General features: G+C 44.4%; 1 protein-coding gene across 1 annotated transcript; it reads right to left on the bottom strand.

The window, feature by feature from the left end:
• Window positions 1-41,766: 41,766 nt before the first annotated feature.
• On the bottom strand, window positions 41,767-125,810 carry LOC148012661 (D-xylose-proton symporter-like 2). Its single transcript, XM_087668697.1, has 13 exons — window positions 125,378-125,810; window positions 124,182-124,260; window positions 123,829-123,888; window positions 123,662-123,728; window positions 123,433-123,557; window positions 123,252-123,353; window positions 122,802-123,176; window positions 122,543-122,590; window positions 122,353-122,415; window positions 95,537-95,617; window positions 95,303-95,401; window positions 42,348-42,485; window positions 41,767-42,188 (listed from the first exon to the last, which is right to left on the bottom strand). The coding sequence occupies exons 1-13, from the start codon at window positions 125,731-125,733 to the stop codon at window positions 42,051-42,053; spliced, it is 1,731 nt and encodes a 576-aa protein (XP_087524823.1). The 5' UTR covers window positions 125,734-125,810; the 3' UTR covers window positions 41,767-42,050.
• Window positions 125,811-144,179: the final 18,369 nt, after the last annotated feature.

Genomic DNA, 144,179 nt, shown 5'->3' with positions numbered 1-144,179 from the left:
TAAACCCTAACCCAGGGAAAAAGGGTAAACAAGCAACATAGCTTACGAAACCCTTGGGATATTGCCAAGTCGCGATTGATCCCGGATCGAATGCTGGATGTATTTGGAGAGAAGGATTCACACCTTAGCAGTTGGCCGTACAAACAACCACTGGAATGCTCGTGTTTGTACACTTAGGAGCACTGTTTGCACTTCTTTGCTCAAGGAACTAATACCGAAAATATAACTAATGCTTCAGGTTGAAAGCCTAGAGGGAGAGGCAATATCAGTTACCCCCGACTGTCTGCCTGACCCTATCCAAGGGGGTTGTTAGCCGCGCCGGGTACGTGGACTGAACCCGCCGCGAGAGGTCTCTCAGTGGGTGCTACTTGGAGCAACAGGATGCTTGGGTGCCAGTGGGGGCTCTGGCCGTAAATCCCTTGCCTTCGAATCCTGCACAAGATGCCGACGTGACTCGAGATGGGATCTCGAGGCCCGCATACTAGTCAACGGGTGGAACTTGGAATAGTGATCCCTGAGGATTGCTGGAATAGCCTTCGAACGGAATAGCCTTCGGGCTCGATTATATGATGTATTCCAAAGACTGATAAATAAAGATCGAATGTTGAAAAGGAACTTGCTTGACATCGTTTTTCTATGTCAGTGCCTAAGTTACGTGAAGGAACCAGTGATTAATTGGTGAATTAAAAAAGCTATTTTTACTTGTCAAACTAAATGTGGTAGGTAATTAGATGACTAAAGCAACCCGAGGAAAGTGCGGTGGATGTGACCCTGGGTCCGTCCTACGGAAGGGTGGTCCCGGTTGGCTGGGAACTTTTCTCAAAGGAATTGACAGCAAGGTAACGATGACCTAGAATCTAGAAAGCTAGAGTTCCGACTTATACTGTTTTAGGGGAATGGAATGGGACTATGCCTTACGGGCAGAGAGGTCAAGCTTTGCATCCCTCTCGTTTCCCATTCTCCTTGAACCAAGTGCAATATAAATCCACTTCGACCCTGACGTTTCTGCGCAAAATAGTTCGTCTGGGGCTCAACGCTAGTTACCTCATAGGATTTTGACCATTAGGAAAACCTTGATTCAGGTCGGTCCTAAGTGGGAACGGCTGGAATGCTTCCGCTTCGTGGTAGACTCGGGAAGACCTAGATTGCAAAACCCTGTGACATTCCTTGGGAGTGTTGGGCGGCGCTTTCTGGACTCTCTTCCCGATGGGCTGCTAAAACGTGTCCTATAAGTGGACAGGGGGACACGTTACTGTTGGTATCAGAGCGAACCAACGGATCTAATATTTACAAGGAAACTTAATTAGGAGAAGTAGAGCAAATGTTGCTGTTAAGAACATTTCCTTACTTACTTATCGATGCTAGCCTGCAGAGTCGCGAAGCATGGAACAAATTCTTGGTGTTCCAGGTTATGTTTATGACTGCAATGCGTACTTCGGATTATCGACGAAGGCTAGGTATGATGAATATCCTAGACCGCATCTATAATCCTTCACCCTTGTACGTGGAATGAAGATGGACAGGTGAATTAGGAATTTATTACATAGCTGCCCACCGACTTGCGTACCTTCGGACCAACTTGAAGAGAATCAAGTGGATGGAAGACTTAAAGATCGTGAAGCTGTTCATCTTTGTTGAGGCTTACGCAAATGCAACCCTACATGTCGACGGTCGGAGGGTTAAGCAGAATAAGTATGTGTACGAGGAAGTGACTCGAATAATCCCTGCCGACAGAATCAAGGTGTTGGGACATTATGAAAAGAACGGGTATCAAAGGAAAGGATACCCTAAGCTTCCTATGACCTATCGATTCTTGAAAATCCATAACCCCAATCCATATTATTACTCAGTTCCCGTAGCTGAATGTAACACAATCTTATTCTCCCCGAATTAATGTGCCAATCAGCTTGTTCCATCTTCCCAAAAATAATTGTACTCAGAAAGGGCTATGCCCACCTAAATGAATAAGATTTTTATTACTGTCTGTCATGGTTGTAAGTGTTGGTAACAGAGTTAAGTGATTAGGTCACTTGGCTAAAAGCTGAACTGGGCATGTAATGAAATGTGAGAAACATTTAGCAGGTTTTTAACGTAAAGAATCTTATTACCCAGGAACAACCTCAAGTGCAGATTCCTAGTCCGACCCCTACACCAAGTACGATTGTAATTCAAGAGAAGAATTTTCTTCTCAAACAAATCAAGCCACCAGAATTCGATGGTAAGGGAAGGACCGTCCAAACTGATGCCAAGATCTGGATCAAATTCATGGAAGATTATTTCGAAGCAGCAGGTACTGCACCCGCTAACCAAGCTATGCTCGCCAAACTGAAGCTTATCGGTGAAGCAAGATTGTGATGAAAGCAATGGTGCAGAGACCAAGGGATCTCAGAAGGGTCAGTTACTTGGGAGAAGCTTAAAAAAGCTATGCGAGGGAGATATTTACCACCTGCCTACCACACACAGAAGATGAACGAATTCTACGAACTGAAGTAGCTTGGTCTATCCCTGGGCGCATACTATTCAAAATTTGTCTCTCTTTTAAAGTACGCGCCACAAATGGATATGACACAACAAGTGTCAAAGTTTTGTGCCGAATTAAATCCACCTATAAACACCTGCCTGGAATCAATGTGCCCAACAGACCTTCAAGACGTGCTCATTCGAGCTACACCCATAATACAGGAGGTGCAGACCAAGCCAAGAAATAATAGGACTTGGTCATACAAGGACCAGAACAAGGGAGTATATAGGTCTCAGGCTAAGAGAGTGCAGGGTCGAAATTAGGCACAAAGGAAGAAAGCTAGGGCCAACACTGTCAACAATTTCGTTCCTACCCAAGGTAATGGCCGCAATCTCCGTTGCTTCCATTGCAAGGAGCCTGGTCACTTTAAAAGGCAGTGTCCCAAGCTTAGTAGAGGACAACGTCAAGGACCATCCCAAGGAGCCGTCCATGGCCAAGGAACTGAAAGGTGAGAAGGATCGAAGCTTGCACGCGAGCTATGGCGGGAGAGCAAGAGCAAGAAAGAGAGAGACAAGAAATGGAAACTCCAACAGTCACAATGCGTGACCGGGCCTTCCTTTATTCAAACTGTCACTAAAAGAATAAAGAATAAAGTGACGTGACGGGCGTCCGCCACCTGCAGTGTGCAGTGGCGGGTACTGTCAGTGTAGTAATACATGGGGCGGCACGGTGGAGGCTCCTTTACCCCCAACAACCTCCCACTTAAAGGCGAATCTGCCCTAGTGAGAGAGAAAAGAAAAAGAAAAGACAGTACAAATGTACATAGGTACAAGGGATGAGGAAAAGCGACATCTCATCCAATGCCCATCAACCTCCTAAGGAAGGCAAAGCGCTGAGTAGTGAGGCTCTTCGTGAGCAGATCTGTAGGATTCTCATCAGTGGAGATCTTGACAAGGTCAACAGACCTGTCCTCCACGACACCACGTATGAAGTGATACCTCACCTCAATGTGTTTCGTCTTCGCATGGAAGACCAGATTCTTAGCCAACTGAATGGCACTCATAGAATCCGAATGCAGTGTAGGTGTAGCATCAATCCCAAGGTCAGCAAACTAGACGGCCTAACCATATGGCCTCCTTGCAAGCCTCAGTGGCTGCAACATACTCAGCCTCAGTGGTAGACAAAGCCATACACTTCTGAACCCTGGACATCCAAGAGACAGCCCCTCCAGCATAGGTGAATACATAGCCAGAAGTGGAATTCCTACTATCTGCATGTCCTGCATAATCGGAGTCAGTGTACCCCACGACCCCTGTATCCTGGCTGCCATAGCAAATACACATATCTGCTGTGCCCTTCAGGTACCTCATGATACCCTTCACGGCATCCCAATGTCTGCTGCCAGGTGTAGCCATATAGCGTGCCACAACACCAACTGCATGCGCAATATCTGGACAAGTGGCTATCATGGCATACATCAAACTGCCCACAGCTGAAGCATAAGGGATCCTGGCCATCTCGGCCCTCTGCTCATCTGTCTGCGGACAATCGGCCTGTGATACCTTCACATAAGAAGGTAATGGACAGCCAATAGGCTTTACGTCCTGCATGCGGAAGCACTCAAGGACTTTATGAATTTACTCCCGCTGTGAGAGACACAAAAGCCCCTGATGCCTATCGCGCTTAATGCGCATCCCAAGTATATGTGAGGCCTGTCCCAAATCCTTCATCTCAAAGCTCTTCTTCAGCTGAGATTTAAGAGCATCTAGCTCATCATGAGCTTTCCATGCTATCAGCATATCATCAACATAGAGTACCAAGATAAGCAAACTGCCATCACAGGCTTTCTTCGTGTAAAGACACAGATCCATAGCACTCCTGCTATAGCCCTGTGACTGCATAAAGGCATCAAACTTATGATATCATTCCCTAGGTGCCTGCTTCAAGCCGTACAAGCTCTTCTTCAACTTGCACACTAGGTACTCCCTGCTAGGTTCTGCAAAGCCCTTAGGTTGATCCATATAGATCTCATCATGCAAGTCCCCATGTAGAAAAGCCGTCTTGACATCCATCTGATATAGATCTAAGTCAAGCTGTGCAACCAAAGCCAAGACTAAGCGCGGGGTGGTCATCTTAACCACAGGAGAGAAGACCTCATCAAAGTCCACACCATGTTCCTGCTTAAAACCCTTTGCTACCAATCTAGCCTTGTATGCTGGCTTGGGGTGTCCAGGGGTACTTTTCAGCTTGTACACCCACTTGCATGGCAAAGCCTTCTTGCCCTTAGGCAAGGCAACCAAATCCCAAGTCTCATTCTTATGCAGGGAGTCTATCTCAGACTGCATAGCCCTCTCCTAGGAGTGACTGTCACCCCTATGCATAGCCTCATCATAAGTGAAAGGCTCTCCTGCATCTATAACCAAAACATAATGCATAGAGGGCTGAAATCTGTCAGGTGGACGTCTGTCTCTAGCAGACTGTCTCACCACAGGCTCTACTGCCTATCTAACTGCCTGTCCAACACCCTGGCCCTGTGGAGGAACTGCTGCAGGCTGTACTACTGGCTGTGCTGGAGCTCTAGGCTCCTCCTGAAAGATCACTCTGTGGATCTCAACCACCTTCTCAGGCTGCCTGTGCATCTTGTCTTCATGGAAGACGACATCATGGCTGCGTACTATTTTCCGCACCTACGGATCCCATAGGCGATAGCCCATCTCTCCTGACTCACCATAGCCAAGGAATATGCATTTAATTCTCTTTGGATCCAATTTACTCCTCTTGTCCTTGGGCACATGGCAGAATGCCTCACATCCAAAGACACGGAGATGCGCATAAGAGGGTGGCTTACTAGCCCAAACTTCCTCTGCAACCTGGAAATCCAATCCACTGGAAGGCGATCGGTTTATGACATGCACTGCCGTACTAACTGCGTCAGCCCAAAAACTTTGGGGTAGGCCTGCATGGCTAAGCATAGAGCGCACACGCTCCTGAATAGTCCTGTTCATGCACTCAGCCAAACCATTCTGGGGTGGGGTGTAAGGGGCGGTCAACTGACGCTTAATACCCCTGTCATCACAAAACTGCTCAAAAGCATGCGAGACATATTCTCCCCCATTATCTATCCTAAGGCATTTCAGCCTATACCCAGTCTGGTTCTCAACAAGAGCAAGCCATCTCTGAAAAACTGCCAAGACATCGGAAATCTGCTTTATGGGATAAGCCCACACTTTCCTAGAAAAATCATCAATGAAGGTAACGAAGTACTTCGCGCTACCCATAGACATGCAAGGCATAGGCCCACAAACATCGGAATGCACCAATGCCAAGGGCTCACTCATGCGTGGCCTACCCGATTTCTTATGCGTAGACTTATTCTGCTTACCATAAAGACAATGATCACATGAGTCAAAACATGCATAATCCAAAGGCGGAAGATACTGCAAACCAGATAACATTTTCATTCCCTTTAAAGACATATGCCCCAAACAGGCATGCCAAAGTGACACATGTGGGATAGAGCCCACTGCCAAAACATGGTCTACAGAAGACCCATATACAACAAGAGGATAGAGGCTACCAGCCTTGGCGCCTCTAGCAAGCACAAGTCTGCCTTTGGTGATCTTCCAGGCAGAATCCCCAAAACAGACATGAAACCCTGCATCATCCAACTGTCCTGCAGACATAAGACTGCGCGTAAGCGCAGGTACATGACGTACATCCCTGAGCAAAAAGGAACTGCCAGTGGAAAACTGCAACTGAATATCTCCACAGTCCACAATATCAAGAGACCTGTCATCTCCAAGCCTGACTGATCCAGATACAGTACGGTAAGAGTGAAACCACTCACGGTAAGGCGTCACATGGAAGGACGCACCTGAATCCAATAACCAGCACTGTGCATACATACTAGATGTCTCAGTCAAGTGTGAAGCATCAGAAGAACTAGCTGCAAGTATGAACTCATCACTACCATTGGAATCCTTGGTCTGCATGACATTAATTTCTTCAATCTTGATGCTGGACTTCGCAGGTACTATGCTGCGATCAGAGGACTTCTCCTGCACTTTCTCTTTGCCCTTATCCTTGCGCTTCTCATTGCGCAACTCATGATACTGTGGTCTGATATGGCCCTTTTTCCCACAATGATGACAAGTGACATTAGCGTTGCGCCCACGCGACTTACTACGCGACTTTCCACGAGATTTAGACCGACCCTTCTGCTAGTCACGGCCTCGGCCATTACCACGGTCATACCTGTCATTCCTGCCTCTAACTGTCAAAGCATGACTACCACGAGAGGCATCCAAGTTTTTGCGATTCACCTCTTTCTGAAGAAGAGCACTCTCAACATCTGCCAATTTTAGAGAAGCACTAGAGGCACAAAGAGCAGTGCGGAATACATCCCATGACTCATTCAGAGTCCCAAGCAAGAAAAGAGGAGTTACTTCCTCTCCAAAGGTGATATCCTGCGAACTCAGGTTCTTCAGTATAGCATGGATCTGGCTCAAGTGAGCAGACATAGTCGCATTATCCTTCATGCGCAGATCCATAAGCTGCTTCAACCAGTACATCTGACTCGCCGGACTTTTCTTATCATAAAGATTCTTGATCTTATTCCATAGATCCCATGCACTCTGTGCTTCCTCAAATACATTATAATGTACCTGTTCAGTGAGAGACAATACAATCATGGACTTGCATAGCTCATCAAGTTCAAGCCAGTCGTCATTGTCCATAGTTTCAGGTTGCTCCCCACTCAACCGAAGTGGCTTAATCTGAGATTTCTGCACCAAAACCTGCCATATTTGACTCTTCCAGTAAGAGTAGTTGGTACCATCCAACTTTGTAATGTTAAAGATGGCACTATCATGCGAAGATGATGCCATTATGCAGGCTGGAAATGCCCAAACAGTCCAAAACTGCTTGCTGTTTTACTGTAGAAACTGCCCAAAAATGACCAAAACGGGGTCCAAAGGGCGAGCAAAGTGTGCCAAAAGTTGCTGCCCACTTAGTACTAGGTGTGGTACACCAAATCAGGATATTTCAGCATGAAAAGTACACCTCAGTCCACCAATAACTGCTTGCTGTAATAAATTGCTGGTATGCAGTCTAGAGAGCAAACTGTCTCAAAATAGGATCCAATGTCAAGCAAACAATGCTAGGTCCAAAGCCGACATGAAACGGACATAAGCAAGGCCAATGACAGTGAAAAGAACATGCGCTCAACACCAAAGCATGTCAAAATAACATCTGCCAGTGAAAGGCACACCCCCAGACACTCTAGGCAAAGTGTTCCTGTAACTGCCAAAACCTGACACAAATAGGTGTCTGCTCAAAGAGAAAGATCCAAATATGAGACTCAGCTCATAAGCATCCTGTGAACCAAGAGTATATCAATGCATATCCATAAAGATCGGAGTATGATCCCAAAGTCTCAATGCGTATGTAGCTGCTCAAGACATAAACTGCTCCAAATACATGTAAGTGCTCCAATAGCATGCAACTGTCAAAGGTCAAGCAAGCATGTAAAATGCTCCCACTGGCACAAAAGGCGTACAAAGCGAGCTCACAAGCTCAAACAACCCAAGAGAAAGCACCAATGATAAGTGACCCTATCAATGCATCAAGCGCATCCAAGAGAGCATGACATACATGAAGAACCGGTCGTATTAACCATGAAGCAATGCATAAGCCCAAATAAGCTCTCGGTCAACTCAATGACATCCAAATAGCAACCAAGATCAGTGATCAAGTAAGCCGAGAATGCTCAAATACATCCAAATCCAAGCTCCAAATGTCGGTATGGCATACACGAACCAAATAGCATATGTCACGAACCAAAGCATGTAATGCAAAAGCCTAACTGTCAAGCAGAGACATGAGGCATAGGCGGTCCACGAGCATGCCAAGTTGGTCCAAATGCCAGTGAAGACGGAGCTAATGCAAAGCTCAAAAGCATCCCATAATCTCATACATATGCTCCAAGTCGTCCCCAAATGTCAGAGACATCATGCCAAAGCTCAAAGCATACATCCGGTATCGGTAGGTAAATGCCAAAGCATGTAAAGTACCTTCAGCCCACTGTTATTCCAGCATGTATTTACTGTTCTAAACAGTAGATTTCAGCCCCGAATTCAAGCCAAAATCATGGTCAAACCAAATGCATACATCCCCAATACATCCGGGTAGGAAGTAGACCGCATACGGGCATCAAATAAGGTAACCGGAGTAGAGTATAAGCATCAAATGACAATGCCAAGTGTGGTTGCCCTGTTTCTAGCACTGTGTAACAGTAAATAACAGTCCCAAATCAACCAATATTTCAAGGCCAAAATCATGGCATAATCATGTGCATACATTCCCAAGGCACTAGGCATCATGTAGACCGCATACGGGCATCAAATAGCACAACCGGAATGGAGTATAAGCAACAAATGCTAATGCCAATGGTGCTGCCCTATTTTCAGCCTGTTATGACAGTTTATGACAGTCCCAAATCTGGAGAAATCAGCCCTGAATGATCAAGACCAATGCCCAAAGCTTGCATGACATCAAACATGAAGTCTATAGCCCTCTTGATCAAGGTAGAGAGCAAGAAGCAATGGCCAAGTGTGGAGCTGAAGTAGATGAGTGCTCACAGCCTGGAAAAAAATGATGCAATCTGCCCTATTGGTGCTGAACTTGCTGCTGCTCCACATGGGCTGAAAAGGGGGTAATGGGGGGCTCAAGAAGGTCCTATCAAAGGCCTATGACAAGCCTCTTTGAGCCTTGATAGGTGTAAGGCACAATATGAGGGGAATGAGCTTCAAGGGTTTGAAGCCATGGCTGCCCTTGCTGTTTGCAACCTGTAGACTGAAATAAAACCCTGAAAGAATGATCAAATACCTCAGTATCAATGCCTTGAAGGTGCCTCAATAGGCTGGGAAGGTGTTCGGGAAGCCGGGGAGTGACGGGAGCTCGGGGAGATCAGATATGGCTGCCGGGATGGAGATCCAATGCATGAAGCGAGTCGATGCGAAGGTCGGGAAGCACCGAGTCGAGCTCGAGCAAGAGAATGCCAAGCTCTGATACTAGTTGAAAGGTGAGAAGGATCGAAGCTTGCACGGGAGCTATGGCAGGAGAGCAAGAGCAAGAAAGAGAGAGACAAGAAATGGGAACTCCAACAGTCACAATGTGTGACCGGGCCTTCCTTTATTCAAACTGTCACTAAAAGAATAAAGAATAAAGTGACGTGACGGGCGCCCGCCACCTGCAGTGTGCAGTGGCGGGCACTGTCAGTGTAGTAATACATGGGGCGGCACGGCGGAGGCACCTTTACCCCCAATAGGAACCACCGTCATGGCAAGAGGGAGAACCTCCAGTGTTGCCAACAAGGAGTTGTGTGATGAAGAAGACCCAACCATGGAAGCTGACATTGAGAGGGCAAGAGTTCATGCCGCTCTTCACAAAAAAGGCCTGAATCGCCAGTTCTCGGTGATTCAAACCCCTTCGGATTACCAAGGTAAAAGATTCAAAACCCTGATCAATTGTGGCAGTACACATTCCTTCATTTCACCAGTCTGCAAATGGTCATGAGGTCTCTTGTACCAGGCAAACTGCTAAGGTGAAATTCCTATTGGGCGGAAAGTCAACTTTGGTCAGATTCAAGGTTATGAACCTAGGTGTCCACAAATGTTTGCTCGGAATGGATTGGCTAATACCCAATGACGCACACATTCACTGTGGAAAGGGTCAAGTCTCCTTCTGAAATTCTGAAGGGAAACTAGTCACAACTCAAGGAGAGGCCGGGAAGCCAAAAATTCAACTAGCCAAAACAACACGGATAATGAAAGGAGTTAGGAAGGGGCTACCTGTCTATTTGATTAAACTAAATAAGCTAGATCAGAATCAGGGATCTAGGGAAGAACCTTCATGGTTAAAGGAATATGCAGACGTATTTCCTGAAGAGCTAATAGAACTTCCTCATCAAAGGGAAGTGAAGCTAGCGCCAAGAGCTGCACCAATCGCAAAGAGACCATATAGGATGTCCATCCTAGAAGTGATTGAGCTGAAGGAGCAACTCAAGCAACTGTTAGACCAAGGCTACATCCATCCTAGTAGTTCGCTGTGGGGAGCTCCAATGTTGTTCTAGAAGAAGAAAGATGGAACGCTTCGACTACGCATTGACTACAGAGGGTTGAATCAATCGACCATTAAAAACAAGTACCCCATTCCAAGAATAAATGAACTTCTTGACCATCTTCAAGGTGCGAAGATCTTCTCTAAGATAGATCTTAGGTCTGGTTATTATCAAATAAGGATCAAGGAAGAAGAATCCCAAAGACGGCATTCAGCGCAATCTATGGACATGACAAATGCTCCTGCTACCTTCAACATGCTAATGCAGGATATCTTTAGGCCCTATCTTGATGACTTCGTACTTGTCTTCTTTGACGATACCCTAGTCTACTCCAAACAGGAAGAAGATCATGAATCCCAGCTTTGCAAACAATGAGAGCACACAAGCCTTATGCCAAGAAGAAGAAGTGTGCATTTTTCAAGCGACAGATCGAATATCTGGGATTCATTGTATCAGCGGAAGGAATTTCAGTAGATCCAGAGACGTTTTGGAATGGCCAATACCAACTTCTGTCAAAGAAATACGTAGTTTTCTTGGATTGACAGGAGGGTACAGGGTCTTTATAAAAAATTATGCTTTGATTGCAGCACCTCTGACCAATCTACTAAAGAAACAAGTATCAATTGTATGGTCACCTACTGAATAGACCAGCTTTGACAAACTAAAGCAAAGCTTGGTATCAGCACCCATCCTCAAACTTCCCGATTTGTGGATTGAAGTGCTGGAAGAGTATGATTTTGAAATCAAATACCGGCCTGGAAAGGAGAATGTAGTTGCCGATGCACTCAGTCGTCGCAAGGCATTTCTAAATTCTCTGATTTTGTAAGATCCATCAACAGCAAGATCTCTAGCCACAAAGGTATCCATGCCAAACGACCCAATTCTTGAGCTAGCTAAAGAAGAGGCATGTCATAACCCAACCTATCAAAAATTGATAAGGGAGATCCCCATCAAGGATCGAGACCCGAAGCTACAAACAAAGTATCAAGAATTCTCTATTAATAATGGAGTTGTCTACTATAGGACGAGATTATGTATACCAGAAAGCCAATCACTCAAGTAGAAGATACATTAGGAAGCCCATGACTCCCCTTTCTCAGGACATTCTGGCTATGCCAGGACCCTTAATGCGGTAAGGAAGAGCTATTATTGGGATAGGCTCAAAGGTGACGTTCTCAAATATGTCACTGAATGTTTGTCTTGTCAATGCATTAAGGCTGAACATGTCAAAATGCCAGGGAAATTGCAACCACTTAACATTCCCCAAATGAAATGAGAATTCATTAGTATGGACTTTGTTGTTGGCCTGCCCCAAGTTCAGGGGGGATACAACTCCATTATGGTTGTGGTTTATATGCTCACTAAAGTTGCACATCTTATCCCTGTTAAGACAAACTATAAAGCCTCAGACATTGCAAGGTTATTCATCAAGGAAATATTCAAACTGCATGGATTACCCAGAAGAATCATTAGTGATCATGACTCTCTCTTCACATCACACTTCTGGAGGGCTATCTTCAACGCCATTGGGACTCAGCTCTGTTTCAGTACAGCTTATCATCCCCAAACTCATGGTCAAGCGGAACGAGTCAACCAAGTCATTGAAGATATGCTTAGGGTACACTGCTGTCGCAAACCCAAAAAGTGGATTCAATATTTGCCACTGGTTGAGTTTTCCTACAATGCTTCCTACCAACAAAGCATTCAGATGACCCCTTTTCAAGCATTGTATGGACACGACTGCCGTAGTCCTTTAAACTTTTTGGATCCAACCTTGAGGGTTGAAGCTTCAAAGCAGATGCTGGAAGACATGGATGACCAAATCAAGTCAATAAGACAGGACATCCAAGCCGCCAAGGACAGACAGAAGGCTTACACGGACCTGAAACGGCAAGACACATCCTTCGCTGAAGGTGATATGGCCTTCATTCGCGTACGTCCAAAGAAGAGTTCCCTATCCTTGGGTGAATGCAAAAAGCTAAGTCCAAGGTATTGTGGACCCTACAAGATACTCAAGTTCCTAGGGCCCAATGCTTACAGACTTCAACTCCTTGAAAACCTAAAAGTTCATAATGTATTCCATATCAGTCTATTGAAAAAGTATGTGCCTAAACCTAGTCACGTGCTTGATGATCAACAAGATGTAATGCCTAGCCAAGGAGTCCTTGAGCTATGGCCTGACAGGATCTTAGATGTTAGGGAGAGGCATTTGAGATCCAGGACCTTGAGAGAATACCATGACAAAAAGACCCTGGGCTAAGTGCTCCACCCTCGCGCAATAGCAAACTCCAGCTCCGTGTCGCGTATAGGAAGCCGTGGCTAAGAAGCTGTAGTTCCACACGAGAACACCCCTTCAAGGGGGAAAAAGAGATAATGGATAAATTTTTGGCAATTTTTTTAATTAGAACTCCCCTTCCCTTTAGCCGTTGCATGGCGGGGAGGGGAAGTATGAGTATGAGCAGGAGTTAAGTGGAGGAGGAGCATGGAGAGGGGAACATGCTGCCTGCCACGTGTAATTAGAAGCTTCTATTGGAAGTTTCTAATAAAGCTTCCCTAGACCTTGTTCTCCCTGTGCCTTGGTTTTTTGTAAAACCATGACTGTAAGACCCAATTCCTGCACGGAAAAGGGGAACTCGGACGGAGTGTCTTCGAACATGAAAGTGGACCAAAGGAGAGTTGCTGAGCTGAGATTTAATTCATCAATGGCGCCTAAGCAAAAGGCAAGAGGAGCACACGCGGGAGCTTCCACCCCGAGTACGCGAGTGGACAACGCCCCAAAGTCCTAAAATTAATTCCGCATGAAAGGATGCACTAGGCATGTTTCATTCTCGTAGGCAAGTTTAAACCCATTGGGAAATTTATTCACTCGTTCAATCTACAAAATTTAGCTGCATGTCAAGTATTTGCAATTGTTTGCACTTCTATGGCTAAGGGTAGATGAAATTCTAAACTCATGATGCATAAGTAAAAAGGTGGAATTGTGCAAAGGCATCTTTATTGCATCGCGCATACGACAAGGCATATAACACATAATGCATAGTTGTGATTCACATATAAAATAATCGTAGACACCCATTAAATGATGTCCGAATAGTTGCAATGCATGGAAAGGATTTATGTACTTTGCGAATCGCATGTGATGACAATTACCTCCTAGGTTGGGTTAAGTGCTAAAAGAAGGATTTAGTCAATGATGGACTCATGGCATTTGCTCAAGCGTGGAGTTCTTTATCAAAGTTTGAATGCATCTTCATTAAAAGTATTAAAGCTTTGACTTCATTGCATCAACGTAGGGTTTATACGAGTTAGCTCTAAATGTCAATCATTATAGTATAGGGCAAGGAAAAGAATGATCTCTAAGTTGCATAAAACAGAAGGTCTATGGTTTGAAGTTGCATACTCGCATGGAATGATGCATCTCACCTATCTTCCAGTTACTTACATCTTTTAGGGGAAAGTACTTGCAAATTTAGAAGAAAGTATTTGCATCTTTAAAAGAAAAGATCATCTTAAATCGTGGGTTAGTTAGATCAACTAAGTAATTCGCGTATAGTTGAATAGCTTACATGAGAATCATAAAGGTATGATTAGTTAGTGTATGACGATCACCTCAATGTGCTAGGTAGGGTTAAGCTATAATAAAATTCAGCCTAGTATCGCACTTGGGTTGCTGACCTCATATTTCCGATCCCAAAGATCCTACCCACATTCTCAAAAATGTTAGGGTTGTCAGATCGACCGTGCAAGAATGATCTAGGGTTCTCACCCTAAGGATCAATTGACCAAATGCTAGACTTCCGCAAGGAAGTTAGGAACCCTAGGACCTAAATGTTATTAGCCTAGTAGGGTTAGGGGTTGGATTGGGTCAAGAGGACTCCCAAACCCTACATCTTGACCAAAGGTATTCTTGACCAAGGAATACCATGTGATGGAAGAAATAATCCCACAAGTTAGGTGTTGACACCTATCTCGTACATCAAGTTGCAACGTCGCATGGTTTTGTGTCTAAATCACAAAATAGTATTGCCACTCCTTAGAACAATGTCTAATGGTTTTGTGTCTAAATCACAAAATAGTATTGCCACTCCTTAGAACAAGGTTGGCGAGTTCTAAGTATAAGTCTAATTTTCTAGAGGATGAGTAGTCACCCTGCTACATCACCCTTCCTTGGGGCTGATTTGCCAAGTTAGAGGAGTTATGAATTTCCAAGAAAGCAATTGACCAACCAAGTTAGGAAAACGGGATTGTCCAGGATTTATTGACTAAGACACAAGGATACCTAAGGTGGAGAAAATTTGGGTCAACACGGTATAAACCCTAACCCAGGGAAAAAGGGTAAACAAGCAACATAGCTTACGAAACCCTTGGGATATTGCCAAGTCGCGATTGATCCCGGATTGAATGTTGGATGTATTCGGAGAGAAGGATTCACACCTTAGCAGTTGGCCGTACAAACAACCACTGGAATGCTCGTGTTTGTACACTTAGGAGCACTGTTTGTACTTCTTTGCTCAAGGAACTAATACCGGAAATAGAATTAATGCTTCAAGTTGAAAGCCTGGAGGGAGAGGTAGTATCAGTTACACCCGACTGTCTACCTGACCCTATCCAAGGGGGTTGTTAGTTGCGCCAGGTACGTGGATCGAACCCGCCGCGAGAGGTCTCTCCGTGGGTGCCACTTGGAGCAGGAGGATGCTTGGGTGCCAGTGGGGGCTCTAGCTGTAAATCCCTTGCCTTCGGATCCTGCACAAGAGGCCGACGTGACTCGAGATGGGATCTCAAGGCCCGCATACTAGTCAACGGGTGAAACTTGGAATAGCGATCCCCGAGGATTGCTAGAATAGCCTTCAGGCGGAATAGCCTTCGGGCTGGATTATATGATGTATTTCAAAGACTGATAAATAAAGATCGAATATTGAAAAGGAACTTGCTTGACATTGTTTTTCTATGTCAGTGCCTAAGTTACGTGAAGGAACCAGTGATTAATTGTTTAATTAAAGAAGCTTTTTTTGCTTGTCAAACTAAATGTGGTAGGTAATTAGATGACTAAAGCAACCTGAGGAAAGTGCAGTGCATGTGACCTTGGGTCCGTCCTACGGAAGGGTGGTCCCGGTTGGCCGGAAACTTTTCTCAAAGAAATTGATAGCAAGGTAACGATGACCTAGAATCTAGAAAGCTAAAGTCTCAATTTATACTATTTTAGGGGAACGGAATGGGACTATGTGTTGCAGGCAAAGAGGTCGAGCTTTTCATCCCTCTCGTTTTCCATTCTCGTTGAACCAAGTGCAGTATAAATCCGCTTCGACCCTGACATTTCTGCGCAAAGTAGTTCGTCTGGGGCTCGACGCTAGCCACCTCACAGGATTTTGACCATTAGGAAAACCCTGATTCAGGTCGGTCCTAAGTGGGAGCGGCCGAAATGCTTCTGCTTCATGGCAGACTTGGGAAGACCTAGATCGTAAACCCCGTGACATTCCTTGAGAGTGCCAAGTGGCGCTTTCTGGACTCTCTTCCCAATGGGCTACTAAGATGTGTCCTACAAGTGGACAGGGGGACACGTTACAATTTAGTTGGTCAACTTGATGGATCAATGACTTATCTAAGTGTAACATGATGATTGCTTGGGCATGTTGACATCCTCTACATCAACCAAATTTGCAGAGTTTACAGCTCTAGTGCCTTGAATGAGAGGCCAATCCCCTCTCTCCATCATCTTGTACTTGATAAGTACCTGCCATGGGTGGAAATCTTTGCCATCAAATTTTCGAATCAGCATATGTTGTGGCCATTGGGAAGGTCTTACCACTTGCTAGAACAGTTGCAGTGTCTAGTCCCTTACAAACTTGCCACTAAATGCGGAAGCAAATCTAACAATTTATATCAAAGTTGTAACGAGGAGAAAGACTGAAAATCATACATATGTAATATTTCAAAATATGACTTCGGTGGTCCTTTCTTATGTGCAATCTTCTTCCGAGGTTTAATAGTATTTTTAGGTTTAATGATGTGAACCCAGACTGGTTGGACTTTGGGCTCCTCCTTATGGTATGGCTTAGTGGATGAACCTTGTGTTGGACAAGGACGGTCTATGATTTCAATGCTTGTTGCTGATGACTCTAAGGAGAGTACAATGACACTCATCCCTCTGATTTCATTAACCAGTGTTTAAAAAAAATCATTCAAGATATGCAATACAGCTCTAGTGTATGATGGTCAATGTGTTTATAATTGTACACATAGCCTTATAACTTGAAGCAAAGCACTCAATTGTTTTAATTTCTAGATAAAAACGTTCAGATTGTGTAAGTATTAGTAGCAATGATGATTAAACAATGTGCCTTAGTGCCTACAAGCACTCATCTGTAGCTCATGTTGCTAGAGATGATAAATGTCGATCTTGATAAGCTTGATGATGACTTTCCAAGTGCATTAACCTTTGAGAATAGGTTCCCGGATTAGTAGCTGACTCAAAAGGAGTTAACTCAGTGATTAAAATCACTGTTAATGACCAAACATTGAGAAATTTGAATTTTGAAGAAGCTTGAAGCTTCCCGGTTATGGCTGCCAAAGACCCACAGTTAGGGTTTGACTCCGTGGGAGCAGCAAAGGAGGAAATTATGAGAACCCTCTTGGCTGGAGATAGCCCACTTGGCAAGCTATCAAAGCCCCATGGTGACCACCATTAATACGTCTGTTGGCTGCAGGCTGTGCTACAGTACGAAATGCCACGCTGTCAAAATTGCACCATTTTTTGCATTCATGACAATGCTGGCCACCACGATGTCCAATGTCAGGGATTGACGTACCACGCTGAATTGCCCAAAGCTAAGGAGAAGATATCCAGAAGAAACCAAAGGTTGAAATTGCTTTTTTTGCCCACACCAGTTCCTCCAAGGTCAGGGGGTCTGGTTGGCTATGGAGTTTGAAGATCCAAAATGAGAGAGATGGAGATTGTCTTGTGCACTTAGTGGAGCTGAGGTTTAAGGAAGATGAAGAGATCAGAGGAGGCTCTGATAACATGTGGAGAATCAGAGTTGTAGCTGGAAAAAGTGTACACAAGAGGGAGATAGGAGCTCAAAGTACAATAACAAAATCTTGTTTACTAAGTTGCTTAAGGTAAAACTTGTTAGATATGATCAATGCCCCACCCTCATTAGGTGCTACCAATGATCCATGGTGCTCAAAGTTGTAAGGCCCCCATTATGAGGAGAAGCCAAATGTGAGCCCGGACATTGGTTGATTCCTGACTTGTATATCAGATGAGGTCTATGTGACCGGATGGCAAAAAGGTGACTGTTGTGGGTCTAATCTTTGGGTTAGACGGAGTGGTTAAGCTGGTAGCAACTCGAGGCACATTGCATTGATGGTAAAGGGAATATTCCCTGGCCGACTAGTGGAGGCTCATATGGTAGGTCGGTCAGCAGGCCGACCTAACGACCTTCGCGGGCTATAAAAGGTAAACCCCTTCGTAGCCATCATATACTCATCTTTCACCCAGTCAGAGTTGTTGTTCCAGCTAGCCTTAAGCTCTTCACCTATCTTCTGTCTAGATCGCCATCTAAGCTTCACACAGTGGAAGCGCACGGGTGGACAGAGCCATCTTTGTATCAGTTGTTTGGAGTTAAAGAATTTACTGATTCTCCTCTTATCTGTTGTGTACTCTCTATCTCTTTCTCAGATTCTGTTCGCTACGCCATGTAATATTTTACATGGTATCAGAGCCCAGGGGGCTCTAGAGATCAGAGAGCGTGCAAGAGGCAAAGGCTTCAACAGCAAAGAGAAACGATGTCGACTCCGGGAAGTGGTTCTGGCACATCAGGAAGCGGTGCAAGAGGTGGTGCTGCTGTACCGGCTATTCAAACACTGAGGATTCGTCCACCAACCTTCAACGAAGGCAAGTTAGATGGTACAAACTACACCTTGTGGAAGTTCAAAATTACAACTATCCTTGATTCTTATGAGCTTCTGGAGACTGTGCTGGGGACTGACGCAGAACCACAGCCTACCCCCAACCCATCAAATCCTAGTGTGATGATTCCTCCGAATGCAGATCTTCTACGAGCTTGGAAACGAAGGAATGCAGATGCATTGTGTGCCTTAGTTACAAGCTGTTCTGACAGTGTTTTGACTCTGATTCAGCATACAACCAAAGCATCAGAGGCTTGGAATGTACTAAGGAGTCAGTATAAAACACGAAACCAAACAAGGATTCAAAACTTGGAGAATCAACTAGCAGCGGAGAAGTTTGCTGAAGGAGAGACGGTTGAAGCATTCATCACTCGGATTAAGAATCTGCGCGACCAGATGACTGGCGCTGGGATACAAAAGACTAGCGAAGAGCTAGCTCGGAGGTGTCTTCAGATTTGTCCACAAAAGTTTGATGGACTAGTAACTGCCCTTAATACTCAGGTGAGACCTCAAGCTTTGACTTTTGAGGAGTTTTGTGCATTATTAATGGAGGAGGAGTTGAGGCTGAAAGCCCGAGAAGGAAGCAACAATGGAGATGCTGCATTATCTGCCAATGCAAAAGGCAAAGGTGTTTCCTCCACCAAAAATGATGGTGACAAAAAGAAGAAGGGCGGCAAGAAGAAGTTTCAAGGAGAGTGCTTCTACTGTAAGAAGAAAGGGCATGCAATTGCAGATTGTCGTGTCAAGAAGGCAGATGAAAAGAATGGTACCCTTAAAAGTAAAGGGAAAGAGACAGCCAATACGGCTGAAGCAGAGTTGGAATTATTCATGGCGACCATTGAGGAAGTATGCTCCTCGGCGCAAGAAGAATCTACCACTGACTCTTGGGTGTTGGATAGTGGGGCCTCCCGTCACATGACCAACAAGAAAGGTCTATACAGTTCTATGCAGCCTCTACAAGAATCCATCACTGTGACGGTTGGAAATGATGCTAAATGCCCTGCTGCGAGCACAGGTACTATTTCTTTTGTTGCTGCAAATGGTGAAGTCAAAAAGCTTTCAAATGTGTTGTATGTTTCCGAAATCAGGAGAAATCTCTTATCAGTTGCTGCCATAACTGATCTTGGTCATTAATTGAGGTTCAAGAAGACAGGTGCAGAAATTATTGATAGTGCTGGCACAATTGTTGGCAAAGGAGAAAGAAGGAACAACCTGTATGAGCTAAGTGCTCTTACAGCCACCGCTGGAGTGGGCACAAGTAAGCTTTGGCATGAAAGGTTTGGACACATCGGATTTGCAGTATTGAAGGAGATGCAAAAGCAAGGTATGGTTGCTCACCTACCTACAATAACTAAATTGAAGGAATCATGTGAAGCTTGTATTATGGGCAAGCAACAGAGAAAGGCATTTCCACAAGAAAGCAAGAATAGAGCACAGGCTCCTCTAGAGTTGGTGCATGCTAACTTGTGTGGTAAGATGCCTACACAGGCCTTGGGGGGATCTTCTTATTTTATGTTGATTGTTGACGACTATAGTAGGAAGATGTGGGTGTACTTCCTTCGTGATAAGGCTCAAGCTTTTGGTAAGTTTAAAGAATGGCTAATACTTGTTGAGAATGAAACAGGGAAAAGTGTGAAGAAATTTAGAACAGATGGTGGTGGTGAGTTCAACTCAAAGGAGTTTGAAGGCTTTTGCAAGAGCAAAGGGATCAAGCGTCAATTGACGACGCCTCACACACCTCAGCAGAACGGTGTTGTGGAACGCAGGAATCGCACCATTGTGGAGATGGCAAGATGCATGCTAAAGGGCAAGGGATTGCCTAACCATTTTTGGGCTGAAACTGTTAATACTGCAGTCTACATTCTAAATCGGAGCTATACAAAGGCTCTCAAGGGAAAAACACCTCATGAGGCTTACACTGGTAAGAAACCATCTGTCTCACATTTCAGAATTTTTGGATGTGAATGTTATGCACATGTTCCAGATGAGAAGAGAAACAAGTTACAACCAAAAAGCAGAAAATGTATCTTCTTGGGTTATAGTGATGAGCAGAAGGCTTACAAATTATATGACCAAGAGGCAAATAAGATCATCGTGAGCCGTGATGTGGTGTTCAAGGAGGAGCCGCATACAGTGGAGGAGGAGAAGGCAAGTTCTTCCACTTTATCATCAAGCGAAGAAGTAGTCCACTATGAACCTGTCCCGAGAGCTATGCCTATCCTTAAGGAGAAGGAAGCATCATCTTCAGATGATGAGGAAAAAGTTCACCAACCTGACATCACCCCACCGGAAAAGCCATTGCCGCGCTGGGTGAAGCAGCTCTATGACCACAATAATCCTATGCCTGCATCTGTTGAGGAGAAGGCAGACGGACCAAGGAGGTCTCAAAGAATAGAGGAGCAAAGGAGGGCTTCTGCTCACATAGTCAATATGGCCTTGATGGTTGAGATTATGAGAGAAGTAAAGGAGCCAACTGACTTAGAAGAAGCACTTGCAGATCCATCATGGAAGGCTGCTATGCAGGCGGAGTATGACATCATAATGAAGAATGACACTTGGGAGCTAGTGGATTGACCAGCAAAGCGGAAGGTTATTGGCACCAAGTGGATCTGGAAGGTAAAGTACAAGGCTGATGGTACCTTAGAAAAGTACAAAGCTAGACTGGTTGCCCAAGGATTTTCACAAGTTGAAGGGTTTGATTTTCAAGAGTTATTTGCTCCAACTGCCAGAATGACCACTATTCACACGGTACTTGCAGTGGCTGCCCATAAGAAGTGGCCAGTGTACCAAATGGATGTTAAGTCAGCGTTCTTAAATGGTGACCTCAAGGAGGAGGTGTACGTGGCTCAGCCACCAGGGTTTGAGGCCCCCCATTCTGAGAACAAAGTGTGTAAACTAAAGAAAGCATTGTATGGCCTGAAACAAGCCCCCAGAGCATGGTACCAGCGGATAGATAGGTTCTTTTTAAACCTAAACTTCAAAAGATGTGCCTCAGATGCTAACTTGTATGTTTACATGGATGGTAAAAAGTCTGTAGTGATTGTCCTATATGTGGACGACCTTCTTATTACAGGTGACTATGAAGATATGATCAACCAAACTCGAAAGGCTTTGAGTTCTGAGTTTGAAATGACAGACTTGGGCTTGCTACACTATTGTTTGGGGATTGAAGTCTGGCAAGAGCCAGGAAAGATCTTCATCTCTCAGAAGAAGTATGCATGGGAGATCTTGAAGGCATTTGGCATGACCGAGTGCAAGGAGATAGCTACACCTATGGAGGTGAATGCAAAGTTATCCGTCGAGGATACATCAGCACTAGCAGACATTGGGAGGTATAGGAGGTTGGTTGGCAGTCCGATCTACTTGTGTAACACCAGACCAGATATCAGTTTTGATGTTGGTGTTTTGAGCAGGTTCTCAAACAAACCTCATGAGAGTCATTGGAAGGCTGGGATGCGGGTGCTCAGATACTTGAAGAAAACTCTTGACTATGGTATCACATACAGTTTCAGAACTTCTCTTGTGGGGAACTGTGACTCAGATTGGGCAGGAGACATTGATTCCAAGAAGTCAGTTTCTGGTTGTTGTTTCTCTTTGGGTTCAGGAATTTTTTCTTGGATTAGTAAGAAGCAACCAACAGTGGCATTGTCTTCTACCGAAGCAGAGTACAAGGCAGCTTGTTTTGCTGCATGTGAGGCCGTATGGTTGAGAAGGATTCTATGGCATATGGGAGTGCAGGATGAAGAACCAACTGTGCTGAGATGTGACAATCAGAGTTGCATCGCCATTGCCAAAAATCCAGTGTTTCATGCACTCACCAAACATATAGAGATCCAGTATCACTATGTGCGTGATTTGATGGAGGATGGGATAGTGGAATTGGTCTACTATCCAACAGAGGAGAATGGAGCAGATATCTTCACCAAAGCACTTACGAAGGATCTGCTTCAAGTTCATCTTCAGAGACTCGGCATTGGGCCGAGGAGATAGTTCACCTATGGGTGGACATTAAGGGGGGGTGTTAGATATGATCAATGCCCCACCCTCATTAGGTGCTACCAATGATCCATGATGCTCAAAGTTGTAAGGCCCCCATTATGAGGAGAAGCCAAATGTGAGCCCGGACATTGGTTGATTCCTGACTTGTATATCAGATGAGGTCTATGTGACCGGATGGCAAAAAGGTGACTGTTGTGGGTCTAATCTTTGGGTTAGACAGAGTGGTTAAGCTGGTAGCAACTCGAGGCACATTGCATTGAGTTGCGTGGTAAGGGAGTTAAAAGGGGCCCCTATTGTGGGGTCCGGGGGCCGCGGAAGCGGCCCCTGGCTGGGGGGTCCCAGGGGGGCCAGCGGCCCCCTTGGCAGCCCGATGGTAAAGGGAATATTCCCTGGAATATTCCCTGGCCGACTAGTGGAGGCTCATATGGTAGGTCGGTCAGCAGGCCGACCTAACGACCTTCGCGGGCTATAAAAGGTAAACCCCTTCGCAGCCATCATATACTCATCTTTCACCCAGTCAGAGTTGTTGTTCCAGCTAGCCTTAAGCTCTTCACCTATCTTCTGTCTAGATCGCCATCTAAGCTTCACATAGTGGAAGCACACGGGTGGACAGAGCCATCTTTGTATCAGTTGTTTGGAGTTAAAGAATTTACTGATTCTCCTCTTATCTGTTGTGTACTCTCTATCTCTTTCTCAGATTCTGTTCACTGCGCCGTGTAATATTTTACAACTTGGGTACACTCTATCTCAAGTTTGATAGTGACCCGTAGGCTGTTTATATAGCCCCTGCCTAGCTAGGGTTAGGGTTTCCCCTGTCCTTTAGGCTATTCACACCTATCTGCCCTCATACACCCTTGGTTACAGTGGGTTCCTATGCCTATCTTCTAACAATATTTAAAATGAATTAGAGAAGAGGGGTTGTGGCTAAGAAAAAGAGCTCTTGGTGGAGGGGATCTTGGAAAATTTGGTGATCTAATGCTCAAATCATAAATCTGATGGTTCCATTGGCTCTGAAAGGGGGGTAAAACTCCAAGACACTTGCTTAAAAATCTTTCAGATCACTCCTCCTTTCTCTCCTTGTTTGAAGTGTTGTTTATTGCCTCCAAACTGTGATCGTGGCGTGTGCGATTTCGCAAATCCCTCTTGTTTTTATATTAAATCTCCAAAAATAGCTTAAAAATTACTTGTTTTTTTTTCATGACATCCTATTCTAGAAATTTCCATATCTTTTTAAGATAATTACAATAAGTAATATCTAAAATATAATAGTTTTTGCCCAAAAATCTAATATTTTTGGACCATTCATACTATACACATTAATACTAGTGATTAATATGTCTCAACAGGAGCTCTAAATCAGAATCAGAATAGAGGACCCTCTAGACTAACCCAACCAATCTATGCAGTGATTATAGAGATTTTCCAAAATCCTACTATGGGTATTCCAAGAGGAGAAAATTTGAAGGATTATTTGTCCAATTTCGTTGTAAGCATCAAGAAAGAGTTTATGGATGTGATTACGAAATAGCTACAAACATTGAATGTGAATACCGCCAACATATCTAGTACTAGAGGAGGTGGAAGAGATGTGATGCGATCAAATACATGGTGCGGAAAGTGCCATCAGGTGGGACATTTAGCTACTGAATGAACCCGAAAACCAACTATCCATGGATCCTTCTATTCATACTTTTTAAGGAAGAACCATACAGAGGATATCTGCTCTCTAAAGAAATACATGAAAGAAGAAAGAAATATGAGGAAGCAAGGTTCAAGTTGTTGGAATCCAAGATAACCACCCAAGATATCATACCAAAGCCTAGAGAGTTCGGCCCTAGTTTCGGCCCAAGGAGATTCCATGTCCAAAGCTACAAAGGAAGACAATCTGGCAAAGATCAAAAGTAGAGTGTTACAGATGTGGAGAAAAGGGACATATCTCACCAAATTGTCCAAACCCTAGAAGGTCCATGGACTAAGGAAGAAGGCCAAATTGCAAAAGATTGCCCTTCCAATCCAGCTCTATGAAAGCCAACACCACTGATAATCAACAGAAGACCCAAGAACCTGCCTCTCCAACTTGGTGAAATTGGAAGTTAACACAATAATACATGCTAAGAAAAGAGAACCCATGGTTCCAAAAGAGAAAATTCCCTTGCCAAAATTGTGAAGTTCAATCTTCCAAAAGAAAAACATAACAAACCAATGTAGTACATAGTAGTCCAATGCCATAGAAGGATATAGAGACAATTATAGAGATAGAACGAGATGTCCAAGAAGTACCCCCAATAATAGAATAAGTTCCAATGTTTCCTCCCACGATCCTAGATGCGAGCTCAAGAATCCTCAAGCCTCCTCCATCTCCAAGCTCCATCCTCCATAGCCGCGCGAGCGAGAAAAGAGAAGAGAAGAGAAGAAGAGGAGAGGAGATGGTGAAGAGCTTCACCCTCTTGATCCCTCACTCTCACACACTCACTCCCTCACTCCCTCACACTCTCACACTCCCTCTCTCAAGAGCATACACAAGCAAGAAGATGAGGAGAAGAGAAGAAGAAGAGAGCTCTTGTTAGCCACACACCAAAGAATGAGCTTCCATTCATTTTTTAAACTTTATATACAAGCCCTAAAATCCCATGGGCACCCATCCCTTTTTTACATGACCGGCCATTTTGGCAAGGTCCTTTTTTCATTTTCCTCTTCTAGCCTTATGCCTCTAGCCTACACCCGTCTAATATTTTACAATTGGCACAGGGAGCCTGGCGCTCTTTTACAAGAGTTTTCCAAGTTTTTTGAGGCACCTTTCATTTAAAATTGTACTTTTTGTCCCGGCTTAGCTTTGGAGGTCGCCTGCGTGTCTTTGCTCTTTTTCCATGTTTTTTTTTGCTTTTTCCTTCCTTTTTTCACCATCTCGACTTGGGGTTAACATTACCCCCTCCTAGACGGGTGCCAGTCCCATGGCACTTCTGTGTTGTTGTAGGTTGGCAGGCAATTGGCCAAGTGGTGTAAAGGTAAGGGCTACTTGGAGACTCAGGTGCTTGTGGAAGCTGTGAAATGATTTTTGTCGAAGAAGCCAAATGGATATTGCGTGGTTGACGGGGGCCTCCGAAGTTGGTGGTTTGTTCCTTTTTCTGATGCCTGAAAGGAGAAGGTGCAGTGCTGTTCCTAAGGGGAGTGCCTACCTCATTGTGTTAGTGCATTGTGCTCGTGCTAGTGAAAGTGGCTTAGGGTGACAAGTCTAACCATAGGCGAGTGTTACCTCCCTAGGTATGTCCTGCCCTTGATGTGCCCTAAGCGTGAAGTGGGGGAGCAAAAGGGCTAGGGGGTTAGGAGTGGAGCCGGCTGACCGAAGCCACCAGGCATGCCTAACTTGAGAACCCCTAGGTGCAGTGATCGTGCTCTATGTGGTGGTAAGTGCTTCTACAAGTGGGCTATGTTGTCCAGTCACAGCGGAGAGTGTTTTTCGTGCTTTTCCTTTCATGCTGTTCTTTTCTTCGCTTTTACTTTTTTTTTTTTGAAGTTATAGTAGTGGAATGACAGCCAAGGCCTATTTGTCTTCATCTGAATGAGGAGGGGAAGGGGATTGGATGGATTTGCTCAAAAATTGGTAGCTTTGCATGTATTCTTTCAGATTCATGCGGATGTGGAGAGAGATGGTGGAGAGGAAAGGGTGATTGCATCTAGTAAATTGGCTGTCATTCATGTCTTCTAGGAGGGCTAGGCAAAAAGAGGGGAGGAGACTAGCCCTCATCCTTAGACGAGCCATGGCACAACTGTCAATGGCGTTAGGGTCAAAGAAGAGGGGAGGCAAGCCGCACTCTTGTGGAGTCGGGTCCTGCTTAAGTAATAGCTTAAGTAATCTAAGGTAGTTACATGTAGTTACAAAAGCCAGATCGGGGCATGAAGAGAAATCTGTGAGGAAGCGCGTCATAGAGTCATCTAGGCTTTTTGAGTTAAAGAGGAGGGCATGTTTGAAGGATACTACATTGGAGTTATAGATAATGGGAAAGTCGTAACGCTCGTGGAGGGTGGCATCAAAATCCACACCTACCCTTCGAGGGTATGCCATGTATGTGAGGTTGCTCCTCTCGAAGGGCAGCGTGTTATAAAATGCAATCTAGGTGAGTATACTAATGTCGCATACTCGCCTCCTCCACAGGGGTTGGCTTTTATAGCCTTGTACTGTATGTGGAACTTCAAAAACTTTGTTTTGCCAGTACTCGGCCTCTTCAGTTCCCTAAGAGGTGGGGGTCTTCTCTCTCTCTTCTAGTCACTTTTGCCCTAGTCGGCCACCAATCGAGATCACCTCCTCCATTATCTTAAGCGGCAAGATCCTCTACAGGCTGTTGGGCAGGAGAAAGCTAAAGGTGAATGGATCCTTTTCTTTTTCTTGTCTCTCCCAAACCACTAGCTCTGCGTGGAATCCAGCTGGGATGTCATCAGGGCAAGGTGGGAAGGGTGCGGACGACTGCACGGCTGGCTTGGCCCTTAACTGCTTCCTGGCTTCTTTGACTAACTTCATGCGTCTCTCTTTAAGTGCGGCTTGTCTCTCCGCAGATAGGTCCTCCTATTGTTGCTCTTGAGATTGCGGCGAGGGGGGTTGTGGGATCACATCCTCTCTGAATGTGCCCATGTTGAATTCGAGTTCTGCTTCCTCCCCTTGCCGGTCTCCTTGTTGTGCTCCCTCTTCAAATCCTATGGCATCTATTTCCTGGGGGGTTAGGTAGGCCAGCAATAGGTATTTCCTTTGCTCTTCTAGGCTCAGTCTAACCTCCGCAGGTTGGGGTGGCATCTGCAGTCCTGCATGCAGGACTCTGCATGTAGTGTTAAGCTTCTTTTGCGCCACCTCCAACGATTCTCCCTCCTCTGGGTGGGTGCTGTCCATGGTTGTGTTGAGGGAGGCCTTTTGTTGGGCACCGAAGGCCACCTGGGCGGCTTCTGCCTTGTTCTCTACGATGATCTTCTCTTTTTCCACCAGAGTAAGGCATCGTGCTAGTGTCTTCACCCTTCTTTCATTCTGCGTGGCCCACTCCTCTGCTCTCTTGTTCATCTCTTATAGGCTCTCTCCTTGCCTTAGAGCCAGGGTCATGAGCCTTTGTTCTTGGTCTTCCCGTTCTCTGACCAGTTTCTCCTGTTCTTCTTTTTTGGAGTTCAGCTGATCGGTTAGGGACTTGATCTCGTTCTGCTGTTGCTCCATGTTCTGTTTTCTTTCCTCATCCCTGGCATTGAGCTCAGCCATGAGCGCTTCAACTTTGGCGGTTTTTGCAATGAGCTCCTCATACTGCATGATCAGGAGCTTGTGTTCTCCCTATATTTTCACAAGTTCCTATGTTTCATTGTCTAGTAGCTGCCTCTAGTGCTTTTCCCTATCGTCCTTAGCCTTCACTTCTTGCTTGAGATCCGAGATCTCCCTTTGCTGCATGGCTATCATCCTAGTTTTGTCAAGTTGGAAGGCAGCTATTGACTCCTTTTCAGCCGCCAACTTAGCCACAGCTATCTTTCATTCCTCCTTAGATTTCTCCCATTGGGAGAGTAGCTCGGCAACGTACTCATCGTAGTTAGTTGATGGCATCATTGTTGTGTGGATTGGTGATGTCGAGGCTTCCACCTTCTGCCATTTAGGGTCTTGCCTTGATTTTGCATCATGGCTGGCCTCTTTTGCCCTATGGCCGTAGTTTCGGTGCTTTGTCCTTGGGCAATTTCTTTGTTGACGAAGTATTGCATCCATGCCGCAAAATTCGAAACATCGGCACTGGTCGGGATGCTGGGGGTGATGGTGGTTAGTTCGGTGGGAGGCACCATGAGGGGAGGAATCGGGTGAATTGGGGCTTTGCCCTTGCCCTCAATGGCAGCAGGCGGCACGATTTTCGGCGCATGTGTGCTAGAACTAGGGCCTTCTTCTCTTTGCGGGCTCAGATTCCCCAATTCATCTGCCCTACTTTGTTGTTCGATAGACTGGCGTGTAGCCTCAGCCAGGTCTTCTTCCTCCTTTCTTCTTAGTTCCTCTTCTTCCTCATCGGCTTTTCTTTGCCTTTCCACTTCTGTTTTTGAGTGTTCTTCCTCGTTTTTGTCTTTTTTTTCCTTTTCCTTCTTTTTTCTCTCCTCAGCCTCCTATTTTGATGCCTTCTTTGCCTTCTGTAATTCCTCCTTTTCCTTTTCTTCTTCTTGTTTCTTCTTCTTCTCCCTCTCCTTGGCCTCCTTAAGGGATTCTTTTTTGGCCCTTTCCAAGTCCCCTTTCTCCTTCTTGCGGCCTTCATCATCCTTTTTCTTCCTTTGGGATGTTTTCTTCTTGGGTTTCTTGGTCGTCTTCTTGCGTTTCTATTCTTCCCCTTCTTCCTCGGTCTCGGTTCTGTTTTGGTGGACCCTTCTTTGTCCTAGTGAGGGGGTGACCTATCCGGCGTTTCTCCTTCTCCTTCTTGTGCATTCTGTGTCTCCTTTACTGCCTCCTGGATGAGCGCAGTCAAAATGCTTCCGTAGCCGATAAATGAGGCCTTGGACGAGGCCTTCTTCCTTTCTGTGGCCTTGGAAGCTGGAGACTCTCCACATGCTGGCGTACTTCCCAAAGCCAGTGCTTTAGCCGCCTGGAAGGTGTGGGCTGCTACATTCTCCAGCACAGGCACATTGATTCGATGCATTAAGGCATTGTAGCACTGGCTGGAGAAGAGCGCGTGTACTAGCTTTGCTTATAGACTGGCTTCAGCATCAGGGATGTCGTGGATGCTGATACCGTCATTGGTTAGCACCTCCTCTCTTTTCATTTTCAGCATGGTGTAGACATCCCTTTTCTGTTTTTTCTCTATCTTCGGTTCCAATCCCAATGCCTTCTCCACCAAGGCTGGGTTCAAGTGCACCTGTACATGTTTAGCATTTTCTCCCCTTCCCACCGTCACGGTGCCGCACTCTCGGTCGGGGTCATATGCCTTGATAAACTCCACACACTTTGTGTGGTCAGGCTCTTGCGCAAATTTCTCCAGGTGAGGTTGCAGTGCTCGATGACTCTCTTGGCTGCTTCCTCCTTCGACACTACTTCTTCGATGTTCTGGATGATTCGAAACTTCAGTTGATTGTAGGCGCGGTTTTCTAGGGATATGCCATACTGCACTCTTTCCTCCTCTGTGAATGGGAGTCGGTGGGCATGGTCTTGTTGCGACATTTTATGTTCCTGTCATAAACCGTAATTTTCATTACTGCTTTCCACATAGTAATTTGCTGATTGTTGAAAAAGAAAAACTCTATGCTTTTTGAATAAATTCATTAAGAACCAATGTAGATTTTCCTTTTCAGACTTTGACTTTTTGCCCTTTACTTCAAAGTTTCCATGCCCTTTTTCCTACCCCATCCGTTTTTCATAATATATGTTTATGTGTTTCACTAATTTTGATTTGATTGGCCTAATTTGATTCACCTTACCCCCTCCCCTTCCAGCTTGAGAAGAATCCTTCCTAGGATTTAGGGTCAAAAGGGCAAGGGCATTCGGCATGGTGGTGTAGGAGTTACTTGTGAAGGAGCCAATCATAGAACTGGGGGTTGTACTCCAAGTGAGCTTCAGGGTCCAGATCAAAGGGTCGAATCCCCACTTGCGTGATGTATGTGAGAACATCTGTTAGGAAGTCACCAAAGTTGACACGGCTAGCAATGTGTAACTCTTCCTCAGTCAATAAGCAATCGAAGTAGGGGTGTCCTTTGATGTGTTCTTCCATGGGTTGGCCCCGAAGAGTGGTTAACACTCTATACGAGGTTGGCACGACATATGTGGAGTCGTATTCCGTTGTTTTGATAGCGTGACACTGCTCAACGTTGGTCATTATGCGGCACCCTTCAACTTCCCATTACAGCCTAAGAGTGTACCAATGCCTCAAGAACGGGGAGTCAGTATCAGCGAGATTTGATAACGCTGTGATTTCTTGATCAGTGATAGCAAAAGTCGTTCACTGATCGTATGACGTGATGAGGTGCTGTTTGATGGCTTGCTTCTTGGAGATCTCGCTGTTGAGCAATTCAGCAGGCGGAGCGAGAAGCTTTTGCGAATGCGAATTCAAAGGTCTCCCAGGAGCATGGCATCGTTTTAACTTCAGTTGCAAAGGGTTCCTCCAATAGTCCTAAGTCCAAGCGGTCATAGCTTAGTGCTAGTGACATTAAGGTTTTGTCTAGTCATTTAATGCATTCCACCACGTCATCCCCGGTGTCCTCAGCGAGTTCAGCGGCCATCGCTAAAAAGGATTTGCATTCATAGGAGGACGTAAGGCCGATGGGTGGTCGAGATTTGCTAGAACTAGAGCCTATGACAACAAAGAGTTGCGGTTGGGAGTCTTCTTGAGTCTGCGGTTGGGCTGCTTGGATTATGGGTGGATTAGGAGCGGCCATGACGGATGGACTGCTGCATTCAGGTTGGATTTGGGGAGTCAGATTGACTTAGTCGGGTGATGACTCTTGTGAAGGTGTTACGCGAGCGGTGAACAAGAACTAGCCTCTCTCACAACCCGATAACAAGATGTAAAGGAGTGCCGGTTAAGGTATTTGACCTTGTCATACGCACAACTCAACTAGGAAAATTAAAATATTCGACGAAACTCACAACCACACAAGACAACTCACAAAGAAAATATCCAAAATTTTGACAACAACCAAATAAATTTTATTCTCATACCTTGATAGCCTCAATCTGAAGCTTGGCACAACAAAGTCCAACTTCTTCCTTCTCCACAATAGTACATCCAAAGATCTCTCGCATGTGACCCTCCTCTCACATCTCTCACAAGATCACAAGTAGATACAAGGGAAGGGGGGCTAACTCTACACTTTCTTCTCCTTTTATAGTTTTCTCATCCTCTCTTACGTTGAAGAATGCTTTTTGCTTTCTCAAAAAGCCTTAGGCTTTTTACAAGGTTAACACGCTAAGGCACACTATTTTTTTAAACTTTGAAAGTTTAAGTTTTATAAAATAGCCTTAAAAGCTATTAAAAACCTAAGCTTTTCTTGACGCTTTTGTTTTTGGCTCGTGAAATGGTTCATGTTTTTTTAAACTGTCCTGCTCGTCCACAGGTCACATCTCTCTCAATCTCTCTTTCTCTTATCGCCTCTTTTCTGATCTTTAATCCTTCAATGCTTCTCAACAGTAACCCCTTTCCAAAAGGCAATATGAACCTTGATGTTGGCGGCAGCGGGCTTTGGAGAAGGGTAGAATCAGGCGGCATCCTTCTTCTGCTTGCCGTCTACCTCTCTGGTGTAGTAAAAGGCTTGGCCCTTGTTTTTTCGGAAAAAACAGTGCTAGATGAATCACATGTGTCCGTTCCATTCACTGACAAAGCTAAAGACAAAGCTACAATCATTCAGCAGTCTCACGCGTGTATCTTGCAATTGGTGCTTTTGGCTTTCTATTTCAGGCCCGCATATATCATGGGGATGCGTTGGCTGTTCTGTCATATTCAAACATGTTATGTATTTCTTCACTGTCTGCCATTCTACTGGTCCGAGTTCTTCATCTTCTCCGAGTTCTCCAAAGGCTTCTAGAGCTTTCATATAAATTTCATACTTTGTGTATTCCAGGATACGCAATGAATTGTGTTGTTGAACCATTGACAATTAATGTCAAAAATACCACACCACCTATCAAAAATGTAAACCTAGCCCTTTCGCAGTTTGGGTGGGTTGAGCTGGCCTTCCATCAAAGTAATTAGTGACATATTATCCACCTCCATCAAATCTAAGACATGAAATTTTACAGCTCAACTCATTTGCAGTATGCTTCTTGAATTCCTTGAATGCATCAAACACATCCTCCTCATGTTTCAGTATATATAGCCAAGTATACATGCTGAAATCATCAATGAAGGATACATAGTAACGAGCATCACCAAACGAAGCATTATGAGATGTACCCCATACATCTGAATGTACCAACTGCAAGGGTCGTGAGCTATTCTGCACATGTCTCATAAATGGAAACCGTGCTTGCTTTCCAAACTAGCATGCATTACATACATGTCCAAAGTCATGATACTTGAACTTAGGCAGTCCAAGCTCCTTCTGCTGCATAGATTTCAGCTTTTGTACATTCACATGGCCAATCCGCTTATGCCATATCTCAACATCTCGTATAGCTTCATCATCATGTGCAAGCATGACTGCTTTCAATTTTGGAATTGACACATCAAGAGTAAACATTCTGTTATCTCTTCGACTCTAGCAATCAATTTGCAGCCATTACCACATTCTTCAACAAAGCATCCATCTTTATTAAATCTCACCTGCACGTTCTATTCTGCCATCTATTCAACTGACAAAAGATTCTTGGTTATTATTGTAGGTACATGTAGTACATCATGTAGGCTCTTTTTCTTGCCATCTGGCATCAACAACGAAACAATTCCTATGTGATGAATGTCATGTTGGGTGTCATCCCCAATACACACATAACCATGTGAACCTGCAACCATCTCATGAAACCATTCTCCATGGGGTGTCATATGATTTTTCTCCTAAATCAATGTACCATCTCTCATCTATGTTCTGCCTAGATGCATTCTTAGAAACATGCTGCATGGCAAACAATTTGTCAACGTGCTCATCATGAGCAACGTTAGAAGATGCACAGTGCCCATGTTGTTGGCCCTTTGCCTTCATATCTCCGTGCTTCTTATAACAATCCTTTGCAATGTGTCCATATCTGCCGCAATAATGAAAGCCATTATCTCTGTTTGACGAATCATTTAACTACCATGAACCAGAGCCACCACCTCTACCATGGGGTGATCTCCCCTTGTCCCTAAGCCGCCAGGCCCTGTATATTCGTGCCATGCCAGGCATTTCGTTGATGTTTTCCATAAGCATTTTGAGTGTCTCCTCGACCTCGAAAAGAGCCACGGCCTCTGCCACCTCTACCACACTGGTTAGAGTAAAGAACCGTGTCTCTGCTTTGAGACGTACTAGAACATGTATTTAGCCCAAGCTTAACTTCCTCATGCAGCAGCAAAGCAATCAACTCATCCCAATCAGGGGATTCAACTCTCACAGAAATAGATGTATCAAATGCTTTATACTCTTTGCCAAGTCCATCAATGTCACTACAATCATATTATCCTTAGACATTGAAGATCCAATGGTGGCAAGCTGATCCGTTATGTTCCTGATCTCTGTAGTGTAGGCCTGAATGCTTCTGCCATTCCTAGATATGTTATTGAAGTGTTGATTTAGCTGAATCTTTCTTGCATGTGTTACATTTCCATAATTCTTCATGAGTATGTCCCATGCATCCTTTGGGGAACTACATCCAGTAATCTGTATAACCATAGCATTTGATATATATAAGGAAAATCAATGTAACACCTTGCATGCTCTCTCAGTCCATAGCTTATGAGCCCTTTTCTGATCATTTATTGGATTCCTTTCATGTTTTTCAGTTTCAGCCTCATCATCTGTACATAAGTCCCAATAACCTCTGCCAAAAATTCTTCATACGAAACTTCCATAAAGCAAATTTTTGTTGGTCCAGATTTTCTCCCACAATTTGAGTGATATTGTCAGTGTCTTAAGAATTTGCCATAGTTGCAGCTTAGGTATTTAGTGATGTATACAACCTATAAGTATCTAACTCCTTTTCCTATAGTTCAGGACCAGTTTCCTGCTGTTCAATACAATTTCTTGCAATTCAGGACAGTTTTCCTGACAACCTGCTTGTTGTAAATTGTATTCCAACAATGAAAAAACATAGTCAACTGAGCATAAACCAAGCTCAAATTAGTTCAAAAAATTCTATGGTAGTGGCAAAACATCCCAGCAACAAACTATATCCATACAAGTATCAATGTTTGTATTGTATGCAAGTAGCAGTACCGAATACAGCCTGCCCAGTGCTATAACCAGCACTATTTTCTCTGTTAAAAAAAGAGTATTCAGACCTCAAAATAGCCCCAAAACATCTCATTCAGTTGCCACTCTATGCATGAGTTGATACATGTCCAATCGGTCAGAATATATTGCATGTATGTGAAGTGAAGATGATATATATCCTTCCTACAGACAATAACCAGTCAATACCCTGGTATAACCAGTAACAAATCAGTCCAAACTTTGGACTTTCAACACTCACAATATCTCAAAAAGCATCTACCACTCAAGTGGTATGATCCAAGCATTTGTCACTATCTAATAAGCATCACAGATACTTCAACCATGTAGGTATATTGTTTCTAAATTCAAGATATCAACCAATTCACTGTTTCCAACCTGCAAATAAGCTCCAAAACTAAGCATTTAACACTCCAATATCATGCTCAAATGCATGATAATAAGGGCATATACATTGTTAGGATGAAAGCCACTAGTGCGCTAGAATCACCTGCTGCTTACTGCAATAAACAGCCAGTCTGCACAGGTTTGTGCTAAATATCTCAAAATCTGTGAGATATTTGAAAAACATTTCTTCTACAAAGTTATAGACCACGTCGAAACGGTCAAGAAATGCGGGCCATTTCTCCAAAAATCATTTTTCTAGCATGATATAGCTTCTACAAAAAAAAACGGGTTATAGGCACAATCTCCTTTGATGACGTTTTCTTCAGATCTGATGTCTTGATGTCAAATGGCCACTGCCAAGCCTTTAGGCTTCAGGCGTTCAAGCTCTGATACCTTGTTGGAAGAGAGGGAGAGAGACAAATTGGAGCAGAAGATGAGCCTCAACTCATTGTTGTTCTTCTTCCATTATTCTTCCATCATACTAACTGAAAGAAACTTACACACATAGGTATGACTAACCAAGACTAACTGTGGTTAAGTCACTGACTACACTGACTTATTGAATGTCACACACGTGTACAGCTGTATCCAACCACACATAAAGATAGACTGATTGAAGAGTAACGAGAGCTTGATATTCTAACATTTTTGTTTTACAAAGCATCTCTTGCATAGTTCAAGAGGTACATGCATTTGTGAAGAAAATGAGAAGAGCACTATCTTATGCACCTATCTCTTGATGTAAAATCTCTTCTCTATCAAGAAGAGATCTTGGGAAACATAAAGCTCTGATTAAACTATTATATGCAGCCCATTACTCTCTTTGTGGGCTGATTCTTGTCATACTAATGCTCCATTTCTATTCTCTTGGCTTATGAAAAGGACATACTCTACTTTTACTTGTAATCGCTGTATCAAAACACTCTTGCCTTGAAAGGGCATTGTAGATACTCTTTGGGAGATTATTTGTGTCATCTTGGATTATTCTTAGCAGCCTAAAACAGGGTATTTATGGGATGAAGCTTATTTGTGATCCACTTCTTTAATCTCGATAGAACTTGGGCTATTCTTGGTTCATATGAGTGACTACAAGCTATACTCTTTGTAAGGAAGTTTCAAGGACATCTTTTGGCACTGTTATGTGATATTTTTGGTCTCTTCTTCTCAGCCTAAAACAGGGTATTTCAGGGCTGAAACCTATAAACACAGATTCTTCTTCATCTACAATCATTGCAAGTACAAACTAGACTTGTAATTTCCTCTACATAGTATTCTGCTTCCTCTTCATTCAAGGGAGGATTCAAAAAAGACTTTTGGTGGTTTCTTGCCATGATTTGGAATTAATCTTGACTGTCCATAACAGTCAATCCATAAACTGAAGCTTTTATGCAATTGCTTATTTCAAGTTACATTGATCTAAGTCATGAAACTCATGATCTTTTCATGAAAACCCAACAACAATGATGCTAGTTATATAACTTGATTCATTCAAAGGTTGATATAGGCAGTCTTCTTCTTGATCTGCTATCTTCATTGTACTAATCAATTGAAAAGAGCAAGTGTCTTGAAGATCTTCTTTGTACTCCTGTCTACAATTCATCTATCTTTGTGATCATAAGTTTCAAGCTCTTAACCCATTTATTCAACTGTCTTATGTATAAATCTGTTTTTCCAAGATAAGTCAAAGTAAATGGTGAACTAAAGGTTGTAAAGTTCCTCTCAAACTCACAAACATTCACTTGTTTCTACCTATCTCTTGAAGACACGTCTCCATCTATCTTGTCCAGTTTTCTTGGCAAACCCCTGTGGTGACCTTCAACCCTACGTGCTGCGACACCGCTAAGACTTGCAAGGAGGCTCTATTGTTGGCCGTCTAGTGATAGACCTTGTGGCGTGAGTGATATGATCCACATTGTTTGGTTTCTATGAGCACGGTCCAATTTGCCAAGAATCTGGTCTTCCACATGAAGACAAAGCACATTGAGGTGTGCTATCACTTCATTAGGGAGGTGGTAGAGGATAACTCTATTGAGCTTGTGAGGATTGATGAGAATCCTATAGAACTTCTCACTAAAATTCTCTCAATGGAACGCTTTGCCTTCCTTAGGAAGTTGATGAGCGTAGGATGAGATGGCATCTTTTCTGTATGCTGTTATACTTTATGTACATTTATACTTTGTCACTTTTCTCTTGTTCTCTCCTCACTAGGGGCACATTTGCCTTTAAGTTGGAGGTTGTTGGGGATAAAGGCACCTATGCCTAATCGCCTACATATTAGTTACCTTGACAGTACCCACACACTTGTACACTGCATGTGATGGGTGCTCATCACTATCATTTCACTCTTTATTCTTTCAGTGACATTTGAATAAGGGAAGGCTGATCACACATTGTGACTATTAGAGTTCTGACATCTTGTGTATCTTGCTCCTTCCACCATAGCTCTTGCTTTTACTCATAGATTTCCACTACTCAAGACTCACTTCCTTCATCAATGCCTTGCTTAGACGATTTAGAGAATTCAATGTTCATTGACCCTTGGATGTTGTACAATTCATGCATCCACTAAGAAGCTTACTTTTTGAATATCATTGTTTGATCTTATGCTTGGGGTTGGGTTTCTTGGGTCTTTCCTTTTTCTGTTATGACCTCAATGCATTAGTTTTAGAAGTAGCTTGCTATATGCTCCAGTTTTGGACTTGTGTTATTGTGGATCCTTGGGAATCCATAGGTTTGACTTCAACCCATATATCGTAGATTGGCTCAAAAAATTTTGTTGCATGAGATCCTTGTGGACCTGGAGATGCTTGTTGCATTGTAAGGGACAATGTTGAGGGCTATGAGCAATTGGTCACATGATTGCATTTTGATATGTAGCTATGGAAGCCTCAATGCCTAATTGTCTAGGCCTTTCAAATGGTGGAAATCTCCAAGTATGGGACATCACCTAGGAACATTGGACCTTGCATGCCTCAAAACACATGCTTGATGATTTAAGACTACACTATAGGTTTATTAATTGTCCCTCAACTCAAAGTTGTATACAAGGTTGAAGACTTAATTGCAATCATATCAATATATCCTTCGATTGAATGGACTAAGCAAATTGAAGGATTGGAAAACTAAAAGCTATACATTTCATTATTGCATTGTAGCACACTTACTTTCCATGAAATGTCTTCCATGCACATTTGCTAGCATAGATTATCTCAGAAGAACATGCTAATGCTCTTTGGCCATTAAAAATGATGTTTAAAAAATCTTGTTAAGGTGTGAAAAAACAAATCACCTATCAAGACACTATTGTCCCATCACCTACCCATCAACAAGTACCCTACTTCATCAATGATTAACAGCGAGAAGCCATCGTACTATCTTCTAACTATGTAATAGCCTATGTAAGCACATGCAGTCACACAATAATTGCACCATAACCTATACATGGATTGGGTCCTCAAGTATGGGACAACACTCTGGCTTTTGCCCAGTTTTTAATCCATCTCCCAATCCATCCATTTTTCATATTCACATAAACAAAGTAGCACCCTCCTAGGGAGAGAGAAAGAGAGGTTTTCCCTTGTAAGCACAAGAGAATCTGGTAGCTGGCAATTTCTACCTCAAGCAACCAACCCTCCATGGTGACTAGCTTCAGCCATTCCATTTAGTTTCAAACAGTCTCCCACCAGAAGATCCTAATATCATGCGTGGCATCTAATCCCCATCACCATTTCTTACTTGACATACAATGTGCAAAACAACTCCAATTCCCACATTGAGCTCCCAACAACTTCAACATCCAATGTGAGCTTCAATGGTAGCCACATTTCTCCTCCAAATGACCCCACAATTATGTGTTTAGCATATGTTTCTATCATCAAGTAAAATTTTCAAATAGGGGGATATATTGCATTGAATACGAGTAATGTTAAGGAAGAGTATTGAGTTCGTAAGCTAACTTGCAGACCCTCTTCCAAGCCAAACAAAGATGAAGTACACATTATTGGTTTATCATCTCAAGGATAAGTTTTTGGAACAATAATGAGGAATTAGCACAAGCTTAATTCAAAAATGATTTGGCACTTGGAAATGGCAATCCATATCAAACTCAAGTTGATGAGCTTGTTCATATATCATAAAAATGGATGTGTGATAATAGCATCTAGCAAGGCAGTAAGCAAAAAGCATACCCAATTTCCACGATAATAAAAGCTCCATTGGATGCTTGCATTTACAAGCTATATGACTTAATCTATAGCCAAAGCACAATCTCACTATGAAATCCCACTATTATGTTGAATTCTCATTGTATATTAATTTGAAGAACATCTTAGTGTGCTTTAAATCATTACTACTTAATAGTAATGAGAAAATTGGATATTTCCTTTTATATTGGGTCCATTGGAATAAATCCATGTTGATTTGTATGAAAGCCTCTATGGTGAATGCCTTTACTCTTACGAACTAACCTTTTAGCATTAAGTGTATATACAATGGCCATGACTATAATTGATATCCAAACATGGTTGTTGGTGGGGGAGGGGGGTGTACACATTATGTCCACACTTCATGTAGTTCTTGTCACCAATCATGATTAAACATCATCTATAAAACTTTTGCAAGTCCCTCAAACATCTTTTCTTGCTATCAAGCATGACTAATAACTAGCAAGAAGACATTTGCTAGTTGCTCAAAAAAAAGCAAGGTAAAATTTAAGGTGAATATATCCAAACTTGGCGATTTTCATTTAGTTAACTAAGGCAACTAAATCATATTTGAAGTCCTCCACGTAAGTAAAAGACCATTCTTAGTTTACAACTTCAAGAATAATAAAATCAAGGATAATCTCACAAAATCATCAATATCATGACTAGATGATGAAGGGGTTAGATTGCTAAACAAATGCTTAAAATATTGTTATGTGCATTCCATTTCCAATGCACGCTTAATTTGTGCCATAATCCATTGCTTTGCTACACTTCTGTATTTCAAATACAAGAATTCGAAGATGCCTTTCTCTGAGTATCCCTTATCTAACAAAGGTTTATAACCACCTCTTACTTGCCAATTGTGAAGTCTTCATTGATTCTTCTACTTTATAAGTTTATCCACCTCATGAAGTGTATCTTACTCTTGTTTTTTTTTAAACTACCATATGTGGCTAATTACTTCAAGACTTTTAACATTAAAGGAACTTGAACTACACTCCTCTAGCAACCACTATTTATCATGGTCTTGTATTATGGCCTGAAATGCAAACCAAAGCTTGCCAAAATTCCTAAGTCTTCATGATATTGTGCCATGATGGGACAAATGACTTTAAATTCAATGAAAAGACAATAAGAGGTGTAGTTGTCAAAATCCGATAATCCATGTTTAAGCAATTGCACATCCACTTGCATACCAAGATTAATCATAACCGAAGTGGTGTATGATCAAGAAATTTGGCCTACAACGTACATGCATTTTGCTACTAGGAGTCTATAATATTGTCCATGCAACATGTGACTTGTAAAAGCAATGTGATGATAGTAAACCCATTACATTTGGCACCATTATTTTCAATGGGATCCAAGAACTCAAGAATATGCTTCCATTGCTAAATTCGTATGTTGACATATGAAACTTACAAGTTTTCACAACATAGAAAATCTCAATAGTCATTTGTGCCAAGGATGGAAAAATATGTACATAGGGGTTGGCTAGAAAAGCATGCTTGCTTGGCAATCTTCTTTCCCTTTTGTGGTAGAGACTAAGAGCTTTTGGTTGAATTTTTAGATGATCGCCTATTTATTCAAATGGTGATGAGGATGATTTAGGCCCTCTAGAGATAGCACATTGACATTTTCCCTAGCTTTACGTTCCCTAATTGATTTTATAACAAATGTAGCTACCAGACTAGAGCCCCAACCATGAGCTTTGTATTTGCATAGGCATACACATTACTTTAGAGGAGCATCTATCCCCAATTTGTTGAACATCAAGTAGAAGCTTCTTTGTTTGTAAGTACACATAACTCTCTTTCATGAATATCTTCATCAAAGAGTACTGAAGTTATTGGAGTGGTTCTCCTTTTCAAAAACCCCTCAAAACCTTCGAGGAAAGAGGCTTCATAGGCTTAAGGGGAAGGAGTTACTGTGACGAGTGGAGGACAATTTTTTCTTCAGAGAGTCACATTAACCCACATCCATGTTGTTACGTGTAGAGATGCAGATTTCGAAAAGACAAAGAGGAGACCTCTACAACGACTAGAGGAGAATCCATGAGAGTGTGTTTGAAGAGACCCCTTTTATGACAAAAGCACAAAACATTCCCTCGTTCTAGTGCCAAGTTGAGGGGATTTTTCTAGTGAGTAGGGTCAAGACAACCCCTGCCTTTCAACAATGATTCAAACACAAATTTTCCGAACACCTTTTGAATTGATTTTTTAAGAATGTATTAGGAAAAATGACCAAGGAAGATAGGAGCTTGGTAGAAGGCAGTTGGCAGGGCCCAATGTTTTTGTAAAACATACTCGAATGCACCACGTTTGGAAGCACCCTAGGGCTCACGAGATTTGAACACTTGGATTAGTATCTAGGACGTTCTTGGGTAATAGTGGTGCGGGTCACAAATAGAGGAGGATGGGACTTTCATCTATTTCTTATGAGTAGCTGAGTCCACAGGACAACTAGATATCTGAGAGTATGATGAGTAGCCCCCGTCTATAGATGAATGGAGATCATGCATACCCTGCAAGGCACATGCGAGAGGCTTGTAGACCAGACTAGCAGGCAAGAGGCCAGAGTACGTACCTGAGAGTCTTGCATCTTTTTTGACTCGGAGATATCCATTGCAAACCGCCATGTTGGTTGCTCTACTAGCCCCCCCCCTATCAGGAAAGAACCAAGGAGATGCCATTCCTTTGTGCGTTCTTTCTTCATTATATAGAGAGATCATATTGTACATCTAACATAATGCCCCTGTCACACCGAGATGTCTTTAATAGCATCTCTCTTCTTATTAATAGCATGCATAATGTACATTTAACATAGTTCTCACTATCACACCGAGATATGTTTAATAGAATCTCTCTTCTTATGATATAGCATGCATATTGAAAAAGAAAATCGACACTTTGCCCGGCTCTTTATGTAGCTAAGATATGAGAAACAGTAACTTCCAGCAGACATGAAACCTCCTGCCCTACACCAGCCCTTTAAGGAGTAATAATATTGATGCAGAGAATTTGTGTTCATGGCAGTTACAAGGGGGCATCAAAGCATAAGGTACAGCCTGCAAAATATAAATAAGCATTACTATCCATCCACACAACATTCCTCTAGCAAACCTAGCAGTTTATTTCTCCAAAAGCTTAGCCTCAATCTCCTCCAAGCTAAGCCCCTTGGTTTCTGGAACTGAATATATAATAAATAGCAAAGCAATGACTCCAATGATGCCGAACCCCAAAAATGTAGCAGCAGTACCCAATAAATCCTGCCAATCATGATCAATAATGTTAGTGAAAATAGCTAGTCATCTTGCATCTTGAAGCAGTGCTTTCAAACATGCAAATCTGGGAATCATCAAGAATCACATTTCTGTTTGTTCACAAACAGCACGCATTCTCAACAACCATATAATGAGCTGATATACCTGTAAGGGAGCAAACGCAAATGTGACTAGAGCATTTGAAGCAAAGTTCACAAGGACTGCAATGCTTAGTGCTCGACCCCTAGTGCGCAAGGGGAATATTTCCGAGACCATCAGCCATGAAATTGGACCAAAAGAAACCTGTGTAACATTTGACAAAATTGATATCAAGATCTCTCTCTCTCTCTCTCTCTCTCTCTCTCTCTCTCTCACACACACACACACACACAGAGGATTGGCACATGATTGTATACATCACTGATTTAGTGCTCCATCCACCCACCCCTTTTATCCCTCCATTAACATTGCATTGTATACAACATATCACACTGGTACATCTTGATATCTAGTTGTTACTACCCATCTTACACGGTTTTGTCTCAAAGTTTATTTCCGGCCTCAATAGACCTCTCTCTCTCTCTCTCTCTCTCTCTCTCTCTCCCCCCAAAAAAAAGGTAATTGCATTACTTACAAAGAACATACAAAAGTTGCATGACTACTAAGTATCACACAAAGTGACTGAAGGGACGGCAGCACACCAGGAAGCTAGACCATCCCTGGTGAGAAGACCCATATATTTGATGGTGCTCAAATACCACTGATGTGTTGAGCTAAAATATGCATTACTTGCTTATTAGCCTCTTAAACAACCCCAAAACACACTAAAAATGCTCTTTTAGAGTAAAACCCTAAAACGGGGAGCGGTTCGAGAGAGTTCAGTGGAAACCCTAAAACGAGCAGTTCGAGAAAGTTTAGTGGAAACCCTAATTTTTGGGGCACCCTTCCACATCTATAAATAGACAGGCTGCCCCCATTCAGCCATCATCCTTGTTTGCAGGTTACACCAGCCCATACACCCTCTGCTGCTGTTGGTGCCCAGTTTCCAACCTGCAGCCCGCCTCCATCTGCTGTCCAGCCATCATCGACTGCAGCCAAATCATCTTCAGCCTGTCCATTGCTGTAGGCGACAGCTCTCAGCTGCTGGCGACTGCTCCAAACTGTCCCAGACTGCTGTTCAGCCTGCTGTCCATCATCTCCAAGGTCAGCCAGCCTGCGTTTTTAGCATTGCAGGCCCTGACACTCTCAGACACTGTTTCAGCGTGCTGTTTACAGCAGACTGTGCACAGTTTCCAGCCCCCGATCGGTGGTACACTGCTGCGTTTACCAGTTTCCAGCCTCCAGACTACTGTGTTTTGGTGACCAGCCTGCTGCCATTCACTATTCAGCACTCCTACACTCCGATTGGTGGTCACAAACTTGGTATCCGTCTTCGATGGACGTCACACTCCGACATTGCTCTGCCCTTGAGCACACTGTACACTTTTACATTCATTTACAGCATTCATTCACTTCAGAGTTGTGCTCTCTCTCTCCCTTCTTCTGTTTGTGTTTGAGTTTTGAGTTTTGAGTTTTGCGTTTAGGGTGTGTGTTTTGAGTTTTGTGTTTAGGGTGTGAGTTTTGAGTTTTGCGTTTAGGGTTTGAGTTTTGCCCTCTGTGTCTGTGTCTGTGTCTTTGTGTTTCTGTCGTGGTCATACACTCTGTGTGTCCTCAATGAAAACCCTAGCAGTCTTCTTAACATGGTATCAGAGCCGATGCTCTTGTAAAGAGTATCCTGCGGATATTGTTGAGAGCTAGCCTTTGTGCGAGGCACACAATACGACTCGTAACCGAATCACAATGTCCCAGACACCTTCTCCAGTTCCTATGATGTCTTGTCACGCTTCTCCATCATTGGAGACCCTGAGACCGCATTATGGACTCGGTGAGGAGGACAACACTCCACCTTCACCAAATTTCACTAACATGACAGAGGAGGACTTTGAGGAGTACTATCGCAAAAGTACGGTGATGTTTACACCCCTCCTACCAGTTTTGCTACCACATCTGGACCGGTTGGTGAGGCTAGCCACCTCTCCGATCATGGAGGATATACGGCATTCAGAACGTCTGGCAATCCATCTTCATCATCTCAGCCAGGTCCAATGTCAGGTTTGTACAATTCTTTTGTGTTGCATGAATCAAAGCCCTCGCCTGTTTCTTCTTTTGAGGTACAGGATCGGGATGGCTTTGCGTATGTGAACTTCAATAGAGGGGGCTCATGAAGCAGACGAAATTCAGGTACATCTACAACTTCTATTTCATTTGAGCATATCACACACACTTCTCACTTCCCTCCCATCCCACCCTCTTCTATATCATACCTTGATCATCTCTCATCATCTTTCCAAAATCTTGGATTACACTCCACATCTGCTTCACACACCCTAGGGGTTGTATCTTCCATCTCCGCTCCTAGAACCTTTTCCTTCTCCACCCCATTCTCTACCTCTTTGCATTATGGTACTTCGTTAGGGGGAATGCCACCCTTTAACACACTGCCTCTCACCTTTCAGCAAATGAGCACACCCATAACTCCTGGGTCGACTGTGATGGGCATCCCCCTCACTATCCCCAACTTCACATCTCCCATGACCACTCATACGCAGGGGTTTCCATCCTCAGCTTATGGTGCGTCTTCACACTCTCCTTGGGTTACACCTACGCAGGGATTCCCATTTTCTGCTCCCAGTGTTCCCATCCCACCTCCTTGGGTCCCTCATGTGGCTACCATGCCCATGCCCAGTCAGCCCATCCCTACCTATGGATCCATCTTGCACACTACCCGCATGTCAAGATTGTGGGAGAGAAGGAAGGAGTCTCACTTGTAGCTTTCTTGCTTGCACAATGGGGGAATACACACAAAGGTGGAGGCTGAAAACAGTTTTTCTCTTCTTAGTTGTGTAAGCCAAAAGAACTCTAGTACAAAAGAAATAGAACAACCCTATATGTGGGTCTCAAACCAAACTCAACTAAGATGGCATACTAACTGAGCCACGAACTAGAGTAGATAAGGATAGCTGTCATCTAGCTATTATTCATGGGTGGTGTACCAACCGCATCTGCAACTGACAAGTCGGTGACATAAATGCACAACGGTCACCCTAGCATATCACGAGTGGAGCTCGATATCTCAACACTCCCCCTCGAGCTCAATCCCAATTCCTGCACACCAAGTAGGTCTCTGAACTTGCGCAGCCTCTCTGCGCCCAATGCCTTCGTAAATATGTCAGCAACCTGATCCTCTGTGCTGACATAAACTAGATCAATAAGACCTAGTAAAACCCTCTCCCGCACATAGTGATAATGCACCTCAATGTGCTTTGTTCTAGCATGATAGATTGGGTTATTTGCCAAGTGTATACTGCTCATGTTGTCACAATAAATGACAACTGGTCCATCTGTAGGCTAATGCATATCATAAAGTAGCTTATGCAACCAAGCTACCTCACATGCAGCCATTGCTGCGCCCCTGTACTCAGCCTCTGTGCTCGACAAGGCAACTGTAGGCTGTTTCTTGCTGCTCCAAGTGACTGCAGCACTCCCAAAAGAGAACACATATCCACTGGTAGATCGTCTATCAGAAATACTACCAGCCCAATCAGCATCAGTGTATCCATGCAACTGTATCTGAATCCCAGTCTCATAAAATAGTCCATACTGCAATGTGGACTTCACATACCTGAGTATGCGTCTAGCCACATCCAAATGCGGTTTCCTTGGAGCCTGCATAAATTGACTTACCAATCCAACAGCATAGCTCAAATCTGGCCTGGTAATAGTCATATAAATCAAACTTCCTACTATGCGTCTGTACATAGTAGGGTCTTCCAGAAGCTCACCTGCATCTGCGCTCAGCTTCACATTCCGCTCCAAAGGAACTGAAATAGGCTTACAGCCTGTCATCCCATATTTGGACAGCATGTCCAATCCATACTGCCTCTGCAAGAGCCGTATCCCACTTGGTGATCTAATCACCTTAATACCCAAGAAATAACGCAGCTCTCCCAAATCCTTCATCTCAAACTTCTGCTTCAATAGCATTTTCACATGAAGGATATCTTCATTACTGTCACCTGTCATAATCAAATCATCAACATAAATGACAAGTAGCATAATACCTTTCTCTGTTTTTCTCACATAAAGTGAGAAATCTGCCTCGGAAATCTGAAAGCCAATAGTGACAAGATACTGTCCTATCTTGTCAGACCATACTCTAGGTGCTTGCTTCAAGCCATGAAAGGCTTTCTTCAACCTGTAAACAAACTCAGGATGAACAGCATGCACATAACCTGGTGGCTGCTCCATATAGACCTCTTCTTGCAAATCACCATGCAAGAAGGCATTCTTTACATCCATCTGATGTAAAGACCATCCCTTTGATGTAGCCATAGCAATGGCTGCTCTTACGGTTGCCATCCTTGCAACCAGACTGAATGTTTCTTCATAATCAATGCCATATGTTTGTGCATACCCCTTGACTACTAATCTTGCCTTGTATCTATTCATAGAACCATCTGCATTGTGTTTCACCTTATAAACCCACTTACAACTAATTGCATTCTTATCTTTAGGCAAAGGTACCAATTCCCATGTAGCATTTGCTTCCAAGGCATCCATTTCTTCATCCATGGCTTTCTCCCATTTTTCTTTTCCCATGGCTTGCTCAAAAGAAGTGGGTTCTGGTTCCAATATCACTTTGACCATATATGCATAGTGAATGGCTGTAAATCCATCATATTTCAGCCTATCCACAGGATACCTAGCTCTGGTAGACCTGCGCAAAGTAGGTTCACTCCCAGGTGCTCTCAAAATATCCTTGGTCTTCCTTACTCCAGGTGTAACAATAGAAGGAATACCCAACTTATCATCAATGCTCTGTTCTGAGCCACTCGATTCACCATCCACATAAGAGTGACCTGCATTCACATCAAACATGGATTGATCTACCTTCTCTTTTCCTTTTCGTGATACCTGCATACCACTATCTGCATTGCTTTGAGAAGATTCTCCTGATCTCAATCTGTCTGTCCATGGCAAAGAATGTGAACCACTGCTAGAGGACGCTCCAGGTCCACTAATATCTTGTGACTGCTGCTGTGAATTCTGTGCAGCATTACCATTTTGTGCATCTACATTATCAATCACATTTACTGGTTTATACCAGCTACTCATCTCATCAAAAACATCTCTACTCACTGTAAACTTACGAGTAGAAGGGTTATAGCATCTATACCCTTTTTGCTACAGAGAATAACCAATAAAGATGCACTTCTCAGCTTTTGGATCCAACTTGGATCTCAACTCATCTGGCACATGAACATAGGCAATGCAACAAAAAATTTTCAAATGAGAAATATCTGGTTTCCTACCAGTATACCTCTCCTCTGGAGTCATGCCATGTATTGCTGCAGTGGGAGTCCTGTTCATTATGTAGACTGCTGTAGCAATTGCCTTAGACCCAGTAAAAATCTGGCAGGTCTTTTTCATTGAGCATGGCACGAGATACCTCTCCAATATGCCTGTTTTTTCTTTCTGCAATTCCATTTTGTTGTGGGGTATGACTACATGAATATTGCTGCTTTATGCCATGCTCCTGCAAGAACCTTGCAAACTCATTTGAGAGATACTCTCCCCCTCCATCTGACCTTAGGCATTTTATTTGCAGGTATGTTTCTTTTTCAACCATAGCTTTAAGAGTTTTGAAATGCCCAAAAACTTCACTTTTCTTTTTCATAAAATACACCCAAACTTTTCTGCTATAGTTATCAATAAAAGTGACAAAATAATGACAGCCTCTAAGAGATGCAGCTTTAGTAGTCCACACATCAGAGTGGATTAATTCCAATGGCTTCTTACTCTCTTGAACATGTCTAGGAAATGGTTTCCTTACCTGTTTTTCAAACTGACAGGCTTCACATACCTTATGCATTTCTGCAACCTTGAATTTAGGCAATCCTGCAACAATATTTTGGGCCTGCATTGATTTAAGTCGCTATACATTAACATGACCAATGCGTTTATGCCAGATATCAATATCTGCAACTACACCGGTCCCATGTGCAAACATTGCTGCACTCAATTCAGGCATGTCTGCATCCAACGTAAACATTCTGCCCTGCTTCTTTCCTTTTGCTATCAAGCGACCTTTATTTTTCATATCCTCAACAAAGCATCCATGAGGATTAAATCTGACAGGCAAGCCCTGCTCAACCATTTGACCAACAGAAACCAGATTCTTGGTGATATTCGGGACATGAAATACGTTGGACAGGTATTTCTTTTTCCCATCCTGCATAGACAAATGAATTTTTCCAATCTGCACAATAGGATGTGCAGTGTCATCACCAGTCTCCACAAATCCTAGTTTTTCCATTTTCCTTGCATCCTCCATCCATTCTGCATGACCTGTCATGTGGTTTGATGCACTTGAGTCAACATACCATACATCGTTGCTTTCTTCTGCACTTGTCACAGAATTGTTCATGTGCTGTACCATAAACAAATGCTCATTTCTGTCATCACCCTATCTACTAGAAGATACATAATTCCCTTGTTGCAATTTTCCATTCATGATGTCATTCTGCTTTTTATAGCAGTCTTTAGCCATATGACCCATTTTACCACAGTAGTAGCATTTAACATTACTGTTTGCATTTTGGCCGCTTTGCCATCCACCACGACCTCTTTGGCTCCCCCTGCCTCTAAAGTTACCACGTCCTCCTCCATAGAACTGGTTTTCTTGAGTTTGCTGCATATTCTGATTTCTACCACAGCCTCCAGATCGGCCTCCTCTACCTCTGCCTCTACCTCTTCCAGCATTTGAGTAAAAGACAGCTTCTTTTGAAGTTCCTCCTGAAGAAGATGCACCACCATTTCTCTGCTCCTCAGAAATTAGAAGAGCAATCAACTCCTTAAAATCAGGGAATCTTTCACGGACGGAAATGGATGTTTGGAACTGTGCATAATCCTTTCCTAGACCATTCAAGGTCACAGAAACTAAATCATCATCTTCCACTGGCGACCCAATGGAAGCAAATGCATCTGCAATCTTCTTCACCTTCATGTGGTAGTCATTGATGCTCATATTTTCTCTTTGCACATTGTGCAACTCTTGCTTGAGCTGCATTTTCCTGGCTTGCGTATTTGTGCTATACATTTTTTACAAAGTATCCCATGCCTCCTTTGGCGTACTTGCATCTTGAATATGCATAATCATATAGTCTGAAATGCTGATAGACAGCCAGTACATAACTTTCCTAGCTCTCTCATGCCATGCTTTAAATGCTACATTTGTTGTTGATTGGAAACATCAGGAAGAACTCGTTCTTCTTCATTTTCTGCAACAAATTCCCAATATCCTTTTCCCATAAGGAAATTCGTCATTCTGAACTTCCATGCTTGGAAGTTATTCTTGTCAAGCTTTTCAGTGACAATCTCTGAAAGAGAATCAGACGCCATTACAGAACACTGTAAAAAATCACTGCAAAAAACACAGCTTCAGCCTCATAAGGGCAAATCTGCAAAACTGACGAAAGTGGTATTTGACCACACAGTCACTTCCTAGTGACGATTTTGCATCAACAGGCAACAAGGATGATTCTGTAACTCCCAATGTCTCTGCGCACAAACATACGGTGCAATTTCTACAGTAACTTTTCACCGACCTGTAGAACAGTGGTCGCACAGCATAAAATAGGGTCTTTTCCTGAGTGCGTGCAGAAAACTTCCGCCTCCAAAATAGGCCCCAAAATGGCCTCAAATAAAAAAAACAGAGCAACTAAGGGCTAAAGCCCTTTCCCGCAGTATATACTGCCCTCTTGCTACACCACGAATGGCGTCTCAATCTGAGACAATGCACTCTTGCACTTTCCGGCTGTGCTACCTGCAGAGACTTGCTCCCAAAACAGAAAAATAAAAGCAACACTGGTCCTCTTACCAGAACACCGCAAACTTGGTTTGCTTTCTTGAGCTTCTTACCACGAACAAGGCTCTAATACCATGTCAAGATTGTGGGAGAGAAGGAAGGAGTCTCACTTGTAGCTTTCTTGCTTGCACAATGGGGGAATACACACAAAGGTGGAGGCTGAAAACAGTTTTCCTCTTCTTAGTTGTGTAAGCCAAAAGAACTCTAGTACAAAAGAAATAGAAGAACCCTATATGTGGGTCTCAAACCAAACTCAACTAACTAAGGTGGCATACTAACTAAGCCACGAACTAGAGTAGATAAGGATAGCTGTCATCTAGCTATTATTCATGGGTGGTACCAACCGCATCTGCAACTGACAAGTCGGTGACATAAATGCACAACGGTCACCCTGGCATATCACGAGTGAAGCTCGATATCTCAACACCGCATCCATGGTGGGCACTCTAGGGCCCATTCCCAAGTGTACTCCACTCCCCTATCCTATCCCCACTACACTTTTTCACACTATCCATCTCTGAACACTACTACTCCTGTTGCAACGGCCAAGAATGCCTTCACGGATAAGACATGTTTAATGGGTCAAATTTCACTACTTGGTCGAATTTCATGCAACAAGTGCTTGAGTCTCAGGGTCTTTGGGACCTCTCAATGTGGCTCGTGATCGTACTCGGCGCATCAATCTCGACTTTGAGCTTCAAGAGTTCTCTCTTAAGGAAGGGGATGATTTGAAAGTCAAGCTGACTGACTATAGACGGTTACTTGCTGAGTTCGCCACTACTGGCTCTCCAAAGTCAGATGATGATCAGGTTACATTCTTCTTGAATAAGTTACCCACAAAATACTTCGATTTCATTCAACACATCATCTCCCAACCTTGATTGCCAACCTTCTATGAGTTTGAGTGCCAGTTCTTGCGTTGCGCAAGGTTGCATGATCAAGTCCACAAGAAATCCTCATCACAGCCTTATCAGAGCAGAGGGGGTTGATTGCCTCTTCTTCGGGAGGGAAAACCACCAGTGGCAAGAACTTGCTAGATGCGAAGACAAGCCAATCAAAGGGTGACTCCTCTTCCTCAGATGGAACCAAAGAATCAAGACCTCTCTGGCAGCAACTCCCTAAGAAAAACCGGTTTTGCACACACTACCAGAAAGCAGGCCATGTGGACAAGTGTCGCTCCAAGGCCCAAGGTCTTCCCCCCTAAAAAGCCTTAGCAGACCGCTGTGACTCCACAGTCCAGTGGGGCTACGCCTTCCGTTCCTGCTTCATCTGCTCCAGTACCCGTTATTGCTGTTGGACATGTGGCTCGAGTACAGCCTCAACAACCCATCTCTTTCACTATCCCTGAGGGACTGGTTATTGGTCCACATGTTCCGATCTTGTTGCACTTCATGCATCTATCTCACCTTCCTCCCCACCTCATCAGGCTTTCCCTTGGCAGAGCCCTGCTACTAGATGTACGCGATGGTGGCCACCTTCTTAGACTAGCATGTCTCTAGGTCCTTTCGGATACCCTAGTTCAGTCTAGAATTCATTTTTCGCACTCTTAGAGTCAGGCCCATAGCATTTTTGTCTCTACATTTTAAGTCTTCCGCTACATTTACTCACACACGCATACACATTTGTATCTTTGCACTTGTTCCTTTAGTTAGCTTTTCATTTTTGTTTTGTTTTGTTTTTGGAGCATCTCACTACTGACCTCTGTGATTGCAGACTTTGATCTCCTTTGCAGGTTTTGTTTTCAGTGTAGGGCTAACATGCAGGTTTACCCAGTCCTACCAGGGTTGGAGACTTCACGCCGTTCCTTCATGGCTTCATCATCCTTGGAGTTTTGCTCTTCTACCAACATGGAGGCTTCCCCTCCCGAGGCGGATCGTGCAACATCTCTCTTGATGCTATCATGGTGGTGACTGCTACCTAGCTCTTCCAGCCGGGATACTTCCTCCTCCTCTTCATTCCTTATGGTTCTCGGCACCATACAAAGACCGACATCAAGCTCCTCTTCCTTGTTCGGCATCTATATCCAGGTTGAGAGGGGGTTTCTACCCTTCTTGGTATTCTACAGGCTTCAGCACTTTGTCTTCGACATCAGCTTCTTCCCCCTGTTATACCTTACCCTTTGCATTGCATGATTTCATCATCTTTGTACTGGGGCGCTTGGGCAAGTGAACAATTTTCCCATGAGGGACACTGTCCAAGTGGCACATGCTGCATGAGCATTCTTCAGTATGTAGCATACTTTGCATCTCATTGTGCAGAGCACCACTTGAGCGGATCCTAAGCTGTTTCCACCAACGGCTGTTGTTACCACACCACCATCCTTCTTCATTGCATGGATACCTCATCACCTATTTTTCCTCGTCATCAACACCCTGAGTGGATAGGTGAGCTTGTACTATTTTGTGATGTGTTGGGTGTACCCTCCCTACTCCCGTCTTCTGGGTCGCTATTACTCAATCAACCACATCCCATAAAATTTTGTGATGTGTTGGGTGTACCCTCTCTACTTCTGTCTTTTGGGTTGCTATTACTCAATCAGCCGCATCCCATAAAATTTACCACACTTATTCAAAAAAAAAGAAAAAACAACACACAAAGTTCAATGTGGTTCCATCCGCCTTTGTAGGACTTGGTAGGCCACTCGGCAACCGATGTTGTTAACCCCAAGCCGAGAAGACGAAAAGATGAATGAAAAAGCAGAAAGAAGATGGAAAAGGAGCAAGGACACGGAGGGGAGCTCTAAAGCTAAGCCGGGGCCAAAAGCGTAAGTTTTAAATAAAAGGCGCCTCAAAAACTCCAAAAAACTTTTGTAAAAGAGCGTCAGGCTCCCTCCTGTGCCACCTGTAAAATAATAGTCGAATATAAGCCTAGGGCACGAAGCAAAAAGAGGGAATTAGAAAAAGGGACCTTGCCACAATGGCCGGTCATGTAAAAAAGGATGGGTGTCCATGGGATTTTAGGGTTTGTATATATAAAGTTTAAAAAGTGAATGGAAGCTCATTCTTTGGTGTGTGTCCAACAAGAGCTCTTCTCTTCATCTCCTCTCCTTGATTGTGTGTGCTCTTGAGAGGAGTGAGGGTGAGTGAGGGAGGGAGTGAGAGGGAGTGAGGGATCAAGGGGGTGAAGCTCTTCATCATCTTCTCTTCTCGTCCCTTTCCTTCTTTTGCGCGCACGGATATGGAGGTTGGAGCTTGGAGGAGGAGGAGGCTTGAGCATGCTTGAGCTAGCATCTAGGATTGTGGAGCTACCGGAGTGTGGAAGGGAGGAGGCAACTCATATCGGCATCAAGGTAAGCTCACTACACTCTTAGGAACAAGGGCGCGTCGGCTATGTGAGAGGTAGCCATTAGAGCTGCTTGGAACGCTTGAAACAATAAGCGGTCCGTGGGTCCTGGTGGTTGAGTGAAAGCTCCCACATTTTGGTTCCATTGCTGGGACCACGGATTCAAGCTTGAGCACTTGCGCGCCTATATCAAGTAGCGAAGTAAGGAATTCTCCCCCGAAACAGAGCTTGAGGTAGGTAGGAAGGTTGGGTGTTTTGATCTTCGAAACAAGTAAGTATTTTGGGTTAGTTAGTTTGTTTGATGATTGGAAAATAGGGAGAAATCATGTCAATTTGTTGCTTTCGATTCTCATTGCATTTAGTGTAGGATAGCATTAGGAAATCGTACCGAGAAAGGGTAGGGTTTACTGTGGCAAACAGGGCAAAACACGGCATAAAACATGCAAAAAATGGCAAAAAGCTAGCTTGGGATGCTTAATGTCGGTAAGTGAATGATTGAGAGTGTCAAAGCCCTGCCCGGGAAGGGGTTTAAGAGTCATGAGGCCAAGGGAGAGCTCATTTGCAACCATTGCAGTGAGAGAGAGAAAGAGAGAGAGTGAGAGAGCCCCCGCGAAGATTCGATTCGATCACATCGTCGGAGAGCCTACCACTCACCCCAAGTATGCCAATTACTTCCCTTGGTGCCTTAGCTAGGATCTGGAAGTTTATGCAGGGGATGATTGCCTGACTAAGGAGATTCGATCGAAATCGTCATTGCGCGGCATTCGTCGCGCCGCGTTCGGCCTGTCCGAATGGCCCTTGTTAGGCCGAGTCCCAGACTCGGCCCTCGGACCCGCCCATTCGGACCTCGATCTGAAAACCCTACTCGACCCTCGGACTCGGCCCGTCCGAATTACTCAACTCGGCCCTTTGACCAAACTAACACTCAGACCCAGGTCCACTCGGCCCGAGTGTCCACTCGGCCCAGGACACAATACTCGGCCCTTGGTCCAACATTTGGCTCGGCTGTCCAAGTTACTCCACTCGGACCTCGGCCTACAAAAAACTTTTTGCACTCGGACAGGCGAGATTCGGCCCGTTCGAGTCACCTGCTCGGCCCCTGCAACTCGGACCAGTTGGGCTGAGTGAGTGCCCCAACTTAGTCTCAGAGATTTGACTTGACCCAACTGGAGCTTAGCGGCACAACTTGTCGTAAGCCTTCCTGATGCTTAAAGCCTGATTCTGGCACAAGTAGACAAAATCGTAGGGCATGGCTGCTTAACAGTTCGAGTGGGCTGTTGCGATACTTAGAAACCCAGAGACCTAGAGGTAACCCGCCAAGCCGTAAAACCTTGATTGAGCCCAAAAGAAACGGCAAGGCAATGTAGTGCCCAAGGGTGCATGAGACGTTAGAGGCTGTTTGTCGTACTCATCTTGAATTTCCGCACTTGAAGGGCACTTAAGAAAAAACTGAAAGCCTAATTGAACACACGTGCACTAGAAAGAACACCCGCACGGAGTGGAGATAACTTGAGAACTGCATTTAATAAGTCAAGGAACTCACTCAGATAAGCCACTCAAGGAACCCACAAATAGGAGAGAACCCACGGACGGAGACAAACCATCAACACGCAAAGTAGAACCAAGCAAGCGGCGCAAGTGAAGGGGATTTAACAAACCCACTCAATCCGATTGATAGCTTGGCGAAGCACGAGAAGTCGACCATGGCGGAGGAAAGCTCGGACCTCAGGTCTAACGAGGAACTTGACTTGGGCGTCTTCCCAGAGGCTATTCAGCAATTGGTCAGCAGCTACGATGCGCACGCCCGATATGAGCACCGCGGTCAGCAGATGCTATCATCCCAGACTTAGAAGAAGAGAGGAAGCTAGCCCATAAGGCGTTGCAAGGCATAGCTGCGTACAATAGAGACCAGCACGTCAGGAGCCAAAGGCAAAGCATGGAGTTGCGTGAGGTACAGCAAGTGCTGAACTTAGCCGGCAGAATCCAAACGGATCACGAGAGAGCCCTAGAAGGAGACTTAACGCTGAGCGAACTTCTTATGAAGCGCTTGTTAGACAACACCGCAGCAGAGCAAAGTGCTGCAGCATTAGCAACCTCACTGCTTGCAGGGTTAGGAGCAACCCAAGGCTCTAAGAGCCAGTCTAAAATCCCGATAGTCGCAAAGCAGCTCGACAAGTACCAACCCCATGACAACCCATACAACTTTGTAGAGCAGTTCAAGCAAGTCTGCGAAGCCAACGGCCTCAGCGACCTGACTCAGCGTTCTCAAGCATTCCGACTTTGCTTAGGTGACAAGGGCAGGATCTGGTATACAAGTTTAGACGTTGCAGAGCGGGCAAACTTCAACAACCTCAAGGATCTCTTCATTAAGAGATTTTCCGAGCCTGGATACTCTGATAATCTGCTGGTGCGATTGATGAATGTCAAGCAGAAAGAGGAGGAGGACATTCGCGATTACGTAACCCACGTAAGAAGCCTCTTCAAGAGGATCCCTACAGGTAAACGACTGACTGAAAGAGCAGTTTCGACTGTGTTCATCAGCAGAATTTGAAACAAGGAACTGTATAAGGCTTTGGCAGCCAACTCGAGCCTACAGCAAGACGCGCTAGCTAGGGTTTTGGAGGAAGCTATCAGAGTTGACGACCAACTGAAAGAGAGGATCTCCAAGAACTCTAGTTCAGAAGAAATCAGCTCGCGATATTTGGAAAGAGCACCAACCTCTGGTGAGCGATCCGCACCATCATCCCAAGATAAGGGGAAGGCCATCGAGATGAACCACGACTTGGTTGATGTCGAGATGGAGATAGTCAAGCTGCAAGACATATGGAGACGATCAATGCGGCCACACATCCAATGTGTGTACTGTGGCGGAAATCATTTGCCAGCCGAGTGTCAAGACCCTCGGTCGAGACCTTGTGCTAACTGCGGCAGGTTCGGTCACGACGCTATAAACTGCAGATTGCCCAGGAGACTTCCGTACTCCCAACCATATGGTCAGTCTTACCTAGCAAACAAACCGCAACCACTTTTTGGAAGGGGAGCCCCATTGGCCCTTCCTGCGTCTAACGACATGAAGCCGGCCGTCCCCAGGATGGACATAAACCCTACAGGTATACCGAGGCCGCCCGGTCCCTATGTGACCCATCCATCGAGTGACGCTCCAGTCCACTACGTGGAAGAGCCAAATGAGAAAGAGACTTACTTATACCCTTATGTCTCTCACGACGAAGAGGGTAACATCGTCCTCATGGACTATCGACCAGTACTAGTGATGGCGTTAAGAAGGGGACGAGGTAGAGGCCTAGGGGAGTCAGACGCAGGATCCAATCATCTGTTGGACCTGTGGACACCCAGGCCATGTCTCATCACATTGCCCAGAAAGGGAGTAGCAGAACAGAGACACGGTTGACCTAAGGTGTGTAGAGTGTGGAATCACCCACCTCTTCGTCGATTGCCCAAAGCGGAAACCTTCTACAAATTCAACCGAAGTACCATCTGTCCCATTGGGGCTGTTCGGCATCGAGAACCTTGATGGGGAGGCCACGCCCATCCCATTGCGGGTCATGACCCATGCCCAAACAAAGCAGGCTGGCATATCTCTACCAGGGCCTAGCAACCTCGATGCAGCCTCGACGGGAAAAAAGAGCTGCATGCGAAGGAAGAGGAGACCGGAGGCTAAGATTGCACTGAAAGCTGAGAGTGCTACAATGATACCTGTTGGAAAGAAGGTCGAGGGTGCAGAGACGGAAACTTCAGCCTCCAAGACTGCCAAAAAGGGGAGTGCCAAGGTAGGGGTGTACTTGCGTCCGAAGAGCCAACTCGAGGCCATAGAGAAGATGAGGGACTGGGTAAAAGAGGCACAAGCGCACTTAAGAGACGCTGAGCCCATCCTAGAGGATGGGAGTAAGGATCTCATCAGCATGACCACGGCAGACTCACCCCCTCAACCAAAGCCAGGAAGGGCAACTGCACCCCAGACAGTACCCCTTAGGGCAAGCCTTGATGTTGAAGGCCCACAAATTAGTCATGGCCATTGGCCAGGACAATTTGGCACAGGAGAGGGACAAACAACCGACAGCCTCCTCACCACACTAGTGACCAACCCAGTGACGTTAAGCCTAGGAGACCTGCTTAAGCAACACCCCACCCTATGGCGAAACCTCAAGCAGTGGGTCAAGGAGTCACGAGAACAGGCGTCGGATCTGCAGGATCAGGACGCAGAAACACAATACCGAGTCTAACGCTACACTCTGTGCCAAAATCCTTGCACATTAACGCTTTCTGGGAAGGGACCGAGATGCATGCAGTGTTACCAGTCCTAGCCTTAGGAGACACGACAAGAAAGGGAATCATAGACACGGGAGCCGGGGTTAGTGTGTTGAGCCATGCAGTACTGCAAACCTGGGGAAACCCACCTGTTGAGACCGCTCGGTTTAACGTCACGCTAGCAAACGGCATGAGGGTGAGGCCATTTGGGATACTTAAAAACTGGCCAGTAAAAATCGCAGGTGTCGAGTTCTCGGCCGACTTTATAGTCATGAAGGGGGTGGACTACGATGTCCTGTTAGGCCGTCCCTGGATGCGCAATGCCAGAGTTATTGAAGATTGGGGTAACGGCTTAATATTCTTAGGCAACAGGACAGGAGCTGTGAGGGTGGAGATGGACACTTGGAAAACCTCACCAGTCAGCTTGGATACCATCTCCTCGATGCTCAAGGGCGACAGTCAGGTCAAGAAGTCTTATGGGCCCTTGACCAAGTATATCCCATGTCCAGAAGACGAGTGGGATTGGATGCATGTCCTTGCTACAATCGACCTGCCATTCTCGAATAAAGAAGCGCATGAGCAAGCCATCACGAGAATGGACACGACCGATGGCACGCCCACTATACCAGTGTACATGATGGAAGAAACCCATCTTGGGAGACCTAAGCCCGTCACCTTCCAAGTGCCAGAAACAAGAAAGAACTCCAGGAGGCCCTGGAATACTTAATCGACAAGCTGGCTGATAGCTCAGTAGCAAACCTCACGCCTCTCCAGGACCTCTTAGGCGAATCCGAGTGGCAATGGACCAGAGTGCATGACTTGAACCTTATGTACAACTGGGCCTTGGTCCCGGATCAGCGACAAGAGAAGTACCAAGCCCTACGGGACGTTGAACCGGCTAGTGCAAAGGACTTTGACGACGAGTACGAAGACTGCCAATCCTTCGAGGATGAAAGTGGGGGGGAGGTGGATTCGATAGAGTACGACATGTAATAGAACAAATACGGGCAGATTCCAAGCCGCAAAAAAGAAGTGCCTACAAGACAGAGCGAGCTCTACGTTCACTCGACCTGGATGAAACACTTGAATAAACTCCAAGCAGTCTTTAATCGGTGTCGCCTATATCGTCTCTCCCTGAACCCCTTGAAATGCCAGTTTTGGGTGAAACATGGATGCATCCTCGGTCATGTGGTGTCGAAGAACGGCATTGCCACTGACTTCTCGAAGGTCAGGGCTATTGCCAATCTTTCACCACCAACCAACTACAAGGGAGTTCAATGCTTCTTAGGCCATACGGGATACTATCGACGGTTTGTGTTGAATAACGCATTGATAGCAAGACCTTTGTACAAACTGTTGATTGTCTTCGAATGGACTGAAGCCTGCCAACGCGCATATGAAGAGCTGAAGAAGGCTCTAACCACAGCACCAATTCTACGAGCTCCGGACTGGACCATAACCTTCTATGTGCATATCGATGCTTCTAAAATCGCGGTGGGGGCAGTGTTGTGCCAACCTGGCAAGCACAACCTAGACTATCTAGTAAGCTTTGCAAGCCGACTGACGGAGACGGAAATGAATTACTCGACGGCCGAAAGAGAGGGCTTGGCCATGGTGTTTGCTGTGAAGAAGTTCCGGCATTATCTATTGGCTACACCCTTTACCTTCTTTATAGACCATCAAGCCTTGCTATACCTAGTGAACAAACCTTGCGCTACGGGACGCATCGCTCGATGGCTCCTTCTGCTCTTGGAGTTTGACTTCTCGGTGGTTGTACGGAAGGGGAAACAACACTACATGGCTGATCATATGTCACGCATCCCCACAAGGAAACCCGCTGGAGAAGGCATCACTGATGAATTGCCAGACGCCCACCTCTTTAACCTCTCCAACGGGAGGGATTTATTCAAACCCGATTTAACACCATATTGGGCAGATGACATAGTCCAACTACTTGAGCACGGACTACCGGAACGACCAATAGAAAAGGCAAGACTAAGGCGACTTATTCTCAAAATTCAACCCTACCAGTTGATAGCAGGCCAGCTATATCGCTTAGGGCAAGATGGATTGATGCGCAGATGTGTGTGCGAGCATGAGATGCATGACGTGCTCTCAGACGCACATAGTGGGATTACGGGAGGACACTTTTGCGGAGACACAACAGCCCGCAAGGTGTTGCAGTCTCAACTATGGTGACGAATGTCAACGGACAAAGGTCCCGATTCGCAAGGATCAGATGGAGTTGACCCCAGTCATTGCACGACAACCCTTCGAAAAATGGGGGATCGATTTCATAGGACCATCAGCCCTGCTGCACAGTATTGTCAGGCCAAATACATCATTGTGGCCACAAACTACCTAACAAAGTGAGCCAAAGCGAGAGAAACCCGAAAGAACGATGCTCGAACGACTGCTAAGTTCTTATGGGAGCAGGTGATCTCACGATCCGGAAGCCCCATCGAACTAGTCAGTGACCAAGGGACACACTTCATCAATGAAGTGATAACTCATCTCTTATCCACCTTCCTGATTATCCATTGGAAATCCTCTCCATACTATCCTCAAGCAAACGGCCAGGCGGAATCCACAAATAAGATTCTTGTCAACGTCCTAACCAAGGTAGTCTCGGCCTCATGCAGTGACTGGGATAACAAGCTAATGGCGGCCTTGCGGGCTTACCGCACAGCTTACAAAACAGCCGTCAGACAGACCCCCTTTAGGCTCACCTACCGAACCGAAGCAATTCTCCCCGTAGAATTCTTCATGCCTAGCCTACGAATTGTGCTTCAGGAGCGATGGGAAGGAAAGGAAGCATGGACGCAACGCCTAGTAGAACTCGAACGCCTCTCGGAGACCCGTCTTCTAGCCACTCACGCACTCATATGCGAGAAGACACGACGCAAGAGCTGGTTTGACAAGCATGTCAAGCAACGCGACTTCGAACAAGGCGACCTAGTGCTCCTACACTCAGTCAAGGGGCACAAGCAAAAAATGAAGTTTCGGGATCTTGGACCTTTCAAGGTCCGTGCAATCAACCGAACGGGCAACGTCGAGCTCAAAACTCTAGCCGGCGACGAAATCGGCTTCTTTAATGGTAGCCGTGTCAAGAAATACTATCCCCCCACGCATCCTTTGCATGAACCACCAATGTTGGAACCACTAGTCAACGTCCCTGTAGCCACCATCACCGAAATCGACGATGCGGAGGAGGAAGTCGTGGAACCTGCATACCTGCACATTACGGTCACTACCAAGCGGACATGCATCCTCAATGCCTTAATTGACGAGGGAGTGGACTTCAATGTCCTAACTCACGAGCATTGGACCCAACTTGGCAAACCACCACTACAACCCACTAACGCCAGGTTGAACCCATTTGGGGGCCGCTCCTATACACTCCTCGGCAAGTGCAGGGCCGTCGTTTCTATCGAGACTGAAACTGTACCAATGATCTTCTACGTACTGCCAAACACCAAGGACGCAGGTACGGAGACGCTGTTAGGGTGAACCTTCAAGAAGCAAACTCGCTGCTACGTTGATTATGAGTTGCAACGCGTTCACCTCACCATAGGCAACATCCGCATTGATACACTTGTCAGCAAGGGTGGCGCGATGGAATAGTCCATACGACCACCGGCAAAACTATTAGCATCCGAATCTAAGGAGAAGGGTAGTGCACACCCCCCCCCCCCCCAACCACTCAAGAATCACTACTCATGGTGACAAAAGCTAAGGCTCAACAGCATAGTTTCCAATGAAGGCCTAAACAACCACAACTACCGCCTAAGCGTCATCACACACAACCGCATAAGACCCATAGCTCTAAACCTAAGACACCAAGGCACAGTTACAGAAATCAGGGCATGATCCGGCGCAGGTGGATCCCCAAAGCTCTCCTACTCGCGCAAGGCTACTATGAGGGAAACACTTGGTTGTATATCCCTAAAACCCACCTGGCCAAGACCGCCACTTGTATGCTACCCCAGAGCTTGATCACTCCCAGCCCCATCAAACCTCAAAACAACGAACCGCATTGCTCCCCAAGACCACATCCAGCAAACCCATCTACACATATGCTCGAAAGACTCGAACAAGCCTACCAGCCCACACAACAAACACCATCGCATAACCCATCACGCACTAGAGTCCATCCGACGACAATGATCCACGCTGAAGGCAGCAGTCCATCAGAAGTAGCTGCCGCTCCACCAGCCCTAAGCCAGGACGCCCAACCGCAACCTAAGGCACACCCGCAACCACAACTATCCGCTGTCAAAGGCTCTAAGGCCATTAAACCCCAACCACCGGCAGGTCTTAAGCCCTCCTACGAGCGAAAGTCATTTTTGACACTGGCCTTAGATCTAGCCGCATATACAGGGGAGGCTTGTTGCCCAAACCTTTCGCAACCGAAATTCGCACGATGCCTTGTTCTTGGGAGACGTTTGAACTTGCCTTTGCAAAGGCAGCAAAATCCGCTGCTGTATTACTCGACAGCGAGGTCTTCAAAGAGCAAGCACTCAAACAGCGTCTCATAAAGTCATACGATCGGCGAATCACTTCTACCATCACCGACCAAGAAATCGCAAAATTATCTCAACTTGCTGGGACGGAATCCCCATTTTTACAGCATTGGTACACTCTTAGGTTGCAATGGGAAGTAGAGGGTTGCCGAGTCATGACCAACGCGGAGCAGTGCCGCGCAATCAAAACAACGGAGTACGATCCCACTTATATCGCGCCAACCTCGTACAGAGTGTTGACCACTCTTCACAACCGCCCCTTGAAGGAGCACATCAAGGGATATCCTTACCTCGATCGCCTATTGACTGAGGAGGAGCTACACATTGCTAGCCGCAATGCCTCCGATGACTTCCTAACAGATGTTCTCACTTACATAACGCATGTTGGCACTCGCCTCGTTGATCTCGATCGCACAGCTTAGTTAGAGTACAACCCCGATTTCTACACTTGGATCCTACACCGATGACTCCTAAGACCCATTCCAAGGTCCCCAACCCCCCATACCTTCAATCCTAGTAAGGATTCTTCTCAAGCTGGGAGGGGAAGGGGAGTAAGGTGCATCGAGAGATCAATTAAAATCAGAATCAAGAGATCAATCAAAATTAGCGGGAGTCAAGCAAAACGCATAAGCACATAGGCAACAAGCGAGGTAGAAAAATGTCAAGAGAACTTGAAAATGAAAGGCAAAAAGTTAAAGCTGAAAAGGGGGGCTTCACATTGGATAGGATTTTAAGGCTTCCATTCAATAAACATGTAAATCTTTCCTTTTTAATCTAGGATGTTTTTGTATTGTCAGTTTGGAAGAACTAATGGAAACTGGGGTTCATAACAGGAACGAAAAATGTCGCAACAAGACCGTGCCCACCGGCTCCCATTCACGGAAGAGGAGAGAGCGCAGTACAGCATCACCCTGGAGAGCCACGCCTACAACCAACTAAAATTCCGAACTATTCACAACATAGAAGGATTGGTGGCTAAGGAAGAGGCGGCCAGGAGAGTCGTTGAAAAATGCAACTTCACCAAGTACCTGGAAAGATTCGCACAAGAACCCGACCACACAAGGTGCGTGGAATTTCTCAGGTCTTACGACCCCGACAACGAATACGGCACCGTCACAATAGGAAGGGGACAAAATGCCAAGCAAGTGTTGGTTCGCTTAACCCCCATCTTGGTGGAAAAGGCGCTGGGACTACAACCGAAAATAGAAAAGAAGCAGAAGAGAGATTTTTTACACCATGCTGGGGATGAGAAAGGAGGACGTTTTGACAAACGACGGCATCAGCATTCAAGATATCCCTGATGCAGAAACCAGATTGCAGGCAAAACTGGTACACGCGCTCTTCTCCAGCCAACGCTACAACGCATTGATGCACCGAATCAGTGTGCCGGTGCTGAAGAACGTGGCAGCTCATACCCTGCATGAAGTCGATTGAAATGGCTATGTGCGTAAAACTATCGACCAGGCGGCTAAGGCGCTGGCTTTAGGAAGCATGCCCGCAGAAGGAGAGTTTGCGGCGTCTAAGGCCGCAGAAAGAAAAAAGGCCTCGTTCAAGGCCTCATTCATCGCCTATGGAAGTATCTTAACAGCGCTCATCCAAGAGGCCGTGAAAGAGACGCAGGATGTAGAAGAGGGGAAAGGGGAAATGCCTGATAGATCACCCCCTCATCAGTACCAGGAGAGGTCCAGCGACAGGACTGAGACCGATAAGGAAGGACAGGGGCAAGAAGAGCAATCAAGCAAAAAGCAGGTCAAGGAAACCAAGAAGAAGGCAACGCAGAAGAAAAAGAAACCGGATGAAGGCCGTAGAAAGGAAAAGGAAGATTTGGAAAAAGCAAAAAGACAAGCCCTCAAGGAGGCCGAGGAGAGGGAGAAGAAGAGGAAGTAGGAAGAAGAAGAAACAACAGAGCAAGTCAAGCGCGCTAAAAAGGTGTCGAAGCAGGAGGCTGAAAAGAGAAGAAGACAGGAGCAAGAAGAAAAAGAGAAACTAAAGGAAGAATACAGAAAGGCCGAAAAAGAAAGACAAAGAAGAGCTGCGGAGGAAGAGGAGGAATTAATAAGAAAGGAAGAGGAGGACTTGGCCGAGGCCACATGCGGTCCATTGAGCAACAATGCAGGGCGGATGATCCAGGAGCCTGGAACCAGCTGAGGGAAGAAGGGCCAAGCTCTAGCACGCAAGCACCAAAAGCTGCGCCGTCCGCAGTCCTGGAAGGCAAAGGCAAAGCACCCCTCCATCCTATCCCCACCCTCATGGAACCCTCCACTGAACCCACTATGCTCACCCCTAGCATCCCCACCAGCATGGAAGTTTCCAACTTTGTGGCCTGAGGGAAGAGCACACAAACCACGGCCACAGGGCAAAAAAGGCCAGCCGTAGATGCACAATCAAGGCAGGACTAGAAGCCTCCGCGTGTGGAGGCCTCAACCACCCCCACTCACGCAACAATGACGCCACCAGCCAGTTACGATGAATACGTCACCGAGCTGCTCTCCCAATTGGAGAGGGCGGAGGAAAAGAGAATGGCGGTGGCTGAGTTTGTGGCAGAGAAAGAGTCAGTGGCCGCCTTCCAACTGGAGAAAACCCGCATCATAGCCATGCAACAACGTCAAATATTTGACCTCAAGCAAGAATTGAAAGCAAAAGAAGACATGGAAGAAAGCTACAAACAGCGGCTTGAGGACGAAAATCAAGAACTTGTGCAGATGCAGCGGGAATACAAGCTGCTCCTGATGCAACATGGGGAACTGGAGGCGAAAACCGCCACCATTAAGCAAATGATGGAGGAACTAAATGCCAAAGAAGAGGAGAGAAGGCAAGAGGGAGCAACAATGAAAAGGGATCGAGTCTATGACCGATCAACTACACCTCGGAAGAAAAGAGCACGAGAATATGAGCAAAGAACTCAGAGCCCAGGAGCAGAAGCTCGTAACCCTAGCACAAAAGCAGGGGGAGAGCATGGAAGGAATGAACAAAAGGGCCGAGGAATGGGCCACGCAGAACGAGAAACGGGTGAAGGCACTGGCGCAGTCCCTCACTTTGGTGGAAAAAGAAAAAATCTTGGCAGAAAGCAAAGCGGACGCCGCCCAGATAGCCTTCACTGCCCAGCAAGAGGCCTTCCTCAACACATTACTGGACACGACCCGGCTGGAGGGAAAGGAGTCGTTGGAGGTGGTGTAGAAGAAACTAAGCATCGCACCCAGAGCCCTGCATGCGGGGCTACAGATGCCACCCCAACCTGCGGAGGTGAGGCTGGGCTTAGAAGAACAACGAAAGTACCTGCTATTGGCCGGCCTAACCCCCCAGGAGTTGGATGCACTCGGCTTTGAGGAAGGAGCGCAACTAGACAACCAGCAGGGGGAGGAGGCTGACATTAAATTGTCATAAGGAGAACCAGCGAAGAAATAATCCCACAACCCCCCTCGCCGCATGATCAGAAACAGCAACAACTCGACCCACCCTCGGACAAACAAACCGCTCTCAAGGAGCGACGGAGGAAATTAGTTGAAGAAACCAGGAGGCAGTTGAGAGCCAAACCAGTCGTGCGGCCATCTGCACCCCTCCCACTATGCCCCGATGACCTCCCGACGCAATTCCACACGGAGCTGGTGATTTGGAAGCAGCAAGAAAACGAAAAGGACCCTTTTACTTTCAGTTTCCTCATGCCTAACAGCCTGAGAAGGGTCCTACCAATTAAGGTAATGGAGGAGGTGATCGGGACTGGTAGCTGGCTGGGCCAAAAATGATTGGAAGACAGGGCAAAGACCCCCACTTTGTGGGGCACGGAGGAAGCAGAGTTTTGGCAAGAGAAGGTGTTCGAGGTACCACACACTGTAAGGGGCTACAACTCCCAACCTCTTTGGAGAAGGCGAGTATGCGATATTAACATGCTCGCCTGGGTGGCGTTTTGCAACACCCTACCCTACGAGAGGAACAACCCCACATTCATGGCGTATCCTCGTAGGGTAGGAGTGAATTTTGTTGCCACCCTCCATGGGCGGCATGACTTCCCCATTATCTACAACTCCAACGCCGCCTCCTTCGAGCATGCCCTCCTTTTTTATTTAGGAAGCCTAAGTGATTCCATGACGCGCTTTCTCGCAGACTTCTCCTCTTGTCCAGATCCCGCCTTTATAACTACATGTAATTACCTTAGGCTTCTTAAGCTATTACTCAAGCAAGACCCGACACCACAAGAGAGTAGCTTGCCCCCCCTCTTTTTTGACCCCAATGCTATTGATAGCTGCGCTATGGCATACCTAATGATGAGAGCTAGGCTTCTTCCCTCCTTTTGCCTAGCTCTCCTAGAAGACATGAACGATAGCTAGTTTACTAGGTGCAACCATCCCTTCCTTTCTACCACCTCTCTCCACGTCCGCATGAACCTCAAAGGGTACATGCAAAGCCGCCAATTTCTGAGCAAATCCATCCGACCCCCTTCTCCGCCTCCATCAGAAAAGGAAGATTAGGTACTAGCTGTCGTTCTCCTAGTAGTGCCACAAAAAAAAAAAAAAACGGCTCCTTACACATGGAATACCTGTGCATCCCTACGCATGATATAAACCAAACAACTCACTTCCACAACCACTCAACACCACATAAAGCACAATCACCACACTTAGGGGTCCTCGAGTTAGGCGTGCCCGGTGGCTTCGGTCGGCCGGCTCCACTCCTAACCCCCTAGCCCTTTTTTGCTTCCCCACTTCACGCTTAGGGCCCATCAAGGGCATGACATACCTAGGGAGGCCACTCGCCTATGGTTAGACCTGTCACCCTGAGCCACTCGCACTGCACACTACGATAGACATCCCCCTCCTTAGATGGAGCACCACCCCCTATCCTTCCAAGCACCACCACCGCGCCCACCCACCGACTTCGGAGGCCCCCGTCAACATCAGTTACTTCTCCACCCAACCTTCCTCCCACGCTTCCACGAGCACCCAAGTCTACATGCTGCCCTGCCCTCACATCACTGCTCCGCGGACTGCCTCTTCAACCACCAACAGTCAACAAGAGTGCCATGGGACTGGCACCCGTCTCGGAGGGGGGTAATGTTAACCCCAAGCCGAGAAGGCAGAAAGACGAATGAAAAAGCAGAAAGAAGATGGAAAATGAGCAAGGACACGTAGGCGGGCTCCAAAGCTAAGCCGGGGCCAAAAGCGTAAGTTTTAAATAAAAGGCGCCTCAAAAACTCCAAAAAACTTTTGTAAAAGAGCGCTAGGCTCCCTCATGTGCCACCTGTAAAAGAATAGTTGAATATAGGCCTAGGGCACGAAGCAAAAAGAGGGAATTAGAAAAAGGGACCTTGTCACAATGACCGGTCATGTAAAAAAGGATGGGTGCCCATGGGATTTTAGGATTTGTATATATAAAGTTCAAAAAGTGAATGGAAGCTCATTCTTTGGTGTGTGCCCAACAAGAGCTCTTCTCTTCTCTTCTTCTCCTCTCCTTGCTTGTGTGTGCTCTTGAGAGAAGGAGTAAGGGTGAGAGTGAGGGAGGGAGTGAGAGGGAGTGAGGGATCAAGGGGGTGAAGCTCTTCATCATCTTCTCTTCTCTTCTCTTCCCTTTTCTTCTTTTCCGCGCACGGCTATGGAGGTTGGAGCTTGGAGAAGGAGGAGGCTTGAGCATGCTTGAGCTAGCATCTAGAATCATGGAGCTACCGGAGTGTGGAAGGGAGGAGGCAACTCATATCGGCATCAAGGTAAGCTCACTACACTCTTAGGATCGAGGGCGCGTCGGCTATGTGAGAGGTAGCCATTAGAGCTCGCTTGGAACGCTTGAAACAATAAGCGATCCGTGGGTCTTGGCGGTTAAGTGAAAGCTTCCACAGATGTGCACCCTTTGTCCGATGCCCTGTCCTCTCTGGGGTGACTACTTGGATTTCCTTGGTAAGATAACCATCGCCTCTGTAGTCTTGGTAGGCCACTGGGCAGCCGACATGCACCCTTTGTCCGATGCCTTGGCTGCTTTGGGGTGGGACGCCTTGGGGTACATAAACATCACCATGGCTGGCCTAACCTTTCGGCTCAGTTTTGGGCCTGAGAGGGGGTGTTGAGCTAAAATATGCATTACTTGCTGATTAGCCTCTAAAACAGCCCAAAAACAACTAAAAATGCTCTTTTAGAGTAAAACCCTAAAACGGGAAGCGGTTCGAGAGAGTTCAGTGGAAACCCTAAAACGGGGAGCGGTTCGAGAAAGTTTAGTGGAAACCCTAATTTTTGGGGCGCCCTTCCACATCTATAAATAGACACGCTGCCCCCATTCAGCCATCATCCTTGTTTGCAGGTTACACCAGCCCACACACCCTCTGCTGTTGTTGGCGCCTAGTTTCCAGCTTACGGCCCGCCTCCATCTGCTGTCCTGCCATCATCGACTGCAGCCACATCATCTTCAGCCTGTCCATTGCTGTAGGTGACAGCTCTCAGCTGCTGGCGACTGCTCCAAACTGTCCCAGATTGCTGTTCAGCCTGCTGTCCATCATCTCCATGGTCAGCCAGCCTGCGTTTTCAGCATTGCAGGCCCTGACACTCTCAGACGCTGTTTCAGCGTGCTGTTTACAGCAGACTGTTTACCAGTTTCGAGCCCTGATCGGGTGGTACACTGCTGCGTTTACCAGTTTCCAGCCTCCAGACTGCTGCATTTTGGTGACCAGCCTGCTGCCATTCACTATTCAAGTTTTGCATTTATGGTTTGAGTTTTGCCCTCTATGTATGTGTCTGTGTCTTTGTGTTTCTGTCGTGGTCGTACACTCTGTGTGTCCTCAGTGCAAACCCTAGCAGTCTTCTTAACATGATGGACACCTCACAAATGACCAGTATGGCTATGCATGCCAGAGCAGGAATAAAAATTGAAAGCATTATGGATAGTCCAATAATGCCAACATCCCCAAAAGCATAGAAAGTGGAAAACCACCAATGCATGTGGCTATGTGGAACTTTTAAATCTAGGTTTCCGAAAAACCATCGCTTCGGAAGCCTAGAGCTTCTAGCAACTAAACACCAAACTAGAGACAAGAAAAAGACCATATGCACTGAGCAACTGAGCAAGCTAGAAACCTAGAGGTCTCATCAATTGCAGCCATTTGAATGGTGCACCTCAAGAGGGCCAGAGGAAGTCAGAGACCACCCATCAGCATTCTCCAAATGAAGACTTTGCATGTAGAGGGGATTGTATTGAGCCATCCCAATATTGCTGTACATTTCCACCAAGATCTACCCTTGCAGAGACCTCATAAAGAATTGCCCTTATCCATTAATTATACATGATCCTTGATAAGCAAATATATATTGGATTTGTAGATGCTTGCTCTAAGACCAATGTGGTATTAATGCTAGCCATAAAAAACCCTGAAAATCCAAGCTATTACAAGTCGAAAGGCTACAAAAACACACCACACAAATAACATGTAGGCAGCACAATAGAAGTGGAGCGAACAATATCTAGCCAAGGATCTCTTTCTTTTTTTTCGTAATCCAGTGGTAAGCCACTTGTTTTATTAACCCGCTGATCTAGATTCAAATGAAATGACCACACGGACGTAGGAATTGAACTCCAAACAATCTAGTCACCATGTGTTCAACTTAACCAACTAAGCTACATCTATTTGGTCAAGGATCTCTCTCTCTCTCTCTCTCTCTCTCTCTCTCTCTCTCTCTCTCTCTCTCTCTCGTGACGGTATGCTGTGACACCTCTCGTGACGGGATGCTGTGATGCCTCTCGTGATGTGACGGGATGCCTGACGGGATGTTGTGACGGGATGCTGTGACGTGACCTGACGGGAGCTCTCTGACAGAAGAACATGCTGGGATGTTATGATGCCTGACGGGATGCTGGGACGTGATGCCTGATGGGATGCTGGGACGTGACGAGAGCTCTCTGACGCCTGACGGAGGACGCCTCTCTGACGCCTGACGAATGACGGACTCCCTCTCTTTGATGAATGATGCAAGAATGTACCTGGCGTGAGGCAGACCTGTCGTTAGCAATATAGTGTTGCAGAGATGTACTGAATGCATTGACGCAAGCGTACTGTATGCAGTAATGTACTGACAGTAAGGTATTGACACAGACCCAGATACCAATGTACTGAGATTGCAGACGTAATTAGATTGATATGACACGAATGAACTCAGAATGACATGAATGCAGACCTAGGTGAATGTACTGATGCACTGGCTTGTGGACCAAGCAATGATGCATTGACTTTGATTTTGATCATATCCTGGAGTATGCAGTAATACAATGACTGGAGCTACAATCTGTATTTCTGCAGTGACTGTAAACAGTGTGAAAGCATTTGGGCTCGTAAAAGATTACTGGGCTTACAAAAATTTAGTGAGGGGTTCGGGAAACCCTCGAAATTGGCAGGAATCATAGAAATGCTCTGATTTGACAGTACAAAATAAAAGTTGAGTGGCTTTGCACAGAGTGGGTGAGAGATGGATAATGTAGACAAATGCAAGTATCAAACCGTGGAAAATGAATATCTGGGAGACGAATCTAATCAAGAACTAACACAACCGTCCATGGAAGCAATGTTCAGCACCCCTTCTAAGAACACACGGTACAAGACGTATGGCCATAGGGTACGTGACTGGACCGTCCCCAGCATCTGACAGGCATGGAAAGACCTCACGCACTATGAATGAAAAGAAATACGAAGAAATTCACCTCATGATTCGCTTTGAACTACGAACTATGAGACAAGAATTGGAGAAAGATTTCCTGGCCGTATCCCATAGCATGCATAAACGGTTTCGGTTCATAGCCCTGAGGCTCGGGGGAACCAGCACTGTGCCCACAACCGCCATCCCGTCCTTCAACAATGGCCAGTATACCGCTGGACAGTTTTCCACTTCCACCCACACCGGGCATTCTCGTTGAAGCAGACGCTGGAAGTCAGCCATAGGGCGCCATGGTACCACATGGACTAAGCGGCGATCAAAGAATAGTGGCAACTTGGACAGGAGCTCAGCTCGATGCGATTCCGATTTCAACAGCACCTCATAAAAGCCGCGAGGTCCAAGGAAGATCTCCTCAACACACTCCCCTTGCAATAAATGGTGCATCCATTGGCGAATATGTGAGAGCACTGGGATCCTGCCGGTGAAAAAAAGTATAACTGCACGGTCATAAAACACCGAGAAGGACCGCAAGACTGATTTTGGGTCCACCGTGGCTTCCAGCACATCATCCGCAGCGGCAGCAGAGAAAGTTTCATTATTATGCTGGACATAATCGCCAAGCAGAGTATTGGCAAAGTCCAGCAGATGTTCCCAATCAATTTCCTGCGAATCCACAGGTTCAGAGGCAACCTGCGCATAGGAACGGTCCTGAGGGCCCATTGGCTCGTCTGAAGTATGCTTGGAGCGTTTGCCTGCAGGCGGCAGTTCAGAACCCGGAGGCGGCTCCTCCGTGCATGGCACCATATCCTCCGGCTCCTCTGTATCGGAATCAGGGCCAAGGGCTGCCACCGTCCGGTCGAGAAAATCCATATCCAGGCCAGCCATACTGCTGTCTTCTCGCTTTCGCTCGCTCCCTCACTCTCTCTCTTTCTCTCTCTGTGCAAGTCCCGGAGGGCTCTCTCTCTCTCTCTCTCTCTCTCTCTCTCTCTCTCTCTCTCTCTCTCTCTCTCTCTCTCTCTCTCTCGCTCTCTCTCTCTGTACAAGAGCAGATCAGATCTCGGAGCTGAGCAGGGTTGCAGTCACGTTCTGCCAGGTTAGGGTTCCCTTTCTCTGTCACGGCACCGCAAGATGCAGAGGGCAGGCACCCGCGGGCAGGAGACGTAGAGCAGACGGCGGACGGGACAACTGACGAAGGGGCTGAACTCGCTCGCTCGCTCGACTCCTCTCTGTCGAGCTTACGGGCACGCGCAGAGGTATCCAGGCGAAGACACGTACCTGCGGACGCAGACGAGCAGAGGCCGACGGCGACTGACGTAACGCGGGCAGACGACGGGGGCTCAGGCGACGGTGGCGCAGACAACGGGGGCTCTGACAGACGACGGGGGCCCAGGCGACGGGGGCTCGGGGGCTCAGGCGACGGGGGCACAGACGACGGGGGCTCAGGCGACAGGGGCTCAGGCAGCCGACGATCCATCGCTCTCTCTCTCTCTCTCTCTCTCTCTCTCTCTCTCTCTCTCTCTCTCTCTCTCTCTCTAATTGTGTTAATTACTAAATCACAAAATTCAAAAGTACAACATGACTACAAGTGCAAACGGTCTATGTGACCAACAAAGGAACTAAAGAAACTCTAGTGTGTCGAGAAAACAAATCTTGTCAAGGAAAAACTCTCTTTTTATGCATGTGCGTGCGCGCGCGTGTGTGTGTGTGTGAAGAAGTTTAAATTGATGAATTGAAATTTTCCAACCAAGCAAACTCAATGGTGCTAGAAAACAACACATGGAGTCAAAAGGCTACAAAAAATATATGTATAGAAGAAGGGGATCATGATGCAAGCACAACAAGGTGGTGTGGATCATATCCATCCATGAAGCAGCCACCTCTTTGATCACATCAATCGAAATTATGGAACTAACTTGCCAAAATAACAACCCTTGAACACGGCCCACAACCACAGATACCTGAGGCCGAATAAAAAGTAAATGCATTGCATGTCCACTAGATGTGCCAAAAACCAGTCCAACACAGAAAATAAAAAGGAAAAGGATGCCTTAATACTAAAGTGCTCGGAGATGACATCTTGCTGAAAACCCAATAACGCATGATTGTACAATGATGTGTCACTTAGGTCCGTACTCAAAAAACTCTAAGTGCACACAAATGCATGAAGTGTGTTTGTTCATGCAATGGAATGAATTGCATTATTTTGGGATTATGGGGGGAGAAACCCATGATCCCAGCACACTTCTTACATGGAGGAACCACCTCAATGGATTGCATGTTGGATCATGGGCGAGATCCCAATCATACATGATTTCTCACTCCATCACAAGCCCTCAACCCTCGTTGGCCCGTAGAGCTATACCCACCCAAGGACCCTGTTAGCAAATATTGTCAATTCATGAATGAGTCTGCGCATGTCCCAATGGGCTGGCCATTTATTAAAACAGTAGCCTGTAGTAGACCGACGGTGGTCCACATCACCAGCCCAATCTGAGTCACTCCAACCTGCAAAAACCAGATCCGTAGCATCTGTACTTACGGGATAAGAAATCCCTAAGTCAGAGGTCCCCCTCAAATACCGAAGAATCCTCAGGGCAGCCTGCCAATGCACCTGTTTGGGTTCCGTCATGAACCCTGCCAAAAGACCCACAGCAAAACAAAGATCAACACAAGTGTTAAGAAGCCAAATCAACGATCCAATCAACTGACGGTAGCGTGAAGCATCCATCACGGGAGAATCTGAGTGTGAAGTGGCATTCCAATTCGGATCCATAGGAGTAGTAATGGGCCGACAAGTCTCCATCTCGAAAGTCACCAAGAGCTCTTGAATGTACCTCTGCTGAGAGATGAAAATCCCCCTCTGAGACTGATAAATCTCGTGACCCAAGAAGAAATGAAGAAGCCCCAAATCCGTCATCTCGAATGCCTGATATAAAGCTGTCTCGGTCTCTCGGACCTTCTGTGCATGATCCCCTATCAAAATCAAATCATCAACATATAACACGAACAACACACGCCAACCTCGGAAGTGTGCACATAAAGCTGCAGATCAGCCTCAGAGCGCCGATATCCCAACTTCGACTGAAGAAACGAGTCAATCTTCTCGTTCCATGCATGCGGGGCCTGCTTGAGGCCATACAAGGCCTTCTTCAACCTGTAAACTTTCCCATTCGAGGATCCAAAGCCAGGAGGTTGCTCAACATAGATCTCCTCCTACAAGTCACTGTTCAGAAAGGCCGACTTCACATCCAACTGATAAACAGGCCATCTCCTGTGGCTAGCCAAGGCAAGAAGAGCTTGAATAGTCGCCATACGAGCAGTGGGGGCAAAGGTATCATGGAAATCAATGCCTGGGCGCTGAGCAAAACCTTTAGCAACAAGGTGAGCCTTGTGCTTGTCCAAAGAACCATCGCTAAGATACTCGGTCTTGAAGACCCACTTGACACCAATCACCTTCTTGTGAGAGGGACGAGGCACAAGAGACCAAGTGCCATTCCTCTCAATAGCCTCCAACTCGGCTTCCATAGCCTTCTGCCAATGATCAGATAGCAAAGCCTCCTTCACTGAAGTGGGCTCTCGATCCTGCATAACACGGGTCAACAAACAATAGTTGGAGCAAACAAGCTCCGAAGAATGTGCCTAATTCCTCTGTGACCTCTGTGGTCCATCCTACGGTTCCCACTCCTCAGGGACCCCCTCGATCCCTGAATCTCGGAGGGTGTCACGGGCCCAACGAGGAGGGCGAACCTCTCCCCATCGCTCTCCATCTACTGAAGACTCAAGAACATCCACCGGTGGAAGCTCCTCGGGGGTGGCCGATGGAAGAGAAGACTCTGAATCCGAAGAAGAATCTCCATCAAGAGGTTCTGGCTCCAAAGAAACTGTCTCGGGAGCCCAACTCTCCCCAAGATCTCCAAGGATGGGGTGCTCCTCACCCCCCCTCTGTGGCCAGTACTTCCACGAACAGCACATCTCGGCTCGTGTAGACATCCCACTTAACGGGATCAAACAAACAATAACCTTGGGATTGGGAGCTATAGCCAACAAAAACCTGTCGTCGAGAAGCCGCCTCGAACTTATCACGCTGCGTCTTCGGAATGTGCACATAAGCGTCACACCCAAAGATCCTGAAATAAGAGACATCAAGCTTAGTCTCGCAGTAAGCCTCAAAAGGTGTCATCCTATCAACAGCCGAAGTGGGATATCGATTAAGGATGTGAACTGCGGTAGCCACTGCCTCAGCCCACAGAAACTGAGGTGTCTGTCGATGCTCCATCATGGTGCGCGCCATCTCGATCACACTTCGGTTCTTCCACTTCAAAATGCCATTCTCTTGGGGAGTGTTGGCGTTAGCAAACTCCTAGTAAATGCCCCTATCTGCACAAAAACGAGCAAACTCATTAGAAATAAATTCACCTCCCTTCTCTGAACGCAAGGTCTCCTAGTGAATGCCCCTATCTGCACAAAAACGAGCAAACTCATTAGACATAAATTCACCTCCCTTCTCTGAACGCAAGGTCTTCAGTTGCCGGCCAAAACGATTCTCCTCAAAAAGAAGCCAATCCTTGAAATGAGAGAAAGCCTCCGACTTCAAAGTCAAGAAATAGGCCTAAGTCATCCTACTATAGTCATCTACGATCAACATGAAGTACAAGCTCCCCTTCAGGGACTCGGTCCTCATCGGGCCGCAAAGGTCCGTAGATACAAGCTCCATGGGTGTAGTAGACCGCCTAGAAGCTTTGTTGGGAATCGCATCCCGATGCAGTTTCCCATGAATGCAGGAGACACATGGCTGATGGCTCACCACTATGTCCAGCAAGCCTCAGACAAACGACCCTAGCGACGCCTTCCAAAGATACTCGTAGTTTAGGTGGCCAAACCGGGCATGCCATAGCTCGGACTGTGTCTGAAAAGTAAGAAGAAGAGAAGTAAGAGCTAAAGAAGACTTCAATTTGTAGACTCCATTCTCCTCATACCTTGCAGAGAGAACCTTCATCGATACATAATCAAAGACTCGAGCAGTATCATTGTCAAACTCCACCAAGAGGCCAAGAGCACAAATCTTATGACCCGAAAGTAAATGATACCCCAATCCTAGCACATGCAACACCTCAGAGGTGTGGGTACCACCACGTCCATATAGAATAAGCTACATCTCACCCCGCGCAACAATCGACACAGAATAGCTGTCTCCAATGAGAATCTGCCCACGCGAAGGTCGCAAATGGGTAACACCAACGGAAGAAGGAGTCATGTGCCGTGAGGCACCACTGTCCACAATCCACTCTCGAGCCTGGGGAGCTGACATCGCAGCATCAGAAGCTGTCAGTGTAGAGTCCTCAATGGCTGCTAAGTGAAGAAACGCAACTGATGAGGGTGCAGCCACCGCTCCAGAGTCCTTTGTGTCCTTCTTCTTGGTATTCTTCTTGTCTTTGTCGGGGCAATCCTTCTTCCAATGACCGGTCTTTTCACAAATATAGCAAGTTGATTCCTTCTCCTTGTCCTTCTTGGATTTGTTGTCCTCCTTCTTCTTTTGGTCCTTCCCCTTCTTCTGAGAGGCTTGACCAACCAATGCCTCCGATTTGGAAGCATTCTGTCCCTTCAATTGTTCCTCCTGGTCCAAGACCATAGGAACCAACTCTTCCCAACGAAGAGTCAACTCCCGCCCTGAAGCAATAAGAGCGGAATAAAAAGTACCGAATTGTGGCAGCAACAAGGATAGTAAAGTGATCGCCATGTCTTCGAGGGAAATAGGCTTCCCCGAATTTTGAACCTGCATCTGAAGCTGCCGAAGCTTGTTGATGTGTTCCTGAAGCGAAGAAGACTTATTCACGGACAAAGTCCGTATCTACACCTCCAAAGAAACCCTCTTCATCAGGGTCATCCGGTTGTACATCTGGTCGAGCTCCAACCATATCTCACGAGCCACCGTCAAGTGCTCGATGTGAGCCATCACGGCTGTGGTGCAAGAGAGAAACAGAAAAGATCGAATCCTGGCATTCAGTTTGTCCCAATGAGACTGGGCCTTGGTCAACTCTGCACGAGCATTGGAAGAGAGTTTGGACTCATCCCTCACTGAGGGCCTATTAATCTCCTCCCATCACCAGTTCTGCCAAATCAAAAGACTCTAAAATGGCCAACATCATCACCCGCCAGATGCGGTAGTTGTCACCATCAAGCTTTTGATCCGTTGGAAGAGCCAGTAGGATAGGCACCTTCCTGTACATGATCACTTGGAACTCCAAATCAATCTCTGAAAACATGTTAACCTGCAATACCTGCACAAACGCAAAAGCAGCCCCCTCTTATTGTGAAAACGCAGTCTTCTAGGACTAATTCCTCTACTGCCCAAACCTTCTTCACCCACCGGAGGCAATGAAAAGGTAAAATCTGCAATGGAAGGCCTTAAACGCAGCCCTTCTCCCTTTCGAACAGCAATAACCTGCAGCAAATTCACCGATTAGACTCCTTTCCCGCACGCCCACACTCGCTCGAGCCTTGATCCGATGCGCAGCCCTCCTGCTAGTGCTCGAAACCTGGAAACGCAGCCTCGTGTCGTAATGAAATCTCCTCTTCAGATAGATTCAACACTCAGTCAGTCGATCTTCACTACTCTGATACCATGTCAGAGTGCAGCGATGCGGAAGCGTAGGACAAAGACTGAGAGAGAGTGAACACAGAGAGGAGCGAGAGAGAGAGAGAAAAGGAGACAGTGTAAACGCAGAAAATCTGCGGTGAAGTATGCTGTATAAGAGTGCAGAAATACACAGGGGGACAGAGGAAATATCTGTGTATGTCTCCGACTTGATGACCTTGATCTCCGTTAGCCCGAGCACAGTCTGTCTCAGCCAACAGATCTTCAAGATCAGAATCTGAAATCACTAAAGAGTGAAGAATAAAGTGTGCCACAGGAACCGGCTATAAATAGCCAAGAAATAATAAAAAAACAGCATCAGATCGGCTGCATTAAATGCAGCCGACAGCAGAAAACTGGCCGACTGTGCAGTCCGACTACAATGCTGACGTGGCAATAATGACGTGGCACCTCCTCTACCGTACTGTGCTGATGTGGCACTGACTGTCCAGGAAATGACTGGCTAACACTACAGCCCATAGTCCCCACCACACTTTTGTACATGGTTCTATCAGATCTGGTTCTCCTTTCCTTTCCTTTTCTTTTCTATCGATGGAATAACACTACACATGGTTCAACCCTAGTATAGTCCCATCATATAGTTATTTTCGGTATTGTTTCATAGGCCACCCACTTACTTATTTGTAATGTTATCTTTACCTTACTGATGAGATGACATTAGACATGGATGTACTCTGGATTTTGTCTCATAGGCCACATTGGCCTTATTTAGACGTTGATCTCTCTCTCTCTTGGGGCAGAACAGCAAGAGAGCATGGAAAAAGATGCACAAATTACTAGACCGGATGATTGGCATGGATATGCTTGCACACTCTATGATATTCCTCGCCAAGAGCCTATGCTACTCCCCTCAACCTCAAGACTAACAAATTGCAGATTTTTCACAGAAAAAAAAGTGAGGAAGGCCATTTGGAAACTAAAAAATGGAAGAGCCCAAGATCATGAGGGTTTAGTGGCTGAACACTTCACGCATGCCTGTGATATTCTGGAACCAACGCTGGCTTACATCTTTAATAGGGCAGTTTGTGAGGGATTTCCAACCTGTTGGTCAGACCATATTATTGTGCCGCTCTTTAAGAGTGGAGACCCCGCGCTACCTAGTAACTACCGAACTATAATGATTGGGCACATGCTGGCCAAGATATATGGCTCTATCGTGGAACAAGCATTGAGTGAATAGGCCAAGATGCATGGCCTGAGGTCAAAAGGCCAGGCTGGCTTCAGGAGGGGATATACAACTCTAGACCATATCTTTACATTGAGGGCAATCATCGAAAAAGGCAAGGCATTCAAGAAAAAGATCTATTGCTGTTTTGTGGACTTTCGCAAGGCCTTTGACACAGTGCCACGTGCTAGACTCATGAGAAGAATGCAAAACATTGATGTGCCCGTAGAGATACAGTGGAGTATCTATGCCTTGTATGAGATAGTGACAGGCAGAGTACGAACACCTGAGGGCATCTCAGATACAGTCAATAGCACCATTGGGGTGAAACAAGGCTGTCCACTTTCACCGACACTATTTGGGCTGTATATAGATAAAATTTCAGAATATGTGGATAGGACTGGTGGGGCCGGAGCCAGCCTAGCTGGAGTGCTGATACCATCACTGCTTTATGCCGATGATATTGTACTTATATCTGACTCACCTGAGGGACTAAATAGACACTTGGATGCATTATCAGCTTTTTGCAGAGATAGAGATCTTAAGGTGAACCTTGGGAAAACTAAAGTTATGGTATTTAACACTTCAGCTGCTTGGGTGACAAGAGCTGAGCACCAGTTTACTTTTGATGGAGAGCCAGTGGAGATGGTTAGGTAGTATGTCTATATGGGGGTCACATTGAAGGGACCACAGTTCTCTTGGAGAGAGACATCAGAGGCTCGTTTGGCAAAAGCATATGCAGCCTTAGGTGCATTGGAGAGGCAATGTGCTCACATACAATTTCATGAGCCGCGCACCAAACTGTGACTTTTTGACACCTTGGTTACACCCACACTCCTATATGGGGCAGCTATTTGGGGTCCGAGTCTCTTTCACACGAGGAGACAGCCTTTGGGAGACCATGATGGACCAGAGAAGGAATACTATGACGGATGGGAGCATATGGAAAGACCACTGGTCATGATGATCTCACGCATGATACGAGCGAAGAGCTCGACCCCACATGAGATTATCAGAGCTGAGTTGGGAGCATCACCCATGGTGGCTGAGGCCTTGGTCCAGGCAGTGACTTTCATACATAGACTATGGGAGCTCCCCCAAGATAGATACCCATGGCTAGCCCTGGCCTCTTCTAGACAACTAGCAACAGACGTTGACAGACACTGTTGGTATGCTCAGATGAGTACATGGATGAGTCTACATGGCCTGTAGATTGACAGACTACCCCCCTTTGACTATAGCCTGGATTGCCCTACACTTGACCTAAGCCGATCAAAGCTAAACCATGTGATCAGAGCAGACATACTGAAGTTAGATACGGAGAAGACCTGGATCCGACCCCCCTCCCCCCATGGCACGAGGATGGCACACTACCAGACCCACTTCCTTCAGGTATCTGAGGATGGTTTCATCACCCGACCCAATTACATGGACACACAGCTGCCTCATGGACTACGCACAGTTATTGGTCAGATCCGCACCTTATCCCACCACCTGAGGATTGAGACAGGTAGATGGAAGGGTATACAGACAGAAGAACGCATATGCCCACTATGCGACAAAGAGCCAGAGACAGAGGAACACTACATCTGCCGATGCACTGTATATTATGACATATGAGGTAGATACCACTGTCTCTTTTGAGAGGGTTTTGGACCCCTGAGACGGATCATGCAGTTTGAGGATCAGAGATGCTTGGGATTTTTCCTCTTGGAGCTCTAGAGGCACAGAGCAACAATTCTACGGAGTAGGAGGCCCCCACAGCTCGGCTCACATAGACAGAGAGCAGTCACTAACTTTTTCACTGATACACGACAGAGTATGGCAGATACCACTACTACTGCCACACAGCCTACAGGAGTACATCATCATTGGACCTCATCTTCTGTAGGTGTCCCTTTGGATAGAGCAATGGCACTTAGCCGGTCTAGGCGCCCACATCCACCCAGACGAAGGCCTAGACATCCACACCACAGACAAATTAAAGCCATCATTGAGCGCCACAGGAGACAGATGCCGAGACGCCTCAGCCATGCAGAGATACACCTCCCTAGAGAACAGACATATCATTGATGGAGAGTTTTCCTTCCTCTACTCTCACTTTCAGATCACTGACATGTTTCCCTTTTATAGGACACTATTTCATTCTTTTTCAGTCTTATAAGCATGTTTTTCATCTTTTTCTCGTTCCAAATGAGAAACACACCATCATTGTATGTATTGCCTTGGTCTCATAGGCCACATTTGCCTTTTAGAGACGTTAATATATACTCTCTCTCTCTCTCTCTCTCTCTCTCTCTCTCTCTCTCTCTCTCTCTATATATATATATATATATATATATATATATGTGTGTGTGTGTGTGTGTGTGTGTGTGTGTGTGTGTGTGTGTGTGTTATCTATATCTAGATATAGATATATATATATCACACACACACACCCCCCCCCTTTGGGCGTTCCCCCCGTTCTAGGGGGTCCCGTTCCCATTCCCCCTTCCTGGTAACTATGCCTCTAGGAAATCCCAGTCCACCCTGCCATAAGCTTTCTCAAAGTCCAAGAGTAGTATGGCCAATATCTGCCCACTATGCTGAGCCCACTCTGTCGCCTCAAAGAAGGTGAATATATTATCTAGGATGCTCCTATTCTGGACAAAGCCTGTCTGGGTGTCATGAATGATGTCTGGAAGCACGGAGCATAGTCGCCTACCAATCATCTTTGCCAGTGCCTTATAAGCCACTGACAATAAGGTGATCGGCCTCCACTAGGAAAGCTCCAACCGGTCTCCCCCTTTGGGGAGAAGATTGATAAGGCCTGCCAAAAGACTCCCTGGCATCTATCCTGAGGTGAGAATCTCCTGGAAGGCCATCAATAGGGGGTCCTTCACCACCTCCAGTACGTAGTGAAGAAGGCCTTAGAGAGGCCATCCTCTCTCGGACATTTCTGCCCGTCATGTGTGTGGAAAGCCTCTTCTAGTTCCTTCTCTGTGAAGGGAGCTAGGAGGGAACGTCCCATCTCCTCGCGACGATATGTGATCCCAGACCTGCTGTCTGCAACGCTGTTCTCTGGCTGAGGCTGTCTCTTGCTGGAAAAGGCGTCTATAATAGTCGGTGGCAATCCCCATCATCTCGTCTGAGCTAGAGCGAATCCTCCCATACTGATCTCGAAGGCTGCGTATCTGCTCTCCTGAGGTGTGGGGCTGGTGTGCCTGAAAGAACTCCTTGCACATCGTATCCCCCTGTCTTCTAGGCCGGTGATGGCTACTTGTGCGCGCATCTCCTGTGCGTGGAGGATGGGATCCCCTTGTGTCTCCTGTAGTAATCTCTGCGTAGTTGCTAGGTCCCGCCAAAGTGCTCTCTCCTCCTCCCAGCACTGTTGCCTGGCCTGTAGAACTGCCTCCTGGTAGATACTGCTCGACGCGGCTAGGACATCTGCAACCTCCTCTGCGATCTGGTCCCTCCCACTCCACTCCCTCGTCCAAATCTACTCAATCTGCTTCTTCACCTTCTCTCTCCTGTAGATCGAGTCAGGGATCCGACAGGATCGTATATCTAGGGAGAATGCTGGGGGATCAAGTGTCAGGAGGATCGAGCAGTGATCGAATAGAGTGGTGCCAACCAACTGCCCTATCTGACCTCCGTGAGAGCATCCCCACACTCCCACATAGAACCTATTCAACCGCTCTAGCAACACTCCGCCTAGCCGCCTATATCCCCATGAGAAGTTCAACAACCTTTCCCTCCTGTGGAATGCTGGGTCCCTCCAAGCATCGCGAGCTCCTACTACCAGTAGGAAGACCTCCCATGCTTCCTACTCCTCCCCAGCCATGCCCTAGTAGTTTCTACCTCTACCGTGCTGGTCCTCTAAGGCCTCCAGGTTGTTGAAATCTCCTCCAACAATCCAGGAGTCCACCTCTAGGAGTCCTGCTACAATCTCCACCCAGAACTTGTTGCATGCCCTGACCTCAATGGGAGCATAGATATTAAGGACTCCGATGCACGATTCCCCAATATCCAACCTGACCCATAGAACCCTCCCTGCCACAATCACCCCATGTTCCCGTACGCAGGCGGTAAGGCTCAAGCCAATAGAGGTGCATACGCCTCCACTCCTGCCGTGAGCACCGATGGCGTATTCCTTGTAGGTGTATGACCTGCCTGGGAGAACCTTCCCTACCCGATGGGCCTGGGCGGGGGTGAGCTTGTGCTCCTGTAGAAGCAGAATGTCTATCCATCCCGCTAGGGCCGGCTGCAACTCCTACCGAACAATCAACTTCCTGGAGCCACGTGCCCCACTATAGTGGAGACTATTCACATTCCAGGATGCTAGGTGCAGGCTCATGGGGAAACCTGTGACTGACCGAACAGGTATCTCTTCGGTGTGGAAGCTACTGATGAGGATGAAGAACTGTGGGGTATACAAGTACGCTTTGCCGCCGGCCTAGACAGCGAACTCCAGTTCCCCTTGGTGGCCCTCGAACCATGGGGGTGATAGATGCTCCAAGTGGTACTACCAAAGCATCTATCAGCCATGCTGAGAGTCGTGACTCTATATACTAGTAGAAACGGGCTGCCTATGCCAGGGGCCACTCAATCACATCCATCGAAGCTCTCCGCTGTGGAGGGGCACGAAAGATAATGCTCTAGTGTGGGACCTCAGCACTAGCCTACCAATTAATGTCCATCATGCAACCTGGCCACTACTGTGCAAACAAAGCTAGTCCTTCTTCCATCCACTAGGAGATGTGGTCCACTACCTAACTCTTCACCTCCTCCTCTATCTGTGTCATCATCCAATCCCCTGATTGAGAGGACTCAAAGAAAAAGACGTAGTTTGGTCCATCCGGTGGTGCTAGTAGATGGACCTTGCCCCTTCTTGACTTACACACCACAAAGATCCCCACCTCTAGAGGTAGTGGAAACTCTCCACGCTCCGCAACTCTTAGGTAAGACCACGGGCCACTACAGAAAAACTCCTGTGGTAACACCTACGCCTCTCTTGGAAAGGTGTGACGGGCGGCCGAGGCAGATGAGCTAGTGGTTGTGTGTGTGTGTGTGTGGGGGGGGGGGGGGGGGGGGGAGGGAAGGGGGGGGGGGGGACAGGACTATTGGTGCAAGGAGGATGTGGGCATGTGGCCCATCACCTCCTATGCGAGGGGGGGCGGGGGGCTGGGTCTGGGAGGGATCACCTGTACCGGATGCGGATCAAGGGGGGTGCTCGACAGGGGAGGTGGTGGGTAAGAAGAGGATCGAGGGATGGTGGGGTGGTCCGAGGCGCGTGGCGAGTGTGGGGAAGGGATAGTGGCCCTGGAAGGGGGGGGGCTGTGGGATCTCAGGTGAGGTAGTCTATGGCACAGGTGGTGGATGTGGGGGGACTGTGGTCCTGCCGGGTGGGGCGGGCATGGGGGCTACGGAGTGCTCTGCCGGGGAGGCATCGCTCACCCTCCTGATCCCTGCTGACGAGGCTGTGTCTGAGGAACTGGCGGAGGCTCCCCCTACCGTCTCCCTCTTTGTCGTCTCTGGACCCGTATGAAGCCGTCAGTGTCCACCTGTGGGCCTATCGGTGGAGTCGCCTTGGCTCCGAAACGCATGCAGACTGCTGCCTGATACCCAAAGTCATGGCAGTGCAGACACTGCCCTAGTTGCCTAGTCACAATGACCTGCTACCTAAAGGAGTGACCTCTTGCCTCAATCTCTAGAAACTCGAGTATACTCTTTGTGTCTTTCACTGCCACTTGTACCTTTGGGGCTCTTGCAACTGTCATTGCATCCGCGAAGGAGGTAAGAAGAACTGTCCCGAAGAACTGTCCAAAGTCCACTAACTGGCAGTACTCTACCACCAGTCCGGGGAAAAGTAAGGTGATTGGATGTCTAAGAAATCTCTTGTGGAGCGCAAATGTCTCCATTGTGAACCCGCTATACCAGGGAACCATGTGAATGGCCCCCTTCATGGAGACATAGGGCGAGCTCTCCACTAACTCACGAGCTGCATCCACAGAGGTGAGTCGAACCATGAAGATCCCTTGGCCCATGAGGAATGCCTCCACGATCTGTGGAGCCAATCCCGCAGTTGGGCCCTCGATGGGGAGTGTCCAACGACCTGACCAAAGATCATTGTTTCTTTCAACTCCAGCTCTGTGGCATGGACGGCTAAGAGTTGTTCCTCAGAGAGGATGATGCACAAGGTGTTTGACTGGGGGGGCACTCGCAGAATCCACTGGCGTTTGACCAAGGGTTTCCATTGCGCGTCCCTGCTCGGAACCTACCTATCACGCTGCTGTGCTACTAGGGGGGAGTTGTTGCAGGGGGAGGGAGCAATTGGAGGTGGTTTTTTTGGGGGGGGGGGAAGATGGCAAGGAGGTGGGGGAGGGAAAATTGTTGTTTTCAAAACAGTAGTGTAAGCACCTGGCCGGGCCTCAATGCAAGGGCACAGCGCAGGGAGGGGGGGAATGTTTGTCGAGCAGGGGGCCGAGGGGGTGGTGAGACTGGCGATGGCAAGCAGTTCAATCGGAGACGGGGGGGCAGCGACGCAACATGATGGCAGGAGTTTTTTTTAAATCACTCAACAATACCATTCTCTGACAGTTAATTTGGTAGTAGCAAACTCCATCCAAATGCCATGCTCTCTACAAAATCTTTCAAACTCTTTAGAGGCAAACTCTCCTCAAAGATTGGCTTGAACTCCTCAAACCTTGAAGACAAATTGCTTTTCAACAAAGGTCCTTCACTCACAAAATCAAATAAGTCTTTTGATTTCAGCTCCAAAAAAAGGCCCATACGTATGTGGAGAAGTCATCAACCACCAGCACGAGATCTTTGGCTTTCCCTAAGAAAGCCTATGCATGGGGCAACAAAAAATTTTTTGTACCAACTCCAAAGGAGCAAATGCCCTCTAAGTAGATGCCTTAGGCATAGGCTCACAGTGTTGTTTGCCACTAAAACAATTAGGGTTTAGAGAATGAAGTTTAAAAGAAAAATCAAGCAAACCCTCAACCAATCCCTTCCAAGAAGAGCATCAAATCAAGCCGAGATTAAGGTGACCATAAAGGGGGACATGCCATAACAGCCCAAGTGCTCAAGAAGAGACAACAACAAGGGCTATGAGCTTGTAGAGCCCACCCTCCTGTGTCCCAAACCATAGAACAACTCTGAAAGTGTGGTATCCTCCACTATAATAACCTCCAGGTAAAAACCACAAGGGATCCCATCTCAATAAGGCCTTGTACGAATAGAATATTGAAGCCCAAGTCAAGGACCTCAAGGACTTCAGTTGATGAGCCCTTTCAATTAGGAAAAAGTGGGATAGTGCCCACACCTCAAACAAGCACTAATGAGTATGGATCATATCCAAAGACGCTCCGCTATCCTCAAGCCAAGGCCTCTCTAATGAAGCAAGGGTAGTGTCATCCACACCATAGAGATGCACAAAGATTGACTCAGTTCTCATGGCTAGTATAGCTTTGGAATCCTTCGCTCCATTCTTTGCGCCACGCTAAAGATGGGATTTTTTCTTCCAATGTTTTTCCTATGGGTGACCCTTGGACTTATTGTCCTTCTCCTTTTCCTGCTCTTCCTTTACTATCCTACCTTTCTTCTGCTTTTAGTTGCCACACATACCAACCACAATAGAGCAATTGGCTGTCCTTGTCTCCTTATACCTCACAGGCTGCTCCAAGATCATACACACAAACTCTTCCCATATCATGGTGTCCCATCTCGTGTCCTATTCTCTGGAGCTAGGGAGACTGGTATAGAAGACATCACATTTGGGGGATGAAATATGTGAGAATAGACTCCGAAACATGTCCTCCAAAGAGACCTTCCTTCCGAGGGATGGTGACTAATCTTGAATTCCCTCCATCTTGTTGATGTGGTCCTCCATAGTTGAGTGAACAACCGAAAGCAAACATAGGCACATTTCAAGAGTCTTGCGATGAGCGAAGGTGTGGACCTAGTATAGGGAAGCAAGCCAAGTCCACCCATTGCCAAGGAGCAAATTCTCCATGCATGCACAAGGACAGAGTCATGGCAACTCACGAAGAGGAAAGACCCGGCTCTAGCAAAGTGAAGGTGGTTGGGATGGAGCCCAAAATTGGTCTGAAGCACAATTTGCATCAATGCTCCCATATCCATCACATAAGTGGTTAAAGAAAGTAAGTGATTTGAAATTCAACTTATTTCACAAAATAACACCCATATATATTAGTCTCATATGGTCTCTAATCTCTTCAATCTTCACAACAATTTTCAGTCGTGACGATCATTATATCGATCCTCTCGAGCTTGGCAATCATAACACTGGTCTTTACAATTCTGGTTGTTGCTACATCCGTCCTCAAGGTCTAAGGTCTCTATCATACTAACAATCCACCCAATCCCGATCTTGTCAATCATACCAGTCCACCATTGTTCTTCAAGTATCTGCAAAAACACAAGAAAAACACCAAAGACTGCTGCATTTGGATGACTAGGACTCCAAAGGTGGAGAGGCCTGCCAGAAAGGCTGAGAAAAGAGGGCAGCCTGCTGTAGAAGAGTCCTTGGGAATGGAGATGATGAAATCTGCCAGAAACCTTGCATTTCAATGTCACCCAACAATAGAATGACCTCATGGGGCAATAAACGCAGAAAATCTGGTGTCATTACAGAAATCAGTGAAACTGCCTCTTCAAGGGCTGCTCCAAACCTCTTGTTTGGCAACAACACCATGTAAGAGCGCACAACAGAAGAAGATCATGAACCAAAGAGAGAAAGGAAGAGAGAGACACGGTGAACAAAAAGAAAGAGGGAACGAAACTGCACTGACTAGAAAATGAAAGCTGAATAAAAGATTGCAACAAATAGCTGCTGCATGTTGTCAGTCTGCATCAATAAGGGTGCCGGAATGAGGCAGTAGAATGCTGAGAATAGCAGGTTGAGAATAAGAGAGTGGAGGCACAGAATCTGGTTGTTTGAGCAGGCTGAAAGGCACAGCTATATATAGTTGAAGAATGCCAAAACTGGCCAACCTGATGAAAGTGGAGGTGAAATACTGCAAAACAGGCTGACCATTAAAGAATGATGTGAAATGCTGTCCACCGGCCTGTAATGCTGCCACCTACCAGCCACATGACATAAAATGTGAAATGCGGCCACAACACAATGTGACCACACTAGCAAGCTAACAATAAGAGAGTGGAGGCATAGAAATCTAGCTATTTTAGCGGGCTAAAGAAGGCAGCTACATATAGCTGAAGATTGCCAAAACTGGCCAACCTGCTGTAAGTGGAGGTGAGATGCTACAAATCAGGCCAACCATCAAATAATGATGCGAAATGCTGTCAGACCAGCCTGTAATGCTGCTGCCTGCCTGCCACACGGCATACCGTGAAAAATGCAGCCACTACACAATGTGAACACAGTTGTAGGCTAGTGATAAGGCTGGAAAGTGTGATGCAGATGTATGAAAGCTGTCAGAACTCATCCTTTTCCATCAAACTCTGTTAGAAAGCTCACAACCAAGAGATGAACAGCAAGAAAACATGGAATGCCAACAGGTTCTGCATTGCTGGGAACTCCAAGACCTTATAACTACCCTATGAGAGTACCTATGGTGCTTCCCTATGGAGCAATCCACCTGTCCACAATGTACCTTGCACATACCCTTGAGCAGCCATACCATAGGGAATCCCCACCTAGCATCAAGCTGCCCATAGTTCTTCCTGGCTCAACACCAAGAGTTAGCAAGATTTATGATTGACAATCACAGATGCAAATTCAGAGCTCGTGTAAAAACCATAGTCTATCTTTATAAAGTTTCAAAATTGAAAGAGAATGGAACATCAACAAGTCTTGTCAGAATCTTGATAATCTTCTTTGCAAAAGGGCCTTTCTTCTTGAACTTCAACAGCTTCAATCCTCCATTATGCATGGAGCTCCTATCTCCGTAAGTCTTCAAACTTTGAATGATGATGAAGGTATAAGAGAAGGGTAAATAGTTTACAAGGTGATCATGCCATTAGTTAAGTTGTGATGTGGGAAAAGAAGGAAGCAAGGATAGCAGTCGTGTCCATCATAGAGGCTCTCCCTCCAAAAATTCAAGCATGTGCCTATCATAATTCTCAGTTCTGTTCAATTGATTTGCTCAAGCTTGTGCGCCTATCGATCACGTTGATGCCTATGTGGGTTACATACCCATTGCCAACTCGTATAATACTTGTCAAGCTCCCATAGCTCCACCACAATCTACTATTTCAGGCTCAGGCTAATCAATGCATCAAACTTGCCACTCTAGGCTGCCGTGAGGGTTAGGATCGGGCGCAAGCTTCAAACATTATTACTCACATTAAATAGAGACAACCAATCGATTAGTTTTTCCACCTATTAGCCTTATAAGGATCTTTTAATATTTATTTTTTCCCTACCACATAACCCCCATTCATATGCCATAAAGCTAACTCATTGAAAGATCACAAAGACGTTTCTATGACTCCTACTTGCATATCTCAAGAAGTTCCCTCAAAACATCATCATCAAGGCTTCTGACAATAGACTTTTGTCACTATTGCACCAATTCCTATAGCTGCATGTTATAAAGATACACGAACATGCCGTAAGGGTTAAACCATGCACTAGAATTTTTCTGAAGTAAACACCCCTTGCAATTTCTTCCATGAATACCCTTCCAAGCTCCTTGAAGACCTTGATGCATCAATTTTCCCAAGATGGAACTAAACATGCACTATCATCATTTCCGAGGCTTACTTGAGAATTCAAATTGTACCAAGCCAGTTGACACACAAACACCAATTCCAATTTTTAAAAAGTCTTTTAAGGATATTTGCAATTCCTAGCTGTGTTCTTCCTAACTAGCTATATGACTAACATTAGTGAAACACCATATAGTACAACATTTACGAAAACTATTCTCACGCTAGCAAAATAAGCCCATCATGTTTACCCCTCCCCACTAACTGCTAGAGCATAACTATGCTCAGCAGCATCCACCTTCTGAGTGCTTGTATGCATCATTTGCACCTTGGATCTCATACGTGCCTTGCACCAAGGCCATTAAGTTTGAGGCAAAATACTTCTTCAGTCCATAGCCATTTACTCTCCTTTTGTGAAGCGTACCATCAATCAATGTGTTCCATTTGCAAACTTCTAGTGTACCTAAAATGGCCCCTACCATCTCAACTAAAATTTAGTTTGGAAGGTACTATCCATTGGGAGTAGTGTGGGGTAGTATGTCTATGTTTTACGCCAATTGTATCATAGAGGTACTCAATGAGCTTTCTAGTGAGCTAAAAATGCATTATAAACTGATTAGCTCTTTATTACAACCCCAAAACTCAAATTACCAAACTTTCATTTAAAAGAAATGCATTCTTAGAGAGAGTGTCTCTCATAATCCAAACCCTAATTTGGGAGGATGAACTCATCTATAAATAGATAGCATGCCCACCACTTAGCCCTACCTTGTTTTGTAGTTTGTTGGTGGCCTTGTCTGAGCTGTCCACACCCCATATACAGAGCATATCTCAATTCGAACTGCTGTCTATAGTTGGTGCCTGCTTCTTGACACCCTTCTACTGCTGGCAATTGCTGATCAGCCTTCTTCCTTCACTAGGGAGCTGGATTTTGCCTCTGCACACCTTCGTCAACCAGTCTACCCTGCTCAGCACACTTTGCAGGCTGTGTTTACTGCTGTTCCACCTATTTCAGCCTGTGTTTAATCTACTGCAGCTGTCGCCTAGCTGTCCACATCAGCCAAAAACCTATGTTTGCTGATCTTACCTGCCGTACAGCCTGCCATGTCAGCATATCTGCTGCGTTCACTCCAGCTGCTGTCGCCTGCATCATCTTCACTAATTCCAGCCTACTGTTCTAATCTTTCTAGATCTACATTTTCTACTGCTAAACACATTCAGAGGCTGTCTACTGCATTTCGGGATCCATCAGAGTACAACACAATCTTCAACTCATGCTCTCTACCCCCAATTCTATTTGATGGATTGAGCATTGTATTTATTCATTATTCATTCATTTATCTTCAGTGTTCATTATCTCTGAGTTGCCCTAACCCTACCGAGTTCTTTTATCAGTTTGTACTTCATTGTACAATTGTGTTTGTTACCTATCGATGAGTATTTCTTTACATGGTAAGAGAGCAAGATACTCTTTGAAGGCTAGGCCTTTAATTGGAAAGCTCGTCCATCAAAAACAAGAATTGTCAAAGGGAAGATGACTTTGAACACTTCCACAACACTTCAGTTTCTAGTACATCCTATGCCAAGAACTAAGAAGGAGTTGGCTTCACAACTTGCCCAACAAGGTTCCAACAATGCTAGAGAGACATTTGACTATCATGGAGTCTATAGACCCTTTGAGATTTCACGAGCTAAGTATGGCTTGGTTCTCATGTATTGGACCCATCAATCCATTGTAGATAAACATGACCTTTTCCCTTTAGATGTTATTGATGAATGTGAAGATGTTGCAGAATCATTGGAGCCTCCATTAGGGATGGGTCCCCCCTATTGGAGAAAGAGATCCAAAGTATGTTTCATTCTTCCCACCTAATACCTCCAATCCGATGCAAGATACACAAGTTTCTACTTCTATGACGGCAAGACCGTACACCCCTACTACAACCAAGGGGTTATCTGATTGGTCTACCGTCTACTGATGCCGCTATTTTGGACTTAACTCCTCATGGACTCCTTGTCTCCCTTGAGGATAGACTTGATGAGTCTCCTCCTCTTTGAGTTGCCCTCTACATCGAGTGCACAACTAGAAGACATAGAGCACACTTTCCCTAGAGATCCTTCAATCCAACAGATCATGGATCCTACTACCGGTTCAAATGTTGGTGACACTGACCAAAGACCTACCACGCCTTCCACCTCCAAAGGGACCATCTCAAAACACAACAAATTGCACTCACAAGCACTTTTCATTGAATTTGAGGTCTATGAGTTTTATGGTCTTATATGGTATTTTTTGCTTCTAACTTGTCTTTTCAAGTTGGCACTAATCCCTATATGATGGATCGGTTGATCAAAGTGAAGACTTGGATTGTTCAACGCTCATTATCTTTGTTGCCCTTCCTTGATGGGATTCCATGCTTTGGACTAACATGGAGTCATCTCCTTCTAAGCCGAGTTCTTGCCTTCCTTGAGGCAACCTTGGAGGTCAATTTCACAGGTCTTCTGCTCGACATGCATCTCTCTCTCTTCTTCTTTGAGTGCTTCTCCTTACCCACCTTAACATCAATATTAGGGATAGAGGTGGTGCTTACTTCTCCTTCCACCATTTGCTGATGGAAGGGGGTGGTCTTCTTCTCTTGGTGTTTACAAGGTTTTGGTTACTACCACAAAGACATTCTTATTGTACTTTGTATCATTATCCATATCATCATGATGATCATGATTGTAAAAGGGCACTTGGGCAAGTAAATAATTCCCCTGTGAGAGCACTGTCCAAGTGGCCCCATTGCATAGCATTTTACATGAGCATGGCCTATTGCATTGCCTTTTGCATTACTTAATGCATTGGCATTCTATTCTTGTAAACATGCATCTATGCACTCACATGGCAGTCTCCCCTGGCAAATCTCTATGGCAATTGTACACAGATACACCCCATATTTTTCCTTCTTCACTAACATCTATGGGCGGTGGGGCTAGCTTGTTTATTTTTTGATGTATTGGATTTGACCATCTGTTCCATCTACAATTGCAAGTCCTAGTAGGCTACTAGGCAGCTAACAAGCACCCTTTGTTAAATGCCTTGGCATCTCTGGGGTGACCTTTTGGGCTTCCTTGGTAAGATAACAATTGCCTCTGTACTCTTGGTAGATCACTATGCAGCCGACGAGAACCCTTTGCTTGATCCCCCAGCTACTTTGGGGTGAAAGCAGTTGGGATAATTAAGAGTAATTTTTCAATTTCTTCCCTCAATGCATCTGCTACTCCATACTTAGAGAACGCAACTTCTAAAAAACTAGTCGAGCTTCTTCCTTTAGATCAATTCAAAGGTCTCCACCTTGGAAACCATGGATTTCTTTGTATGAAGTGATGAATAGCCTAGAATACTTAGCTAATATCCTTGAAAAACTTTCCTGCTCAGCAAAAGACAAGTTAGCATGTTACATTTTTAAAACATAGTTTGGCTGCATAAAGGACTCAATTTCTTTCGTAGTTCTTTTTTCTGTTACTTCAAGTTGCCCAACATTCTTTACCTCATCCTCATCCAACAAAAGTATACTTAATATTCCCCTCATATCCATGAGGGTAATTATTCCCTTATCCCAATCTTGTACAGCTCTAACTTCTCTTAACCAAGGTCTACCAAGAATATGCAGAGAAGCACCCGACCCAAGTGGCACACATGACAATCTACTTTGGTACTCACATCAAAGACCCTTACTTCAATTGCTCTAGAACACCTAGACATTTTACTTTGGAATAGTTAGCTGGATGAATTTTGTATTTATTCGACTCAAGTCCCAATCTCTCCATGCACACTTGAGTTATAACACAAGCTTGAGCTCCTCCATCTATATAAGCTTCACCAATAAACTTCCCCTTATGCCAAGCATCTATGACAAGGCAAATGTTTGGTAAGTCTACAATAGAATATAGCTTAATAGTACCTCTTCATTTCTTTTCTCTGGGAAGATTGACAAGTCTCTTCCAATTGCTCCATAAATGAGGACAAAGCTCCATCAGTTGACCATAAGTAATATCAACCCTCTGGCTAATAAGATCACTTTGTAAGTGATAATTTAGTAAGCCATCCCCAAAGATAAATCTTTAGCCTTGTAATGTTCTCGAGGTTTCCCTTTCTTTATACTAGTGGACGGGTCCTCTGGTTGTTTCCCTTCCATAAGTAATGTCAACCTTCCGGCTAATAAGATCACTTTGTAAGCTATAAAGTTAGCCATCCCCCAAAAATAAATCTTTAGCCTAGTAATGTTTTTGATATTTCCCTTTCTTTTTACTAGTAGACGGGTCCTCCAATTGTTTTCCTTTTTTTGCTAGACTTGGTCCATTTCTACCACTTCTCTCCCTAGCCCTTTTGACTAGCATTACCTCTGGTTCTTCTAGGTGAATAGGTGACACAGTTGAATGGGCTTCATCCATTCTTTGCTTCCCTTTTTCCTTAGTTGAATTGGTGCCAAGCTCTAGGGATGAATATAATCCTGTAAGGAATTATGTTGCATAAGATCTAAAAGCTCATGCCACAACTCATCCGGATCTTCCACTTTCCTGTAATGCTGCAAAAAGCTACCTTTTGCACATTCATATGTCACCTCTGGAGCTGGCTCTTGCCTCTGCTGGGCAGTCAAATGGCCTTGCAACCATTTCCTAGCTTCACACAATAAAAAAAGATCCTAAGCATGAAGTCAGGATCCTGCCTGTTCTTATGAGACAAGTAATTTCCAGTTGTTCAATAAATTACTAGCATCTTCATCAAAGGTTCCTTGGAATGGACAGAAATCTTGAGCCATTTTGACAGTTTACTACTTACAACTTACTTATTTCTGACTGAAAGTGTTGAGCAGCAGGGGCACCAAACCATGATGGGAGTCAGTAGAGCAACACAAAACAGCCTTCTATAGCTACTTTCCCTTGAATATAAAACTGGATTCTCACAGAAACCGGAACTCCAATAACAACAAGCAAAAAATTTAATGAGCTGCAGCCCAAAAACTTGTAGCAAGAGAACTTCTCCCAAATGAAACGATAAGGTAATAAGTTCTGACTTCAGATCAAACCATAGATAAGGTTGGAACGACAGATGGAAGACCACTCTTCTTGTTTTCCAAGATACCAGGGAGATGAGCTACTTGTCAATTATTCCTTTTTGATGCAAATTGTCACAATCTTGTCACTTAAATTTGCAAAACCCTAATTTCTAAAATGGCCACTTTGTGCATGCAAGTAGAAATGTCTTTCATGAGCAGTGCACAAAAAAATACCAGCTGATAACAGGTAGGTAATAAGCTGATGTGAGATTTGATGAGTGCACTAACTATACGGAGGAATATCACAGAGTTGGGTGTAGAAATATTGGGCCACTCAATTTATTTGCATCAAGGGCCGCAGAATTATGATGGAGGAGCCCAACACAAAAAGACATGTTGGAAGTTAAGGATCAACTGATTCAGATATTTCTACATTTCAATATGAGGGCAAAACTGTCATGTCAAGAAATATCCGAGTCATTCAACTACTCTGTGAAAAAGTAAAAATGAAAACTCAGGTGCATTGTAGTCCAATGGCCTCATTGCGTGCAGTTCAAGATAGACGACTCTGGTGTCATCAACCCACTTGTGCCAGTGGCAAAGCCAACTTTGTTTGTAAGACATAAATACTTCTTGCCACATCAAAGAAGTTGCATTCCATGCGGTCTCAACTACCAAACAGAAACTGCATTGCTATCATACTCTCTGTGTGGGACTGCACCAAATTATCTCACAAATGAAAAAGCCTGTACTTGAACAGTTCTCCTCCACAAAGAACAGAGAGAAGGCAAGCCAAATGAAAATCATAATGGGCAGCAGGTTGACCCTGAATAGTGTCTAAGCCCCATAAGCTACATATACCCATTATACAAGAAAATGTTAGAAACTCTTATACCCTCTGGAGAAATTTGAAGACTCACCTGATAGCAGCCAACATAGAGAAGCAGAGAACCCACAGCCAAAAGTGGATATCCTTGGCCAACAGAATAATATGCCGCAAGCAGAAAAAGGGATAAAACCTACAATGAGTGAATACTATTATGGTTAAGGATAAGGAGGACTTTACAGAAGAAGTCTTCCCAAAAAGAGAAGGTCAAGGCTAATCTGTGATTTTTGCAATGAGAACTAGAAAGAAGGAAGAATAGATCATTTACCAAGCCACTGACGCCTGCAATTAAAAGTGGCCTTCGACCCAAATCATCCACTTTGAATACTGCAATAGCAGTCATTAGTAGCTGCAGAACAGCAAGCAATCAGCAAATCTCCATACCAAGCAACTTCACTCTTATCTAAAATAGCTGCAGCAGAAGCAACTCAAAGCATCACTAAACGCTTGAACCTGCCAATGTAGAATGTTATTTTAAATGCTAGCTAACTATACAAGCTTCTTGTTATTACTTTTTCAACAATCATTGAAGATGAGTATTTCCATCATCTACTCTTATAACCAATACTTTGCATTGAATAGAAATAGTCACTGTCAAGAAGACCCTTTGTCATGCCCACTGGGAGCTAGAAGCTTTTGTTTTCTTTGCAGGAGCTGTTTACATAATCTAAACATTTACTAATATTTTAAAAATTCCATTAGTACAAATAGAAACCCAATGGCTACACAATGCCCCAAAAGGATAGCAAAGGAACTATATGTAAGGCTTGGTGCTCATAGCACACATTAATCAGTAACTACCATTTAAAGACAAATCAGGCCATGGTCAGCAAGGGAGCAGAATGAAAGTGGGCAAGCCACTTCTGTTGTTTGTGATGCCAATGTGCCCATATCCTCTTAGGTGAAAGAGATATCATTGATGTAAACTGTCAAGCAAGGAGCATCTTTTCATCCTCACTGAATCTCTCAAGTCCCCACAACCTTTCCCAATGTTCTCCTAATGAGCCAGGTTGTACTCTGTTAAGTACATACAAGGGTGATGAAGAGACGTGGCTGGCTAACTTGGCACCTCTCCTAGGGAGTGAAAGGTCATGTAATTGTTGTTTTTTGACTATCCATTTGATTATTCATCTACGGAGTTTCTCTCAGCTGCAAGCAGTTCCATCACAAAGAATCCAAGCTAGATTGGTCAAATCTCAAATCTAATTGTGTCAAAATTGAAGCTCTCAGTGTTACTCCACCTTCTCTTTACTTCTCTGACTTTGCTCTCTACTGCAGGTCCAAAACCTTAAAAAATCAAACCTGTAAACCCTACATCTGAAAAGCTTAATTTCTGCGTGTGTTGGAACGTTTCATCACTTGTATGGAAACTGAAGCTAAGTTGCTGCAAAGATGGCTTGATATCTTTGGTAGCCACCATGTGTCAAGCTACTTAAAATTGCCTTTCAGATTATTATTTTTTTCTGGTTTTTTCTGGCTCTACAATCAGCTGCTAAAAGCAAATATTCCATTTTAGACTATACTCCAAAGCCCACTCTTGGCAGTAGGTCAATTGGCTCAAAATGTTCTATAAAAGGGGGACTCAATATCACTATCCCTTCCATGCTGCATGTTCAACTTCACTCCCATCAGTGCAAACTTCCTTGCATCATCATCTATACCTCTTCATGTGGCTAATCGCTCCCTGTTGGCTATGACTCCTGCTCAGCCTGCTGCCACCCACCCACCAGCTGGAGCCAGATGCTCAAGATCATCTAGGTGATAAATTGGCCTACCCAATTTAATTGTTGGCCAGCCAAATTATTTTTCTAAGCCATAAGTATATATTAAATTGATTTCCAGGATTATTAATTCCAGGATTCCAATGTTAATAATCTAAATATGAATTTAATACTTACTTATGGCTTAAAAATATAATAATTTTGAAAAAATATATACTTATTATTTTGGCTTTTAAAAATAATCTGACTAACCAATAATTAAACTCGCTAGACTAATTTATCACCCAAGTGATCCTAAACACTCATTAGCCCTGGATTGGCATTAATTAATTAATTAATGCCAATTCTCTAATGTCATTACTAGCACTTAGAGCTAATTAAATAGTCTAGACCTAGTATCTATCCAGTATAACTTGCTACAATTTTTACCTTTGATACTCACTCTATATTTCACGGTCCTAGGTCCACATTATGAAATGACCTACACTTCACATGCGCAAGTCACATTTGCACATTTGATTACTTTTAATCAAATGCTAAGCAAAGCATCAAAATTTCACGTCCTCATGACAAATTATTAATAATTAATTATGGTGCAAAAAAACATAGTTTGATTGGCCAACAATTAAGTTGGCTAAGCCAATTGATCATCCAAGTGATTTTGAGCACCATTAGCCCTCGAACTGGCATTAATTAATTAATTAATGCCAATTCTCTAGCGCCACTACTAACACTTAGAGCTAACTAAATGGTCTAGGCCAAATTTTGACACCAGGTACCACCTAGTACTTGTTCAATATAACTTGCTACAACTTTTACCTTTGACACTTACTAACATTTCGGGGTCCTAGGTCCTACATTGTGAAATAACTAACCTACACTTCACATGCAAGTCGGTGCAAGTCACATTTGCACATTTCATTAACTTTTAATCAAATGCTAAGAAAAGCATCAAAATTCACATCCTCGTGACAGTGGAGTTCCTATTGTTGTGTGCTTCAATGAAGAGCCCTTCTCAACTGTGGGCTACTATGCAAAGTTCCTATTATTGTGTGCTTCAACAAAACAACCCTCATCGATTGTGGGCTGCTGCGTTTTCGTATTTTTGGCCTTTCTTTAGCTCCTTGATATACTTCTTCATTGACATTTGTGGTTTGCACTCGGGATTCACTCTTAGGTGACAACACTCTCCCTCAACCTACTCCCACGAGAGGCAATGGCTATTGAATTGTCTCCGCTCCTTAAGTACCCATTGTATCTCTTCCTTTCATTCATCATTCGCTCATCACCAACATCCACATATTCTTCATGCTTCTTCTTCATTTATGTTCTTATATTTGTTCATTACATGTGAGTCATGTCCATACACTCTATGTTTTCTCTAGAAAACCTAATGCATCGTCACATAGTATCTAAGCCGGTGCTCTTTTGAAGAGTCTCCTACATGACTATCATGAGAAGCTAGGTTTGCACAAACGACACACATCTATCTCATTATGTCTCAAACTTCATCTTGGGAGCCCATAGTGTCTACTGAAGCTTCACCTTCACCCAAGGCTCTAAGGTAATAGGAGCTTTGATATGTCCCAGATGCAGATATGCTTGTGTTACATGAATGAGAGTAATCTTTTTATTGTTAGACAATTCTACTATGATAGAAGTGGTTACTTTTATACAATTTGGAGGAAAAAGCTCATACAGGACGATGGTGAGACTAGAACCAGTGTCTAAAAGGGCATCTACATACAAGGAAATTTGAGGCATATTTTGGAGTTGTACACCAATCATGGGAATAGGACCACCTTGAAGTTTTGTGAGAATAGTTGTTGTTCACTGCGCAAGCTGTCTTTGTCCCCTGAGGAGTCTTTTGAAGACTTTACACAAAGAGTGCAATTCCTGTTGCATTTCAGCAAATGCTTGTAACATTTCTGTTCCTTCTCTTTGAGTAGATTGGGACGTTGTAGAAAGTGATTTAAGTAGTTGAGTAGCTGTCCTTGGATGATGTATTTGATCTAGATTATGGGAAATAAACATATTTGCTTTTCCTTTAGTTTCTGGACTCAGCGTACCTAGCTTGGGTAGGTCTTGGCGCACTTTATCCTTAGCCTTCTTGTCTCATGAGCCTGTGTCAGTAGATGAATCATCATCATCAGATGCTGATTGCTTTTGCTTGCCTTTATGTCTTCGAGAAGAAGACCCACCACCAGTAGATGTAGATGTAGCCCCAAGGAAAATTTTATCTTTGCATCCAGAGAAGTGGACAGCATGGGCATTGACAGGCACAAAGGTATTAGAATGTATTGAATGATCATCTGAGTCTTCTGAAGCATCGGAGTCTGAATTGCCAAGACTAGATTCAGTGTGTAACTGGTCTAATTCAGACTTACTATTTTCTGACTCTGAAGCAGTAGTCAGTGGTTCTGTATCAGACTGACACAGAAGTTGATCCAACAGTGTACCAGGGTCCAGGAAGTATCACTTTCTGACTCATTAGAACTAGGAGAATCATAGTCAGAATATGAATAGTCACTAGCTGAGGATGAATCTTCACTCAGATAATGAAGGTTCACCTTAGCTACATTAGTTTGCTGTTTCTTCTTCTTCGAGCAATTGTTTGCCAAATGAGAACTTCCACATAAATAGCACTTCAAAATCCTTTTTCTGTTCTTAAGAAGTATGATGAGAAGCCTTGTGAGAAGAATTTCTGTGAGAAGATTTATGTGATTTACCATATCTGTGAGAATGGCGACGAGATCTTCTGGAATGGTAGTCTTGATCTTGCCTGTCCTGCTTATTAAAGTAGTAATTATGACTGCGACCTTTGTAATGTCTGGAAGAGCGGTAGTAGCAATGTCTAGACTGGCCATTATCATATGAAGTGGAACAAGCACATTGCTTGCATCCAAAGTCCACATCATATTTGGTTGCAGATTTACACACAGACTGAGGAAATTTCTGATTAAGCATTGGCACACTTCTTTTATAGTCTGCTCTATTGTTTGTAGTATTTGCCCCACACTATTTGAGAAATCTCTCTTTTCATTCTTCATTTTCTGCTTGCAGTAGCAGGGAATGGGCTCTGGTAAAGAACATACCAAATGTTCTTTCATGCTGTTGTCGTGGGCGCCCAATCCTTCATACAATAGATCTCGCATATAAATCAAGTACTCCTTGTATTGTCCGGGATCACATAGCTTTTGACTTGAAGAATGCTTCACGGGCTTCAAGCACATCATCCAATTTATTGACTACCAATTCACCAAGAAGCAATTCAAAGAATAACTAAAGTGGTTCAGAATGCTGGACAATTACTAGCTTGACTTGAGGATGGATAGAGATCCACCATTGTTTTAAGCCACCAACAAAACCATGAGTCATGGCATTTAATATGTCTATGCCGCTGGTCTGTTGTTTGTCCAGAATTTTCTACCCAACATAGGCGTATATCATGTAGATTAACAGCTTAATTTCCTCTTGAGATTTTCCATCTATCGACCATATAGGGAAAGATCCAAAACCAACCTTTTCAAGGACGCCTATTTTCTTGTATAAGTTTGTATAAGAAGTTTTGGAATAGGAAGAAGAAGCATTCACAGTACCAGTAGCATTAGTAGCAGTATTCACAAGGAGAGTAGAAAGGGTACTTACAACAGTTGATTCATGTGCATTGAGTAGAGCTTGAAGTAATGTATCTTGGGGAACATTAGCTCTATGAGATTGATGGGAGTGAAATCCTCATCAACAATATTGTCACCATCTTCATCAAAAGATGATAGAGTATAAGCAGCTTGATCTCTATAGTACCATGCAAGTAGTTCATTAGGAGGCCCAATAGGCGCATAATGTTCCAAGCTCTCATCCATCATGCGAGAATCCACACGCTATCGTGCCACTATGCGGACACGGTGTGAAAAACTCTAGAATGCATCATCATCCGACTTCTTATTGATCAAGAGAGTCAATGTGATCTGAGTCATTAGTATTAGTGTGAGTTGCATGGGTTATCCAAAAATACTAGATTTTTTTATAATTTTAGCCTATTTTTTATATTATTTATTGTAAAAAAATCCGAAAAAGTTAGAAAAGCTTCTAGATTAGGATGGCATGCAAAAAGCTAGTTGCTTTTTCAGTCAATTATGGGTTTCTCATAAAAAAGACAGATTGACAAATTCGCGCGCGTCGCAATCGCTGTAAACAGGATAAAAACTGCACTTTGAACTGAAATGATAAGGAGTGATCTAGGAGATCTGTGACCAGGTTGTACCCCCCTTTCGGAGCTAATGGAGCCATCAGATTTGGGTTCCGAGCAGCAGAGAAAGAGCTGTAATTTTGATGCACGTTTTGTTCTACGAAGAGGCTCCATGAGATCTAATGCCTGGAGATTGCTGCTGAGTAGTGCAAGGATTCCAAGTTCTTTTAATACATATTGATTCAGTTCATTGTGCTTTGTCTTTGTTGTGTTTACCTCTTGTCTATTCTCTTTCTTCTCTTCCATCTCTTATCTCTACTTCCTTCTACCACTGATTCCCGGTGGATTCGGCCTTTCAACAAAAACCCCTCCGACAACGCGATTCCATTCTGCGTTGGGTGTCTTTCTTCTGCTTATCTTTTGGATCAATACATAGTGGCATTTGATCTAAGACTTATTTTACTTTTCTCTATCTATTAATTCTGTCAAAGAAATATTCATCGATATGATCAAAAGCAACTTGATAGTCATGATTGGACCACTCAAGAAACATGAGCTCAAGATACTCTGACAATTCTTCAGCAATATCTCTTGGTTGCAAGGAAGGCTGAAACAAACTAGGTTGTTGAATAGTAGTTTCACCTTTCATGACAAACATGAGAGAAGGGCAATAAATCTGTTGCAACTCCTTAAAGATTCCATCTGGATCGTCAAACTCATTAAGAGTCTTGTGGCTCTAGATTCAAGTCAAGTACCTCATAAGAAGTGGAAGACACATCATAGGCTCCATGAATTTTACTAGTGCTTTATTCAGAGATAGTAATAAGTTTTCCTTTACCTTTAGCTGAAACAGGAATAACCTGATATATATTAAGGGAGCCTGGTGAAGGAGAAGGAAAGTATGAACTCCAACCTTTTTGTAATCTCCTGGTAGAGAAAGTATTCCAATCAGTAGTAGTAGGAGTGAGGGACAACAATGTGGATGGAGAAGGATTGGTTGAAGAAGAAGCACTGCTAGGCACTGATGAAGATTGCACTTGTGTTTTGAATAACTACTGACATAAGACAACAATAGTGTCGCAAAGTTGTTGTAAATTATCAACTTTCTCTATTAGACCTATAAGGGTGAGGTGTGTCCAATTAGAGGCTTGTAATTTTGCTGTCCAAGAAGTAAAATCTTGGGGCCTTAGGTACAGAGCAGACTTGTACTTATTATTCTCATACTCAAACTTTTGGACGACATTGACAATGAAGGAAGAAGCCTGTTCAATGAGTTTCTTACAATGGTGGCAAATTCCATGTATGATGTGAGCATGATCATATGGCTAGGTCTGGAATTTTAACACATTTGTTCTTTGTGATGGGGATACTCTAAGCTACGGCTGACCTTGGACCAGAAGTTTTCGGACAGCTTTCTCTTTTGCAATTTCGGAAGCAATGAGCTATGGAAGATGAAGTGTTTTACCTTTGATATTTTGTACTTTAATTACTCTAGGGGGTAAGAGTTTTTTTTTCTTGAGGGAGGAGATGTCCAATTGCCACTCATGGGCTAGCTCAATCTCCAACCAATTCACACAATCAGGAAGAAAACGTTGAGTACTTTCATCTAATTTCATTATTATGGTTTTCCCTCTATCTTTAGAGGAATTGATACCTTCTACAACTCTAGGAATAGCTAATGACATACATCTAAAGACCATCCTATATTGCAGAGCTAGATGAGCGGATGAGGCTTTCATCTGTAATATGCAGCACGAGCAATTCAAGAAGGTATGGATCATCCATAGCTATAACATAATTAGGGCGAAGCTCAAAGAAAATGGGACCATTAGACAAAGGCGACACAGCATCGCCTACAATCATATCCATAAGTTCTACATGCCGAGTATCTAATATTGCAGCCATACATGAGACATTAAGATCTCTACGGAACAAAGGGATAATACCTATGGCGATATATCCTAAATACAAATAAGGATAATCTTTCTTTTGTTGATGTTTTTGTATTTTGGGAAGGACGGGTGACAATAGATTAACATGCTGATCTTCTACTAATGTATCTCCCATTGTAAGAATTCATTGGTCTTCTATATACAATGTTAAAGCCTTGACCTTCAAAAGTTGATTCTCACCGTAAATATGTGCAGCACCAATGTCTGGTAAAATCCATTTGGAACTGGGGTGTGCTTCATCCACAATGATAGTCAAATTGCCAAGCGACTTGTAGAGCTCAGACAATGTCTTAAATGCAAAGCTGAACACATTGCCACCGGTCTTTGAGGAAGCCATGAGGATTTACTGGACTTTGAGGATAAAGCACTCAAACAACAGCACAAATGGCACAAACAGCCTCACTGCCTAACAACGAGCAAAACCTCACATGTCACTGACAACCTTACTTCCCTCAAATGGTGTTATGGTAAGAGCTCGATACCAAACACAAAGCAGCACAGCGGAAGCAAGGATACAAAGACAGGGATGACACAAAACGAACACAGAACGTACTTAAAGGTGCAGCAGAGATGAGAAATGAGACTTATATTAGCTTGCTAAGTGATACAAAGCTAATAAGAGAGCTTGGGAGATGATACAAAACTTGAGAATTGAATACTAGAATGCTATTGTTCCTTCGTGTTTTAAAATGCATTACAAGGGAGGTATTTATTGGCTTTGGCAAGTGGTGGGGTGTGAGTGCGCATCTTTTAATGCGTGCTTGCTAGCACATAGTGCACATGGAATATGGTACGAAAAGAAAAATATACAAAGGAGGTGGATCAAGGTGGTTAGCGCGACAAAAGGTCTGCCACGGTGTTGTGTACGCTCGGAATATGTTGAAAAGTGACATCAAGAGCATCAAAAAAGAGGGACCACCTTAGTAATCTCTTGTTGCCGATCTCATTCGGTGCTTTTTAAGTGAGATAACTTGGCACATGCTGGAGATCTATTCGTATGGTGAAAGGAGCAAATTCCACAAATATGCGAAAGGTTTTAATGGCTTTGATCATGGCCAAGATTTCTTTCTGATAGGACAAGTAATTTTGTTGGGTTTTGTTGAATATACCTGACGCATATTGGCAAATGAGTAGTGTACATGGAGAAGTAGAAGCATCTTCTTCACATAAGCAAGCACCCCACCCGGAATCGGATGTATCCATGTGGAGGATGGGTGGTAGCCCAATAGGTAGCCGAAGAGGTGATAAATGGAAAATTAAGTTTTTAATGTTTTGTATAGCTACTGTATGGAGAGGTTTCCACTAAAATTGATCTTTTCGCAGAAGAGGGTATGGGTCTTTGGAGTAAAGGGCTAAATTTGGTGTGGCTGAGTTGATCCAATTTAGACACCCAAGAAGTTGTTGTAATTATTTCACACTTGTCACTTCATCTGGCATGTCTTAAACCTTCGTCAATACATGTTCTTGTAGCTTGATAGTACCATGTTGAATTTCTAAGGCTAAAAATGCAACTGTAGTAGTGAACATGATAGACTTTGTTGGGAAGAGTACCATTCCTGCGTCTTCCACTGCTTTGGCAAACTGATAGAGATGATCTATGTGTTCGTTAATGGTTTCAAAGAACACTAAAATATCATCAATATAGACTTTAAAAAATGAAAATTTAGAAAAAATTGAATTAGTCCACCCTTGAAAGTATGTTATAGAGGTTTTCATACCAAAGGGCAGCACCGTCCATTGATAGTGTCCTTGAGGGACACAAAAACCTGTTTTATACTTGTCTTCTTTCTTCAGAGGAAGCTGGCAAAATCTTGATTTTAAATCAAATTTGCTGAAAATATTGGCTTTCTTGAGCTTCTTGATCAGGAGGTCCTCGAGTGGAATAGGGTGACCATGGCCGATAAGATATGCATTTAAAGGCCTGGAGTTGATTACCATTCTCTTTTTTCCCCTCTTTTGTTTAGTGTTTATTGACATAGAAGGCTTCGTATGCCCAAGGTGAGTTAGTGGATTCAATTAATCCTTTAACTAAAAGAGTTTGAATTTCCTCTTTACACAAAAGCAAATCATCTTCCTTCATCCCAAAACGTACAACTTTGGTTGGGATGGCATTGGGTATTGAGCACCCACTAACTCACCTTGGGCATGCCAAGCCTTCTATGTCAATAAACACCCTGAACAAAAAAGGGGAAAAAAGAGAATGGTAATCAACTACAAGCCTTTAAATGCATATCTTATCGGCTATGGTCACCCTATTCCACTCAAGGGCCTCCTAATTAAGAAGCTCAAGAAAGCCAATATTTTCAACAAATTTGATTTAAAATCAAGATTTTGGCAACTTCCTCTGAAGAAAGAAGACACGTACAAAACAGGTTTTTGTGTCCCTCAAGGGCACGATCAATGGACAATGCTGCCCTTTGGTATGAAAACCGCTACAACATACTTTCAAGGGTGGACTAATTCAATTTTTTCTAAATTTTCATTTTTTAAAGTCTATATTGATGATATTTTAGTGTTCTCTGAAACCATTAACGAACACATAGATCATCTCTATCAGTTTGCCAAAGCGGTGAAAGACGCAGGAATGGTACTCTTCCCAACAAAGTCTATCATGTTCACCACTACAGTTGCATTTTAAGCCTTAGAAATTCACCATGGTGCAATCAAGCTACAAAAACATGTATTGACGAAGGTTTTAGACATGCCAGATGAAGTAACAAGTATGAAACAATTACAGCAACTTCTTGGGTGTCTGAAACTGAGCCACGCCAAATTTAGCCCTTTACTCCAAAGACCTATACCCTCTTCTGCGAAAAGATCAATTTTAGTGGAAACCTCTCCATACAGTAGCTATACAAAACATTAAAAACTTAATTTTCCATTTATCACCTCTTGGGCTACCTATTGGGTTACCACCCATCCTCCACATGGATGCATCCGATTCCGGGTGGGGTGCTTGCTTATGTGAAGAAGATGCTTCTACTTCTCCACCTACACTACTCATTTGCCAATATGCGTCAGGTATATTCAACAAAACCCAACAAAATTACCTGTCCTATCAAAGAGAATCCTGGCCATGATCAAAGCCATTAAAAACTTTTGCATATCTCTGGAATTTGCTCCTTTCACCATACGAATAGATCTCCAGTATGTGCCAAGTTATCTCACTAAAAAAGCACCGAATGAGATCGGCAACAAGAGACTACTAAGGTGGTCCCTCATTTTTTATGCTCTTGATGTCACTTTTCAACATATTCCGGGCGTACACAACACCGTGGCAAACCTTTTGTCACACCAACCACCTTAACCCACCTACTTTGTATATTTTTCTTTTTGTACCATATTCCATGCGCACTATGTGCCAGCAAGCACGCGCTAAAAGATGCACACTCACACCCCACTAACATCAATGATTATTCCCACTTGCAAAAGCCTATAAATACCTTCCTTGTAATGCATTTCAAAACACGGAGCAACAACAGCATTCTAGTATTCAATACTCAAGCTTTGTATCATCTCCCAAGCTCTCGTATCAGCCTTGTATCACTCAGCAAGCTAATATAAGTGTCATTTCTTATCTCAACAACACCTTTAAGTACGTTCTATGTTCGTTTTGTATTGTCCCTGTCTCTGTATCCCCACTTCCACCGCACTGCTCTATGTTTTATTCTCAGTAGACCAAATCTCGGGTGAATGACAAACATGGAGTATATTACATACATGCAGAAAGAAGGTGGCTCTAGTACTATGTCGAACCTTATTAAGCACTAATTACAGCAAGCATAAAATACACAAATCTGAAAATACACACTTTACCACTTAATCTTGAACATTGGGCATGTGGTTGGCCAAAAACTCATGCCCCTTGTGGTATTGGAAACCACCCTTCCTTCCGTGGATGGGTGGTAATACCTTGATTACAACTTAATTACAGCACTATTTATTGCAAAACTGAAAAATACAAATTTACCTACTAATCTTTGGACAATGGACACCAGGCTAGCCCTAAAATTGGCATCCCTCTAGGTATTTCTTTAGCTTTATTGAAGTAGAAGTTTATTTACAATGGGATTCTCCCAATCCCCTTTGCAATCCAAACTCCCTTTACTGTCCAAAGTGACCACCAAGTCTTCAATCTGGTTTGCCCCTTGATTCGGCAATCAATTGGCCTTCACCCACTTCAAAAAGAGTGGAAGCTCCAAATTTGATGGCTGGCTAGTCCTCAACCTGATTTCAGCTGAAAATCACCTTTAGCCCTAAATAAATTAGGACTTGGAGTCTTCAACGTCTAGCACGTTCCCCGAGGGAGATGCTAAACCCTAATTTCTACTGTAAATTAGGGTTTATAACAGAGAAAACTAAAATTCCTCAACCTCCAAGTGTCCAAATGTTGAGATCTTCAAAGTAAGGCTGTGAAATGGTTGGAGAATGAGAGAGAATGCTAAGGAGAGAGAAAATTCAGAGTTTTGTCTCAAGAAATGACTGAAAATTAGTCAAATCCAAGTGTTGCCTTATCCCGACAGCAGTAAACCCTATCACCTATATCTACAGATCCAAAATCTACTGATGCCATCAGCCTAGGTCTATCGCCCAACTGCCTAGGATCTCATGCAATCATCAGCTATTCCAAATCTACAAATGCTTGTTGGTAATGGCCGAAACTCAGCTCATAATGGCTGCTCCAGCTCCTTGTCATGTGTTTCCAGCAAGAACAAATGATTCTCTCTCTCTTTTTTTTTTCGTAAAAGGTAATTGTATTAATTACGAAAAAAATACAAGATTACTGGATTACAAGATTACAAGATACATGATGACACAACGCCATCATGTGAAGAGGTTTTCTCTTTCTTTCTTTCTTTCTCTTTCTCTTTTTTTTTATTACAAGATACACGAGGGCCCTAGGCCAACGTGCGAGGAAGCCCCGTAGTAATGCAATGAAAAGGTTACACCAATCATGGCAACGACCCAGAGGCAATTGCCATATGCCACGGATGCAAATCCTCCCGAGGGAGCAAGTCGGAGTGTCGGATGAGATCTAGCTGCCAATGCAAGAGCCCTTTAAGCCTGGCAATATGTCGCGGTACATTAGAGGCCGAATCAAAGAGAAAAGCATTGCGCGTGGTCCAAATGTGCCAGCATCCCCAATATCTAAAAAAGTGAAATAAGATCTTCTCATGCAACTGTGGCGGTGCGGGATACTTCGGGCGCACAAAAACCCAGTCGAAAGGAGTTAGCGAGGACCCCACCACCGCGCGCCAAATGTGCGACAAGAGTGACCAGATATTCTTGGCGAGCGGGCAAGAGAGAAAACGATGTCGAGCCGATTCCGCCGGTGCGGTACAGAAGAAACAATTGCCATTCGAAATGCGACGCTTGGCAAGGGCCGAGGCCAGAGGAAGACCACCAATCATGACCCGCCAAAGAAAAACCTTGCATTTGAAAGGTGTCTTATTTAGCCAGCCCTCCATCAGCGTTTTCTGCCACCATGACAGCGATTTCCGCAGTCCCCAAACAGTATTAGCTTTCTCTCCCAGCCATTGGTGATCTTGAACAAGAAGATGATACACCTGGTTAGTAGAGGCCTTTTCCAGACTCAGGCGGCCTGCAAGGTCCCAATCCTGCCAAGGGCGATCCACAGCCAAGGCAGGAAAGGGTTGCCTACCCTGAAGCTCCGACGAAAGCTGCTCCCATAAATCACGGTATCCACGCGGGATCTTGAAGAGTCGCCGAGCAGTCCGAAACGATACGAGGACATTGCGAGTGGCAAGGGTAGCATCCGCAACCGACGTCACACCTAAACGGGCCATGCGATTAAATCTTGGTCTGAGCTGATGTTTATCTTCCCATGAAAGGAGTCTCGATACTGCCAACAATTCCAGCTGAAAGGAATTAGTCTGCAAGCGGTCCCCTACTGGGTGCCAACGGGCCTTTTGGAGCACCACTTTCCACGAGCCGACCAAGTGCAGTAACAAAGAGGAAGAGGGACTGGAAACACGAGAGTCAGCATTAAGGACATGCCACCAGGAGGTTCGAAGCCGTGTGTTGCCATGGCGGAGCCCGCTGTCCTCAAGAAAATAACGGGCTATGATGGTCCATGGGTGATGATCCACACACATGGCACGGAAAAGGGACCAACGGAGAGCTAACATATGAGTGTGTGCATCCAAAATAGCTCCACCACCCATGCGCTTAGGGGTACATGCATGTGACCATGAAATCCACGAAATGCCTGCCTGCAGTGAATCCTTCTTCCACAGCATGAAACGGATGGGATGAGTGAGGGCCTTCAAAGTAGTAGGCGTCCATGGCAACAAAGGCAGGAAATACGTTAGCATTGGTAGCATGATTGTTTGGGCCACTTTGAGGCGGACATGGAATGGCCACGCTTGCGACTTCCAGTACATAAACTTCGCCGCCAGTTTTTGTGAAATCCACTCCAGCAGGTCTTTTGGCCGTACATCCACCCCCAATGGGTATCCAAGATGCCTGACAATGGAGCCACGGGAAACCACCTGTCCTTGCCAGCCTAGGGACTGTAAATCAGTCTCCGTACAATTGAGAATGGCTGACTTAAGGGCATTGATGCGAAGCCCAGAGGCCTGACCAAAGAGTGTCCAAACATCTAATGCCCTTCGAATGTTGTCCCTGTCCGCCTGCAAAATCATAAAGGTGTCATCAGCCAAAGATTGGCTGACGAAGTGTTGACCCAACGGAAGAGACAGCCCGGCCAACTGAGCAGAGGCTGCCATGGAGGATAACATTGAAAGGACCGGGTGAGTCGCCAGGGCAAAGAAGAGAGGGCTCAAAGGACAACCCTGTCTGACCGAGCGTGCAAGGACAAATGGCTCTGTAACCCCACCATTAAGCATAACTCTGGAGGAAGCCTCAGCACTAATGGTGTAGATCAATCGGGACATTCGGGTACCAAAGCCCATAGCCGACATGAGGTCTGCAATGAAAGACCAGTCCACATAATCAAACGCCTTTTCCAAGTCCAATTGAATCAATACCACTTCCTGACCGGAGTGCCGCGCATAGTCAATAGCCATTTGCACATTTAAGATATTATGCAGAATGTTGCGGCCCTTAATGAAACCATATTGGAGAGGATGCACAATAGTTGGAAGGTGCTTGTGAAGCCGATTCGCCAGCACTTTGGAGTAGATTTTATACATGGAGCCCATCAAAGAGATTGGTCTCCAATGTTGCAACTTTGACGGCGAAGGGACCTTTGGAATTAGTTTGATAAGGCCTTCTTTCCATGAGGAGGGCATGACCCCTGTTTCCCACACCTGCTGAAACATGGCCACCAATGGCTTCACTAACTGCGTGGCCGAGGTCTGAAAGAATTCATTAGTGAGACCATCCCAGCCAGGACTTTTATCCTTCGGCAGGTGCAGCAAGACGTCCATAACCTCTTCCTCGCAAATATCCGTCTCCAACGTGGCTTGCATATCAACTGGAACCTGCTGGCGGACCAGATGATAGAAGACCGAGCGGGCATGCGTAACCTGGCTAGAAGGCGAGGAAGAAGAACCAAGAAGTTCCATAAAATAGTTTTTGCACATAGTGACAATGGTCTGCGGATCCGTGACCATGCGACCTTCCGAATCCTGGAGTCTGGTCATATTTTCGCGAGCCGGAGACGCATGCAAGGCGCGAAAGAACTTATGAGACTGGCAGGCGCTATCTTGCAATGTGTCCGTCAAGTTGTGCAGCTTGGCCTGTTGATAAGATTTCAACTGAAATACTTGAATAAGATGGGCCAACCGCCTCTCCAGAGACAGCAGAAAATCATCATCAGGGGAATCCAGAAGCAAGGAACGGACCAAAGCCAGTAAGTCTTCTGCTGCATGTCGACGTTGCCGGCAAAGCGAGGCATGATGGATCCCATACTGGCGAGCAACCCGCTGCACATTAGAGAGCAGCCGTGCAAATGAAGGCAAGCCCTCAGAGGCGAAGTCCAATAAGAACCTCTCAATCAGCTGCTGCATATAGCCCTGGAAAATTGAATGCTTCAAATAAGAGGAGTTGAAACGTAAAGGGAGCCTATCCAGCAATTGCACAAAAGGTGCAATAGAGTGTGCCCGCATCTCAAGTTGGAGGGGGAAATGATCCGACAACGCATATTGCTGCAAGACCTTCATTTCCAGCATCTCGGGAAGAAAATCATCGTCCTGCATGATATACATTAGAGATGATTCTCTCTCTCTCTCTCTCTCTCTCTCTCTCTCTCTCTCTCTCTCTCTCTCTCTCTCTCTCTCTCTTTTCGTAAAAGGTAATTGTATTAATTACGAAAAAAATACAAGATTACAGGATTACAAGGTACATGATGACACAAAGCCATCATGTGAAGAGGTTTTCTCTCTCTCTCTCTCTCTTTTTTCTGATTACAAGATACACGAGGGCCGTAGGCCAACATGTGGAGAAGCCCCGTAGTAATGCACTGAAAAGGTTACACCAATCATGGCAACGACCCAGAGGCAATTGCCATATGCCACAGATGCAAATCCTCCCAAGGGAGCAAGTCGGAGTGTCGGATGATATCTAGCTGCCAATGCAAGAGCCCTTTAAGCCTGGCAATATGTCGCGGTACATTAGAGGCCGAATCAAAGAGAAAAGCATTGCGTGTGGTCCAAATGTGCCAGCATCCCCAATATCTGAAAAAGTGAAATAAGATCTTCTCATGCAACGGTGGCGGTGCGGGATACTTCGGGCGCACAAAAACCCAGTCGAAAGGAGTTAGCGAGGATCCCACCACCGCGCGCCAAATGTGCGACAAGAGCGACCAGATATTCTTGGCGAGCGGGCAAGAGAGAAAACGATGTCGGGCCGATTCCGCCGGTGTGGTACAGAAGAAACAATTGCCATTCGAGATGCGACGCCAGAGGAAGTCCACCAATCATCACCCGCCAAAGAAAAACCTTGCATTTGAAAGGTGTCTTATTTAGCCAGCCCTCCATCAGCGTTTTCTGCCACCATGACAGCGATTTCCGCAGTCCCCAAACAGTATTAGCTTTCTCTCCCAGCCATTGGTGATCTTGAACAAGAAGATGATACACCTGATTAGTAGAGGCCTTTTCCAGACTCAGGCGGCCTGCAAGGTCCCAGTCCTGCCAAGGGCGATCCACAGTCAAGGCCGGAAAGGGTTGCCGACCCTGAAGCTCCGACGAAAGCTGCTCCCATAAAGCACGGTATCCACGCGGGATCTTGAAGAGTCGCCGAGCAGTCCGAAATGATAGGAGGACATTGCGAGTGGTAAGGGTGGCGTCCGCAACCGACGTCACACCTAAACGGGCCATGCGATTAAATCTTGGTCTGAGTTGATGTTTATCTTCCCATGAAAGGAGTCTCGATACTGCCAACAATTCCAGCTGAAAGGAGTTAGTCTGCAAGCGGTCCCCTACTGGGTGCCAACGGGCCTTTTGGAGCACCGCTTTCCAAGAGCCGACCAAATGCAGTAACAAAGAGGAAGAGGGACAGGAAATATGAGAGTCAGCATTAAGGACATGCCACCAGGAGGCCCGAAGCCGTGTGTTGCCATGGCGGAGCCCGCTGTCCTCAAGAAAATAACGGGCTATGATGGTCCATGGGTGATGGTCCACACACATGGCACGAAAAAGGGACCAACGGAGAGCTAACATATGAGTGTGTGCATCCAAAATAGCTCCTCCACCCATGCGCTTAGGGGTACATGCGTGTGACCATGAAATCCAGGAAATGCCGGCCTGCAGTGAGTCCTTCTTCCACAGCATGAAACGGATGGGATGAGTGAGGGCCTTCAAAGTAGTAGGCGTCCATGGCAACAAAGGCAGGAAATATGTTAGCATTGGAAGCATGATTGTCTGGGCCACTTTGAGGCGGACATGGAATGGCCACGCTTGCGACTTCCAATACATAAACTTCGCCGCCAGTTTTTGTGAAATCCACTCCAGCAGGTCTTTTGGCCGTACATCCACCCCCAACGGGTATCCAAGATGCCTGACAATGGAGCCACGGGAAACCACCTGGCCTTGCCAGCCTAAGGACTGTAGATCAGGCTCCGTACAACTGAGAATGGCTGACTTAAGGGCATTGATGCGAAGCCCAGAGGCCTGACCAAAGAGTGTCCAAACATCTAATGCCCTGCGAATGTTGTCCCTGTCTGCCTGCAAAATCATAAAGGTGTCATCAGCCAAAGATTGGCTAACGAAGTGCTGACCCAACGGAAAAGACAGGCCGGCCAGCTGAGCAGATGCTGCCATGGAGGATAACATTGAAAGGACCGGGTGAGTGGCCAGGGCGAAGAAGAGAGGGCTCAGAGGACAACCCTGTCTGACCGAGCGTGCAAGGACAAATGGCTCTGTAACTCCACCATTAAGCATAACTCTGGAAGAAGCCTCAGCACTAATGGTGTAGATCAATCGGGACATGCGGGTACCAAAGCCCATAGCCGACATGAGGTCTGCAATGAAAGACCAGTCCACATAATCAAACGCCTTTTCCAGGTCCAATTGGATCAATACCACTTCCTGACCGGAGTGCCGCGCATAGTCAATAGCCATTTGCACATTTAAGATATTATGCAGAATGTTGCGGCCCTTAATGAAACCATATTGGAGAGGATGCACAATAGCTGGAAGGTGCTTGTGAAGCCGATTCGCCAGCACTTTGGAGTAGATTTTATACATGGAGCCCATCAAAGAGATTGGTCTCCAGTGTTGCAACTTTGACGGCGAAGGGACCTTTGGAATTAGCTTGATAAGGCCTTCTTTCCATGAGGAGGGCATGACTCCCGTTTCCCACACTTGTTGAAACATGGCCACCAATGGCTTCACCAACTGCGTGGCGGAGGTCTGAAAGAATTCATTAGTGAGACCATCCCAGCCAGGACTTTTATCATTCGACAGGCGCAACAAAACGTCCATAACCTCGTCCTCGCAAATATCCGTCTCCAAAGCGGCTTGCATATCAACTGGAACCTGCTGGCGGACCAGATGATAGAAGACCGAGCTGGCATGCGTAACCTGGCTAGAGGGCGAGGAAGAGGAACCAAGAAGTTCCATAAAATAGTTTCTGCACATAGTGACAATGGTCTGCGGATCCGTGACCATGCGACCTTCCGAATCCTGGAGTCTGGTCATATTTTCGCGGGCCGGAGACGCATGCAAGGCGCGAAAGAACTTATGAGACTGGCAGGCGCTATCTTGCATTGTGTCCGTCAAGTTGTGCAGCTTAGCCTGTTGATAAGACTTCAACTGAAACACTTGAATAAGATGGGCCAACCGCCTCTCCAGAGACAGCAGAAAATCATCATCAGGGGAATCCAGGAGCAAGGAACGGACCAAAGCCAGTAAGTCTTCTGCTGCATGTCGACGACGGCGGCAAAGCGAGGCATGATGGATCCCATACTGGCGAGCAACTCGCTGCACATTAGAGAGCAGCCGTGCAAATGAAGGCAAGCCCTCAGAGGCGAAGTCCAATAAGAACCTCTCAATCAGCTGCTGCATATAGCCCTGGAAAATTGAATGCTTCAAATAAGAGGAGTTGAAACGTAAAGGGAGCCTATCCAGGAATTGCACAAAAGGGGCAATAGAGTGTGCCCGCATCTCAAGCTGGAGGGGGAAATGATCCGACAACGCATGTTGCCGCAAGACCTTCATTTCCAACATCTCGGGAAGAAAATCATCGCCCTGCATGATATACATTCTGTCCAGTCGCGACCAGGTAGTTGCATATTGTGCGGAATGAAAAGTAAACCCTGGAAAAGAAGGGTGAAGCCACGACCAAAGATCTTGCTTAAGCACGTGCAAAGCAAAGGAACTCCACACCTGGCTTTTCGGCGTATCCATCACCGAATGCCCTGAAGTGGACTGAGAAGAGTCAACACACATATTGAAATCTCCCATCAAGAACCCCCTTCGGCCGAGTGACATGGAGCCCTGCAAAGTGGACCAAAGATCCCGTCGGGATGCGGGATCATTCGGAGCATAGAGGCCCAACAGCCATAAAATCTCTCCTTCAAATAAGACTTCAATCACCAGAAAACGGCCCTGCACATCATTTTTAACAAGGACAGGCTGATATTTCTCATGGACAATCATCAGCACGCCCGAATAGTGCGTAGCATGGGTCCCTGCATAAAAGAGACGGAATCCATGACAATCTATCACTTTTCCTGCTTCACCGTGACTTTTGTGCTCAACTGCACACAATACATCCCATTGGTTCTCGTGCAAGACGGTCCACATGGCATGTTGCTTATGGCGAGAGCAAATGCCTCGCACATTCCACGTGGCTATCTTCATGTATCCTCAAAGAAGGAAGTCAGGAACGAGGCGCCTGCTGCCTCGATTTCACCTTTTCCGCGAGAGCATCCAGGACACCCTCATCCAGAAAATCAGCCAATACTGCGAAAGAATTCTGGCGACCTGCTTTGGAGGTAGAAGGGAAATCCACTGCCTTGGGAGAGGGGCGGGGATAACACCGATCCCAGGGTGTAATAACATTTCCTTTGGCATCGAACGCCAGCTTGGCAGGTGGGCCTCTGGGGCCGTCGGTATAGGCTTTCCTTGGAGACTGATTGCGGGGGCCCAACGGGGCCGTAGGACGCACAGCCTGCTGTGAAGTGGCCATTTCTTTCCGGCGCGTATACGTGCGCACGGAATCCTGGGAAGCGGGAGGCCCAGCATCCGCCAGGCCTGCATCCAACTTTTTACCTTTTTTAGGACGTGCCTCAATCCAGTCAGTGCGACGGGAATCCACACTCAGGACCTGTTGTTTGCCTTTATCCATGACCTGAGGAGACTGAAAGGCTTCCTGGGGCGTGGCATCAAGCACCATGTCGTCCTTGGGCAGCACAACCTGTGCATCCTCCGAAGACGTTTGCTTTTCAGGGCATTCGGCCATGAAATGCCCCAGTTTACCACATGAAAAGCAGTGGCCCGCAAAGTTGCCCCATTTTAAGCAAAAATACAAAGGATGCATGCCCGAACAATTGAGGCGAAGCCACGCGGGCCTTTTCCTGGCCGTGTTCCAAAGCATACACAAACGGTTGCGGTTCATCGCCCTGAGGCTTGGGGGAACCAGCACTGTTCCCACAACTGCCATCGCATCCTTCAACATGGGCCAATAGACCGTCGGACAGTTTTCCACCTCCACCCACACCGGGCATTCGCGTTGAAGCAGACGCTGGAAGTCGGCCATGGGGCGCCATGGCACCACATGGACCAAGCGGCGATCAAAGAATAGCGGCAACTTGGACACGAGCTCAGCTCCATGCGTTTCTGATTTCAGCAGGACCTCATAAAACCCGCGAGGTCCAAGGAAGATCTCCTCAACAGACTCCCCTTGCAATAGATGGTGCAACCACTGGCGAATGTGCGAAAGCACTGGGATCCTGCCAGTGAAGAAAAGTATAACTGCACGGTCATAGAACACCGAGAAGGATCACAAGACTGATTTGGGGTCCACCGTGGCTTCCAGCACATCATCCGTTCCCGCAACAGAAAAAGATTCGGTATTATGCTGGACATAATCACCAAGCAGAGTATTGGCGAAGTCCAGCAAATGCTCCCAGTCAATTTCCTGCGAATCCATAGGATCAGAGGCCACTTGCGCATAGGAGCGTTCCGGAGGACTCATTGGCTCATCAGGCGTATGCTTGGAGCGTTTGCCGGCAGGCGGCTGTTCAGAACTCGGCGGTAACTCCTCCGTGCATGGCACCATATCTTCCGGCTCCTCCGCATCGGAATCAGGGCCAAGGGCTGCCACCGTCCGGTCAAGAAAATCCAAATCCAGGCCAACCATACTGCTGTCTTCACACGCGTCCTGGCAGAGGACGAGCTAGGTTAGGTGAGGTCGATCCTGCGGAGGGACGTATTGCTGGTCCCCAGCTTCGCGCAGGATCCAGTCAAGCCTGCGCTGCCCCGGAGGAAGAGGCCAGGCGGCGCGCAGGGCAGGAAGGCGAGGAAATCACAGGGCAGGGCGGCGCAGCACGCAGGCGGGTCAAAGACGAGCGGCGCGCAGGGGGACGATGAAGGGGCGCAGGGGGTAGCGACAGGCGAGAGGGCAGGGCGGCGCGCAGGGCGGCGCCAAGCCCGCAGGTCAGAGGGGCGGCGGCAGGAGGGCCAGACGGGCGCAGGAGGGCAGACGGGCGCACGCAGGGCCAGACGGGCGCAGGCTCGCAGGCGCAGGGTCAGACGTACTGGCAGGGCCCAGGAGGAAGCGGAGGGCGGGACGGGCACGTCAGACGACCGTTTGCAGGTCGTCAGACACAGGCGGCGCCAGCGCAGACGAACTCCCCGCCATCGCGATCAGCTTCAGCGTCCTCTCTCTCTCTCTCTCTCTCTCTCTCTCTCTCTCTCTCTCTCTCTCTCTCTCTCTCTCTCTCTCTCTCTCTCTCTCTCTCTCTCTCTCTCTCTCTCTCTCTCTCTCTCTCTCTCTCTCTCTCTCTCTCTCTCTCTCTCTCTCTCTCTCTCTCTCTCTCTCTCTCTCTCTCTGCCTCAGCCATGCAGAGATACACCTCCTTAGAGAACAGACATATCATTGATGGAGAGTTTTCCTTTTTCTACTCTCACTTTTAGATCATTGACATGTTTCCTTTTTATAGGACACTATTTCATTTTTTCAGTCTTATAGGCATGTTTTCATCTTTTCTCATTCCAGATGAGAAACACACCATCATTGTATGTATTGCTTTGGTCTCATAGGCCACATTGGCTTTTTAGAGACATTAATATACTCTCTCTCTCTCTCTCTAAGCCTTCATTTTTGCTCTCCTAGCAATCCCCATGTTTTTCCCAATCTCCCTTTGAAAAATTTAACAAGTGGCAGCCTTTCAAATTTAACAAGTGGCAGCCTTTCCAAATGAGTTTGCAGCATAATCCACATTAATATTTAATTTTTAGTCTAAAATTACTGAAATTTAATATAATAATTATTTCTGTGCCCAAAAAAATAGTCTAACCAACCAGTAATTAAATTGGCGAGGCTACTTCATCTCCTAGGTGTCCCTTTGCCAATTTTGACCATTAGATCAGCATTAAGTACCATTAAACGACACATCTCTAGTGTCATCAATTAACTGGCACTAGATACCACCTAGTATCTGTGCGATAGAACTAATTGCAACTTTTGCCTTTGACATCCACTAATTCCCTTAGGACTCGGGCTCATTAATTTACATTAACCTTAGTTGCACCTCACATGTGCAACATTTACTTAAACATGCGATTAAAAAAATAATCTACATGTTAACTGAGGCTTGCAAAAATACATATCCTCATGATAGTAGTTCTTTAACTTGCATTGCTAAAGATTGAAGTACATTGAGATCCAGTCTAATCTCCTTTAATCTTCATTATATGTGGCTTTCCATAGCAACTAACAAGCCTTCAAACCAATTTGCCCCTAGGTTTGCTTGGGGATTAACTTTCAATTTGCTCCTTGGACGATAAAATTCTACCCCAAACTTAATGTTGGCTAGCTGGCCTCTTGAAATTCTCGAAAATCCCTATATTTTAGTTGTTGAATTTCAAGTACTAGGCTCTAATTTCTGAGCACTCTTCCCAGTGTGGCTAGTAAACCCTAATTTCTACTGTAAATTAGGATTTAACAACAAAAAATTATTCGATTACACTCTCCTGGGACTGAATTTGACTGAGATCCCTTGAGGAAAGCTAAAAATTGGCTGAGAGAATAGAGAGGAAGCTTGAAAGAGAGAACTTTCAGAGTTTTATCGCAAAATTGGCAGAAATTTAATGCTATCCTATTGTGAATGACTGATTGACTGCAGCCCACCATCACCAAGAGCCCCACATGCAATCACCTACCCTTGTGGGCCCCAAAATTATTGTCATTTGCCTGTAGACAACCTACACGAGCTATCGCCTACCTCAAGTGGGCTCCTAATTAGTCGGGGGCAGCTCTTTGGCAACCTCCAATGGCTGACCTGATCATCAATGGCTGGAAAATTCAGCAACAGCTCTCTCTCCTCCTCTCCCAATCTCCACAATGCGAGAATGAGGCTCCATCCTCTAATAGCCTTTCCCTCACTTGCATGGACAAGTTTTACCAGGTGGCAAACTTCTAAATACATTTTTCAGTAATTTTCAGCCCAATTAAATTAATTTTTCAAATAACAAATAAATTGGCTAGGCCAATTTGTCATCCAAGTATTCCCGAGCATTTATTAGCCCTAAAATGATTAATTAATTAATTAATTAATGCCTAGTTCCTAATGTCACCACTAACATTAATAGCTAATAGAATCTTCTAGGTCAAAACCTGTGACCACGCACCACCTAAATACCTAACAAACATAACTTATTACAACTTTTGCTTTTGATACCCCACTGATTTCAAGTCCTTGGCCCATCATTGTGAAATAACTAATTGGCACATTACGTGCACCTCACATTTGCACATTTGATTAATATCTAAATCAAATGCTAAGCAAAGCATTAAAATTTCACGTCCCTATGGCCTGGTGGGTGTAATCTTGATTTACATGAGCCAAAACCCCTCTCTATTGCTCCTCCTTTTATATAAGAACCAGCTATAGTTACTTAAAGATACCCAGACTCGTACTAGTATGTGGCACAAATAGAGGCTCTAGGCACAAAAGAACACATATAGGTAGTAGGTACACTTGCTACTTTTCCCTTTGTTTCATGTGAGCATATTCTTGGTGCTATTCATTCACAAATCCTCCCATCCCTCCCTACATTTGTATATAGGTTCTCTTTCGCATGACTTTAGCAGCAATTCCACTCTTACACCTTCCTTTTCAAGACCTTTCCTCTCTCTATCTAGTATTTTACGTTTAGGATCTTCCTCTCTAGTAGACTCCTTTTTCCTCCATTAGGTTAGCTTAGATACCTCTTTTCTAGGGTCTAGGCCTTCTTTAGGCTCCTCTATTTACCTTCCAACGAGTGTCACTCTACACCATAGTGTTTCATTGTCGAGAATGCTATCCAAACACCATGCACCTCTTATCCATCTGCAAGTAAGACACCTATCTTAGTATGGCTCTATGGCATATCCCCCTCTGCTCTCTGGACCTCTTCCTTTGGCCACTTAGACAAAAGGATATCCCACCCAATGTTTATAGTGCACCTATCCCTTCTTGGGCTACTTGAATGGAAACCATATCTATGCTTACTCAGCCCATCAACATCATTGGCTTCAATGTGCATACTTCACCATGCATAATGGGCACTTTGGGGCAATCACTAAGTGTACTCCATACCCCATCCCTAACCTTCCTATCCTTCACTCAATACTCACACACTAGTTCCTGTGGCCAAGAATGACTTTAGTGACAATACTTGTTTCAGTGGGTTAAACTCATGACTTTATCAAATCTTATGCAACAAGTGTTGAGTCCTAGGGTCTTTGGGACCTAGTCATTGGTCTCAAGGCTATGCTTGATCCTCGACTTGCCACACTAATCTTGTCCATCAATGGAATGCTCATAACACCACAAAGAAATTCGAGTTAATGCAAGTGCTATACCTGAATTCCACTCTCAATTACAGCGCTTCCTGTGGCATATGATTGTTGGGGTCATCTTATCTGCCACTACATAGCAAGAGATCAACACAATGCATCAATCTCAATCATGAGCTCCAAGAGTTCTCCATTAAGAAGAAGGATAATTTGAAAGTTAAGTTGGCTGAATATAGGTGCCTACTCACCAAGGTCACTACCACTTGCCTACCCATGTTGACAACAATCAAGTCATGTTATTGCTAAACAAGTTGCCACCCATTTATTGCCATTTTATACAGCAAGTCAAACTGCCAACCTTCTATGAGTTCAAATGTAAGCTATTGAGCTATGCTCAACTGAATGACCAAGTCTGAAAGAAGACCTCTTCCCTGTTCTTATCTTTAGAGGGGGCTTTGGTTTCCACATTGGCAAGAACTCTTGAGGATGAAAGGCGAGTCCTCAAAGGGGCAACTCCTCTCTTTTAGATGGAACTAAAAATCCCAAACCAACTTGGAAGAATAAAGGAATAAACATTCATTGCCAACACCTAGTCATGTGGATGAAAAGTGTTGCTCCAAGGCCTAGGGTGACCCCCAAATCTTCTACTTCCCATACCCATCAAACCTCAAGCACATCCACAAATGGTACTCAGCTTGGGCAGCCGAGAGGGGGTTCCACTCACACATATGCTCCCATTCTTCCTATTCCTCTTGATGCCCACACAACCCAATGGCTTCCCACTAAATATGGCTTATGGGAAACCCCCTTGGTCAACACCTTTCTGAACACCTGAAGGCTTCGCTGACTGGCCTTGTGGATCTCCTCATATGGAATTTAGTCTACATGGCCATCCAGTCACCCTTATAGGGACTCATGGCTACCATCCATGCAGCTTCAACCACTAATCACAATCCTCCTTGGTAAAGACTTGCCAAAGGACATGCACAATGTTGGCCCTACCTTTAGGTTAGTACATCCTTGGGCTAGTCCAGCACTTTCTTCTACTCACAGCTCTTTTACGGTAATCAATCAAGCCCATATGCTACTTTGTCCATAGGCTAAGTACCTTTAGGACTCTAACTTTTCTTTTTTTTCCACCATATCTCTCTCTTAGCTTAGTTTTGCATTCCTTCTTAGCTTAGTGCCAAAGCATCTCAATATGAAGTGCTAGTATACAAATTCTGGACTCTTCTAGTACTTATATATTGAGTTGTATTTTAGTTGAGGACCAACAGTGCAAGAATTCACCCGCCCTGACTGGCCTGGAGACAGTTTGTAGGCCATTCTTTCGTGGCTCCATGTTCTCTCTGTTGAACGAGTCAAAAGTGCACCAGAAACCCCTCAAAGACCATAAAGGCTAAGCTACTAAATGAGCATGCTGTTATAAGACTACACAACTCCTCATATTGAAGGCATCCATGTAAACCAAAAAGGGCTTCCTTGATTTTGGAAGCTACAATACTGTCATGCTAAACCATTCAAAAGTGCAAACCCAAACCTCCTCAAAAGCCTCTCAAATACTTTAGCCATTGAAGGATTACAGTTTTTTCTATTCTAACCACATAGTATTGCAACCCTGCTCTATCCCAAATATTACATATGACTTTTAACAATAGTTGAGTGAACTACTAATAAGAGGCTTGGGTAGCAACTAGAAATCTGGAGGTACTCCATGTCAATTTAAGCAAAGCATCAATGATGCAAAACTATCCAGTATCCGATGTCACATTCCCACATGTAATAGTCTTACCTTGAACACACCAATAATGACTGATACCCGAGTAGCATCTGAAGCGGCAGAAAACCCTGCAGTCTGAAAACAGAATGGACAATTTGACGGAACTGTTAACAGTTTTCCTTGGAGCTATTTGTTTACTTTTCATCAAAAGCCGCATATCTTGAAAGCTGCAAAGTTGTTAAGCTGTATATAATGAAAGCACCTGGAGGATCGATGCTGCATAGTAAAGAACACTGGGTTGTCCAGTTATCTGCAATCAAGAGAACTGTAATTATGCTAAGATTTACCACTCTGAAATTCCAGATGCAAGAAGCAAAACGTATGAACATGCATTTGGTGCGCCAGGGGGAGGGTGGGGGGAGGAGTGGGGAGCAAAACTCATTAATCATAAGCAATAACATCCTTTGAGTAAGTACTAGCTCCTTGTATTTGCATTTGCATCAATGTGCTCAAATACAGACCTGCTGGAACAAAACAAGGCCTGCCCCAATTGTAAGGGCCTTCAAACTGCCACCTTGAAATACCTCTGAAAAAGCAGGTTCCTGTCCTTCATCCCCCAATGACTTCATAGAACTTAATGACTTATCCACCACTGCCTCAGCAACTTCAATGCTCAGTTGGCTACTTCTGAGCCTTCGCAAAGCTTGCACTGCATTTTCCTTTGCTGTTAGAATGTTTGATTTTCCTTGAACTGCACGAAGCAAAAGCCAACGTGGAGAATCTGGCAGCCACCACATGCCAACAGCCATTATCAAACCCACAGGTCCTGCAACTCCATACATGAAACGCCATCCGCCTACTTGATCTATCTCCAGGTTTCCTATCAGATAGCCAAACTAATCAACCAGAGATAATATTATAGCCTTGATCCAAAAAGCTTTAGCTACTACATTCTGCTCTTTCTAACTTACAAGTATCCCCAGAACTATAAATGCTTCCTTCAGTGAAACCAGAGTCCCACGAATTTGAGAAGGGCAGGTTTCAGCAATGTACAACGGAGCTCCATGCATTGCCTGTTGGGACAAACAGAATCAAGAAGGCACCATGGCAGCTCTTTTCCCACTGAAGAGGACATCTAGACAGAGAAGGTACCAAACCAATCCCAAGTCCGTAAACCAGTCGTCCAACTAAAAGGACAGTCAGAGTAGGTGCAAAGAAAGTTGACAGAGCTCCCACGATGTACAATGATGCAGCAGTTATTAACTCCTTTCGCCGCCCTATGGAAGATTCACAGAAAAAACAATTAACGGTGGACCAGATGCGACAGAAAATGGAAGTGTATACATGTAGAACATGCAGTTAAGAGGCCTTAAAAGGTAACCTAAATCATCTGAAACTTTGAAGGCCAGAACCGAACCAACTAGTGCCCCATACAGTGATCCGCTTACCTGTGACATCCACAAGTGTAGTACATGAACTATAAGCTCACAAGACATGGAAATATGAATATTTCAGAGAGATTCAAGAAAGAAACTAAGTGAAACTTACCACAAGCCCTGTCTCAAGAGAAGTTAAACGATACCAATCAACCCCACTCAGCTCTGGAGACTGTCACAGTAGGGTACACAAAATGAGCAGCAATGCTTTAAAAAAGTGAAGTGATAAGTCAACTCCAGTTTGGTTTTGTTTTTCCATCGCATTCTTCTTTATGTAAACGTAGTAGTGCTTTTGCAAGGAAAACATGCGTGTATTTGGTGGTGGTAAAGTGGGGAAGGGGGCTGTTTGGGTTTAGATACCGCAGTTCATATGTATCCAAGTGTGGTAAAGTGGGGAAAAGGGCTGTTTGGGTTTAGATACTGAAGTTCATATGTATCCAAAGGCGTTATTGAGGATAGATCTACCGTCAATGATATCAAAGCACCAGATGTCGCTCCAATGTCATATCCAAATAAAGCCCCACCGAGGGCTGGGAAAAGAAACCTGGAAGGACATGCATAGTCAGATCCTATGTTTGCATAACTGTAACAACCTGCTTCTGTATCTTTATATGACAATACAATTGACTGAAATGGACAAAATGGCGCACAATGCATAAAAGCTTTGTAGGACAGACAAGAAACATCCAGAAAAACAAAATATGAGCACTCGAATCTGATCAGATATACTGAAGTCTGATATGACGGGCAATCAGAATAGGACAGACAATGGCCATGGTATGGCACCTGGCAGACCACACGCAAATACCCATCTGGATACGAAAAAGGCACAATACCTGCAGTTGCAATGCTTAGAATCTTGAACCTTATACAGGTGACAGATCGTGTGAGAAGGGTATGAGCATTGAGCAATGTTACTTCAAAATTCAAATAGATGCAAATGTGGTCAAAAGCTGTAAACTTTATATCACAAGAAGTTTTAGACTCCCCACGTATGAAACTTTATCTCTCAAATTTCAAGAACTTTGGCAACATCATGAGCTTCTGCAAGGGAGCTACCACATATTTAGCCCTTTTAAATGGAGGATGGGGATCATAGGGGACCCATATATGGAACTGTCTTTTTTGAAGTCCAATAACATCCTAAGCTTCCGCAACGAAGCCGCAACACCAAAAGCCACTGTTCACACTACAACAGGCTATGTATGGACTGGCTCCTTTGCATGAGCTCATGATGTCCACACCACTATACGGAGATTCCTATGAGGCAAAATAATTAAACCTTCCTTGTTCTACCATGATATTAAGACTACTCCATGGGAATAACATATACTTTCCACAATGCAAAGAGGGTGGCCTCATGTGACACTGGGTTGATGAATGGGCTTCAAAATTGGCATTCCGAACGAATAAAAATGGCCAAAACTTCCTGTACAATCCAGGCGATTGATACTTGATTAATGAATGGCCTTCAGATATGATATATTTGCAGGTAATGGCAGCAGTTACTGTGTTCATCAGGATATGATCAGATTTGGCATATTCACGGTTAATAGCACGCAGCTACCATGTTCATAAACCAGCATATCATCAGATAATTGCGTGCAATCTGCAAATCAAACTTCGTCAGAGCATTTAGGGATCTAAATGAGAAAACTTACGCAAGGAAAGTAGAAGTCCAATTGAACGATTCGTCGATGTCTTCCCCACTCTGGGGGCTGTCAGCCCCGCCTTCAACAGACGCGCGAGCTGTGATCGCCGAGTAGCGATGGCGAGGGGCCGTCCAAAGAGAAGAGAAGGAAGGAAGAGAAGGTGAAGAAGAAGAAGAAGAGGAAGAGGAAGGCATGTTTTTGTTGTGCTCGAAGCGGCGATACTGAGACAAAGTCCGGGGAGGACGGGGGTATGGAAGCGGGGATGGCCATAGGAGGAGGGAAGGTTTGGCTTGCGAAGGTGGCAGCAGCAGCCACCGACTGTGAGAAAGAGGGGACGACGACCATGGCTGCTGCAGCGAGAACATCGTGGCTACTTCTTCGCTATCTCGGTAGAGAGAGACACACACACACACTCTCAGAACTGAGGGTCCAACAGTTCCGCAGCCTCAAAGTGGATAGGACCACGTGTCTGCCTTTATGCAGCTCCATTTTGCCACTTGTCACCTTTTAGGGTCAAGAGAAATAAAGTGATGCCCTGCAAAAACAAAACATACCCCATCCCATCGTAATTGAGTGACAATTTTACAAAAAAATACATATTTTTAGTCACTTGATATGATTTTTTTAATAGTACCTATAAATTTAATGTGAGTTAAACAATTGAACTATATTTTAAAAAATTTATTTTGAACTTTGTAAGACTTTAAAACAATGTATCCTTGAGTATCACTCTATTGGCTTTTCATTGTCACTCTTTCATGAACCCTTCTATTTGATCAAAACATCAAAATGTTCCTAAGTTTTTTTTGTGAGCTCCATATGATATATGGAGCTAGACTATTCAAAAACATTTATGTAACTCACTTGAAAAAATATATATAATGAATGATTTTTAGATGACATTCTATTGGCCCTTTACCCTACATATAACCGTACTTTACATACAAGTGCATGCCATCAACCCTCTTACCACCGTCATTGCTACCACCGCCGCCACCACCATTGCTATCTAGGGGGATCGCAGAGAAACGCCAAATTGTGCCCTCTCTGCATAAAAAAGTTTGCATTCCTCTAAAAACCAAAGCCACAACAAGGCATTGTTTGTGAATGTTGGACTGAGTTTCTAGATTTGTGACAAATGAGAAAGTTGGGCTTGTGCGAAGCTCCTCATTGTTCTTTTGACCATTTTGGTGTCTAGAGTTGGTGGCCACCTTTTGAGTATCATGGCCATTTTGGGCATCAAACAACACCTCCAAACTTGTCTTAACAACATCCTAGACTATAAGCTAAAGGTCTCAAGAAAATATAATATACAAGGTAAGGGGCAATAATATGACAACTACCTTGGTTCCATGTCATTTCCTTCTTGGTGGTGTGAGCATTCAATTCAAACTACAAACCAAGGAAAACCACCTTCAAAAAAAGGGGGAATTATTAATCTGCCATGACCAAGATTGGCATTATTGAACCGATTTGCATGTTGCAAGAAAAGCCTGCAAAAAGGACACATAATTCTAGTCTACAACTCCAACTCTCCACACCTCCACAAAACATAGCGTTATCTTCAAGCACCATGAGCAAGAGCAAAACCAAAGCTCTAATCACCCTCATAATAGGGTGTCTACTCTTGGCTACTGCCTATTTGTGCGAGCCACAAAGCAACACACCATGCAGCTGACTTTGCAAACAAGATTGCCTTCAAACCTATAAACTCACAAACTCCACAAACACCCAAGGAAGACACTCATGAGAGACCTACAATTACATACTTGTAGCTCAACTTGGTGATGTGTTGGGGGTAAAGGCGCATGTGCCTAACCGCCCATGTATTAGTTATCTGCACACGTACATTGACAATACCCGTACAGTGTATTAGTTATACTGACAATACACGTACTATGTATTAGTTATCTGCACAACTATACACTATAGCTGGCGGACGTCCATCATTGTCACCTCATTCTTTATTCTTTCAATGACATTTGAATAAAGGAAAGGTCGGTCACACATGGTGTGTTATGGCCTCTCAAGACCACAACAAGAATACAAGATACATAAATCTGCTTGAAAGCAATCCTACAACAATAACTAACTTTCCAAATCCATCTACATCAATTATCATCATTTAATATTTAGGAACACTACACAAACAAGAAATACATATTATGATTATTCATGTGACACCATTCTCCTAAAAGATAAATGGCAGTTTACAGCCATCACAACTACTCCTAATCACATAACTCAAAGTAGGCAATATGGATATTCATGAAATAGACACGGATAAGTAGGGTCAATATCAACGACCATCTTGTGGCACTATCATGAAGAATATATCATTCCTGATCATACAACATTTGATCGAATACAACTTCTTGGCGTTTTTGGACCTGTGCCTGACTTTCAAGTGAAACATCATATGAAAGCTAAAGTCACTTTACACATGTTGATCCCAAAATCTTACATACATACAAGTACTAAGGTATGAAATAGTACTAAATAGATGATGGAATTCAAGCCCTAACACCTGGCATAGCCTGGTGGATGATTGGGATAGTCAAGTCTCAAACCCACAAGCATGCAACTAACTATCTGAAAACATGAAAACTAACTATGATGAAGAGTAACTCAGAGAACACAGTTATGCCTTGCCAGAGGCCTTGCAACCCTTGACAAGCCACACTAACTTGCAGATGAAGTGGAAGATGAGGAGGAGGAATTATTTCTTCAGGAAAATCCTTTTATGGTTCCAATCTTTGAAATAGATGTTGATAATATTATTGAGGAGTATCAGGATCCTCCTATGAGTGCAGGAAATGAAATTATGGAACACCAAGCTATTCAAACTCAGTCCAAAACCAATTAGGAAAGCATCCTAAAGGCTTTCTAAAGGTCAAGAGTAGCTTGAATTTCAGGAGAGGTTAGGGAATGAGTAGTATAAAATGGTTCAGGACCAAGGAATTGGTCATCCTGAAGTTTCTTCAGCAGAAGTACCTAGAAAGCAGCAAGCTGGTGTGGATAATTCTATGGACAATTCTGATGTATTGGATGTTGAAGGACAAAAAGCCATTATTCAAGCTGAGCTAAGATATGAGCACACAATGAGAAGATCTACAAGGGTATTTGAATATGAGGTTCAGGAGGTTAATTTGAATATGGAAGGGGAGACCAAACCCATAAAGGTCAGTATTTTTGTGGAAGAAATTTTCAAGCAAGATCTTGTCGAGTTGTGCAAAAATTTTAGGATATTTTTGCTTGGGATTATACAAACATGAAAGAATTTAATCTGGTTGTGTGTTAGCACAAGATAAATTTAAAGAAAGATGCTAATCCAATAATTCAAAAAAGGTATAGAATGAAACCTAAATGTGCCAAACAGGTCAAAAAAAAATTGACTAGCTTTTGAGGGTTGGGTTCATCAAACTGGTTAATGAAGTGTGTTGGTTATCCCCTATAGTGGTGGTGCCCAAGAAAAATGGAAAAATCAGAGTTTGTGTGGATTATAGGAAATTAAATGTAGTTAGCATTACTGATCCATTCTTGATTCCTTTTACCAACTCTCTCCTTGATGATATGGCAAGCCATGAAATGTACAATTTTCTGAATTGGTTTTTAGGATACAATCAAATTAGGACACATCCGAAAGATATGGATAAGACATCCTTCATCACTAAGTGGGGAGCATATGTGAGCACAGCCATGAACAAGTTATGAGGTTTGTGGGGCAAATGAAGTGGCATAGCAGGTATTTAACGTACCTATCACATATTTGTTCTCCTCTTACAACTTTAACTAAGAAAGGGATGTAGTTTATTTGGAGGGAAGATCAGGAGAGAGCCTTCAATATTCTCAAGAAGATGTTAGTTGTAGCTCCAATACTGCAACCTCCAACAAGGGATTTACCTGTCCATGTCTTTGTTGATGCTTCTGACCTAGTTGTGGGAGCTGTACTTATGTAAGATAAGGTACCCAGTTAGTATAGACCAATTTATTATGCAAGTAGGAGATAGAGTGCTACTGAAAAGAATTAATTATTCAGTATGCTGAAAGAGAAGCACTTGGAATGGTTTATTCGATGTAGAAATTCTGGCATTATTTACTAAGCAATCATGTGATATTCCATGTGGATCATCAAGCACTCTTCTTCCTGATCAATAAACCTTAGTTGACAAGTAGAGTGGCAAAGATGGATGTTGTTGTTACAATAGTTGACTTCAAGGTTATCCATACTCTAGGAAAAGAGCATGCCATAGTTGATTATCTGAGCAGGTTGGAGAATGATGATGTGGAAGCAGGAGTTCTTGATCAACTTTTGGATGCTAAACTCTTTGAGGTTTAGGTAATAGACCTTGATTCATACTATGATTAGTTGTTGCATTTCCTACATGAAGGGGTTATGCATGCACATCTTACAGAAGATCAAAGAAGAAGATTGGCACTGAAGAGCAGAGCATTTCAAGTTACTATGAACACACTGTACAAGAGAGGAGTTGATAATGTATTAAGAAGGTGTGTGCTTGAATATGAGCAGCCAGTAATGCTTCATGAACCTCATGCCAAACTATTAGATGGTCATTTTTTAGGAGAGATTATAGGTTGGAAAATATTGCCGACAGGTCTATGGTGACCTACTGTCTTAAGGGATGCTCATCAATATGTTAAAGAGTGTTTGTAATGCTTGAAGGAAGGTCAACCTCTTGATAGAGGACAGGATGTAGGATCATCTTGTACTACCACTTGAGCCGTTTCAGAAGAGGGGGATTGATTTTGTTGGACCCATTAAGCCAACTGGTGCAAAGAGGATGGCCAATCAAAATATTTTGCTTTACATTCATTATGTTACAAAGTGGGTGGAGACTCAAGCCCTGAAGGATAACAAGCAATTAGTGTGGCCAAATTTCTATAGTCTAACATTATGACCAGGTTTGGATACCCTATAGAGTTGGTCAGTGATCGAGGAAAGCATTTTTTGAATCAAGTTATTTAGGAGTTGACTGTCAGGCACATGATCCCACATAAGAAGTCTACCCCCTACCATCCTCAAGCTAATGGTCAAGCATAGAGTTCCAACAAGATCTTACTCCGCATCTTGAAGAAAATAGTTGAGGACAATAGGAAAGATTGGAATGCTAAGCTAGATTCTACACTGTGGGCTTTTAGGACTACTGTTGTACATTCAAGAACTTCATGTTGCTTTTGCATGGTCTTTAGAAGCAACTTTCCCTTGAATCTTGGTATTAAATCTAAGATCTACTCCATGGTTAATTGTAGAGAGCATTTGCTAGAGCTTGAAATAGCTCTTCTAAACCTCCTTCCTAAAAATTTATTGCTTTCTGAGCTTCAGGATACTGATCCTCCTGATCAAGATCCAGGGTACCTCGACCCTCCTGATCATCAAGCTCTTCAAGTACTGCTTTTCCTATCATTTTTTGTAGCTTCTTAACATGTTTAGTTGCCTTTTTCCTAGCTTTCTCCTATTCTTGCCAATCCTTGTAATCGCTAATACCATTACTTCCTCTTGACAATCCTCTAATGCAATACAATTAGAACAATCACAATGAACATGCATACTTACATCATTAGTGTTACTTGACACCTCCTTTGCCCTTTCTTGAACCTTCTCTTTCTGAATTTGCCTATAGTCAGCAACACTTGTACCTTCATGAACTTGCCTTTTCTCATCTTGATTGGGTAACTCTATGAAGATTGCTGCAAGTGGGACAGCTAGATGTTGTGGATGAGATGCTCCTACAAGTCATCCATCATTGTGGGACCTTGCTAATTAGCATTCCTCACTTAGTCCTATGCCTTGCCCAAAGTTCATAGTTTGGTTCGACAAAGTTCTCTTAACCACCGCAATAGTGGAATGCTCTCGTTTGAGTGGTTTGCTCCTGTGTCTAAAAATTTCCCCAAGGCTCTATCTTGCATACATTCTTCTAGGTCCCCTCAAGGGTCTTTAAGGCATTGTATTAGTAATAACACCTAATTAGCTATAGCTTGTTGTATAGGTCTTGGCCTAGACTGTATCACTGGCATTTTTTGTGCCATCCTAACATTAGGATTTTACCAACAAGTCCTAGTTTCATGGCCATTTCATTGGCATATCTCACAGTACTTTTCTTTCCTCTTCGTGTCAGAAAGACCTAAATCCTTCAGCTTTTGTTTAATCTTCTTATCCAATTTTCTCTCCTTTGCCTTTTTCTTATGTTTATCCTTCAATTTCTTCTTCTTAGTCTTGGTTGATCCTGATTTCTTCTTTTTCTTCCTATGCTTCTTGCTGCTAGTCTCATCATCATCAAAGTCACTGATATCATCCTCTGATTCTAAACTATATTCACTATCCTCATCATCACTATCACTTTTTGATTTTGAATCGGAACCTGCATTAGAATCTGAATTTGAGGAGTTGTCATCCTTATGGGTCTTTGATTGGGAGGTACCAAGCCTCCTTTCTACCCTCATAACAACCCTAATCAATGTATCCAATGTATCATTCTGATCCATCTCCACATTGGCAATGGGATTCCTAATTTTACCCCTCAAGCCCTTCATAAAATAAGTGATCTACATCTCTACTGATGATACATCACCAACATCCAACTTGTTCAACAGGTTCTTTAACTTCTAGGCATAATCCTTCACCAACATATTCTTTTGTTTGATCTTCTTGATCTTCCTTAAAATGTCTCTTAGAGTTTTGTCCTTACAGATCTTGCCTAAGAATGTTGTCTTTAAGGCATCATATGTATTGAATACTGCAATACCATAATTGGCAAATCAGTATATGACTTTTTCTTACAAGGTAAGCAATAAACTACTACTTTTTGACTTGATCTCCAGACATCTGGTTGAATCCACCACTTGTTGTCCAGCTTGTCTCAAATTGAGCCACATGGCAGTCAGGGTTTTCCTTCTTTTTCCTTGAAAACTTAGATGCTTGGACCTTTGGGCTGACAAATTGATTTGGGCTCATTATGTTTTACTTTTTGGGCTTTCTCTAAGGTGGTAAAGGATTAAATTCAGAGATTTCTGATATGGGATTCTTGTACTGTGCAAACAAAAATGTCCTCCCCAGCACAAGACATTGTAACCTTTCAAGTGCCTGTCTAAGAGGAATATCCTGATGTTCAAGCGGTAGTATAGTTTCCTCATTGTCTAACAAACTTGGTATGCTTGGAGAGATTGAAGGAGATTTTGTTGAGGTGGTAGGGGAATGATATGCTATCGAGGTACCTACAGAAGTACCCACCACTAAAGAATTCTACCTAGCATCTGTAAACTGATCTTCATCTAGCTTGCCTAATCTTCCTACTTCTCCTCTATCATTCAGCCGTGCAACTTGCTGATGTTGTCTTGCTAGTGCTTCCCTTAATTTGCGGGACCTGCTTCTTGTTAAAATGGGATTTGACAAATGTGGATAATTGTTTGACGGCATAAATGCTGCCTATAAAAGGCACCTTATACATCTTCAATGCCATTAGAATCTTGCACTTGTGCAGCATGTTCTTGCAGTAATTATCTTGAAGAATATATCATTCCTGATCATATATCATCTGATCAAATACATTTTCTTGACATTTTTTGGGCTTGCACTTGAGTTTTTGGTGAAACATCATATGAAAGCTAAAGTCAATTTACACATGATGATCCCAAAAGCTTACATGCATATAAGTACTAAGGTATGAAATAGTACTAAATAGACGATGGAATTCATGCCCTAACATGGTGATTGTTGGAGTTTCCAAATCTCTTCTCTCTCTCTCTCTCTCTCTCTCTCTCTCTCTCTCTCTCTCTCTCTCTCTCTCTTGCTCCTTCCACTATAGCTCTCTCTCTCTCCTTCCACTATAGCTCTCTCTCTCTCTCTCTCTCTCTCTCTCTCTCTCTCTCTCTCTCTCTCTCTCTCTCTCTCTCTCTCTCTCTCTCTCTCTCTCGCTTGCTCTTGCTCTTGCTCTTGCTCTTGCTCTTGCTCCTTCCACTATAGCTCTTGCTTCTATTCCATGCTTCCACTTCAAGGCTCGCTCTCCCTTCAACTAGTATCAGAGCTATCTTTCCCCAAAGCTCGGGCCCAATCTCGATATTGTTTTAGCTTCCGTTTGAGTTACCTACAACAAGGTTTAACCATTGGCAGCCATAGCTCCATTCCTTGAGGTTTGTATCAATCACTTCTTGCTTGGGCATTCATAAAGCCCTATTGGGGCTTGGTTAAGGTATTCATAAGCTTATGTTGAGCTCATTTTAGTGAGTTCATTCAACTCAGCAATTCATTCTTCAGGAGCAGCCATAGTTATAGCTTCATATTGAAGTATAGCTTACTTCAAATCCTGCTTCAGCTTGTTTAAAGGCTTCTTTGGGTATTCCTAGTATCACCCTACCCTCCCCATGTTAAGATGGCAAGCTCAAAACATGCGGACATTGATGATGGACCGCCTGGCTAGATGAGTTCACACATCTACACTTAGCACGTTGGTGGTCATTATGATACTCACATGACCACTGACTTATCACTTATTATATTTAGTTTGTTACACCTACCTACAGTTGGCAAAGATATAGCGCCAGTCGATTATACATTGTTTGACTTAGAAGGCCACTTTCCTTTATGTTGTATCTTATCTATACTTTGTGTACATTGTATAGTGTGTGGAAGAAGAATGAGAAATCAACAAGAAAACGTTTTGGCCTCCATCTCTCTTCTTGTGTTCTTGAGTGAGCTTCCTCTTGTGTATACAGTGTGTGTTTGGCGCAGCAGCTCAAGAAAATCCCCCCACCACGTGATTCTTGACATGGTATCAGAGCAGCACCACTGAGAGAGGCTGATTTTGAAGGTTGAAGTGAAGGAGAAGAAGCAAGGTTTGAGTAAGCAAGCAACGAGTAAGAAGCTCTCCCATTCTTCCACTCTCTCTCTTGGATAGTGCCTGTGGAGGTAGCGGAAGCAGGGTAGAGCGAAAATCTCTAATTGTTGTGAGATTTGGTGTGCAAGCAGAGCACTGTATATTATGCAAATATAGCCCTTTCGGCTTAAACCGTAGTTATTTTGGGCGTCTAAGGCCGTTTCAGGCCCCGTTTAGAGCCGCAAGGTTGCGAATAGCAGTTTCAAGGTACACTGTGATTTTGGCTATATTGACTGAAAGTGGGTGCACAGGTTGCAGATTTTGAATCTGTAATTTTTGAGGTGTTTGCAAGAAGAAAACATAAGGTTTATCTGCAAACAAGTTGCAGATTACATGTACTATTGAGCAATCAGTGAAAAAGGTTGCTTGGTGTATTGTTGTGCACGTGTTGTAAAAGATTGCAGAAGACTAGCTTGCTGTGTTGTATCCTTGTTTGTGATAATGGCAAAGAACAATGGAAATCCCATTATTGAGAAGCTCAACAAGAACTACCCTTCATGGAAGTTTCGTGTGACAAACTTCTTCATTGAAAAGGGCCTTTATGAGTTTGTTTCAGGTGAAGAAAAGGAGCCAGAGCAGGGTATCCCTCTAATTGTAGATGAATTAAAAGCATGGAAAGAATGGAATGCGAAAGACAAAAAAGTGATGTATTGGTTATCTGCAGTCATTGATAATACGATGTTGGGACATATCAGGAATGCAAAAACTTCACATGCAGCTTGGACAAATTTTGAGAACATGTTTTCAGTAAATACAAAGGCACGAAAGATTCAACTCAAGCAAGAGTTAAATGCCTTGAAGAAAGGAAAAATGTCTGTCAATGAGTATGTGTTGAAGGTGAGGAGCATTGCAAACGCTTTAGCAGCAATTGATGCAATGCCAAATGATGATGATTTGGTTTCATCCACTTTGAGTGGCCTTAACAATGAGAAGGCATGGAAATCATTTGTTACTTCAGTATATGTATGGAAGCCATTTCCAAATTTTGATGAATTGATATCTCTCATGATTACCGAAGAGATCAATATGCAGGGTGACTCATCTGAAAAAAATGGTGAATAGGTTCAAGCATTTTACTCAAGTTCAGGAAGGGGACGTGCTAAATCCTCTTGAGAGGCCATGGTATGGGATGTACTGGCGATAACCAGCAAAATAGGTTCAATCAGCAATTTGGTGAAATGCAGGTTTCAGGAGGCCGAGGAAACTTTAGAGGCAGGGGGAGCTCTAGAGGAAGAGGTGGATGACATAATAGAGATTCTGGAAATTATGCTATTGTTTGCCATTATTGTGGCAAAACATGCCATATTGCAGCCCATTGCTATGCTAAGAAGGATGATATCCATAGTGGTAAATTGCAGCAAGAAAACTATGCATCGTCTTCATGACAGAATGAAGATAAAAATGAGCGTCTGTTTGTTATACATCATATGATGAATGCAGTTACAGGAAAGGGGACACATGATGATGTATGGTATGTCGATTCAGGTGCATCTAATCATATGATCAGTCATGTTGAATGGTTTGGAGAGATGCAGGACTTACAAAATCCATGCTATGAGCAGATGGGTGATGATTCATGCCACCCAATTTCACACATTGGAAAGGTTCCCTTGTCCTTGTATGATGGCTAGACAAAGAGTTTGACTGATGTATTACATGTGCCATCAATCACAAAGAATCTAGTGTCTATTGGCCAAATGATAGAGCAGGGGTTGCAGGTTTGATTCAATGCAAAAGGTTATTTTGTAGAAGACTTTAATGATAAGTACAGGTTGGTCACAAAACTAAGTAGAGTTGGCCGAATGTTCACTTTAGATGCTGGAATTCCTGCAATGGATGCTAAAGGAAAAGGAGTAGTTGCAGATATTGAAATATGGCATAAACGTATTGGACATGCAAATGTACAAAGGCTGAAATTAATGCAGTCCAGAGGATTAGTTATAGGGTTGTCTTCTTTTAGAGTTGCAGAATTGCATAAAGACTATGAAGCATGCCAATTTGGTAAGCAGGCAAGACAACCCTTCTCGCATGACAGAGAAGTGAGTAGAAAAATAATTGATGTAGTGCGTACAGATGTTTGGGGGCCTACACAAAATATATCTCTTGGTGGTAGCAAATACTTTGCCACATTTATTGATGACTGTTCAAGGAAGTTATAGGTACACTTCATGAAGGACAAGAGTGATGTGTTTGAGCACTTCAAATCTTTTAAGGCAGCTATTGAAACAGAAACAAGCTTAAAAGTGAAGTGCTTGAGATCAAATAGAGGGGGAGAGTACCTGTCCAATGAGTTTAGTGGCTTCTCGAGGACTCATGGGATAAAGAGGCAATTTACTTGTAGGTATACCCCATAGCAAAATGGGGTTATAGAAAGAAAAAATAGGCATATTGCAAAAGTCACACGGGCATTAATGGTGGCTGAAAAGAATATGCCCAAACATTTTTTGTCTGAGGCTGTCCATATTACTGTCTACATTATGAACAGAACTCCCACAGCTGCAGTTCATGGGATGACTCCTGAAGAATGCTTTACTGGCAAGAAGCCCAATGTATCGCACTTGAAGGTATTTGGATGCGTTGCATATGTTCATGTGCCAGATAAGCTACGGAAGAAGCTTGATCCAAAGGCAGAAAAATGTATTTTTATTGGATACTCTTTAGAGCAGAAATTGTATCGTTGTTATAACCCTGTCATATGTGAGTTCAGAGTGAGTAGGGACGTTATCTTTGATGAGATGGGCAGCTAGTATGCACTTTTTGGTGATGTATTAGATGATGATAATGATCAAGACAGCTATGTGCAAAAAGAAAAACAAGAATCACAGAGTCTTAGTGGACTAGAAACATCATCTGGTACTATACCTATAGTGAGCCCTTGGTCTGGGAGACTAAGGAGTAGCCCCACATCTTTAGGTGGATCTATAAGTGTTGCAGGGAAGCACAAAGGAAAGAAGAAAGCGCTGGATGGTAATGATGCATCTACTAGTCATTTGGGATTTGATGGAGATTCTAGTGGTTCGGAGAGTTTGGATGATGAGCTTGGTATTCCTTCAGTTAGGATACCAGGTGTACAAAGAGCTCATAGTAATGTAAAGGCTCCATTGAGTGATTCGATGGTACGCAGATCTAGTAGGGTCAAATACCCTGTTAAAAGATTTGGTTTTGAAGGTTATGCATCTTATCATTATGCTTATATGGTGAAACTAGTTGAGGATGTTGAGCCCACTTGTTTTGAGGATGTTGTTGGTCATGCTCATTGGGATGCATCAATGGATGAGGAGATGGCTGCATTAGAAGCCAATAAGACTTGGGATTTGGTACCCTTACCTAAGGGTGGGTAAGAAAGCTATTGGCTGTAAGTGGGTTTACAAAGTCAAGTATAATGCAGATGGTTCAGTTAACAGATATAAGGCTAGGCTGGTTGCAAAAGGCTATGCTCAAACATATGGCATAGATTATGAAGAGACATTCAATCCAGTTGCTAGGATGGCAATTGTTAGGTGTGTGATTGCCTTGGTAGCAGCCAAAGGTTGGAGTTTGCAGCAAATGGATGTTGAGAATGCTTTCTTGCATGGTGAATTACAAGAAGAAGTATATATGGAGCAGCCAGCAGGTTATGAGGATTTAGAGCATCCCACATATGTGTGCAGGTTAAAGAAGGAACTCTATGGGCTGAAGCAAGCACCTAGAGCATGGTCTGACAAGATTGAGAGTATCTTGTTAATATTGGATTTTGTATTTCTGATGCTGATCACTCACTTTATGTGAGAAAGGGAGATGCAGGTTTGGTCATCATAGTCATCTATGTGGATGACTTGATTATTACAGGTGACAGTGACAATGGTATTGCTAAAGTTAAGGACTTCTTGAGAAAAAGTTTGAGATGAAAGATTTGGGTGAGCTGAGATACTTTCTTAGTATTGAGGTGATCAGATGTGATGATGGTATATGGCTATCCCAAAGGCAGTATGGCTTGGATATGTTATCCAAGTATGGTATGACAACATATAAGTCTCTTTCAGTACCATTGGAGCAAAATGTGAAGTTGAGTGCCAATGTTGGGGATGAGATAGAAGACCCTACTATGTTCAGGAGGATAGTAGGGAGTTTGATTTACATGACTATCACAAGACTAGACTTGAGCTATGCTATTAGCCTTGTTAGTCAGTTTATGCAGATGCCTAGAAAGCCTCATTTGGATGCAGTTAGACGTATATTGAGGTATGTGAAGTCCACTTTACATTATGGAATTTTTTATGAGGCAAGTAAGGACGTATAGGTCTTTGGATACATAGATGCAGATTGGGCTATTGCTATGGCAGCATGTGAGGTGGTATGGTTGCAAAATTTATTAGGTGATTTGGACGTGCAAGGATATGGTCTAGTTGTCATTCATCGTGACAACATGAGCAGCATACAGTTAGCTAGGAATCCATGTTCCATGCTAGGACAAAACACATTGAGGTGCACTACCACTTTGTGAGAGAGAAGGTACTTGCAGGAGAGATTGACTTGGTATATGTCAGCACACAGGATCAAATAGCTGACATTTTCACAAAGGCATTGGGTGTAGAGAATCTTCGAAAGTTTTGAAGCTTACTTGGAGTTGCAGAGATAGAGTTGAGCTTGAGGGGGATTGTTGAGATGGAAAGCTCAACACGTGCGGACATTGATGAGGGACCGCCTGGCTAGATGAGTCCGCACGTCTACACTTAGCATGTTGGTTATCATTATGATACTCACATGACCACTGACTTATCACTTATTATATTTAGTTTGTTACACCTACTTACAGCTGGCAAAGATATAGCGCCAGTCAATTAGTGTAGTCGATTATGCATTGTTTGACTTAGAAGGCCACTTTCCTTTATGTTGTATCTTATCTATACTTTGTGTACATTGTATAGCGTATGGAAGAAGAAGGAGAAATCAACAAGAAAATGTTTTGGCCTCCATCTCTCTTCTTGTGTTCTTGAGTGAGCTTCCTCTTGTGTATACAATGTGTGTTTGGCGCAGCAACTCAAGCAAGCCCCCCCATCACGCGATTCTTGATACCCCACTCATCAAGCAACTTGATGCCATGAGGCATATTCCACGGTGGATTTCGTGAGGTTTTTATTCCATGGTGGATTCTGTGAGGTTTTTCGGTAGATTTCGTAAAACTATATTTATTTGCCGAGGCTCGTACCATAAGGTGGATGCCTATCTTTTTGAATTTTGAGGCCTAGCCTCTCCATCAAGTCTGAACTCATGATATTTATGGAGGATCCAGTGTCCACGATAGCATGCTCTACTAATATTCCATCCACGTATGTTGGAACCCTAGGGCAATGCTTTTCAGCATGATCGAACCAATCATCCCCCACTCGTGCTATGCCCAAAGGTTCTATAATATACCCAATACACAAGATTTTCTTGAATTCCTTGCATACTCCTGGAGAAAGTTTAATCAGTTGCAAGAGGTTCACATCTAGTTTAACTTCGCAAAGAGAACTTGCTAGGTCAAAGTCATGGTAGTTAGCCAAAGTTATCTTCTCGCCACAAACCATTCTCTCCTTTAGTCTTTGGACCGGCTTTAGTGCCTCTTTTTAAACTTTTGCCTTCTTTCTCGGAAATCCTTTATCCTTCTCGAGATTAACTTTACTATCAACACACCTTAAAGGTCCACCTTCCATATCAAGATTCAGAACTTGCTTTCCCCTAGCTCTTGCTTAGGGTTTCCCTCAATAGGTTTTACAGTTCCATTGTCACCCTCTTTAATCTTCTGACCTCTTGTTACGGCTCGTAGATTAGAAGTTTTAGCATCATTGACACATACAGCCTCAATAAGGCTGAATCCACTGCCAGGAGGCAACTCCTCTACAACAGTCTTTCCTCTTTGCAGTATTTGTCTTGGTATCTCATCTTGCTGGAGATTATTCCCTTGTGCGCGATGGTTAACTAGACCTGGCAGTTTACTCCCTTGTTGGAGAGAACTAACGTTACTCCAACAGGTAGCAGCTAAGTGGCCAGACTTTCCACAAATATCGCATTTGACATTCAGACAATTCCTAGGAAAATGTTGGCCACCACACCATTTATAGCTACATCTTGAGGGGGCACCCTCTTCAGGGCATTGACTCCCTGTTAAATTTTGCTGCTTCTTAAGAAAATTAACATCCATAGCTATTTGTATATATTTTTTAGAAATCATATCGATGTAGTGCTTCATCATGTCCTTAACTTCGCCAAGGACATTAGAGGCACTCGACTCATAGCCATGATCGTCTGTTTGTCACCTCCACTCCTTCTGCTTGGGTAATAACAGTGTCAATATCGGCCAAAGCAACACTACTGAGCTGCACCTGGATATTGAAATCCAATCCATGTAGGAAATATTGCAACTATGCAGTCGATGGAATGGGGATATAAGTATTAAGTTTGCGAAGAACTTGCTTTAGCTTCTTGGCATAAGCCTAGACATTCTCATTTGGCTCTTGGCATGTTACATTCAAGATATGCAACCAATACTGTCCACCTCTCTCATGAGCAAACTCTCTATGGAAGGCCGTGAAGAATTGGTCAGTGCTAGTTATGGTTCCGGCCTCTAGACTGTGATACCATACTGCTGCCCTTCCTTTTAATGTCATATTGAAGAACATCATTAGGTGTCCTTCGTCTTGGATTCGATAGTTGAACATGAGTGTTTGAAACTCCTTGATATGGAGTTCTCCATCTTCTTCTGCTAACCCATAGAAGATGGGCAAAGATGCTCCTAATGCCAATAAATCCAATGTCCCTGCTAAATTGCGATGGGTTGTGCCATAGCTACAATCGAATTGACAACAGGAGTTTGTATAGGTAAAACCACACCCCCACTTGAAGTGGGTTGATTGACTGGGAGAGGGAAAGTGCTAAGACTTCCACTTGCACTCAAAGGGCTACTTATGACACTCAGGTTATTAAAACCATTGTCGCTTATGCGTAGCGGGCTACTTCTTTGAGGGAAATAACGCCTTATAATCTCCAACTGCCATCTAGCCCTCTCAGCATGTTCTACTTTTTGTATTTCGTCTTGGCGGTTCTTGTCAGAGGACACAAATCAACTATTTGGTCCCTATAAATCCTAGATTCGGAACCGCCACTTGTTGGCGATTCTCGACAAACGCACTACTAATGGGACCTGAAATGGGCCGGCACTGGATACGTCACTAGTCGGACCTCATGCACAAAACAAACAATCCCACCACATGGCCTTGCGGGCCAGGAGCGTCTGTAATACACCGATGGACACTAGATAGACTTAATTATGCATTTATAGGTTATATGTAGTCCAATATTTACCTTCCATTCTCCTCAGAGGAAGATCCCATAACATGGAGGCATAGTGCCTCGTCACCCAAACATCAGGGAAGCTCCCCTTGGTTGATTGCCACAGCTCCACTGTGACTCTCCTACACCTCGGGGATTGGCCCCAAGATGCGTCGCTCCAACATATAAAACATAACCCAAAAACTCCACTCTTTTCTTGTTTTGTACGATCTAGGAATATATAAATCCTCACCAACAAACAGTCCCAAGGAAAGTGTACAACTGACCTACAACAAAGGCTCCTTTCCACTCAACGTATGAGTCATATCCCAGGAAAACAATTGCTATGCAATCCAGGACTGATACCATTCATGCATCATGCATAGTGCATATGATCCTCGTGCACAAACAATATTTATCAAATCAGCATTTTGTGATGTGGACAAAACAACCCTTTCATGATTTTCACTAAACGTATGCTTTGATGTATGGAGACTAGTATGGATTTCTTGTGCTACTAGCCCCTTAAACTGAAATATCACAATTCTAAATGGAATACACAATCAAATGTTCCATAAATTTAAACCCTCTCAGCCCTTTTTATCTCTTGACCTCCCCCTTTCCCTCTAATGTTTAGGTTATGCTCCGTTGCATATGTGTAGGGTATTATTTTGTATGTATTTTTCGCATAAAACGGAAAAAAACATGAACTATAACGCATAAACAAAGCCAAACTTCATGCCTCAGCTTTGTTATACAGACACAACCATGAATCATAATTTTCTAGATTTTTATAACACGAAAATCTTATTTTTCCCATTTTTAGCTATTTTTTCTATTTATTTTTGCATAAAAATAGATTATTTTTTGATTTATGATTAGTGACTGATCATGAAAGTTGAAAGATATTTTGTCTCAAAATTTTATCCCATGCGCATCTCTTTTTCCCACCTGAAACTAATAAAACCTTCATTTTTATACTAAAAATATGCCTTTCGGGCCATAATTTAATTATTACGACTATTTATCATTACGAGTCTGCATTTTTTAATGCACATCCCTCAATTATAATGCAAACAAGCTCCAAAATTTTTTTGTTCCATATGCATATCATTTAGACAATCAAACATCAACAAGAAGCAAATTTCCTTTGTAAAAATGAGGCATACCACTTATTTGCGTGTTGTGGGTTTTGTGATTAATTTTTCTGGGTTGCCAATTGATTGACCAGCAGCAAATCTTCAATGTTGAACGTCTCCTCTCAGCCTCCTCTTAATCTTGGAGCAATCCGGTTCATGCCGGTGGGCAAGCATCCTTCAACCGGTCTTTATTCTTCTTCATGGGCATGAACTATCCCTTCAAGGGAGAAAGAGAGAGAGAGAGGAGAGAGAAAGACTAGTTTTTCACCTCCTCATTTGGGTAGCCATTTTAGAGGCTGAAGGTGGCGATAGGGAGTATAGGAAGCAAGCATCTCAGTCATCTAATCAGTTGGGGGGTTGCTTTGAAGCCCCATAGCCCCCCCTCAATCAAATTGTCACCTCCTCCATCCATGGAGTTCAATTTTCTTCAGGCGGTGAAGAAAACGCACCCCCCCCAAACAAAATCAAGATTTTTAGGCCAAGGGTCACACCCTTTGGCCCTTCCTAAAGCCATTTACACTTGGCCTTCGGCCCTTGGTCTCCCGGGCATCCCCATTTCCACGTCCGGTGTCTGAATCAAGGTCTGAAAATTTTTGCTCGACCGTCTCGAATTTCCCCACTATGGGGCATCTCCCGAGATCCAATTTGGCAGTTGAAAAAATGATGAAAATTCCCCAACCGTCACTCGGTGGGTCTTTAAAGCACTTTTGGGGCTTTGTCGCTCAAATTCGTACTGATTGCAGTTGCCGCCTTCGACGAAGTCTATTTTTTCCCTAAAATTTGGATTTTTTGGCTATTTTTAAGCACTTCTCAGCGTAAAAAATCATTTGTCATGCTCCTCAAGTTTCCATTGCAGTAGGGCATCAACTCACCTTTGTGTATTGTCTTCAATACTCCATTCCCATACTTACATAGGTATACTCAACATCACCTTCCTATATCAAAACCATGAATGCATCATTACTTTTCTCTCTAGATGGTTGTCCGACCAACATGGCTCATCATACCTTTGTTTTAATCAATGCAAAAGCAAAGATGCTACACCCACATTATCATCAATGGCTAGAAATGCACATGTATAATTAACATAGATGATGTTATCACCCTCTGCATATCTTAGTGGCACCATATTCATATCCATGATCGGCTATTTCATGAGGTGGTGACCTACTTTTATGTCTATAGACAAAACAATGGAAAAACCATAACACTTTTTTCATAAAAAGCATGATGCCAAGAGGCATATTACACGGTGGATTCCGTGCCATGGTGGATTCTGTGAGGTTTTACGATGGATTCCGTAAACTTTGATTACCGGGGCTCATACACAAAGTGAATTCTTTGTGCGAGAAGTTGATGGGAATGCCTATCCTTTTCGGGCATTTCGTTAATTTAGTGTGTACGTGGGTGATTCCATAGCGGGTGATTCCGCAAAATACATATTAAATTAATAAACGTTTATGAGTTTAGAGTGCGCACTCATGATAAATT

This window comes from Lygodium microphyllum, chromosome 27 (assembly GCF_053477565.2).
Source record: "Lygodium microphyllum isolate KBCC chromosome 27, Lygodium_microphyllum_v1.1.10, whole genome shotgun sequence".
In the NCBI taxonomy this organism is placed as follows: Eukaryota; Viridiplantae; Streptophyta; class Polypodiopsida; order Schizaeales; family Lygodiaceae; genus Lygodium; species Lygodium microphyllum.
This window is presented reverse-complemented; position numbering and strand designations above follow the sequence as displayed.

Bases quoted from the DNA above. Each gene is read 5' to 3' on its own strand.
- LOC148012661 (XM_087668697.1), bottom strand. From the start codon at position 125,733: ATGTTCTCGCTGCAGCAGCCATGGTCGTCGTCCCCTCTTTCTCACAGT. The intron at 123,558-123,661 runs GTTACCTTTTAA...AATCTTCCATAG, and splicing joins CAAAGTTTCAGATGATTTAG to GGCGGCGAAAGGAGTTAATA. The intron at 123,177-123,251 runs GTAAGTTAGAAA...CTGGTTGATTAG, and splicing joins TTATAGTTCTGGGGATACTT to TTTGGCTATCTGATAGGAAA.